The 117,483-nt window shown below is 45.7% G+C and overlaps 1 protein-coding gene and 1 long non-coding RNA gene across 5 annotated transcripts; one reads left to right on the top strand and one right to left on the bottom strand.

The window, feature by feature from the left end:
- Nucleotides 1-1,315: 1,315 nt before the first annotated feature.
- On the bottom strand, nt 1,316-70,772 carry Slc44a3 (solute carrier family 44 member 3). Of its 4 annotated transcripts, none has more exons than XM_041651968.1 (15): nt 70,656-70,772; nt 70,165-70,272; nt 66,503-66,645; nt 65,111-65,247; nt 64,145-64,238; nt 56,144-56,304; nt 54,759-54,848; nt 52,737-52,861; nt 51,809-51,995; nt 42,083-42,248; nt 33,733-33,889; nt 30,550-30,639; nt 6,781-6,918; nt 2,869-3,105; nt 1,316-1,723 (listed from the first exon to the last, which is right to left on the bottom strand). In XM_041651968.1, the coding sequence occupies exons 1-15, from the start codon at nt 70,680-70,682 to the stop codon at nt 1,619-1,621; spliced, it is 1,965 nt and encodes a 654-aa protein (XP_041507902.1). In that variant the 5' UTR covers nt 70,683-70,772; the 3' UTR covers nt 1,316-1,618. The 4 variants fall into 4 exon arrangements, with proteins under 4 accessions (XP_041507902.1, XP_041507908.1, XP_041507917.1 ...); XM_041651974.1 differs by having other exon boundaries at nt 30,550-30,636; XM_041651983.1 differs by lacking the exon at nt 70,656-70,772 and adding an exon at nt 70,377-70,610.
- Nucleotides 41,366-47,964, top strand: LOC121448193. Its single transcript, XR_005974349.1, has 3 exons — nt 41,366-41,487; nt 47,186-47,280; nt 47,943-47,964. It is a non-coding gene; the product is annotated as an uncharacterized LOC121448193 (long non-coding RNA).
- Nucleotides 70,773-117,483: the final 46,711 nt, after the last annotated feature.

Here is a 117,483-nt window from a genome sequence, read left to right as displayed (position 1 = left end):
AGGCTACAAAAGCAAAACAATAACCAAAAGAAGAAAAATTTCCAGTGCATTAAGTGACAGCCAAGAATGATCTGGTTCTTGTGTTATGACTTGGCTGCCCTGGTTCATCTTAAATTCAAATTGGAATACTCTTAAAAGCATTTCTGGCTGCAAGGGAGAGTTACTATGTGGGCATTGAGGGCATGACATGAACGATGCCGAGCTGACGTGGGGGGTGCCGAGGAAAATCCAAGCCGTCCTTCTCGCCTAAGGGAAGGCTAAACAACAGCAGGGTGTGGGAAACTACAGTGCCTCACCGAGGGAAGATGATGGTCACTCTCACGCCTTCCGACCTCATCTGATAGGGCTGGCGGTTGGGCTTCGGTGGTTTTTGTCAAGACAGATAAAGAGATGCTTGAACCCACAGAAATGACATCATCACTCAGTGATGACTCACTCACGCTTCTGGGAGTGCCTTGGAAATCACTGTTGAGACCTCAGGGCTGAAAGGTACCATTTAAGAAGAAATTTGCATTTAAAGTGGGCCTGAGCTGTCAGATTGTTTCCTGTCAAATGCAGAGGTGGCTAGGGCAGGGAAGGGAAGGGGACCTTGTTTTACATTACAGGTGCTGGCCTGCTAAGTAAGTCAGGTCGGGCTTCCTCTTAGGATGGAGTTCTACACAGCATCTCGACTGGTGCCCGTCCTCATGTTCAAAGTCTTGTTTAGGGCTTTAAGAAGGAAAAGCTCTTCTATACGCCATCTACATTTTGTTGGTCAGGTGTGTTTAAAAACATAATAATTAAAAAAGCTCCCAGGCAAGTCTCATTTTGGGCAGAGGTTGAGCATCGCTTTCTCGTAACGTTTGCTGATTTGTGAAAGAGCTGCCTGCTTGCGACCAGCTGAGTCGCATCCTGCTTAACTGCCTGACCTGGGTGTGCCTGCTTAAGTAGAGTTCACGCCTGCCTTATGTCAGTAAGTGTAAGAGCTGATAGTGTGTGCCCAGGGTTGGAAGAATCAGAACATCCTGCCCCGTGTAAGAATAGTATTCTAGAGACTTCTAACAAAATCCTTCGTAAAAAAAAAAGATAAGCTGATTGTTACCTCACAAATTCAGATAAGTTTTACATAGTATGTGATATACTTACATTTTAAATGTATTTGTGTGTGTGTGTGTGTGTGTGTGTGTGTCAGCATGTGCCATAGCACTTGTGTGGAGGTCTTGAGGCAACTTGTGGGGATTAGTTCTCTCCTTCCACCATGCGGGTCTGGAGGGATCAGTTCCAGGCTTTAAGCTTGGCGGCGGTTGTCTCTATCCAGAGAGCCAATCTTATTTTTTATTTTTATTTATTTATGTTGAGATAAGGTCTCTACATAGCATTCAGGTTGGCTTTAAATGCCTGTGTGGCACAGGCTGGCCTTACACTGGCGGTCTTGGTACTTCGGCTGCCTAATTGCTGGGGATGGATTATAGATGCATGTCGCCATGCCCAGGCACTTTTAAAGAGATGCAGTATAAACATAGTTTTACCATGCTTTTTCTTGCTCTGGTTCATGTGAAAATAGCTGTAGGCTTTGTGTCGGCATCACCACGAGGTCAGAGCGCGCTCAGGTTCTTCAGGTACAAAAGTCTCTGGGTCCCTATCTCACAATGGGCCTCAGCTCTGTGCCTTCTTCATTTGGTAATGAGTCCTTGTGTTCTTGAGACCTTGCGTTGTTTAAGTTGTTGGTCCGTTTTACAAAACTCTGAAAAACAAAAGAGTGGCCAGCACCAGTGATGTGACAGCTCTTCGGGTAGCCATTTACTCCTGGCCCTAGAGTTTTTAGGAAATTGATTGTCAAAGGTCTCCAAGTAGCTGGGCGGTGCTCTCACACGCCTTTAATCCCAGCACTCAGGAGGCAGAGCCAGGCGGATCTGTGAGTGCAAGGCCAGCGTGTATAGTGAGGTAGATTTCAAAGTCGACTTTTAACTGGAAACATACAAGTCATGAAGAGTAGAGCAAGTTAAAGTTAGCTTTAATGCAACCATCATAAAGACAGGTAAAAATTGTCTTGTTGTATGTCTGTGAATGGAGGGTGGTTCATATTAATATTCATGCATTCATAGGAGTGCTGAAATCTAGTGCCTGTTGAACCGACAGTGCTTTGAATGTTGTTTTAAGGCCAAAGGAGCTTAAACTTTAATTTTTATGGCAACAAAATGAAAGAAAATTGCTAAAATATCATTTGACCCCCAGCAGCCAAGTAGGAGACACAGCTCGGTTGTTGAAATGTGTTCTGTCTGAAGAGGATAAGACAAAAGATGAGCAGTTTATTGTATTGCAAAAAAAAAAAAAAAAAAGCAGTTGGAAACCATTGCCTGTTAGTTCCAGATACAAGCAGCACAGGGCTTCTGGGAGGGTGTGCCCTGTTAGCAAGGGGCCCGAGGGCGGTGGATCTGTCAGTACTGGCATTAAAGGTAAGCAGTCTGTAGAACAACATGCTCTACCCAAAGTTCATGGGTATGAGTAGTGCTTGGAAATGCAAAATGCTTTCCATAAACACCGATTGTTCAAACTCCCAGACTATCCAAGGGGCAAGACCAAGCTGTTAGTGCCGAAGATAACCACTACCGTATCCACTAGAGTCCTACGGAAGAGCCCACATACCCCGTGACATTCTCACTTCTCTTTGGAGAGGGCAGAGGCTTTTCTGTAAGGAAGTAGTTCTGCCTCAGAAAACTGAGCTCCCGTACCCGTCTGGAACTTTGGGCCTGATGGAGGTAGCAACTCACGGAGCCCTCTGGACCAGAGTTGAGACTGGGTGTGTCGCCCCCCTCCCCCGTGTCTGTCTTCCATACTTTGGGGAGGACGCGAGGATGGAGATGACAACGGGATGAAGTGTTTGCTTACCAAGAACTCGGGGTACATGAAGTACGGCTTCTCTGATGATCCGTCATTGGTTTCCAGGTCCACAGCAAAGCACAGGAAAAGTATATCGATCACAGTTTCAAACACAGACAAGAAACTGTGAGCCACTATGTAGGCGAAAAAGGCCACTAGCAGCAGAGGGATAGCCCACACCTGGAGCGCGCGATTGTAGTTAAACGCCATCAGCCCGCCGAAAACAGTGAAGCACACCACCAGCACCTATGGGGGGGAGGGGGAGGGCTCATTGGAAACTTTCACGATCAGGGTCAGTGGCTATTGGTCCCCCCCCCCCCATACACATACTACAAGTAACGCTATTGTGTATGTGTGTGTCCCAAAGAGAATTGGGCAGGGTGAAAAAGAAGGAACGGAAAATGGATGGAAGAAACGGAAGCCCGGCGGGTGGGAAGACAGACACGAACTCTCATTTTCTCCGTATTTGCCTTTGCCTTCATGTAAGTAATGCAGAAAACTTTCAGTCTGCTTTCTCCTCACAGTAAGGCAAAGTCCTCAGGATCCTCACATTAGGATGTGCTTGGGGGGGTGTATGTAATGATGTAGGTGTGTTTGTGTGGGAGGGGGTATGTAATAATGTAGGTCTGTGGGGGGGTATGTAATGATGTAGGTGTGGGGGGAGTATGTAATGATGGTAGGTGTGTGTGGGTGTGTGTAATGATGTAGGTGTATGGGGGTGTGTAATGATGTAGGTGTGTGTGGGTGTGTGTAATGATGCACATCTCTGGAAGCAGAGGTCCATGTCGGATGCCTTCCTTCTTTGCTCTCCATCTTATTTCTTGAGTCAGAGTCTCATTGAACCTGGAGCTCATCCTTTCGGCTTCCAGAGATTCTCCCTTCTTTACCCACCCCACCTCCCAGCACTAGGGTTAGACATGTAACATCACCCCATCTTTTATGGTGGTCCTCATGCTTATACTCCACAAACTGAACCAGCTGACTCTTGGCCCCTTGAAAGCCTCTTTCTTTCTTTCTTTCTTTCTTTCTTTCTTTCTTTCTTTCTGATGGGATTTCTCTGTTAGCCATGGATGTCCTTGAACTCATTCTATAGACCAGGCTGGCCTCGAATGCAGAGATCCACCTGCCTCTGCTTCCCCAGTCCTGGGATTGAAGGTGTGTGCTACATTCCCACTTCTTTTTTCTTTAAACTCCATTTTTTGCTTGTTTGTTTTTTGAGATAGGGTTTTTCTGTGTAGCCCTGGCTCTCCTGGAACTCGCTCTGTAGACCAGGCTGGCCTCAGACTCAGAGATCTGCTTGCCTCTGCCTCCTGAGTTCATGGATAAAAGGCATGCACCTCCTGGCTTTAACCCCATTTTTCTATTACAAGCAATTGAGTAGGTGAATTATTAATTTCCTAAGTCATTGGTTTCACCCTCCAGGCACTAAATTGGATAGACTTTCCAGTGCTAGCGTGCAAGATAATTGGATTCTCCCAGGCTTTTGTGACATGTAATTATGATTTCCAGGAACACACTCACAGGCCATGGTATACCCAGATTCTTAAAATATGTGAGAGTCCACCAGGAAGCCCCATTACCCCTAGATGCCTGCAAAGACGAATATGCAATTCAGAATGCTATTTCCTTCAGAAGCCTAAAGTCACTAATTATCCCATATCTCTTGAAAGCTCACTAGGGATGGTATGCTTCTTACAAGAAATCTTAAGAAAATGAATTTATATTTTATATTTAAAGTAAAAAAAACCTAAATGCATTAAGAATTATGGAACTGCACCCAAAAAAATTTTTTGGAATTAGAAAATGTATCACCTGCAATCCGACTAAGGAGACAGTATTGCCAAATTGCATGCAGCTATACCTTATTTGGCTGTTTGGAAAGAAATAATTATATTGTGCTTCTGTTACTATTGTCACATGAACCATCTCTGGGGCCCAGGTGAGCCTTAAATGTATGTGTGATTAGCACACACCTGTGAGAGCCAAGCATGTCTTAACATGCTGGAAGCTAACTATGACAGTCATGCACCAAATATTATACCAGGAGCACAGAAGAATAGAGTCTTAAATGGGGCATGGTCCCCGTGTTTGGCATCACCCAGGTCACAGCTGGTGACTAAGATCTTGTCACTTGTGGGAGTTGCCACAACTGGTATTCCTATGAGACAGGGAGGAATAGTCTAAAGACGAGTGTTTGTTTAGCGTTGAATACAGAAGACACGGTGAGAAAGATCATGGTCAAGAATCAACAGCATCTACGAGGAAGTAGGAGAGCCAGAGAGATGGCTCAGCGATTTAGAGTGCTTGCTTCTTTTGCAGAGGACGTAGGTTCTGATTCCAGTCCCCAATTAGGCTGCTCACAGCTGCCTATAACTCCAGTTCCAAGGGCTCTGATACCTCTGTTCTCAGCTGTATGCACATAAACACAGATACATATGGTGGATGGATGAAAGGATGGATGGATGGATGGATGGAAATGGATAGATAGACAGATATGGTGGATGGATGGATAGATAGATAGATAGATAGACAGATAGGTAGATTTGATGCATGGATGGATGGATGGATGGATGGATAAGTGGATGGATGGATAGATGATGGATAGACAGATAGGTCCTTAAGTGGAAGTGGGATCAAACAAACTAAGTTATGCCTAGAAGATGAACATTACAAGAAAAGAGTATAGTGTGTGACATGGCAGAGAGAACCTGTGACATGACCGATCGGGCTGGTGTATCAGGGCTGGCATATCTCATTCATCGGCATTTCAGTTACCATCCCCACTGCCTGGGAGACGCTCAGGTTAACATTTGTTCTGATTGCTGCACTGGACTATGCTCCAAGCACCTCACACATTTGACACCAGTGTTCTGTCCCTGACCTACATCATGCCCAGACCATTTTTAACTTTTTATCTTGGAGATAAAAATTAGGTCTCACTAATTGCCCAGGATAGCCTTGAGCTCACTCTATAGCCCAGGCTAGCCTTGTCTGTGATTGCTTCCTGCCTTAGCTTCCCGAGTAGCTGGAGGATTACGGACCTATATCACAAGACTCTGAGATTCAAAGTTTCCAAGTTATGGGCTCTGTCCTTTACACCACACCACACTGGAGCTTTACTGGCCCTCTTTACTGCACAAGACATTTTGTTTAGTTGTTTGTTGTTCAAGATAGGGTTTCTCTGTGTAGCTCTGGCTGTCTTGGAACTTGCTTTGTAGACCAGGCTGGCCTCAAAGTCACTGAGATCTACCTGCCTCTGCCTCCCAAGTGCTGGGATTAAAGGATTCCACCACCACGTCCGGCCACACAAGACGTTTTAAAAGGATAGTCAAGTGACATCAGAATCCAACTGGTTCCACTTCGATTGCTCGGATTCCTTTCTTTAGACAAGATCTCACTGTGTGTCCCTGGCTGTCCTGAACCTCACTCTGTAGACCAGGCTGGCCTCAAACTCACAGAGATCCGCCTGCCTCTGCCTCCCGAACGCTGGGGTTAAAGGTGTGCGCCACCACCACGTGTGGCTCTCAGATTCCATTTTCTAGACTTCCTGCCCTTAAATAATGTACAAATTAATCAAATCAATGCTACTTTCTATGCTTTAGGACTGAAAAACCAATGCACAAGATATACCCATTTCTGACATTTTCATTTTAGACAAACAGAACCAGGGATCAAAATGGTAGACTTGGTCAGAGGCAAGAAAAGATAGACTAAGATTCAGATAGTAACTGTGGACCCTGGAAAGTGTGGAACAGAGAGCCTCACGTGGAACAGGGAACCTCACAGGATTGGGGAACGAAGGAGGTAAATGAGGCATGGCAGCTGCTCCAGAGCCACAAGCACGAGTCCCCTCACAAGCTATCCCCCACATCGTCTAATTTGTTGATTGTCAGGCTCTGTTATTTAATCAAGACGTCTCACCTTTCCCAGGAAGATGACAAAGTTTCCAAAGCAGTTAACAGACGTGAGATGACTTGAGTTCTTGGACAGGATTTTGTGCGCGTCTTTCGCTGATGTGCAGAAATCCGTCCCGTTAATGACAGCTGCGGTGTATGCGTTCTAGAACGACAGATGGCAGTTACAAGGATGGCGATCCCTGCCATTTCAAGACAGCAGAACGACAATACAGAGTCTGTGGCAGTAAGTTTAGTGTCTCTACCGCAAATGTGGAAACAATGAGTAAACATAAGTTGTTTTTTAATAGACAACAGAGTTGGCGGGCAGGAAATGGAGTTTGGGTACCAGAAAGAGAGCAGACCCTAGGGACCAGTGAGCGGAACCCAAGGATACAGCTGCTCTGGTATTAGTGAGGGCTTCAGGGACCAGGATCCCTTAGGCCTGAGAGATAGCGTTGGTTCTGGGTTTCCTGTACAAATTAGGAGTCATAGTTCAAAATCAACCAGCCACTCAGGAAAGGGCCTGGAAGATAACCTCCTATGTGTTCAAGATGGCTGAAATATCTGGAGTCTGAGCCAGAGCAGAGCAAAAGCCTTCCCCCAGGGCATGGTGGAGTCCCACAATTACTCTGACACAAGTGGGCCTCCAGGAACAAGACAGACCCAGGAATCTGTGCAACCAGCAGTACTTTACCCTGCGGATGGAGGAGTGGCAATCAGGAAAGAGGTTTGCTGAAGGAGCCCGGAGGAAATGGAACTCGGGTCAGAGGGAATAGCAGGATGGTGGGAAGAAGGAAGAGGTGGGGCAGAAAAGCAATAAAAATCAAGCACATTTTGGAAATTATGTATTTATGTAAGCACTTTATGTTACTTGGCACCTAAAAATTCAATTTTTAGGAACCCCCTCTCTTCTATGGGGATGTGTGTGTGTGTGTGTATGTATGTGTGTATAGAGGCCAAGAAATGAGATGGGCCTACCGGCTATTTAAAATATTTTGCTGTTATAAATACAGGGTGAGCGTCTTAATTTCCTAATTTTAGATAATTTCAAAATACACGCGGGTGTGTGTTCATATGCGTGTGTGTGTGCTCAAGTGTGTGTGTATGCTTATTTGCATGTGTGTGAGCATGTATGTGTATGTATGTGTGTTTGCGTGTGTGTATGTGCATTGTGTGTGTATGTGTGTGTAATGGCAGATTTGTTTTAGTTTGCTTGAGACAAGGACTTACAAAGCACACACGGGCCTCAAATTTACTATATCATCAAAGATGGGCTGGACCTCTGACCCTCTTGCATCTTCTCAAATGCTGAGGAAATTGGGGAATCACTCTCAGTTTGTGTGGTGTTGGGAACTGACTTCAGGCCTTCTTGTATGCTGGGCCAGCACTCTGCCAGCTGAACTCTATCCCCAGCCCAGACTCTTTCTTTCATAGACTGGGAACCAAGATTGAGGGCATTTTCCAAAAGCCCTCTGATGAGTCAGTAAGACAAAGAATGCTTTCTTTAAATTCCAACTATCTGCTTTTTACATTCACCAGTTTTCATTATGCCAAAACTCAATTTAAAAGCATGGTGGTTTTGGGAAGCACAAACCCTGTAGTCCAAACCGTCTCTAGGCTCAAATCCCAGCTCTCCCAGTGAGGACAGGAGATACTGGGCATGGGCCAGTGACCAGCCTCTCTGAGCTCCTTTTCCTTATCATTAAAGGGGACCAGAGCACCTACTGATAGGAAGACCAAAGACACAGTCCTCTAGAGCCCAGCATCTGGCAACGACAAGTGGGAGGACTGCCACTCTCCTGTAGCTGGAGGTCTCCAAAGATGACATCATTTACCACCGGGAGCACGGACCAGCTCCTCGAGCCTCTGTGAGGCATAGGAAGGGCCTGTGTTGTCTTCATCCTCAGGTTTCACATCACAAAGATCCAGGAGTGGCCAGTCGTATGTCTCAGGCCATGTCCCAGTGCTCAGTGTGACTACCACGTGTCTCTCCATCTTTGCTTCCTCTCAGGTGCTAGCCCAGTGTGTTCCCTTTCTTAACTGATTCCTAATGGATCTCCCGAGTCATATGGGAAAGGGTAGTTTTGTTTTGTTTTGTTTTTGAGAAAGGGAGGGTTGTTCCCTCCCCCAGAAACCCACTCCCTCACAGTCAACTTAGTGTTATCCATCACTCATAAGCAACAAAAATAGACTATTCCTCAGCTAAGATGATTAAAGGTTAAACTATACATTTTCATGCATGGGTCAACTCCACAAATTTCGAGGGGGGCTCATAAAACCACTTATCTTTAGCATCTCATGGCCCACTGAAAGAGAACATTAAAACCACATTGACAGGGAAATTACATATGCCTTCCTGAAGAGACTACAGCACCGGCATTTTACCACGAGAGTGAACCCTGAGTGCCACATCGAGACCTAGATTAATGACTGGGTGAGAGCAGAAAAGCAGCGTCACCCCAGACATGGGACACGGGGCAGCGTCGCCCTAGACACGGGGCACGGACCGAGCATTCTACTGCCTCAGCATTAGTGGGTCCATACTATGCGGAGCAGAAGCTGCTTCCTTGGCAGGCATCAGGAGGACGGGGTGCACCAGGCTGTCCACAGGGTGTGCGTGCGCCTGAGCTGACAGCTTCAGGGTCATGTACTAAGACAGCCACAGTACAGTGGACAGTGTGGCAAGAATGGCTTTTGATGAGGAATAGGAAGTAAGGACATCATGTCGATCATGAATGATTAAGGGAGGACCCCCTCCCTGCCCCCTTTTGGCAAGGGAAAGAGAGGGTAATGGTTAAATCGCTTTGAGTTGATGACCACATGCAATTCACAGGACGAGCTGCTTTGATTCCTTTTTGTGAAACTGGGCACGGGCCTGTTCTCAAACTTTGTAACTAGGATGGTTTTGAACTTGTGATTTCCTTTCTCTAGCTCCTGAGTGCTGGGATTGCAGCCTTTTCTGTGTGGGCAAGCACTCTGCCAACTGAGCTCCATCTCTAGTCCAGGTCAAATGATTTGAGGGTTGACCTTCTATGACCTTAAACCTTAGAGGGTTGACCTTCTATGAGCAACCTTAGAAAGAAAAAGGGGGAGCAGGTGAAGTGAGAAGATCCGAGAGAGAGTTCCTTCAAAGGTTTCTAAGTCACATAGGAAATAACTAAGGCTCGGGAAAGAATAAGCCACACAGTATGGCTGGAAGCCATCATATCACAATTTTGCAAGACGTTCTCACACAAGCCATAAAGCACACAGGGTGCCACGGCACTCAGGGGCACTGTGGTGTGACCACACATCCACCAAGCACACTGGCTCAGTGACAGTGACAAACCAGAGTCTGGCCCAAAGTCAAGAAACTCTCCCCTGGGCACAAATGCCCAGGACTAGGAACTGTAATTCTTCCCAGACGCTCTGACTACTGAACACCCTGAGCCCAGCAGATCTTTGTGTGCTATGTCCCCCAACAGCTAGGCACAAACCTGAAGGGAGTTTCTCATCTCTTATCTGTGGCCTTTAAGTGTTTTCTTCTCTAAGTATGTATGCAACTTTTATGTGAAATTAAATACTGTTGCAAATATTCATCCAGTACACAAAGGGTACCACATCCTAGGCTCTCTTTCTGAACATACTGACTCATTTAATCCTCCTAGCCCCAAGACAGCAAGGTAGCAGAGAGTACCCAAGCACAGCAAGGCTAGATGGCATGCCAAGTCACACACATGAGACTGATGTTACATCACTCCCGTGTGGAGAGGACCTCTGGCTCGCCAGGCCCATCTGTAGGAAAACATTTACTTCGAGGTGTGCATTGTTCGTTGCCATAGAAACAGCCGTGTGGTGTTCTCACGAGAGCTTCCACTAGGACATGGCAGGATAGTCATTTTGTAGAAGGAGGCTGGGTTCTAAAAATGGTTGCCTCCCAAAGCCTGCAGAGGGATCTCCGCAAGGTCCTGCCTCCTCTCAGGAACCCCATTCTGGGCTCTGTAAAAGGATGCCTGCTTGCTTTAAAGTTTTGTATTAAAGACTATCATGCTTGTTTGGAGAGAGATTCAGTGGGTACGAGTGCTTGCTCTGCCAGCATGAGGACCTCAGTTCAAGTTCCCAGAGCCCACACTTAAAGCTGAGTGAAGGGGCTGGAAAGATGGCTCCGTGGTTAAGATCTTGTACTTGCTGCTCTTACGGAGGACCTGGGTTCGGCTCTTGGCATACACATGGCAGCTCCCAACCCTCTGTAACTCCAGTTTCAGGGATCTGATGCTCTCTTCTGGCCTCTGCAGGCGCCAGACATGCAGGCAAACATTCACGCACATAAACAAAATAGATAAATCTTTTAAGAAAGAAAAGCTGAGGTGGTCACCCACTAGAGTGTGGGAGAGAGGCAAAGACAGGGAGCTCATGGGGCTTTGCTGGCCCCCAGACAGCCCCAAATTGAGTAAGAGACCCTGTCCTGCGGGAGCACAGTGGAGAGAGCTAAAACAGGCCGCCTGATGTCCTTCCCAGGCTTCCATGAGTTTATATGTATGCTTGCACCCACACACACAAGCACACGCATACACATACAGGCACATATATGTTTCCTAAGTGCTTCACAGTGGACCAGCAACTCTAATCACATGACTTGGCTATAACTCAGTAAAATGATCACTGTAGGCACGGTTATCCCCATTTAGTTGGAAATTCTAATCATTGTGCTTTTAGGTAACACAAAGGCTAGATCGCCTCTTTATTTTGAAAGTTCTCCAAGACACAGAAAGGGTCCCCTCCCTCTCCTAAAATCAAAACCGAAGCTTTCGCAGCCTGGCCCTCAGTCCCCCGAGAGCACCCATCTGTCCTCCCCCCAGACTGAAACGGCTCCTTCTTTTAATGTGGCGGAGCTCTGAACTTGAGTTGCTGTTGACTCTTCAAAAAGTAAATAGAATTTTCCTCCATAGAGAAGGGAAGGGGTTTGCCCCGCGGCCCTGCCATGACTAGCTGACTTGATTTCTGGAATGGCTTTTATAACTGAGTTCTGATTTTACTCACTCGACATAAAGCAAGAATGCCTAAAAGCAAACCTGAGCTGCTAAAACACCACCACTTCCCTCAGACCTCAGGGAAGCACGGGGTAGCTGAGTCCACAGACCTTCAGAAGGCCTTCTGAGGCCCCTAGGAAAACCTGCAGGCACAAGCCCAAGCCAGTTTCAGCTCTGATTTTATCACAAACAAGTGGGGAGGAAGTCAAGGCAGCTGGCAAACACATTCCTGCCTTCCAGGGCCTGGCATTCACTGGCCCCTTCACTGTTACCAGGCTGCAAACCATTACCAAAGAGACTGCAGTGGGGAAGCCTGCCAACCCTGTCCCCTTCAGGGGTCCTGCCAGGAGGGAGGCGCTTAGGGGTGGGGTGGGGAATGGTGACTGGGAGTTACTGCTGACAAGAAAGCCAGAAGCAGGGCAACACAGTCTCCTTTGCTCTTCTGAACTGTGTTTCGTTTAGGCATAAGTTTTAGGATGGTCTTATTCTGTCCAAGCTCATCATTAAAAAAATAAAGCAATACAGAGGCAAGAAGAAAGGAAACCAGGGCTCGGTCTCAAGTAGCCCCTGGAAGGACCCTTCCTTCTCTTCCCAACAGTCCTTGGTAATTGTGCACAGTTGAAAGAACAGACAGACAGACCAGTCCAAGGGCACTAGAGCTGCATTCTGTCTACAAGGTTTTCAATGAAAGCACACATGTTGTCAAGTAAAGAAAGTGACATTCAGACTACATGCAAGGAATATTTGAATTTGTCATAAATCATACTTCCACATACAAGAATTAGCTTTTTTTTTCAGTTTTTTGAGACAGGGTTTCTCTGTGGCTTTGGAGCCTATTCTGGAACTAGCTCTTGTAGAACAGGTTGGCCTCGAACTCACAGAGATTCACCTACCTCTGCCTCCCAAGTACTAGGATTAAAGGCGTGTGCCACTACTGCCTGGCAAGAATCAGCTTTCTAAAAACCCTTTTCTATTTATTTTAACTTATTTAAATTTTATTTTATTTGTTATTATTATTACTTGTGTGTGGTGTGTGTGTGTGTGTGTGTGTGTGTGTGTGTGTACATGTCTCACAGCACACTATGGGGTCCAAGGACAACACGTAAGTTCTCTGCTGTGAGATCCTGAAATGGAACTCAGGTTACCAGGCTTCTGTAGCACGCAGTCTCACCCACTAAACCATCTCACCAGTTCTAAAACCCTTTTGAAAAACAATCATGGAAACCAGGGCCTAGAAAGACAGCTGAGCTGGTCAAGTGCTTGTCCTGGAGGCATGAAGAAAGACCTAAGCCAGATCCATAGAACCCATGTTAGACACAATGGGCCAGACCTACCTAGCAGCTCATGCCTTTAATCCTAGTGCTCTAGAGGCAGAGGTAGGCAGATCTCTGTGCGTCCAAAGCATGACTGGTGTACATGGTGAGTTCAGGGCCAGCCAGGGGTATATAGTGAGACCTCGTCACATAAAACAAAACAAACCAACAAACAAAAGGTTCGTTGACGCTTGCTTGTTATCACAGCACTGGGAGGGCAGAGCCAGGAAGATCCCCTGGGTTCTCTGACCAGCCAGCCTGGCCTACCTGGTGAGTTCTAAGCCAGCGAGAGACCCTGTTTTACACAAAGGTAGACAATGACTGAGGGGATGACATGGAACACATTCTTCTGGCCTCACCTGCTGTGCACACATGTGTGCACACTCCTTCAACACACATGAATTAAACCAGCAAGAAAATGTTGCTTTAAAAATATTTGTAGATTAATTAATTTTAGGAGTTCAGAAGAGGTCATCAGATCCCCTGGACTTGGAATCACAGACGGTTGTGAGTCGGCATGTGGGCGCTGGTGTTCGAACCTGGGTCCTCTGGGAAAGCAGCCAGTGCTCTTAAATACTTAGCCATCTGTCCAGCCCCATGAAAACTGTCATGAGGGTTAAAAGACTTCTTTTCCTTAGCATTGTGTTTTAATTTCAGGGAATTCTGACTGTGGGTTCCTTTTATCTTTGGTCTCTTGATTTCATGATTTTCACTATTACCCCGACTTTGTGAAGGTCACTTAGGACCTCTCTGATAAGACCTCCACTTCTGACCTGAACCAGCATGGCACCAGGCCTGCCACCTCAAACACCTGTTCTGTACCCCCAGCCCCCACTCTTGGAGTCCTTCAGAATCCCATAGTTCCTCTGTTGAGATGCCTTTTTGGAGCCCTATCCTGTATGCAGGGGCATTTATTGAATACATGAATGAAGATGTTTTTGGCAAAGGTTGTCTTCCAAATACTATTCCTTCATACTAAACCTGAATTTGACTGATTGGTATGTTTGTTTCCTTACAAGAATGTTAGCCTTATGACGCCCAGGGCTGGTGGAATGGCTCATTGGGCAAAAGTACTTCCCACCAGGCTTGACAACCTGAGTTTGATTCCTGGGACCCACATATGGAAGGAGAGAACCGGCTTTCACAGGTGAGTCCTCTGACCTCTAAACTTGTGCACCTCCCCAGTAAAGAAAAATAAGTAAACATGTAAATAAATAAATATGCTAAAATAAATGTAAAGGCACCTTTAGATGTCCCCCAGAAAAACCCTTCACCTTCTACTGAGGATAAAGCCTTGTCAATAGGCTGTGGCCAGGGAGAGGGGACCAACATGGAGTGTAATCCAGGAGCAGACAGCACATACACCATGAGAGAGCACGCATCTTCCCTCAGACCCAGGAAAAGCCCAAGCAGACAAGAGCATCTCGTTGAACTTGCCCCTTGACTGATGTAGGAACGCTCTGTGCCTGCAATGGAGCTGTGTGGCTCTGAACAACTATGCAGGTCCAGGAATCAATGCCATGTAGACTGTTACATTCACCCCGCGACCTCCCCCGTATAGAATGGTGGCAGCCCCCCATCTCTTTTGACCTGTAAATAGTCAGCAGAGAAAATGAGCAAGTCAGAAGGGAGGCCTGGTCTTTTGTGAAGACTAGTTAAACTGTGGGTGTGTGAGACAGGAAGGGCTGGCACGACTACTGACTTCAGACTTTGCCAGAAACGAAGACTAGATGCTTGCCCCTGGTGCCTGGGAGCTTCAGCTCCCTCCCTCACCCTCATCCCTGAATAGGAACTCAGCCAGTGCCGCCAAGCCGGTGGTGCCATGAGGCTTGTGGCTGTCTTGGAGATGACCTTCATAGAACCACTGTCATCCTGGTGAAGCTCCTTAGCCTCTGGGCTTCAGTTCCCTCATCTGCACAGTGTGACTGACAGCTACCTGACACTCAGAGTCCTTAAGAGGTTAAGTCTTGATAGCATGCACAAAATGCTTAGCTCTGATGCAAATACAATACTCACATATGAAACTTCAAAAATATAAATATGAAAAAAAGCGATGTTTACCCTGGGGCCCGTTCCACTATGGAACCTCCACAAACACCATGGCGCTCACAGGCGTGAGTTGGTGTGCGCTTTGGTTAGCACCAAGCATCTCCAGTTTGGAGCTGAGCACTGGGGAAATGGTACCAGTGAGATGAGGGTAGCAGTAGGAACGGGGTGTGTTCCCGGACACCACATGTTTAAGGGGAGATAGCTTTAAGTCAGGTGTCTACACATTGCTGATTGACAGGGGGCTGGCAAGGCAACAGCTGACCTGCTAGGCTGAGGGACAAGGGCCAACAGCAGCCCTGGTTCGGCTCTGGACTGTGGCTTGGTAAACCTTGTATGAAACACTCTGAGAAGAAAAATGGATTGTCTGAAATATATATAATAGCCTATCTTTCCCCTTCTTTTTATTGTAATAAAAACACATGATGTTAAGTTTATCATCCCGAACAGTGTGGGAATATCAGAATAGTGGTACATAGAAATGGTTGTACACAGATCTCTAGAACTGTCTTATTTTATAGCACAGACACTCAATATCCACAAAACATGGATTCTCCCAGTCCTGGGTAACCACTTTTCTGTTTCTGCAAATTTTAACTTCTTTAGGCATTTCATATAGTGGTGTTATGATTAGGGTATCAGTTGCCCTCTCCACTCCCACCCACCACAAAGACTCATGCATTGAAGGCTTGTATGAGAACATAACCTCATCATGGATTACCCATGGATGGGTCCATGGCTAAATGTTCTACTAGGAAGTGGGGTGTGTCTTTGAAGTGCTTTCCTTGTCTCTAGGCACTTTATTTTTTTTCCTGTCTTCTGCCCATCATAAAGCCAGCCATGTTCATATACTCTCCCCGCGAAAGTCTGCCTCACTGTGCTTGAACCCAGAAGGAACAGAGTCAAGTTAGCATGGACTGAAGACCATGAGCCAACACAAAACCTTCCTCTTTAAGTTGTTTCTCTCTGGTGTTTTGTCACTGTGAGGAAGGTCTGATGGATACAAAGGAAAAGATAGGACATTTGTTCTTTTAAATAGGATTATTTAATGTTGGGAAATAATCTTTTTGTACACTGTAAAGAGGTGTTCTTGCCAAGGTGCCTTTTGATTGGCTTAATAAAGAGCTGAATGGCCAATAGCAAAGGAGGGAGAAGTTTGGCGGACTTAAGGGAGAGAGAGAGAGAGAGAGAGAGAGAGAGAGAGAGAGGAAGAGGAGATGAATGAAGGCATGGGAGAAATGTCAGAGGACATGGAGAGGAAGCAGGGCATGCAGAAGGAGAGATAAAAGCCTTGAGCTATGTGGCAGCTCATAGATTAATAGGCATGGGCTACTGTAAGTTATAAGACCTAGTTAGAAACAAGGCTAAGCTAAGGCCGAACTTTCATAATTAATAATAAGTCTCAGGGTTATTTGGGAATTGGTGATACAGCCAAAGACTTGCTACAAGTTAACTTAGTACAATCTTCTTAAAATTCATCCTGCTGCAGCGTGGGGGTGTTTCTTTTCTTTTAAGGGCTCTACAATATTCCTCTGTAGGTATGTAATCATTCCCTCTATCTGTTCATCCACGTACACATACATTGGTTTCTTCCACCATTGGCTATTATAAGTCATGCTGGGATGTGCATGGCTGTACACACAACTCTTTGAGATTCTGCTTTGAATTCCTTTGCATGGACCCCAGAAGGTGGAATGCTGGACAGTATGATAATTCTGTTATTAATGTTTTGGAGGAAACTTCATGTTGTTTTCCATGATTTTATATTCCCACCAATAGTATACACGGGCTCCAACTTCACATCCTTGGTAACACTCATAATTGTCTGATATATTGAAAGTCACCTACCCGAAGGGCATGAGGTGACATCTCATGACCTTGATTTACATTTCCCTAATGATTCTTGATGTTGAATATATTCTCATGCATTTATTGGCCATTTGTATAGATTATTTGGACATAAGCCTTTTCAAATCTTTTGCTCATTAAAAAAATAAGTTCTTTGGTCTGTTGTAGTTGACCTGAAGTTCTTTATCCATTGCTGATATTAACTCTTTATCACATATGACTTGTCGTCATTATGTCCCTTTCCAAAGATGGGCCTTTTGCTCTGTGGGTCACTCTGCAAACTGTTGCCTAGGGCGTGCAGTCAGTCCCTGGGTTTAAGGTAGACTTTTCTTTTCTATCTACTTTATTATTGCCCTGTGTTTTTGTGCCACATATGAACGACTGGTGCCAAATCCAATACCTTCCACTCGCTTCCTGTGTTTTCTTCCAGGAAGAAAAAAAATACTAAATTTTTTTTTTTAATTTTAATCTCCTTTAATGTGGTCGGGTGTTTGGCCTACATGTAAGTACTCTACGTGTGTGCACTGTCCCAAGAGGTCAGAAAGGATCTAGACCTGGAATTACTGGAGGTTATGAGCTGTGATCTTGGTGCTGGGAACAAATTCAGATGCCCGGGACGAGCAGCCAGTGCTTAACCACTGAGCCATCTCTCTAGCCCAGGGATTGTGTAGTTCTAGGTCTTTTGGGTTAAAGTTCATTCTGAGTTGGTTTTTGAATGCCACACAGTGAGAGTCTTCTGCTTCTAGATCGCCAGTTTTCTCAAGAACGTTTGTTGGAAAGACCGTCCTCTCCCTATGATGTAATTGGTGTCTCTAGCCATATATGAGACACTATTTTTAGCCTCTGTACTCTGTTGCCAAAGTCTACGCATCTATCTAACATGTTTGTTTATGCCAGTCCTTGTAGCGTCCTAATTATGATGCCTCTTTGTATGACAGATGTCGTCTTTCTGAGCCTCCGAAGCCTGGCTACTGGTCTTTCCATTCAGCACCCCCTCTCTACTGGTATTCTGCTCAGAAAGCCGGTCTCCTGACATGCAGTCCCGGGTAAGAGCAGCTCTTTTGAATTAGTACTTACCTCCCTCCTTTCAGATTCCCAGCTATTCTTTACAAATGAAAGAGCTATATGAATTCAGCACGGACCCAGGGCTGGTGTGAAGACCACATGGGCCTCATGGTCGTCCGTTAGGTTGTAGGCATGTGTGGAAGGTCTGCTTTGGTCAAGCTCCCAGATACAAACTAGAGTTGGGCACTTAATAAGAGCAGCTGTCTCTTGTTCCCTGGGCCTCCCCCCTGCTTTCCTTGTTGTCCCTTTCATGGTGACTGGCGCAGCCTGGCAAACACCTCCAGACAACTTCCCCACTCACACCGGGATGCATCCTGATGAAGCCGTTTAGCGCAGCTGTCTCATTCCTCAGATAATGCAATCTCACTAATGCTCTCTTTACCCCACCCCATGCCAACTGAAGCATCCTGTGAAAGGCAAAATGAGTGGGAAGATGAAACCGCAACTGCTGTCGGAGACTGGATCCAACTGCCGACGCTTTTAGACCCGTCCTAGCCACGCCTACTTAAGGAAGCTAATGGAATTCAATTTTTGACACCGTTCCCTAGCCTACTTCGCAGAGAACTTGTTTCCTAGTGTCTAGAGAGATGAGTCTCTGAGCAGAAGGGCTGCCCCCGATCTCTGCCAGGCGTATGCGTGCTTCCTGCCCTCTTTCCTGTGAGTTCTTCCTTTCTCCCTGCAGGACTCAGGCTCTACTTCTCCTCCCAACAAAAAGTTAATAAACGCATCTACCACTTTTACTGCTTCCCCACCCCTTGCCCCAGCTTTTAACCTTTGGAGCCCTTCCCTGCAAGGGGGAAAAGCAAAGGCAGAGCTCCCCAGTCTGATCTGAATGGCTTGCAGGTGTGTGCTCTGGTCTTTCTCCACCTGCAGACTGGAATCTTACTGGAGGAGGGACAAGGGACCAGAGGTTGGTGGGTTCTAACCAGAGGTTAAAGTTGTTTTTGTCTTAGCAGAGCGAGCAAATGTTCCATGACTACCTCTAGGGACTTCATTTGTCTAGGAAGGAGGAAGTTGCAGAGCTGTGTTCTTCTAGATGAGCAGGACAGATGGTAACCTCCTGCTCACATATCTGGGTACCTAAGACCATATGTCTTGACTTTCTAAAAGAATCCCATTTCCTAGGGAGGGCCCAAAGAGCCGTGAAGACAAGAAGATGGTTTCCCCAAGAGCATCCTGTGCCAACTGATGCCTGCGGACACCTGAAACCTTGCATAAGAGCCTAAGAATAGCAATTCACTTGTCTGTCCATCCAGTGGAATGGGAGCTCAGTGTAAGAACTTGGGTTATGAGACATGATACAGTGTTTCTCACACATCTGAGTTTTGATCTTTGATTCACAACCATGTGGCAATCGTTCAAATATGAAGCTCAGGTGGTGAGAGCCTTGTGGGATTCCAGTGTGGATTAGTGACTGCCAAATTGAGACTATTTTATTCCTAATCACCCTGACTCACACCTCCTCTCATTTGCTTTTCTTATGAGAGCATTCTCTAGCCTCCGACCAAGCACTTCCTGCTCAATGTCTAGGACAGAGACAACCAGGGAAGGCCAGCTGAGAAACGCACCCACAACTCCTGCCTTGCTTAGCAGGCAGGGAAGGGAGGGGAGGAGTCTCAAGGAGCCCCTGACAGTGGCTTTTTTCCAGAAGACCCAAAGAGAGATAGCACGAAGAAGCCTGCTCCCTAGCCTAAGGAAGATTAGATTTGTGGTCGGAGCTGCTTAACTGTTTAATTCCATTTCCCATGCTAAACCAGTTTGGGAAGCGTCAGCAATAATCTATAGTCTTTACATTTCTTCAGCGCTGGGAGTAGTGTTGACCTGTCAGACATCCTTCTTGCATGCTGAGCATCCTCCTTCCTCCCCACCTTTGAACACAGTGGATGGTCTATCTTCAGATGCGGACAATCAGGGTACCTGCCTCAGACACAAAGCTGCTGAGGGGAAGAAGCACAGGATCTGCTGCTTCTTGGGCTGCTAGATCCTCCACAGTCAAACACTGTCGCAGAATGTCCTTATTATGAGGAAAGTGGTTTCTGCTGATTTCAATGGTAGTTTCCATAGATCAAAGCTAAAAACCCAAGTGGTCCCGTCTGCTATTCCTGGCATATCTCAGACATGTTTTGACAGGAAGGTAAGAGCATAAGTTGGTGGCCTTGTGTTTTAAGTGATGCTCAGAATCATACGAGGTGTCTCATAATTAAGAAATGATGCCCCTTGGGTAGGGTGAATTTTTAGACCTCTGTTTCTGGAAACAGTCTTAGTTACCCTTGCTAGACAATGTCATCAATGTTCCTGATGAAAAAAATGGGAATGATAGCCAGGCATAGTTAATTCCAGCACTTAGGAGGCAGAGGCAGGTAGATTGCTATGAGTTTAAGGCCACTCTGGTCTACGTAGCAAGTTCCAGGAGAGCCAGAGCTACTTAGTGAGACCCTGTCTTGGAAATCGGAAAATGAGAGTGACAAGAAGCTGATGCAGTGACAAAGGCTTGATGCAGAAGGGTCAGGGCCAGACGAGCCTGCCGCCTAGAACTGGTGGGCTGGGTGGCCTGATTTCTCCATCTTGGCTTGATGCAGAAGGGACAGGGCCAGACGATCCTGCCACCTAGCACTGGTGGACTGGGTGGGTGGGTTGATTTCTCCATCTCCAGCCACAGTCACAGATCTGTTTCCTGATCTCAGGTTTAGATGTAAGCGCTGGACCCTGGAGTTGGGGGGAACATCAGGTTGCTTCGGAATGTGAGAAGCGAAAATGGTGCTCTGAACAGCTCTGCTTCCTCACTGAGTGATGAATACAGTGGCGGCGGCTGGGGTCGAGGAAGAGAAGACCATTGTAGGAGAAACGGGTACTGATTCCCCCCAACAGAGAAGATTCGATGAATAACCCTGTGAACTCTGCAGTCTTCAGAGCGCTACAGGATACAACCAGGCACTCCCACGCCCAGAGAGGGGTTGCTGAGGGAATGTTAATGTCTTCTGTTTTATCTCTACATGCCAGCCATGGAACTAAGAGCTTTGCAAAAGAGCTTTAGTTATCTGTCAAAACCTTGGGAAACAGACACTTTAACCATCAACTTTTCCAGCACACAGACTTCCAGTATTTGGTGAATTGAGAAGTGAAAGTTACTAAATCCGTCCCCTCCCCTATTGAACAATAAAACCGGGAGAATTCGGGTGACTCCCAACTCCAGGATTCAAACTTAGATTTTTCACTAGTCCTCTGTGGGCCTTCCTTCCACAGACTAGGCCCTCAGAGCCCTAGCCCACTAGATATCAGAAGATACCTTCCCTCCATTATAGCAAATAACATTTAGAGACCAAGTAAGGAAAGGCAGAAGGCACACTTAAATATTGGTGTGTTAGCTTCCTTAGTCCTCCCTTGTGTCCATGAGGTAGTCATTGAGACTTTTGCATTATATTTGAGGAAACAGAGGCTAATGGGGTGAAGGGAACCATTCCAGGTCCCACAGTTCTCAGGTCCAGCTCTATCTCCAACCGAATTCTCCTTATTCTAGCCCAGTCCTGGGAAAATGGAAATATGGCGCAAGTCCTGAGAGAGGTAAGGAATGAGGAAGAGAGAACACTGGTGGACAGGGGCAACTGGTTTTCAGAAGGGAAGAAGGGAGATAGGAGAAGCTTGGAGGAGGAAGCTAAGAGTATGGTCCCATTATTACCAGGAAATTCAGGTCCTCCAAGGACCCAAACATCCCTTCACCTTCTGCCCTCAGAGCAGAGGTCTATCTTCCATGTTGCCCCTGTGAAGGGTGCAAGCTGCATATAGTTCTTCTTTGACTACAGTGTGTAAGAGAATGCACTTGCCTGTCCTCAGCCTCTTAGTGAAGAGTGGAAGGCAGGAGAAGACACAAGGATGGAGATGAGGGCTGAAAGAACTCTGCTCACCATGGAGCTTTGGATGAGGTAGCAAGTTCTCTGGCCTACAGGTTTTGCTGTAATAAAGTGAAGGTTTCTCCTGATGTCTGAAGGGCTGTGGTTCTGAGGACCTCACCTGCAAAAGAAGTGCTCCAGGCCAGGTGATAACCCAAGTATGGAGTCAAGGTCACCCAGACTCTCCTGGTTTTGTTGTTTAATGACCAAGAATGTCTTTTGGGAGAACAGAGCTCATTTCTCTGTGGGGAAGAGGCAGACTTCAGGACTAGTGTGTGCGGAACCGGGAGCAGAGCACATGCTTGCTCAACCCCCTCCTGACTCTTGGGGAGGGATTCCTGCTGTCACAGAACTGCACACTCTCAACCCCAGCTCCCACCCTGGGTAAGGCCTGCAGGAGGGTGGCTAGGTCCCTTTGACTTAGGGTGAACTATTGACAAGCTGTTCATGAGATGCATTTTCCAGCCAGCTGATTTGGTGCTCAAGGTGATATTTTCAGGCTTGACTCTTGTGTCTCTCAACTGTTTTGAACCTTGATAAGGAAGAAGAGAGGCCTATTGTGTCTTTTGAACCCCAAGAAGCAACTCTCACTTCCCTTCTGTCTTAACGTCTTAGAGTCTAAGTGTTATCGTCTGTTTGAAAGCAAATAATAACGGTGCACCTCTCAAGGGCGGAGGGTGAGGCCAACTCTAGTTAATGCAAGTGAAGCAAGAGAGGCCAGCACAGCATCTGTAAGCACCCAACACACACAGCAGGCATCCTCCTTTCTGGAGATAGCACACTGGGGAGGAAGTCAAAGCCATTTGTGCCACATACAGTCACCTCCCAGCAGAGGTGCCTGCTTGCCCTAGTACCGGATATCACTCCCCTCCCTTCCTGTTAGTGATGCAACCCTTCATTTAATAACCCCCAATTATTTTACCCTTAAAATAGAATCTCAAATCGGGAAGGACTTCAGAGTCTTGTGGAAGATAGCAGCTGCTCCCTGAGGGTGTACCAAGGTCCACTTAGAGAAGAGCGCCCCAGGGCCTCGCCCTCTTAAGCTCTGACACTTGCAGCCTGCTCAGAGCAGGTGTGAGCCGGGCCTGGGGCAGGCACACAAAGCTCTTCTTACCCAGCAGCAGCTCCTGAGCTGCACACCAGGAAGCACAGGGATTCAGCTAGTTTTCTTCCAGACAGCCTGGGGCCACTGACAAAGAGGAGGCTTAATTCCTCTCTATCTAAAACAGGGGTAATAGCATTTGCTCTGAGACAGCTGGGAGTGGGGGTGGGGGACTGGAGGGGGGATTATCACTGTCCATATACAAGCCTGCATGCAAATGGTCAATATGGTCACACATGTGCACTTCCCTCTAAAACACACAAGCAGGAGGCACCTCTCTAGAGCTCCCGTAACAGCTGGCTGTCCAGGGATAGCTCTGAGCCAGCAAGCAGGGGAAGGAGGAGGCTAAGACATCTTTGCCATAGAAAGAGAAAGCCTTGATGCTCTAGGACCAGAGTTACTATTAGGGCCACATTGGGGACTAAAAGAACTTTCTCTTAGGCCTCTTTCCATCCTCAGAATCTTGCTAGAGGAATTTCCCATAGTTCATTGCCTCCTCCCCCTGAGATGCACATGCTGCTCTGGGGGAGGGAAAGAAGTGTCATGATCTGCCACTCATGGCTTCTGATGAGCCAAAACCGGACATGGAAAAGTCATCAAGTACTGCTACTGTCCGTGGATGAAGAGACAGACTGGCATTGGAGGCAGAGCTAACGGCAAGGACCTGGGGACAGGAGGCTTTGAGATCTTACAAAGTCAAGCTGACTACAGAACCTTGGAAGACAGGCTGACTATGTTCACTAATAAAAATCACTGGTAGCCAGGCGGGTGAGGGTGGTGGTTAGGAGGAGGGAGGGGAGATGAACCTGTTTTCGAGGAAGCAGCAAGCTCCTCTCTGCACTCAAATGAGTGAGACCGTCTGAATCTTTCTGATGAGTGTGTTTGTTGCTCAGAGAGACGGAGCTGCCTGCTGCTGCCTCCATGCAAATGCCAGGAGGCAAACATCTTTGTACTGGCTTAGCCTGCATCCAGAAAGATGCAGAAAGATCCAGAAAGGAGGCTGCATGCATGACAATCCGCTTCAAGGTAGTATACCCTGCCCCCTCTTCAGGGACACACACGGGTCTTCCTGTGTCATCACCTACAGGGAATGGGGGCAGGAACTGTGCTGGGCACCATAGTACTCGCCCACTTCTAAGGTTCCCCATGGTGACCAGTGTCTGTCCTGAGTCCCATTGTCTGTCATACATGCTGTTTCCTCCAGCCCAGCAGCACTCCCAACAGAATCTCTCTAGGTGGACCCAGAGAGATGGCTTTGCTTTGTTCTTGAGTATGCTTGAGAGTCATTCCCCAAGATTCCAAATGACCAACACAATGATCTTTGTGATTCCAGGGTCAGGACTTGTCATAGATTAAGAAGCATTTGGGACCAATGTGGTGGTGCACGCCTTTAATCCTAATATTCAGGAGTCAGAGGTAGGTGGATCTCTGCACATTCAAGGCCAGTCTGTTCTATAAAGAGAGTTCTAGGACAACCAGGGCTGTTACACAGATAAACCCTGTCTTGAAAAGCCAAAAATAAAAATAGAAAAGAAAAAAGGAAAAGGGAGAGAGAGAGAGAGAGAGAGAGAGAGAGAGAGAGAAAAGAAAAAAGAAGCATTGTTGTGGGGCAGATGGTGAAGATCATGTCAATCTGGAATACAGGAAAAAAATTAAATTCTGCTGTAGAATAATCCTCTGTACACTATGTGAATATACGTTGCTATGACTGGTTTAATAAACAAACTGACCGGCCGATAGCTGAATAGGATAAAGTTAGGTGGGGAAGTCAAATTGAAAATGATGGGATGAGGAAGGGCGGAGTCAGAAAGTCATCAGCAGATGCAGCAAGATGAGCACGCATACTGAGAAAAGGTACCAAGCTTTTCTTGGTAAATATAGGCAAGAAATATGGGTTAATTTACGTGTAAGAGTTAGCTAGTATTAAGTCTGAGCTATTGGCTGAGTATTTATAATTAAGCCTCTGCTGGTTATATGAGAGCAAGCAGTCATGACAGGAAAACTCTGACTATAAGATTCTACACATACAGAGTGGGCAGGCATCTGCATGCCTCTACTCTGAGCTAGATAGTTCGCCAAGGGCAGAAGGCTCTATATGAAAATGGGAGTATTATTATTATTTTTTATTTATTTATTTTTAATTTAATTTAATAATTAATATTATTTATTGTTTTTCGAGACAGGGTTTCTCTATGTAGCCTTGGTTGTCCTGGAACTCACTCTGTAGACCAGGCTGGCATAGAACTCACAGAGATCCACCTGCCTCTGTCTCCCAAGTGCTGGGGTTAAAGGTGTGCGCCACCACTGCCCAGTTTCAGGCTGTGGGAGTTATTCAACCCAGCTCTTTCCACCTGTAAAGGTCCTGAGGTGGAGAGACCAGCTCGAGTTCCACACAGAAGGAGTAGACAGAGGCAAACAACTGTGGCAGTCAACTAGGAGCTGACATTTTCTGGGAGGTTCTCCCAGAAGACTGGTGCTTTTCAAATGGTATTGGTATCACCCTGTGGCTCACTTTCAATAGCTATTTCCACTTCTGCTGGAAGGAAAAAAATAGAAGAGGAAGCCAATGCTCAAAATGACAACGAGTAAAATTAAAACATAGGTTAGACCCAAACACTCGACAAAGTGTGCCTGAACAATACTGGTTAACTATTTCCCAATTCGTACCATCCCAACTCGCCAACCTAGGATCTCGTAGTAGTTTTAATGTAATTGCCCTCCATAGTTCCAAAGAGAGTGACACTATTAGGAGGTGTGACTTTGTTGGAGTGGCTATGGCCTTGTTGGGGAAAGTATGTCACTAAGGAGGCGGGCATGGAGGTTTCCTATGCTCAGGAGACCACCCAGTCTGACAGTTGACTTCCTGTTGCCCGTAAGATGTAGCATTCTCAGCTCCAGCACCACATCGGCCTGGACACTGCCATGCTCCCCACCATGATGGTAATGGACTGAACCTCTGAAACTGTAAGTGAGCCACCCCCATTAAATGTTTTCTTTATAAGAGTTGCTGTGGTCATGGTGTCTTGTCACACCAATAAAAACCTAAGCTAAGACAGGTCCCAAACTCAGCCATTGCCTGGATAGTTAGATGTCACAACAGACAAGAGAATATGAGTCTAACAATACAGAGTAATGTACTTATTGGAGTTCATAAAATACACATTTCAATAGCCACAGGTTCTACTTTACTTATTGAAAAAAAAAACCCAGTCAGAAAATCTTGTTTGTGTGCAAGAATAAAAACCTATAGGATTTTGTAATTTTCCTCTAAGATTGGAAAAAGGAAAAAAAATCTAGCATGTTTCAGATCAATGCAGACGCATCTGTGAGAGTGCTGGAGGTTCAGCGGTGAATTTTGTACTGAAAAGGGCTCAGCTGTAAAGCCACCAGCAGAGCGGGGACAGACAGATGCCCTGCACGTAGGCAAGAAAGCATTTTCATGAGGAACTGGGTGAGGACAGTAAGCAACACAGAACGCAGGCTTTCTGGTTGAGTGGTTAGCAGCATGGTCCCTTGGGAAGGTTTCAGTTGGGCCCCTCAAAGGTGTTGGTAGGGGGCAGGGAGAGTCCAGGCTTCCTCGCCAGCCAGGCTCATACAAACCAGCCTCCAGGGCCAGAAGCCTGGACCACCGATTTGCCTAGGGAGAGGAGAGAAGTCCGACCACCCAGCTAAGGCTTCTCTGTCCTGAAACCACAGGATTTGTGGTCGCAGCTTCTGGTCCTCTCCAAGTCTGTCATTAGCAAACCTTCCCCTGCCAATAAGCTAGCCTGTCTGGATGAGAAATCTGCTGGGAACAGTCCTGGGGAGTGGGGGGTGCTGAGTCTGGGGCTAGAAAAGCTGCATAAGGCTAAGACTTAATCGTGGAGGGCAAATGGGTTTAGCCTGACTCCTCGTTCTGACATTGACTAGCAACCTTCTCCAAGCCTCGGTTTCCTGGCCTGTAAGTTGAAGATACTACTCCACCACAAGAGGATTGATTGGCAGTTGGTGCCAATAGCCTACAGCCAGCATTGTTACTGTTTTATTAGCTGGTGATAACCATAGATACTTCAATTACCAACGTTGTCCTTTGTTGAGTGTCTGCATTTTCTGAATTTATTCCTGTTGTATACATGTCTCACGCATGTATTTCCTACTGCTACATACACATCTCAAATTCCCTTGGTTCCCTTCCTATTATGCCCAGGTGCAAATGGTTGTACACAGCATAAAATGAATAGATGATTTTTGGGGTAATGAATATGTGTGGTGACACCGTTGCTTTACAGCTCACATTTGGTGTCTTTGAAGCAGAGAGAAGTGAAGGAGAAACGATGAGGCTTGGTGTTTTATTACCCTTAGACTGGCTGTCTACCAAGGCAGGAACATCTACCATCCTGTGTCCTGGGTCTCAGTGAAGATGGACGAGGCTTTTAGGGAGCAGTGATAAACCACAGCAGGGTTTATCCTCTGAGGGTTGGTCCTCTTCCAGCTTCCCATCAAACAGAGTAAAGAAAACAGGGTTTGGCCCTCTCGTATCTGATTTCGAGGCACAGAGATGCCCATACTTTCCTCACCCCCACAATAACCTAGTCCAATGGGAAGCTGTTTCCTAGCCTTGTCTAAATCCATTCTTCCCTTTGGACTCCGCTTCCTTTGTTTATTGACAGATGAGATTGACAGCTGTGCTGACTATCCTTTTACCACCATTATCCCCGCCCCCTTCCTCTCTTCTTTAAGTGTGTAACTCAGACTAACCAGCCTTGAACTTTCTACGTAGCTGAGTTTAGCCTCAAACTCCTGCATCCATCTCCCCGGGACTGGGATTGCCAGTGTACTACATAACTGGTGTGTGTGTGTGTGTGTTGCTGGAGGTGGGACATGCATAACCCCCTATCAGCTCAACTGTGCCCTGTTCCTCTTTTTAATACTTCATGATTTCTGTGTCATATCTAGGAGCTCTGTGCAAACCCAGGGTTCCTAAGGGCTTCTCTCCTGGAAGTTCCACTGTTTGGATTGACATTTAGGTCTGTGTTCTATTTTGAATTATCACTATCATCATTATCATTATTATTTTGGCTTTCTGAGATAGGGTTTCTCTGAATTATATATATTTTTAAATTTATGGTGGATTTGTCTTTTCATATAGAGCTCCCTTTTGTTTTTCCTCTGGGTTCCTTTGGCACTGTTTGTAAGAAAGCCTGGCCTTTCTCCATTAACTTCAGCCGTATCCGTGTTGTTCATGCAGTGTGTCAGGGTTCTGCTTTCCTCCCCTGTAACTCTGTCCCCCCCCCCCGACCGCCCCCGCCATGATGGTAAATCTTCATTGTCTGTCTTCCTACTTAAGCATATACTTTACTTCAGGAAGTCATTTAGCCCAGACCCTTCCAGACCCTTCCAGAACCTTCCAGACCCTTCCAGAACCTCCTCTTCTTGTCAGCATGCTCGTCGGTCTTTCTTTCCCATGCCTCCCCCTTCAGCTCTTCTTTCCCAGCCTCTTACCCTCTGCAGTTCTCAGGCCAGATGGCATTGCCCAATCCTGTAGGAGTCACCCTAGTGTAAAGAGGCCACGGCAGCCAGTGGAGGCCACGGCTTACAGCACAGACCCCAAGGTCAGAATCTCAGAGAGCCACCCCAGCTTGCCCCACTGACTCATTCTTGGAGCTGGAGCAAGGCCAGCTTACTCTTACTGCCCAAGACAATCACCCAACTGCCTATCTGCTCCATATCTTTATACAAGACACAGTACCTGTATAAAGGTAATTACAGTGTGGTTCATATGAACACGGCACCTGACCGCCACAATACTCTCAATTCCCTAGGTCTTAGTTAACATTAGTGGGTGAAATTTTAGATGGCAGAGACTATATGCCCTGGGGGTAACAGAGTGGAGAAAACAAATGTTAAAAAATCAGACGGTGGTTTTCAAATGTGCTGAGTGGCAGAGTCCTGACATCCCCCAACCTCCCCCACTACACCCCAATTTCCCTCCCACCTCTAACCTCCCCCCTCCCCCGGTAAATGGTAGACTCCAAACCCAAGTCACCTCAGAGTGGAGCTGTCTTAGCGGAAGGCAGGGTGGGGTAAAAGGAATGAACTAGAGCTCCTCCTACCTCTTCCCCACTGGTTTTATCTCCCTACTGATACGCGTCCTAGGTTCCCATGAGCGCAAGATACCAAGAGTGAAATAGGGAAGGACTCAGAAAGAACCAGAATCCCATGAAGCCCAGAGTGGTTCCAGCCTGGAGCCATGGAGGACCATCTAGGTAATGGGTTTTTATTAGTGCTCCCAGGTTTTTGCCTGTCCAGTCTAGCTATATGGTTTTTTTTAGCTTTGAATTGTGACTCAACTATATCTTATCACATATCAAGGGACCAGGGCATCTCCAAACCCTTATACTAGCAGCTGGTGTCCAGACTTAGGTCTGAGAAAAGAAGCATAGCATTTTAGTCTATGAGCGTATCCACGAGGCGTGGCCTGGCTTGGTATCTACCCCACCTTACTGAAACACGCCACATTGCCTTATTGTGTTTTATATATAGTGGCTTGTGGTATTTAGATCCAAATACATTCTAAAAGGTACACCCAGATTCCGACTTAAAAATAGAGCGGGGCTTAAAAAAAATGCTACACTTTCCCTGAATAATGCAAGGTATTCATCCTAAATACCCTTTATAAGACAACAAACGCGGACGGCCTAATCAGCCCCTTCCCTTGTGGTGGGGCATCTGCTAGGAAGACAGGCCAGAATAAGAACGGCTTTCCTAAGTGAGATCGCCGCACACACTTAAATTACAAAACAGTTGCTGCCCCTTCTAGAAACACGGCTTTGTCTAATGTGACTAAGAGCTATTACACGTTCCTAAATGGGCTACAGAAAACTAAAGCGTTTATTTATGTCTCTGTTGATTTGAAAGATTTTTTTAAAAGAATATTTGTAGCTCGAAAGGGAAGGGCTGGTGAAATGCAGGGGAAAAAATGGGAGAAAATTCTCCTAGGTTAGAATTACCCCTGTTACAGCATTGGCATTCGCTCACAGTTGACAGCCATTCATTATACTCAGATATGAAAAGGCTCGTGCCCCTTTTTAGTTTAGAAAGAGAAAAAAAGAAACTCATTTCTGCAGAATTTGAAGAGCAGTTGTAACAGCCTACAGTTCCAAGGGAAGGTCTACAAACCACAGCCCTGGGGAGGAAGTGTGATCAGTCTGACAGACCCTGCCTTCCTCAGGCTGGAGCGAAGAACGATGTTTGCATTAAAATGAGTGAGTGGAAAGGCAAAAGAAAATTGTTTCTTAGCATGTGAAATCACACGGAATTCAAATTTCAGAGTCCACCAGTAAAGTTTTATTGACACACAGCCAAGTGTGTTTCTTCACATTTTGTCTGTGACTGCTTTCCTGGATTTGATGGTGGAGTTAACCGGACTTGACACATTACGTGGCTGAAAAGCCGACGGAATTACACAACCCGCCCTGAAGAATTTGCTGATCTAAGTGACTGGAAGCCACCCTCAGACTCCTGGGGCTCAGGGAAGGCACATACCTGGTTGAGATGGTGCAGGTGTCTGGTGAGACACGGAAGCCCACAGTAGTAGCTGCATTTGAACGCGCCTCTTGACCACGCGCCATGCTGCTGGGACCAGGTAGGTTCGGGCCACAAAGACAGAGTGGGAGACAGACAGAGAAAAGGTAAGTAGCTTGTCTCTGATGGGAGGGTGGTTTCCATCTGCAGATCTACGTACTGGGGGGAAACCCTGGAGCGATTCTTACTCATAAGCCAGAAACTCAACTAATTGCTATCCCTGCAGATGAACTAGCCTTCATTCAAGGCCTTAGATGGCATGTTCAGTTAACCTCAGCAGAAAGAGAGATGGGTTAAGTGGTATCCAACAGCAGAGGAAAAGCTGGCCTTCTACTTCTCTTCCCTCTTCATCTGCCTCTAAGTGTGTCAAATGGGATGCACAATTTTTGTTTGTTGTTGTTTAAAAGACAAGGTCTTTTATGGCCCGTGCTAGTCTTAAACTTCCTATGTACCTGAGGCTAGCCCTGACCTCCTTCTGATTCTCCTGCTTCTGCCTCCCAAATGTAGGTATTATAGGTATGAACCACAATGCCTGGCTGAATTATTTTATTCTTATTTTGGAGACGAGGTGTTGATGCGCAGTGCAGACTAGCCCCAAGCTCAACACCCCTGATTCAACCTCCAGATGCAGAGACAATAGGCAAACGCCACCATGCCTTGCAGATGCAGAGACAATAGGCAAACGCCACCATGCCTTGCACACTTTTGACTTTTGAGTATGAAGTTTGTGAGGTTTTGTCACCAATTAGAAATCCAGCCATGTATAGTGGGTACTCGTCATGTGCCCACAGAAAGAATCAAGTTTAATGTTGGGGGAAAGAGATCCTTTCGTGAGGTTTTCAGACTAAGTTTCAAAGATTCGATCTTCTGAAGGAGAACTTGAGTGTGTAACTTGAGAATGAATTATCTGGGGTAAGGGTGGTCACCAAGTTCTACCACCACCTATTGTAAAAATAAAATAAAATAAAATAAAATAAAATAAAATAAATAAAAATCCCAGGCTAGAGGGCTCAGGAGGTAAAAGTGCTCAACACCATACCCGACCACCTGAGTTGGATTTCCAGCACCCACAGCTCCTTTCCCCAAATAATAAATAAATAAATAAATAAATAACATTTTAAGAATTTAAAAATGAATCTATTAACTAGCAGGGCAAGAGGTAGCTGTCACATCCTACCTACCTCCCAGAGAAAGCAAAACAAAACCCCCAACCAGCTAACAATTCTCCACTAGCCTACTCTGTGGACCCCAAACAACTCAGCCTTAGATAGGCATTTTCTTATCCCAGGGTTAATTCAACTGGATGGAACTTGACCTGGACAGGTTTCAGCCTGGTGGTGACAGTGAATGAGACTATTCAGTGCAGGAGAGATCACACATGGCTATGAGAGCTAGTAGTACTTCAGGCACAGGGCCGAACCCTAAGGCTGCTGCAGAAGTCCTATGCGAGGTCGTAGTTGACCTCGGTGACCACTAAATGGGTGCTTGGTTTCCTTGCACATTGTGGAGTCTCGGGAGAGAGCAATAACCCTTTGGACCAAGGTCAGAGAGACCTCTGTCTTCCGCCAGTTTCTTTTTGGGTTTATGAAAGCTGTTTTCCCCAAGGGCTTAAGATACCTACTCAGAGGGGGACAGCAAGCTCTCAGCTGCTCCTTGATTTATGATTATCAATAACTAGTTCACACGTTAAATAAATACATGCATTGTTAAATGTATGTCCTAGTGGCCAATATATTAGTACATATACAGGTCTGTAAAATGCATATTAATAAAATCCATATTCAGATATGTGCAGCATATGTACAAGATACTCAACCTGACCTGAATATATTTAAAGTAAAAAGTGATTCTGTGCTTCAAGAAATCCTGCACTGGGGTTGGAGTGATGGCTCAGTGGTTAAGAATACTGGCTGCTCTTGCAGGGGACCCATGTTTGATTCCCAGCACCTACAGGGCAGCTCACAACTCTCTGTAACTCCAGTTCCAGAGAATCCGATGCCCTCTTCTGGCACGTATACTCATGCAGGCTCACACACATAAACAGATTAAATAATAATAATAAATGTTAGAAAGGAAGGAAGGAAAAAGGGAAGAAAGGAACCCTTGTCTAAGTTTCCTAAGACTGTAGTAGCTTAGATTTACCCTGGGCCAGGCAAAGCCACCTCTTTAAGTATTCAAAATTCAGCCAGGCAAGGAACCACAGAAAAGCGTTTTATAATCAACTGCTCCACGTGGCAAGATAAAAAAGCCAGATAATTCCACGTGCAGTTCAACTCCACTGATATGCCAAGCTGAAATCTTGATTGTGGATTTTAAAATAGCAACAATTTAGATTTCTGTTTTTAAGAACAAACACAATTAATCATGAACAACGTGAGCCAGGGCATACATCTTCCCCACTTACTAAGGTCATGCAACCATACCCAAAGGGCTGGAATCAGGTAGGTTTGTGAAACCCAGAGCATGCCCCAAACCCCCACGGTGGAAACCGAGGCGGGAAGGATTAGCATTTTATGAGAACAGCAGAGCTGGGGAAAGTCCAAGCCTCCCTTGTGTGGCAGCTTAGAGACACCATGAGAACAGCTGTTTTCCTGGTGTTCTGGTTTCCACTGGCTTTCATAACTAAATGCGCATGGAAATAAAACCCGAGGAGGAGAAAACGCTCGGCACAAAAGCCCTACAGTTTTCTGTCCTTTGAGCTGAGATGTAGGTCAGCTTGCCCATTACTCACTCTGAAGTGCGTGTGAGCATGTACACAGCCACGTGCACGCGCCCAAGGGCACACACACACACACACACACACACACTGACTCTCTCCTCCTGACCCACACCAATCACTTCCCATGGCACCCACAGCAGGCAGGGAGTACATTGGCATCAAAACAAAACAACTATTATCTTTACTTTATAATGTATCGTTCCTTACAAAGAGGCACGAGAAAGAGGCACCGACACTAGCTGAAATTGCATTATCAGAACTCAAGCATTTGCTTCGCATTTTAATTAGAAAGATTCCAGTTAACATGGAAACTCCTTTCTCAGCTGGACACAAAGCAGGAGCCAGGTCTGAGCTCTGGCATGGGGGCCAGCATGGAACCTTAGGTTTCCAGTCCTTAACCTGTCAGCTTTAGGGTGTTGTCTTACCGGATCTTTCAGAGTACTATAAACGTGCATGAGAATGACTCTTGGGATCCTCGTCACAGTGATTAAAATCGACCCTTTTGCTGCAGTTCCTTGGTGGTAGCAGAAAAGTATGGAGAGAGACGAAAGGATTGGATGGGCAGGAGGGTCGTTTTGATTCCTGGGAACAGGGGGAAAAGAACATTGAAAACTCACTATTAAGAAAGCAACAAGAAACTTCTCTCTGGTTCAGAGCTCACTGGCATTATGCCATAAGCCCTTGGCAAGATTTTTATCCTCCTTGGTAGCCAAGGTTACCTTATATCTCTTGGGCTAGTTCACATTTTTTGGTGGCATTCATGTGTAAACAAATGCAAAACAGAAAAAAATATCAACGAGCCAAAATACACACCCTTCTTTCTTACCGTCCTCGGCCTTCCACCCAGCCTCCCAGCTGCCTGTTGATAGTATTTTCATTTGCAATAGACTGAGTCCTTCACAGTGTTCACTGTTTAACTGGCAGGGAGATGTGTGTAATTTTTTTTTTTTTTTTGCCCGTATTAACCTGGTGATTAGAGCTCTCCTCAAGTCACATGATCAGGACTGGGGCCAGCAAAGGTAACCCAGAGCTTAGATTGGAAGGGAAGCTGTAACAGCACCGAGGCTTTTAGATTCTGCACAGTTTTGGGCTCCCTAAACCCGCTGATTTCTTCTGTGTTCCCTAAAGGTCACCTCAGTGTGAATCATTTACTGGACTTGTAATGACGCAGCTCCCAAGAATGTGTGTAAGTCAGTTTCACAGAGAGAAAGAGAGACCAGAACAGGAATGGTCCTCCCTCTTCCTCAAACCTGAAAGCTGAAAGAAAGGAGAGCTGATGTCACCCTTCTAGTGACCTTCTGATTGACCCTGAGTTCTCAAGGATGCCATTCTAGAAAAGGAGGCCGACTTTCCCAGAAACAACTTCACGGGGGCTCCAAGCCAGGCTTGCTTTCTTTAGAAAAGATTCCTCTACAACTGGCTTGGCCTGCTAAGTCACTATGAATTAAAGTTTTGACAATGGCCTGGGATCAGAGGGAGGAGAAGGCCCACGGCCAGCAAGGTCTCAAGAGTTGGCAACCGTTGCGTTTTCTTCTTACTTAAATCATCCGGGAAGAGAAAGGGAACATGGAAGCAAGACTGAGACAAAGCTACAACCTGGATGCCTACCCAAGGGGGCTGTGTGTGTCAGCGTGGCCCACCTGTGCTTGTCTAGAACCGGCAACGCCGTGGGTTCAATCCCCAGCGCTGTGTGAGTCCCGAGGGGTGATGCTGTCTGTAATTCCAGCACTCAAGAGGAGGTAGAGGCAAGAGGACTAAAAGTTCATTGTCATTCTCCCCTAGAAGGCGAATTTGAAGCCAGCCTAGGACATCCTCCAGCAGATCCAGGGGGTGGAGCGTGGTATTGGAGTATAGACCTGGGCTTTCGCAGATGGGAATGCATTTTGTCATTTTGATCGATACTGGAAGAGTAGAACAGGCCAGGAAATTCTGACACGTTTTCCTCACCTCCTCCTTTTTTCCCCCCTAAAAGAAGGATGTTTACTTTTCCATTGAGATTTATAAGCCTTAGAACTTACTCGACAGCTTAAGACAGAGATGCAGAGGGAACACCTGCTTCCCATCTGGTTGGGAAAGAAATGACTCACAGGCCATTGTGAAGGGGCCTCGGGATCTGGTCCTCCAGGTACTGAAGTCTGGTTTAGGCATCAGGTTTCTGAGCAGGTTTCACTACCATTTGGGACAGAGGAGTGCCTGCCCCGCCTCCCTCCCAAGTCACAATGCTTGGCTCTGCAGGGCTTGGCTAGAGGAAGGTGCGGAGGCTCCAGAAGCTAGGTTATCACATGATGGGAGAGGGAACTTAAAAAGGCCCTTTTAACCCAAGCCAAGAGTCACTGAATACCTGCTTTCAAACTAGAGACCGTCCTGCAAAAGAAGAACCGAGTAGAGAGTGTCATTGAAGTCACCGTCCTTTCCTACGGTCACCAGGGACATCAATCAGCCTGCTATTCCTCCCACTGAGCAAGTGGCTAGGGCCATCAGCTCTGCTCCCTCACAGCCAGCACAACCTGCCTTTAGGGAGATCTGATTGTTTCTCCAGAAAACTGAAAATAATACTAATAAGCTCCGTACTTAACCATGGTTTGAGAACCGACATGCTGGGTAACCAGTGATAACTTGAATAGGAGTCAGGGGAAATTTCGTTGTTGTTTTTTTCGACACAGGGTTTCTCTGTAGCTTTTGGATCCTGTCCTGGAACTAGCTCTGTAAATCAGACTGGCCTTGAACTCATAGGGGTCCTCCTGCCTTTGCCTCCTGAGTGCCCGGATTAAAGACAGTGACACCACGGCCCGGCGATTGAGAATGCCTTTAAGTCAAGGTACACACAAGGTTTTCCGGCCACACCAGCAATGTCAGGGCCATAAGAACAACAACAGTTCGATCCAGCCTGCCACTCTCTAGAAACTCCTCCAACATTATGCAAAACCAATTTCGTGCTGCAGTGCCTGAATAAAGTCTGGGCTGCATGGGGCGCCTGGCTCCCAACAAATCCCTTAGTGAGTGGGAACCAGTGTGGCCCCTGCAGAGACCTCATCCCTCTTTGTGTTTCTCTAGCAAAACCTGCAGGGTGGAATGAGAGGCTGTGAGGCAGCGGTAAAGGTCATCTGTTCAAACTACAAACTGTTCAAGATACAAACTGTCTTTATTACGGGTGTGTGCGCGTGCATGTGTGAGCGTGTGTGTGTGTGTGTGTGTGTGTATGTGTATGTGTGTGTGTGTGTATGTGTGTGTGTGTGTGTGTGTGTGCGTGTGTGTATGTGTGTGTGTGTATGTGTGTGTGTGCATGTGTGTGTGCATGTGTGTGTGTATGTGTGTGTGTATGTGTGTGTGTATGTGTGTATGTGTGTGTGTGTGCATGTGTGTGTGTGTGCTTCTCCACGTGGAATCCAGAGGTCAACCTGAGGAGACGGGGGGGGGGGGGAACGTTGTTTCTTTGGTGTCTTCCAAACCTTGTTTTCTGACTCAGGACGATCAGAGGCTTGGCTGGTTGGCCATCAAGCCAAGGAAGAATCTGGCTCTCTGTACCTCCCTAGCACTGGGGTTACTAGTCTACACCACAGGACTAGAGAGAAGGTCAGTGGGTAAAGCCAAGCCTGATGACCTGAGTTCCACCCTTGGAACCCACAGTGAAAGAAGAAAACTACAGCAACTTGTCAACTGGCCTTCACACTCAGGCATGCACCCCCCCCCCAACAAATGTAAACAACATGAAAATTAAGAACAAACGTGGCACACTATGTCCGGCTTTTTTACGTGAGTTCTGGGGCTCCAACTCAGGTCCTCGTGCTGGCCTGGCAAGTATTTTATCAGCTGAGCCATCTCCCTTGCTCCCCACCACCCCCACCCACTGCCTTGGCTGAGACAGGGTCTCCAGAGCTCAGGTTAGCCTCAAACTGTGTAGCCTCAAGCTCATTCTTTTCTAAGGGTGACCTTTAAATTCCTGACCCTCCCCAGCTGAGATTCCAGGCACGTGTTCTTGGCTTCCCAAAGAGAGTTTCTGTAGATGCCCTCTTCAAGTGAATGTTTGTTTGTATCTTATCTTATGTATGAGTGTTTGCCTGCACGTCTGTATGTCTGTACGCGTATCAAATGTATGCTCAGAGGTCAGAAGAGCTCGTAGGATCCCCTGGAGCTGGAGTCACAATTGCGAACTGCTGTGTGGGTGCTGGGAACTGAACCTGGGTCCTCTGCAAGCCTAACAAGAGCTCTTAGCTACTGAGCCATTTCTACAGCTCCACAAAACGGTCTTTAAAGGTGAGCTTTAAGGTTGGTACATAGTGGTCTCTTTATAAACTCTTCAGGCTTCTAGAAGCTTAAAAAATGACAACAGTCAATGCGAGCAATTACATCAGTCAAGATAAGGCCTGGAAGAACTGTAAACTGTAGATGAGGAAAACCTGGGGATTTCGCGGTGAAGCAGGCAGTCCAAAGCAAAGTCCATTCTTTCTGTTTCAAAACAGGCTTTCTCTGTGTTGTCCATGTTGGCCTAGAACTTGTGTAAACCAGGTTAGCCTCAGATGTGGTAATCCTTCTGCCTCCGCTTTCTGAGTATGCCACCATGTCCGGCTGAGAAGGCGCTCTCTCTCTCTCTCTCTCTCTCTCTCTCTCTCTCTTTTGGTTTTTCGAGACAGGGTTTCTCTATAGCTTTGGAGCCTGTCCTGGAACTAGCTCTTGTAGACCAGGCTGGCCTCAAACTCCCAGAGATCTGCCTGCCTCTGCCTCCCGAGTGCAGGGATTAAAGGCATGCGCCACCACCGCCCAGCCAAGAAGACGCTTTAATAATTAAATAACTGTAGCACTAAAAATAAATCATTATTTTACTTTAGATTTAGATTTTTAATTCATGCACATGTCTACGTATGCCTGCCACACGCATGTAGTTGCCTCCTGGAGAACAAAAGAGGGGCTGGCTCCCTGGAGTTGGGGTAGAGGCTGTTGGGAGCTTCTTAACTTGAGTTTGGGGAACCAAACCTGGGTCCTCTGTAGGAGCAGCAAATGCTTGTAAGCACTGAGCCGTGCCTTTGGTTCCCTCATGTATTAGTACTGGTAGGCCTAAGGGAAACAGCAGTTTGCTTCGCCTATCCTAAATTCTTCCTCTCTAGAGATGCTAGTTTGGCTCTTTCTTCTGGGACGTTCCTCCAGGCTTTAAAACTGTAGGTTCTTATGACTTGTTTTTTTCCTGTAGCATACTGTCCGTTTTCTTCTCTGGTATTGAGGCAGTGTGTTACCATCAAGCCCCTCTTAATTTCTCCACTTCGGGTGTTGCCTACTGATGGCCCATGCAGAAGATTCAGGTTGTTTTCTCCTGTTCATCTTCACCTCCCCGCTCTAGGCCCTCATCTTCCCAATCTTTCTCAATCACACTAACTTTTTAGTTAATGTTTAGCGTCATATCATCAGTACATAACTAAAATAAATGTACTGTGAAGAATATTCTCAACTGATCCAAGTATAATATAGTCCAACTATATTTCTGCTCTGTACTCTAGGGTTTCCCAGGCATTCGTACTTGTACCTCAATTTTTTATTTGTTCTGTTTCCCTTGGGCTTCTCTCAACACTGAGCCGAAGCGTAAATCTCCATGTGTTCAAGAACATCCATTCCTCTCTCCATTCTGTCTTTGCCTGGAGACAGCCTCTTGTTGGTCACTGTTCTCCCACTTAGCCTTAGGCTCGACGTCTTGTTTTAACCCTTGCAACACAGCTTCCTTCCCGGGAGCTGCTCCCTCTTCTTTCCACAGGCTGCTTACGACCTGAAACTCCTTATCCTCCCTAGCTTACTCATGGCATTCAGTGGAAACATTCTTCCTAACAAGGACGTGCCCCAGAAATCTTGGGGAATTTTCTGACCTTTGATCGTTCGATGGTGGGAATGGGTACAGAACTCTCGGCCAGGGACCTGGGAGTCCTCACATTTGGACAGTTCTGCCCTGCTGTTTCCTGGGTTCAGAGTTGCTGCTGAAGGTCAGAACGTCACATTTGTTCTGATGCTCAAGCCCGGTTGGATCTTTTTTTTTTTTTTTCATTTGAGAAGTTTCTGGAGACATCTAACTTGTCCTCAGCTCTCATGAAGTGTCTTTGAAAATTTCATTCTTTAATTTTCGTTGTTGTTTTCTCTAGACAGGATTTCTCTGTGTAACCCTGGCTGTCCTGGAACTTGCTCTGTAGACCAGGCTGGCCTTGAACTCAGAGATTTGCCTGCCTCTGCATCCTGAATGCTGGGATTAAAGGAGTACACCACCACACCTGGCACACACTACCAGTTAGTGTGGTACCATACGCTACTGAGTGGTAGTGTATGCCTGAAAATCTCAGCCCTTCAGGGGAGGAGGCAAAAGGATCTGGAGATCATGGCAACCCTCAGCAGCACAGCAAATTGGATGCTTGGGCTACATGAGACCGTGCCTCAAAAAAAAAAAAATTTTTTTTTTGTTTGCTCTTTCTAAAACGGTATCAGTCAGATGATGGGTTTCCTAAATAGCGCTGACATCTTATCCTCCTCCTGTCTTCCCGTTTGTCTTTTTGTTCAACTTTCTAGAAATGTTCTTCAGCGTCACGGTTTAAGCATTCATCAGACAATTCCTACTTTTGAAGCAGCTGATTATTAAAGGGTCTTTCTCATTCTCTCAATACTCGTTCTGCTGCACGGAGGCTCAGACAATGAGTTCAGAACTTCTTTGTTCTCTGGGATAGGATTATAGGTGCTCCCCTTCACTGTCACCAGCTTCCTCTGCAGCTGGCTTTGTGCCTGCTGCCCCTCAGCTCCTTTTGTTTGGTCTCTAGTCTCTCTCACTTTCTTCAGACGCACAGTGACGAACAGTTCAGACACACTTGGATGCTCTGTGCGAGAGAGACTGCTTGTGGCATGTGGCACCTGACCTGGATTAGATAGCTTCTCCAACCCTGCCTCTCTGTAGAGGGCCAGCCTGACTGCCAGCATCCTGGGAACGTGGGGTGGGATGGTGATGGGGTCCTCACCAGTCAGTGATGAGCCTTCCACTTGTTCTCCCTGCTTCAGCGCATGGCATTGCCTCAGCCTCAGCTGTGCCCGATACCCCATGAACAGACCCTCTCTGGGTTATAGTCATGGGCAGCAAAGGCGTCCATTCTTTATACGGAGGAAAGATCTAGGGGTTGAAGACTTAGTATCGTTGCAAACACATATTATTTTATATTTATTTGTTTTAAAATTTGTATTTATTATTGTGTGTCTATGTAAATGCCGTGTGTGTGTGTGTGTGTGTGTGTGTGTAAACAGGAGGGCACGGGAATGCCCTGGTGAAAGGTGGAGGACAGAACCTGGAAGTCAGGCGTCTCTTCTTAGCGTGGGATCTGGGGCCAAACTAAGGTCAGCAGGCTTTCATGGCCAGGACTTTCACCTGCTGAGCCATCTGGCCCGCCTAGAAGCACATTTCATACTTGAATTCCTGCCTCTGGCTTCTGTGTCCAGCCAGCATCTTCTTTGCATGTCTGCACACAGCTAACACTCCCAAGCCGACCTTTCTAGCTTTTCCCACTGTGGCAGATCCTGTCTTCAGCTTTCATCATCTGGCTGAATTTTACTTTTTGACATTAGCATCCAAAGGCACTCGCTTCAAGGCTGATAGTTCTCATCTGCTGTCACTGTTTGTCTCTTTCTCATAGTTTGTGTAGTTTTTTAGTAATGAGTGTGGACAGAATGGAGGGCTGAGATGAATGCCATGAGCCACTGACCCGCCACATCCGAGCCTTTGCTGAAAATGCTTGGGGCTGGTTATGCTAAGATAACATGCTACCTGCTGGCCAATTTGGCTGGACAGATATGTGTTCCCTGCTGGAGACCAAGCAACTCCCACCTCCAGCTGCTGGAAAGCTCTCATTGACAACGAAGGGCAGTGGTCTCTTTGTGAGGCCTCCAGAGTCCCTAATGATGAGGTTCCCAAAGGGTACCACTCTATTAAAAGCCCACAGTGCTCTTTGTTGTCCAGAGGTAACCGTTCAGTGGCATGAATCATGGCTGCTTGGCTTTCTTACCCCAGAAAGGTCATGTTTATCTACTCATTTGGTCCCAGAGACTAGAGGAGGATCAGCTCTGCCAGGAGTAAACTTCCTCTCTCAGCTCCAACCCTGTCATTGTCCTGAGACTGCTCTTCTGGCTCCAATCCCTGGAGAGTCACACACGGAGAGACGCAAAGAGCTCAGGTATATGGGAGTGGGGGTGGGGTGGGAGTGAGGGGGAATGGAAGCTCTCAGTTATTTTCATAAGGAAATAGGCGATCGATACAGAAGTAAGTAATTAATTCACTGGTTCCTAACTCTAAGGAAATGGGTTATAGTTTACAGTTCTTGTAGGGTGTAAAATTATTTTCCAAGTAAATATTCTTCTGACTTCACAGAGATAAAAATAGTTGATAGAGCTACTGGAGTGTATTTAAAATAGATCCGTGATGTTTAATGTCTGAAGTCAGTTAAGAATGGGCATTCGCAGGAGACTATAACCCTTCCTTTTAGGTATTGGTTAATTCTAGGCAATAAGATGACTTCGATGTTTCTTTCCTTCTACATTTCTAGTTTAAGCAAAAGAGCCTGGAAATGTGTGAGATTTCAGGCCGACTGCTTCTTCTAGACCATACACGAGTTTTCAGGCCAAATTTTAGCTCTGTCTTCTAGTTGGTTTGCTTTTCTAATTCTTGCTACTCTCTTTTCAAGAGCTGAGTGAAAGCTCCCAAATATCTTCAGAGATGCATAGACAGCCCAGAGCACACAGACACATCCCAGGGGTCAGGGCTGAACTCACCTGCTGAAGTAGCAAGCAGTCACTGCTCCTGCTACGGTCATCCGCTGGCATGCAAGGATGAACTCGCTAGTCCAGATGAGGCCGATTAAATGGTACCACCACATGAACCGAATGCCCGAAAGAGGCTTGTATTCCACTTGGCCACCTTCCAGCACCTGGGCAGTGCCTACAATTGAAAATACAAACATGCTTCGCACCAATATTTCCCTCACCTTGGAAGATGGTTCAACAGGCCACGTTTCTTCATGCCTGGTCTTTGACACTGTGCAAAACACAGACGTCAACGCAAAATTTAAATCCATACAGCCAACACTAAGATTTGAGAATTTGAAGAATACGAACAGCAATATCGGCAGTGACCATAGGGAAAGGCAGCTGACATAGTAGGTGGTCTGAGCACAGAGTGGTACAATCTGGCTGGCTTCTGAAATAAAGCCTGGGCCACAGAAGTATCCCTCCGTGGATGAAAACAATTATCATTATCTTTATCGTTACCATAGTATCGTTATCTCGCCTTTCAGGAACACAATACTGCATTAAATTAAGGTCAGTAAGGTGTATTAATAGTGTTCCACTGCTGTGTGCTCCACCCTCCTTTCTCTTCCAGCCTAAAGATGGCTCAGAGGTTAAGAGCACTGACTGCTCTTCCAGAGGTCCTGAGTTCAATTCCCAACAACCACATGGTGGCTTACAGCCATCTATAATGAGACCTGGCGCCCCCTTCTGGCTTGCAGGCACACGTGGAAGGAATGCTATACACATAATATAATAAATAAATAGATATTTAAAAAAAAAGCAAAGAGAATCCTTTGGATTAGCTCTGTAGCTACCGGGGAATCAGCTGTGCTTGACTTCTGTATGTTCTCTCACGAGCTCCATAGGAAACTATAGTAAACTACTATATACTAAAGTACTGTAAGGAAGAGCACAGGCACGTTGAGCTCTGGTGACACCTACAATCTGCCTATGATTTGAACATGTGTTATATTTCTTGTCACAGCCACACATGGCCGTTCAGTTCATCCATTCATCTGCCTTTAAACATTCACAGTAGAGTTCACGCACAAAGGGAAAGGATGAAGATAATCACGTGTTAAGCAAAACAGATTCCACTGATGAAGGATGATCCTCTTTCCTTCCTGTCTAAGTTCTGCCGAACAAGATTCCCATGGTGGGAGGTAGTCGGGTAGCTCGCTTTGCAGACAGACGGCAACGTTGTTCTACTGAATGTTGAACCCGTTTTGGCTTGGAAGGAAATGTATTTCAGGTGAGGCACATATTCAGAAATCTGCCTGTGTTCTTCCTAAGCTGCTGCGCTTCGGAAAAGCATTCCCAAGCGCGAGCAAGTGGCCCCTCATGATGACAACGCCCTTTAGATAAGTCAGGCCAGCAGGCTTTGAGGAGAACACTCTGAACCATGTGAAGTACACAGGGCCTGAGAACAAGCAGGCCGTTCCTTTTGCAAGACCATTGAGTCCCAGCAGCAAATTATGTCTGGTGATATTTTGTTTGTGTTTTTAACAAATAAAGCTTGCCTGAAGATCAGAGTGCAGAACTAAGCCACTAGAGGCCAGGCAGTGGCGGCACACACCTTTAATCTTAGGACTCAGGAGACAGAGGCAGAGGGATCTCTGTTAGTTCAAGACCACCCTGGGCTACACGAAATTGACCCTAGACAGAGCTCACACAAAGGGTGATGCCCCGCCTTTAATCCCAGCACTAGGGAGGTGGAGACAGGAGTGATATGGCTGGAAGAGACAGGAGCTCAGAGCAGTCTGAGGATGCAGTCAGTCTGAGGATGTACAGGACACAGTCTGAGGACAGGACCACCCTTTTGGTCTGAGCATTGGTCTAGGTAAGAACTCTAGTGGCTGGCCGCTCTGCTTCTCTGATCTTCAGCATTAACACCTATATCTGACTCTGGGTTCTTCTTATGAAGTAAACAACTAGAATTCATATTACAATTATGATTCAGAGGTGGAGACTATTTACAGCGTCGGTGGCATCTCTTTTCTCACACAGACAGAGGCCGGTGTGGATGTTGAGAGGTCAATCTGCCCTCTTGGCTGCCCTCCATGGCCATGGCTACACATTTCCTAGCTTGTCACGCTGGTGACAAATAGTCACCAAGCGGAGCCTCTGAAGTGATAAATCAAGATCCACTTGGTCCTCAAAGACTCGACATCCTCCAAAGAAGCAAAACCCAGAGACTATTTTTGACAGATTTTTATGGGTTGAAGTGCTGAATCTCCCCTACTCAACCCATGTGCCATGTGTGCAGGCAATTGGATGTGCATGTGGCAGTCAGAGGGCAACCTTCAGGTCTGGGTCCTTGCCTTTCCATCTGGTTTGATACGGACTCTTTACTGCTGCATAAACCAGGTTAGCTGGCTCACAAACTTCAGGAGCTTCGTCTGTCTCCTCCCTTTTCCTATAGCATGTTGGGATTATAGAGATTTGTACTACCATGTCCAGCTTTTATGTAGATTCCGGGGATCCAAATGCAGGCTGTAAGCTCACACAGCAAATGCTTTTACACACGGAGCCATCTCTCTATCTCCCGAAACTTCCTTTTATTTGTTCCTCTGTATTGGCTTTTTTGAGCTGTTTACAGATGTTCACTGAGAGAGGATTATCTAGCGTCTCAATGCACTTGTTGGCATTTTGGAGCAGATATTGTCGTGTAGAGTATAGTGATTGCTTGATCTGTTTGTGGGCGTTTAGGAGCATGCTTTGCTTCTACTCCACATTTATGATGATTCAAAATACCTCCATATGATGCCAAATGCCACCCGGGAGGAAATCACGGCAAGAGGACCACTGCTTTATGCACGTCTCTTAAAGGATCAGGCATTGTGGCTGGAGGGCAAAAGCCTGGGAGCAGAAGGACCTTCACAGAGTTCCAGAGCCTGAGGGTGGGGCAAGCCCGCTTATGCATGCAGGACTGCCCTCTGCTGGATGGGCATTGTTGGTGCAGGCACGATCCCCTAGAGTAGCTGACCAAGAGTAAGCAAACCATAGAACCTTCTAAAAGGTTCTTATCTGAGGATGGTAATGGCTACTTCTCACACTCCTGTGACTCCATCTCATCCTGACTCTAAATGCGACACAAGTAGCCACCACTGGCAAATGTAATTAATGGACACGGAGCTAAGGAAAATGCGTGACGCACGGTTAACTACACATGACTTATAGGTTATACGGTTCCAAGGCTGAAACCAAACACTTACGGAACATCTACAGTTTTTGATGGATATTGGCTATTAGGAGGATAAATGGCAGCTGCACAAGACAACCAGAAGATCCCGCCTCTGAGAGTCCGAAGGACTTAAGGGGACCGTGCTGGATTGCGCATCTCGTCTTCTAGACAACTGCTTTATAATCTCTCCGCCAACCACCGAGCCAACAGCTTCACTTCCTGACACTCTAAGAAAAATGAGGCAATCGGAAGACCTCTCTGTGTGCCTGCCCCCACCGTGCTTATCGATGTGACCAGAATTTCACCTTGGCCCTTGAGAGGGTAAAGCTGCCCCTCCCTGAGGCTGAGACCAACCCTGTCATTAGATCCCACACACTTGAGAATGTGTCCTCGCAAGACTGTTCTTCTCCATCAAAATACTCCCTTTCCTGAGCCATTCTTAGCTCTTCTCCATTAAAAACCATCTATTCTGGACCACTTCCTTGGCTCTCTTTCATAGTCAGATCCCTCCAGATTAGCTATCCACACCAGATCCTTCCAATTCCTTTCCTCTGACTTTTCTGCTAAGAGTCTCCAGTCATGGCCCCCTCCCCGCTTATCTACAATCACAATAGCCTGACCTCCAAGGTTCTGTAAGACACCCACGCTGAGTTCGTTGTCCTTAGCTTAGCCGTGGAACCACTCCCGTGCCCTGGAAACCCTTTCCCAGAATGCCACTCTTGTCACCCACCCCCAGTCTTCACTGTCAGCCCCCTTTGCTCCCCTTCCTTATCTCCAGAGCCCACTTAGTTATTTTCCAGAGCAAATCTAGGCAAGTGTTCTACGACTAAGCTAACCCTTGGCCTTCTAGGGCATCTTCGCATTGAAATGTTCCAGAGCACAATCCTTTATCTACTCCCAAATACTGTTTATATGTTCCTTCTGAACTTCAGACTCATTGCTTATTAGAAAGAGTTGCTAAAACATAACGCTCCAAATTAATTTCTACTCAGGAAATGCCCCTCTCAACTTTCCGCCTTTTCTTAGTTAATGCCCATCTCTTCTTCCAACTGCTGAAGTTAGAGAAGACACAAAACACCCAAAGACTCTTCTGCCCCCACCTTTCGTCTAGTACATCGGCAAATATCGCTCACTCTGGAGGAACTGCAGAACCTAGTGTGTGACTCTGCGCCACAAAGACCTGGTAGCCACGCACCCACTGTCTCTCCCCATCCTGCCCTGAGATGAACACGGGGTCAGGTTTCTGTCCTCCAAACTTCCCATCTCACACCCCCAGGATTTGACTCCGTTCCTTCTCTGACTTCAGTCTGCTCTCTTAATGACACTATTCTAGCTGAATGTGCTTCCTTCCTGTACCCCAGAACCCCCTTCTTTACTGTCCTCTACTTGGGACATTCTTCCTTCCCTAAATTAGCCTTGTGGCCCTGTCTACACCACTGTCACGTCCTTGTTCAAGAATCTTTTACTCAACCCTAACCCTAACTTTAATGCTAAAGCCAAATTAAAAATTGAGTTCCTGTCTCCTCAGGCATTTGCTGTTCCCATCCTCTGATTTGATTTTCCCCACATCTCTTACCAATTATTATGGTCATTTGCTTACTTTACTTAATGCATGTTTTCCTCTATCTTCTGAAAACTTCATTGTCCACATGTTATAATAGGATTTTTTTTTCATTTTTCAAGACAAGTTTTCTCTCTCTATAGTCCTGGATGTCCTGGAACCTACCATGTAGACTCAAAAATTTACATGTTGTGCCTCCCAAGCGCTGGGATTAAAGGAGTGTGCCACCACTGCTTGGCTCAGGATTTGTAGCTCATAGTAAATGTTGACTAAGTGGGTGGAGATAGAGATCAATGGATATTCTGCAAAGGACATATTCTAATTTTTAGTTTTAATTTTACAGGTATGGGTTCTTGCCTGCATTTATGTCTGAGCACTGGTGCCTACGGAGGCCCAAAGAAGGTGCCATATTCCCTGGAACTGGAATTATACATGGTTGTAAGTTGCCCTCTGGGTGCTAGGAATTGAACCTGGGTCCTCTGGAAGAGCAGCGATATGGTTCCAGTCTCCAACATATTCTATTAAAGATGTTTGAGGCAACTTTCTAGATCCCTCTGGAATGCACTAGAATAATCTGGGTAGAATTCATTATACACTTAGCTGTAGCCTTGATGTTACTGGCAACTTTTAAAGCATTTTGAGAGGCTATATTGGTACACTGATATTGTAAATGACAGATTTGTAAGGAAGACAGACCAGCCAGCTAGGACAATTCCTCAAAGGGAGCAGACATAACTGGAAAAAAACTCGATTTCCTAGAACGTTCTGTGTATTTTCTTGGAGCTTTTCTTTCTTTTTTTTATTAAATATTTATTTAATTATTTATTTATTATGTATACAATGTTCTGTATATATTCTGTCTACATGTATGCCTGCAGGCCAGAAGAGGGCACCAGACCTCGTTACAGATGGTTGTAAGCCACTATGTGGTTGCTGGGAATTGAACTCAGGACCTTTGGAAGAGCAGGCAATGCTCTTAACTGCTGAGCTATCTCTCCAGCCCCCTTCTTGGAGCTTTTCTAGAAAAATGGCTCATGGGTCCTACTGAGTCTGTGGCCTTCTGACCCCCAACCTGGCTTCTGCCTCTGCTCTGGTTACAGGACAATTAGTGAAAACAAGAGGAAAATGTCATTGTCTTTAATGTTCAGCAGACAGCTACCCATTCAGCTGCAGCACCCTGAGCCAAGAGACAGAGAAAGAGCAAACATGTCCCTCTCCTCAGTGGGTAATAGCTGTGCTGGCTAGTTTGACAACAGCGTGGTACAAGCTGGACTCATCTTAATGGGGGAATCTTGCCATGGGCGGTCCAGAGGAGCAGCAGGTTGCTGTTGAAGTTCAGGTGTGAGCCCAGCAGTAGGGAATCCTCTGATGGACCAGTCTCGTTTAGGCAAGACCTCGGAACTACAGACCCTGGAATGTCTTTTGATTCTGCTGTGCCCTTACATGTTTGCTGCAGCTCTCTTTCTCTGGACTCTAGCATGGTGTGAGTGGACGTGGGGAGATCTCCACTGCCTTTAATATAGTGCATTTATCTCTTGGAAACAGCCCATTCTACTGGGCATTTTTACCTGTGGATTGTCAAGAAGATGACCCCTCCCTAAGCTGTACTGTCTAGTCTGATAATAATAATGAAAACTTATACAGAGTTTTGATGAATAAAAATAAATACGAGGATATTATTTACATCCAAGGTCTGTGAGTCTCATCTAAGGAGCTGCATAGATTGTAGCTCAAGTTAATGACTGACAGTTGAATCCCAATAGCCCGACTGGTTTAAAATCTTTTAACCTTAATGTCGGGAGATGCGTTCACAGGTCTCAGAGTACATCAGAGCTGAAACAAAGCTCTGAAAACAACAAAGTTAGACTAAGATGCTTTTGTCAAATAGCTTTTAGGTGAAAAATCCAAGAAGACAATCTAAAGGTTTAGAAAGGCACGTGGTGGAAAGTGGAACTCTTCAAGGTCAGGGAACAAGAACAAAGCAGCAGGTTATTACTGGCTGATGTTCTCGCCCTGGTAGGTTTGGTTGATGACCAAAGGTGACGATTAATTCCTTATACCCATTTATGTCCTCAATCTCCTGATGTAAAAAACTATTAACGAATAGGTATATACCCTAAAGTTTTAAAGTAGAGCTGACTGATTCTTTTTTTATGAAAAAGTTTAGGTTTGTGATTTCTTTAAGATTTCTTACAAGAGTACCTTTCATGATAAGTATTAAAGCAATTGACCCTTTTGCTGTAACTACAAAATGCAGCCTGCCCGTAAAAGATCTGACAAAAATACCTTGATTGCCACACGGTTAATCTATAACAAGTTGCTTGGGTATGAATGCATGTGGGTTCTTGGGATAATTGTTTTTCACCTGTAATCCATAAAATGTTTGATCACGTGAGGGAGATGAAAAACATGTTTTCACCTATAATCATTTGCTTGAGAAATGGGATGCAGCTGTTTTGACTCCTGGTCTGCCTGGGAGATTCTGTTGGGGTGGAAAAACTGTAAAACAACATGAGATAGAGATAGAGAATAAAGAAGAGAAAAAATAAAGAAGGAAACCATCGAGAGAATTTGTGAGTGTCTTTTTCTCTAACCTCCCTCAGATAGAAAAGTTTAGCCTCCCCAACTCCATGGATTCCTGCCAAAGCCCTGTGCTGCTGGAGGCTGGTCCCCCCAAGCAGCAGTAGAATCTCAACTGAGAAAAAACGCTCCCACCAGATTTGCCTGTGGGTGCAGTTTCTTGATTGATGATTGATGTGTGAGATTCCACCTTACCATGGGAGGTACCATTCCTGGCCTGGTGCTCTGGGAAAGCAGGCCGAGCAAGCCAGTAAGCAACACTCCTCCATGGCTCCTGCATCAACTTCTGCCTCCAGGTTCCTGCCCTGTTTGAGTTCCTGCCCTGACTTCCTTCAACATTGGACTGTGGTGTGGAAGCTTTCGGTCATGGTGTTTTATCACAGCATGTAAAAACTCCTTAACTAAAATGGCAACAGATTGTTTTTTCCTGCTGTACTGAGAACCTTGAGACATATGACATATTTATCCCTCTTGCTGGAGAACGGGAGGGACTACTGACTTGCTTCCTGCTATATTTCAAGTACCTGCTGAGGATACCCCCTCACAACACTCACACAACTTCACTCTAGGTCATAGAGATCCTGTTCTCTTATATCACGGCCCGAGAGGACATTAAATGGCACCAAGAGTCACTGTGCACTGTCTATCTGCATCCTCTGGCAAACATCCGTTCCCAAGATGAGGAAGCTGCTCCCCCTTCTCACAGGCACAGCTGGGGCATCTTCCTAGAGTCAAGAATTGATGCAGTTGCTGGCCCGCTTGGCCCAGAGCCAAGCCACTGACACTGGATGAAGAGGTCTTGGGGAACAAAGGGGACTCTGTGCTCTTGGGCAGCCCATGAGTGTGTGGAAAGGAGGCTCAGGTGGCCTGAGGGAGTCCACGACCCTGGAGGACAGCTGGGCGGGATGGGGCAGCTCTTTGTGGTACCTGCTCTGCTGTGAAGGCAAAGATCAGCTTACCTGGAGAGCTACATTCAGTTCTAGACACCCAGCTTTCTTTTCCTTCCCTGAGGTTCTGATGGAGGAAGGTCATTGGTTAAATAAAAAGAAACTGCTTGGCCCTCATTGGTTAGAAGATAGGTGGGAGGAGTAAACAGAACAGAACGCTGGGAGGAAGAGGAAGTGAGCTCAGATTCCACAGCTCTCCTCTCGGGAGCAGACGCCTCAGAGAGACGCCATGCTCCCAGCTCCCAGGCAGCCATGCTCCCAGCTCCCAGGCAGATGCATGCGATGAAGCTAAGCTCTGACCCAGGATGGACATAGGCTAGAATCTTCCCGGTAAGCGCACCTAGGGGCGCTACACAGATGATTAGAAATGGGCTAAATTAATATGTGAGAATTAGCCTAGAAGAGGCTAGATAGAAATGGGCCAAGCAGTGATTAAAAGAATACAGTTTCCATGTAATTATTTCGGGGCATAGAGCTAGCCATGTAGGCGGCTGGGGTGCTGGGAACGCAGCCCCGCCGCTCATATTACTACAAGGTTCCTCTCATCTGTGCCCACTGGGCTCTTACACTAACAGAGAACGATCATACCCTGACACACGGTCCTACGAAGGGGCTGTGGAAAAACAGGCTACCTTCAACCAGAGAAAGACCTGCCTCCCTGCCTTAACTCTGGGTCCTTGTGGCTGAGGCCATCAACGTTCTGTTGCTGGGCCCATGGAGGAGAATGTCACGGGGTACCAAATTAGCAGTTCGATCCCAAGTCAGCTTTGGGACATAACACCATGATGTCACCTTCATTTTCTTCTTGCCCAAGACCAGGCCCTCTCCTAGTATTCTCTCAACCTGCACTGGTCTGTTTCTGATGTTCTGGCAATTTCCAGCCTTTCTGCTCGCACAAGTGTGTACGTACCATTCGAGAGAGCGTGCCATTCGAGAGAGCTCCGCAGTCAGCAAGCCGTGGTTCATCTTTGCTGCATGATTATCAGCCAATGACTTACTACATCTTTCATTTTCTGGCTTAACTCTTGAGAATGGTAGCCAAGGATGACATTGAACTTCTGATTTTCCTGCTTCTACTTCCGGAATGCTTATTTTTACAAGCAAGTGCCACTTCGCTCAATTTGTGAGGTGCTGAGGGGTTGAAACCCAGGGTTTTGTGCCTGCTAGGGAAGCGCTCTACTCACTGAGCTATAGTCTCCAGCAACCTGAAGGCATCTAACAGTAGCCTTTCTATGGGCTTTGGTTCATATTAGTTTCACCTAAGTTTCCAACCCTGACTGACATTACTAACCCATGAAACCCAGCTTCCCCAAAGCCAACATAAAAGAGACATGGCAGAGCCACTGGCTCCACCACTGTCATCCCCAGACACCCCTGGTCGCACAAGAGATTTGGCGCTCACAGGGACGGGCTGACAGTTCTAAAACAGTGACACCTACCAGCAGTCCCCAGGCTCAGCAGCACAGCCACCCAGAGGACCCAGAAGAAGACAAGGGCAGCAAACGTCCACAGTGGCTGGAGCAGCAGGGACGGACAGCTGCTGATGGCTTGATTTGTGACGCGGAGAAGCTCCACTGACAATTTCATTCTCTTTCTGAGGGTGAAAATCAAGACGAGGAGAACCGCCTGTGGAGGAAGAGGTCAGAGTGAACCACTGCCGGGCAGAGAGGCACTGGGTGGGGCTGAGAGCAAACTGTTGAGCTGGCACCGAGCAGCTCTCTTTGAAGAAATCCATTACTTCTCTTATAACTGAATAGATAAAGTCCCAATCACTAACTGAGCCCCTGCCCTGTACTGGCCCCTGTGTGAGATCCTGCTGTCACAATAGCGAACAAGGCCAAAACCCTTCCTAAAGGAGCCAGTCTGAGTTTGAACGTGAGAATAGGCTCTTCAAAGGTCAGGGGGAACATCTTCTATTTTTCCCTCCTCCATGCCACGCACACAGAGATGGGGTGCAAATAAGCAAGAGCATATGAATGTGACATAAAAGGAGTGTTATTTGATATACCATCTTGACCGGGTTTCCCCTCTCTATCTAGATAGAAATAGTTGTAAGTCTCCCAGATTAAGGAAACCTCCGCCCTTCACTCCTACCTTATCCTGCCTTCTGTACTATTCTCTTCCTGGTCAAGTTTCTTGGTTTTCTTTGTCATTGCCTGTCTCCCACCTCTAACCCCTATCTCTTTATCTACCACAAATTCCTTGACCTCAACACTCTCCTTAACTGTTTTCCCTTAGGTCACAGGATGTGACCTCTGGAGTAGTAAGTCTTCTGGAATATCCCAGTTGTTATTGGCTGGAATTCAGTAACCTGGATTCAGAGCTGATGGCGGTTACTCAATTAGCTTTTGGAAGGGCTTGTCTTACCGTCACGACTGTCGTAATGATGGCAAAGGCCAGCATGCACTTCATATTCTCCCTTTCTGTGTCCAATTCTGTGCTGAGGTCGTTGGTGTAGTCGTAATACAACCACCATAAGACGCCGCAGACAACTGGAAAACAAAGTGAGCGCAGGCTTGGCATGTGTACTGAGATTACCCACTCTTCTACACACACACACACACACACACACACACACACACACACACACTGATACCCACACCAAGTCCAGCCATTTCTGACCCAATGATCTTGTTCACACAGTAGGTTCTAATTCCCCAAATACTTTCGAACCCATCACTTCTCTCTGGATGATCCGGGGAAAGCCAGGTTAGCCTGCAGAGAACCTGTTAATTCCAGGTAGCTACTGGTCTTTAGCAGACACAGAGACCTAGTCCCAGGATGAGTCTGAGTATAATCAGGAAGGCGTGGTACCAAACAGAACGGTGAGAGGAAGAACATTAGAGTCTAAAGTCTATAGTATTCACGTAGGGTCTTCTGGTGAAAGCTCCTGGATGTGGGGGACTGGATGTTGGCTCCTTACCCACAAAGGTGTGCCATTACACAGCCCATGGAAATCATGTTATCAGAGTTCCACTATGAAGATACACTTACACTATAAATACTCTGCCTCTAGATAAAAGCCTGACCTTAAATCATCACGATTGTAACTCTATGGAGGTCAGAGTTGTCTACTGATCATAAACAGGGAGATGGATGATATAGCCTTCTCTAGTCACAGTGGCCAGAACTTGCTGTGATTTAGAACTGAAATGTCCCCCAGATGCTCATGTGTTGAAGTTTAGACCCCTGGCTGGATCTAGCCTTGGCGTTATCAGGAGATAGAAGAAACATTAGGTAGGATCTACTTGAAGGAAGTGGGTTATGTGAGTCGTGTTCTCAGAAGGCATAGGGGGACCCTAACTCTATGACTTAGTGACCATGAGGTAATAATCAGCTTTAGGCTGTCACACACCTCCATCAGGAGAATATTGCTATAGGCTTGGAACAAGGGAACCTAGTGACTGTGGATTGAAACCTCCAAAACAGTGAGCCCAAGTCAATCTCTCTTTAAGCGATTTGCTCAGGTGTCTCGTCATAGAGTTGGAAAGGCTAACACAGGAATCCAGGGCCCTGTGTGGCTGTCTGAGAGCAGAATGAAATATTCAAAGGGATAAAACACCGTCGTCATATTGGTCATTCAAAATGAAAATGCCCTGTATCAGTTGGAATATAGGGCCTCTATGTTCTCCCTCAAAACTCCTGGAGACAGTTATAACCGCTTATAAGGAAAAGAGGGGTCAACATAGGGTCCCCTGGTCTCTGCTCCTTCTCAGCCTTGGTCTTCAGATGGACCAGAGCCTTTGTGTGACAACCATGGGTTCTCATGGGCACACAGGGTAAGTGTAGCACAGAATAAATCCTTCAAAATGAGAGAAAAGAAAGATTGAGATAGCATCTCTTTATGTAGCCCTAAACGCCATGGAACTGCCTCTGTGGACCAGGCTGGCCTCAAGCTTGCAGATATTCATTCACCTGCCTCTGCCTCCCCAGTGGTAGGACTAACGGTGTGCACCAACAGGCCAGCTGGAATTCTTCCTTACAATGTATATAAGTACTAATAAAATATTTTTTTGTTTTGTTGTTTGTTTATCTGCAGTGCAGGGGGTTGAATATAGGGCCGTGAGCAAGACTCAAGCACTGAGCTCTGACCTCATCCCAGTATTATGGGCTCCAGGGTCACTCAGCTGATAGGCTTGTCTCAGAACTACATAATAGGTAGAATCAAGAATAGATTGGGTATTAACACTCCTTGGGAGGCAGAAGCAACTCTGATTGTTCTCCCTGGGCCTGTTTTTTCTCATATTAAAATGATGCGACTAGACTGTATCCCCGTCTAAGACTCTTGTTAGTTAAAAATCATAACAAAACAAACAAAACCCCCAAACTTTAAATTCTATACTTACTGGAAAGATGTTTTGTTTACTCAAAAAGAGTCGAAATACTTACACAGCAATCCCAAAATAACCAACGAGATGATAATATGGACCAGAAGCGTGGAGATGAATCGGAAAGTGAACATCATGGCCAGAGACAAGGCTGGAAAGGGAAGCATAGCACATGAGGCTGGCGGCAGCAAGGCGGCAGGGAAGAGAGGGGGGAAGGAAGGGCGCTAAATATAAAATTGTGATGGCCGAGCCCAGAAAAGTGAGAACTCACAGGCTTACCCAATAACCAAGTAGCTTGGGAAACCTACCAAATACAAACATGGCAAGCTAAACCCAGGGTCCCCCCCTAGGCCTATGACACAAGTCAGCTGTGGTAAGTAGGGTCTGAAAACACTTTCTTTCCAAGTTTAAATAAAGATAAGTAATGAATAAATAAATAAATGTGTTGTTCCACAATACCTGACTCATAGTTTTTTTCTTATAAGTCAAATTAACTATTTAAAATTTTACCATACGTCAGTCTTTTGTCTTTTATGCTGGGCTATGTAAAGTTCTAACTTTGTTTTTCCTTTTATTTGGGTTTTTCGAGATAGAGTTCCTTTGTGTAGCCCTGACTATCCCAGAAGTCACTCTATAGACCAGGCTGGCCTTGAACTCACAGAGATCCACCTGTCTCTGCCTCCTAAGAGCTGGGGTTAAAGGCTTGCACCACCCTTATCCAGCTACTAAGCAACTTTTTTAAACAGGCAGGAATACATTTGATGACTGACCAAGAAGTCTCTTCAGCTTGGAAGGCCTGCTCCCGGAAAGGGTGGAGGTAGCGACCTACAACATTTGTCCCAGACTGCGTGGCTTTAACCTCTTCAGACAGGAAATTGGCTCTTAGCCTCAGTAAGGTGAAACACAGCATGGAAACCACAGGGTCAAGTGTGGGCAGCTGCTTCCCCAAACAAACAAGGGAGCAGGCCTTTGCTCAATGCAGGTGGGGCTCCATCAGAGCTAGGCATCCCGGACGTCACATCTGACGCTATCTCGGAAACACACTCCTTCGTTTCCCCAGCCACAGGACTTTGATCTCCTAGACTGACAAGTGGAAGGCACACTGGGCAGCAGAACTGGTGTCTGGCACCCCTGATGCTTGTACTTTACATGGCCAATGCAGAAAGTGGCCATGTTGTATTTGCTTATCTCTCATGCAGCTAACAAAAGGCAGGAGCCAGGCCAATATATTAACTACACAGGGCAGCTTCTTGGCTGACAGCCAACTAACTACTCTTCCTTCCTACTGGCCCCGTCCACACTTGAATCTTCAAACAATTCTGTAATAAAAACGAACAAGCTCTATATTTAAGTCAAAGACGCTGGTTTTCATTGCACAATGTACAGGAATGCTAGAAAATTTGGTATTCCATATACAGTTAGTAAATAAGATGAACGGAGAGTTACCGAACGTGAAGACACACAGGCCGAGGATGGTGTCTCTTCCCGCCATTATTCCACTTAGAATTCGATGGAGAGCGTCAGCATCATTTATCAAGACTGATGCAAATAAGGAATAGCACTCGGGGGTCTGAGGGATGCATCGGTTAAACAGGGGAAAGGGCTTGCTGGAAACAAAAGGTAGAACCCATGGAAAAGAGAGCAATCATTTATCTTTAAAAATATTTCTATTCAAAATTTCCACGTCCCCAAACCAGAAGCTCAGCATTTATAAAAACGATTTTACGACTAATGAGATGGACCAGCAGGTAAAGGCACCTGCTCCTGAAGCCTGATGACCCAAGTTCAATCAGGATGCTGTCCCCTGACCTCCACATACGTGTGATAGCATCTGCACACACACACACACACACACACACACACACACACACACACACACACACTCGTGATATAAATAACAAAGTTTTGCATCCTGTTTGTAAAGCAGACCTAAGAAAGACAGGCAACCCTGCTCGCCATGGTGATTAGCTGGTACTCACATTAGGAAAATGATTAAGGGAAACACTAGACTCCTGAAACTGCTCTTTATTTTGTTTTTTTTAGAGGCTGAATGACAGCCCATAGGATATTTACATATCACCTTTTTTTAAAAAAATAAATGGAAACATTTGTATTCTCATGTTTTGGTCCTTAAACTATCAACTCCAGCTCAAGAATAAAATCAATCCCCCCTCCCCCTCTCTCTGTGCTGTATGTAGATGGTTGTGTGTGTATTTTTATAGCTGCAGCTGTAGTAAGTCCCCTTATTCTCCTGCAGATCTGACTGGTCATTTTCATTTGTTTGTTTTTCTTGAGAGGCTGTTGTCAAACTCATTATGCAGCCCAGGTGATTTTGAGCTCCTGATTCTTCTGCTGCATTAGTCATGCACCACCATGCTGCGTTCACACAGTGCTGGGGATTTGAACCCAGGGCTTTATGCAGGCTAAAGCACGTACTCTACTAACTAAGCTGCATTCTTAGCTGAAAAGATCTGATTTCTACAACTATTACAAGGGTTTGATCCTGGTACCATGGGACATGCACCTTTGTGTCCCACTCCTTCCATTTGGGTGTTGCACAAGTCAACACATTAACCCTCTGTGCCTAGCACTACACACTCATTGGACATAAAACTTGCCCTTCTGTCTTCCTGGTGATTGTCATTTGTGTTGTTTCCAAATACCAAACATAAGGATGCTATAAACATTCACATACGTATCTTATACTTTTGGTATGTATAATTTTCATTCTCTTGGGTAATGACTTAAATGTGGAATTTAAGTCATGGGTTATGTAGTATCTATATGCTTATATATAAGAAGCTATCTCATTTTCCCTGGAGACTGGCCTCACCATTCACACTCTTCCTGAACACACACATATGTGTATATATGTTTATGTGTGTATGTGTGAGTTGATATATATTATGAATGTTCTGATTCCATGTCCTCAGCAGTTCTTAATTTTGCTTTCCGAATGACTAACTCTTCTAGTAAGGGTGCTGTCCCATTAGAGAAAATGTCTGCTTGCGTCTTTTTCGTGATTCCACTGAGCTGTTTGTCCTTTTGTTACTACTCGAAAGTGGGGTTCAGTTAGATGTGGCTCACTGCCATTTTTTTTTAATCCCTAAAGTTGAAACACATCTCAGTCCATTTGTTCATGTATTTAAAAATGTTTATTCTCTAAAAACTTTAGTGTGTGTGTGTGTGTACATGCATGTGATGTGTAGGGGCTAGGGGACAGTCTCAGGCTTTGATCCCTGCCTTCCCCCTTGTCTTAAACATGGTTTTTTAGTTTTATTCACCAAGTTATCTGGCCAAAAGCTCCTGGGGATTATCCTGTTTCTACCTCCATCTCCTCAGAGAAGCACTAGAATCACAGACGGATGCTCTGCTGCATCCAGATGTACATAGATTCTTAAGATTCAAACTCACCTTCATGCTTGCGCAGCAAGCACTTTAGCCACTGAGTCCTGCCCTCAGCCCTGGCATTTCCTATGACTGCATCTGCACTGATCCACAACACTAAACACATACACACCACTCGAGGGAAGAATGTTTTATTCTGACGCATGATCTCGGGGGGTTCAGTCCATGTTTGCTTGGCCCCATGTGCTTGAGATTATCATAGTATTTGTGGTGGAGGACATTCTTCACCTTGTGATGGACAGGAAGCAGCAAGGGGAGAAGAGAATGCAGTGAGCAGGAGGCAGGAGGGGAGCAGAGGTAAGAGACCCTATAAGATGCCACGTCTGGTGACCCACTTCCTCTGGCTAGGTCTTACCTGCTGAAGTTTCCATAACCTCCCAAAACATCCCTGTCACCTGAGAGCAAGTGCATCACACACGAGCCCATGGAAGACATTTCACAGTATGACTCCATAAACCATAGCACCGATAACTTTATCTTCTCTATGTTTGTAGAATAATCTTATCAGTTTCTATAAAACTCATATTGGAATGTGCTGGTCATATAAAACAATGTTAAGAGAGATAACATTCTAATGCTGTTTATTGTGTGAACAGAGCATGTTCAACCATGGACACAGGCTCTTTCATTTCTCAGAGCAAGATCTTAAAATGTTCAGCTAAGGTCAAGGATTTGTCTGCCAAGTTTATTTCTAAACTTCTTTCTTTTTAAAAGTTCTGGTAAAGATGGACTTTGACGACTGTTGAACTGTTTGCTAGTAGAATCCAAAAGACTTTTTTTAAAAAAAGAAAAAATTTGAGACAGGGTCTCTGTGTGTAGACCTTACTGTTCTGGAACTTACTATGCCATAACGATAAGTGAATGAACTGAAAGAGAGGAATAAAGTCTTTTCATGTTGAATTGTATGATTAATATAGAGTACCTTTTCATTTGTTTTTGCCTTTTTCATTGTACCCAAAATGGCGTTGATGTTTCTCCCCTATGGTTTCATATATTTCTTATTAAACTGATTTCTAGGCATTTTGGTGTCTTTGTATGTGATTGTTGTTCCTGCTGAAGTATATAAGCATTTGTCTTTTTTTAAAAAAAATCACAAATGTGCAGATTCCAGTACACTAGTTGATCCCACGGCACCTACATGAGTTTCTTTACTGTACGCAGGGCCTTTCCAGTTAGTTATCTGAGCTTCCGAGGTCTGTAATCATGCCCTCTGCAGACCAGCAATTTTCTCCTGATTTCCGATTTCTAAACCTCTAATTTCTTTTGCTTTTCTGACCCTGAATAGTTTCACAACGCCAATAAGTTGGAAGTGTTTTAAAAGCAAATATATTCTGAAGTTTCATCGGGGTTTCAAAAACCTAAGAGCAAACACAGACTTAATGCTATTTTATTCTTTTGATCTAAACATTATTCTTCATCAGACCTTAATTTTATGCATGTAGCTTTGCTAATGTGTGTGTGTGAATGTGTGTATGTGAATGTGTGTGTGAGTGTGTGTATGGGTGAATGTGTGTGAGTGTGTGTGTGTGTGAATGTGTGCGTGTGTGAATGTGTGTATGTGAATGTGTGTGTGAATGTGTGTGTGAGTGTGAATGTGTGTGTGAATGTGTGTGTGAGTGTGTGTGTGAGTGTGAATGTGTGCGTGTGTGAATGTGTGTGTGAATGTGTGTGTGAGTGTGAATGTGTGTGTGTGAATGTGTGTGAGTGTGAATATGTGTGTGTGAATGTGTGTGTGAGTGTGAATGTGTGTGTGAATGTGTGTGTGTGAATGTGTGTATGTGAATGTGTGTGTGAGTGTGTGTGTGGGTGAGTGTGTGTGTGTGTGAATGTGTGTGTGTGTGAATGTGTGTGTATGATTCCCTAATCCTGTGCTAACAAAAAATGACAAGAAAGCTTCATTTTGCCCTGAAAGGGACACAGAGAAACATGTACAATTTGAATCTCTTATGAGTGACCTACTTAGTCTCACACTGAGCTAGGAAGGGAAAATATGCCATATCATATGTCCTGAGGTCACCACCTCTTCTACCTCTGAAGCCAACGCCAATCTTTCCACCCTTAAGTGCAGACCTTGCCAGTACTAACTCCCCAAGTGCAGAGACAGGCTACCTAGCTGTCCATTGAAAACGCCCATCACTGACTTGGCGGGAGATGCATTAGCTCACAGCCTGAGGTTTCTTCCACATGGCTGCCTTTCATCGCCACTAGCAAAACCACTCCAACTTGCAGGAAGTAGTCCGGAGGGCCGCCCAGATAGATGTATGGACATCTGTATGCGGATTTCACCCAAGCGAACAACACATTGTCAAGCAGGAGGCCAGAAAAGAATTGAGTGGGAGGCAAGAGTGTGGGGAACTCCAAACCTTAAATGCACAGGAGACTCAAAATAAAGTAGTATGTGAAGCACCAAGGGGAAAAAGGTTGTTTTTCTTTTGTTTGTTTTCTTCCATAGCCCCTTTTCATTGCCTGTCAAAGCTCATGCACGGGTGCCTATGCCTTCTCGAAATTCAGCCACTGCCCTAAAAGGGTGTGTTACACCCTACACGCTCGGCACAAGCAGAAGAAACAATTGATGTAGTCAGAAGAAGTGTTTAGAGAATGGTCTTTGGCTCTATAGCCACACTTCTCATGTTTTGCAGCTTTTAAGGCTTGGCACAGCTCTTCCATGATAAATATGATAATTTCTACCTTAAACAAACGCTTGCTTGTGCAGGAAAAGGAAACGGTGCCCTCAAGCCTATTTCTGTCTCCCCCGCTTTGTCCAAAAAAAGGCTAATCAATCAGTACTTCTGTCTGCACTCAGAAAGTTGGTACTGGCAAGGTCTGCACTTGAGAGTGGAAAGGCTGGGGTTGGCTTCAGAGGCAGAAGAGGCAGTGACACCAGGACATGGGATGTGGCATATTTTTCCTTCCTAGTTTGCTGTGAGCCTAAGGAAGTGTTCACAGGTTGTCCAGTCTAGCCTCGACTGCATATTCTGAGTAATGGAACCCAATATGGACGCTGCTTGGTTTTGAATGCCTGTTTTCCTCTCTGCTCATTGTATGGGCTCAACCTTCCTCTGATCAGTTTTCTCATCTATAAAATAATATCTACAGCAAGACACTCTGTGAGGCCCCTGTGGGCTAGTACTTGTCAGGAGCTTAGAAAAGGAACCAAGCAGGAGGAAGAGCTCCACAGACACGCAGTGGTTCGGTAGCTCCATGTAAGTTTCCCATGGAGTCATGGCTGTCGTCCCAGCTAAAGACAGAGTACAGCAGATCGGACTCTGTTTAAGTGGAAACCTTAACAAATTTCATTGTCAGGGTTGATTGGGAGGAGGCGACTATAAGTAAAAGGGCTGGCTTTCCTGATATTTGTGCAAAAATGCTGGGTGTTTTGGTACACACTTGTAATCCCTGTATGGGAAAGATGAAGACAGTGCCTAACCAGTGAGCTCCAGGCCAGCAAGACCCTGTCTCTAAGAGGTGGATGGTGTTTCAGAGTACGACCCCTGAGGTGCACTCTGGCCTCCCCATGCTCACGTGCACACACATGCATACACACACACACACTTCATTCTCGCATGCACACACACACGCACGCACACACACACACACTTCACGCACGCATGCACAAACATCACACACGATGTACACACACACACATACACGTCACTCACACTGCACACACACACATCACGCATGATGCACACACACATACACACACACACACTTCCTCCGATTCTTTATGCAGGTATACTCACATTGCTCCTAACATCAATATCTTTCTGTCCAAGCATTACATGATTTTAGTTCAGCCACTAAAATGTTCTAGTTGTTTTTTCTGGTTCAGTTATGTTTTATCAAGATAAGCAACAATAACCATAATAAAAAAAAATAAGATACCGTGGGAAAGTGGATTACATAAGCTCCTCTGCAGAATTTATAAAAGAATCCTTCACTGGTGGATTCCATCCTGACCCCTATGCATTCCATCCCACTCATCGCCTTTAGGACTTATTTGCAAGATTGGTGGTTTTCAAATTGTTTTCATAACCTGATAGAGGATTTGCTGATTGTCTTTTCTCCTGAGACAGGCTTTTTCTGTGTAGCCCTGGCTGTCCTGAAACTTGCTCTGTAGACCAGGCTGGCCTCGAACTCTGATCTAGATCTTCCTGCCTCTGCCTTCAAATGCTGGGATTAAAAACATTTGCCACCGCAACCCAGCAGTGATCATTTTTAATACAATATTTTTATTAATTCTGTGAGGAATGTATTTTGGTCTTGTTTACCCCAACTCCTTTTTTTTTTAAATCTATGAAGTCCAATTTGTGCTGACCACGTATTTCTAGATGAGGGACCACCCTCTGAAGTGTGTAGTGCCTCTATGGGGGAGCCACACCCTTAAAGCAAAATGACTCTCCCTCCTCCAGAAGCTGTCAGCTGACAATCCCCCCTCAGCGAGGAGTGGGAGCTTTTGTGTCCCTCACCTCCGTGTGCTGGAATGTTTACTGGCTGTCCATACACATATACGTGTTTTTAAAACCTTCTCTGGAATAGGAGCCATCCCATGACTCATATGCAATAAGAGGAGGTCTTTCTGTGACCTTTCTATGTGTTTTACACACCAACATATGAAGGTATGTGTGTGCCAGGCTGTGACAGAGTCCACTGATTTTGTGGGTCCCAAGCCAAAGTTGCATCAACACTGTATGAGCTGGTCAAGGCAATGTCTTGTTGTACTTCAATTATTGTTCCTCAGGGACTTTTCCCAGAAGTACTTATTTATTGTAAACACGTTTATATTTTCCAAAAGAATGGCAGCGCAAACTCAACAAGCTTTCTTTAGCACACCAGAGCACCCTGCCCATGCCTTAGCCTTTGCCAAGGGGCAGATGGGAGCCACTCTCGCCAGCCCTGCTCCCTTACGGTTCAGTCAGTACTTACTAGCCGCCTGCAGCATGCCGGGGGAGAGTAAGACCCTGGCAAGCAAGAGGAGTCCCCTAGGATGTTCAGAAGGACCTGTGCTTGTGTGTTCACTAAGACAAGCGTGGAGCCTGCTTGACCTTCCCTTCCAGGACTATTTCTTGCTTTTAAAAATACATAATCAGCTCTTTAAACCTTAATGTACAACTTTATGTAAAATTCTGATAAATTTAACCTGAACACATTGAATTTTCTAAACAATTGTTTTCTGAGTATCTTGCTTGCGTATATGGATGTATGTATGTATGTATGGATGGATGTGCACCACATGTGTGCCTGGTGTGAGTCCATGCCAGAAGGGCGTGTTGGATCTCCTAGGACTGGAGTTAAGATGGTTATGAGACATGATATGAATCCTAGGAACAGAATCCAGGTCCTCTGCAAGAGGAACAAGTGCCCTTAACCTCTGAGCCATCTCGCCAAACCCCCAGGGCTATTTCTTATGGCATAGTCTTGAACAATAAAGACTAACAATTTTGGTTATAATGCAAAAGTGAATGTCAATGATTCTCCTTAATGATAACAAAGAACTGGAGGAGGAAAGATGTACACTAGCCCCTTCATAAAAACCATTCGTTTGACAATAATGCATAATATCATTGATATTATAATATAAACACATATATTATAACACCGTACACATTTGTTTTTGCTGCTTCTAAAGAATTATTACATTTTATTGTGTGTAATGTGTATGCCCATGCACTATGATGTATGAATGTATATATATAGAGAGAGAAAGAGGGGGGGTTGGGGGATGATTTTCAGGAGTGGGGTCTCTCCTCATATCATGCGGGTCCTGGGCATGAAACTCGGGTCACCAGGCTTTGGGGCAATTGCCTTCAGGTGAGCCACCTCTCCAGTCCACACTAGTGTGTGAAGACCACATGTACTTTTATTTTCTGCTGATTTTCTCCCTTATTTAGCTGTTATCTATTATATATATTACATAGTCCCTCTTTGTCTGTTCCTTATTATGAGCCACACCTTGCATCTCCCTTATATTTTTAATAGTGTTTAGAGGAGGAACAGACAACACCAAATCCTGAATGCCTTGTGTACATAAGCCCTTACCTTGGAGGAACAGGGAGCCTGGGACACAGTGTACCTGCGTTTGGACTCTGAGTATAGTTGAAGGAGTTCAAGCTATAGACACACAGGAAAGACCCTGAAATCAGAACACACATACACTAGGCTATAGCATTGCATCCATTTTCCTTGGGAAGCCAGAAAAGAAGCCATGGCCACTTTACCAAATCAGAAAGGAACTGAAATGCATTACCCAGACTTGGAAAAGAGATAACCTGCACACTATTGGTGTGCCATCTGAGGTGGTCTTGGGGTCTTTTTCCCTACAAACCCCCAAATTCAATACTCTAAATCATAGGTTTGGCATTAAAATTATCTGAAGGTTATTTGAAGATAATTTATTGTAGAAGGTTGAGATTTTTAAGCCAGCTTTGAAAATATTTTTTTAAGATCTCACACTCCATGTTTTTCAGACAGATAAAATTCACAATCAGGTTGCCTCTGTTTTGTTTGTTTGTTTTTTTGCTTTCCTTTTAAAATTAACGTTAAGTCTGAACTGTCTGGCCCAAGTGGTTTTAGTTCAACTTCTGACTTCTTCTGTCAGTGAAAGCACTCAACGACTCTGACAACTACAACAAAAAAACCTCCGCGTAGGTGACCTGAACAAGAGCCTCAGGGCCCTGTGTCCGCTGTCTCCTTCTAAGTCTCTAAGGTTGACCTTTTACTGCCGTGGGGCAGTGACCACACCCAGGGGGTTCAAATAAGTGCAGAAAGCCTCAGGTGACGTTGAACGAGTTCCTGAAGAAACACTTCTGGTCCTTTCCACCTGAGAGGGCCTGCAGAGGGGCCTAATTCCTACCTTTTCAGAGAGAGCAGCTTCAGGGTAAACTACACTATCTATCTGAGACCCTACAGGTTGTTTCAGGGTAAATTACACTATCTATCTGGGACCCTACAGGACCGTACAGCTACACAGGGTGATACGGGGAAGAGTGGGCCCTCAGCACCTACCATTGATGTCGGCGAAGAGCTGGACCTCTTCCAGGGTATCCAGCTGCTTCTCAGGACAGCTGGACACACAGAGGGCTGTGGGACCAAGCCACTGGTCTTTGACTTCCAGGTCGCAGGCATTCATGAAGAACACGTGTCTACAGACGGAGGAAACAAAGCATGTCTCAGACCATGGAGACCCGTTGGTTTAACGGCGGGCTTTGAAAATGTAGCCTGTACCATCGTAAGGGGAACAACCAAGGCAAACTTTTGTAGCCAAATGCTCCCGAATAACTGAACATTATCACACCAACTGGAGGCATCTTGCGAACCATATCCAAGCATGACAAACCTCTCCTTTTCTAGGCTCTGCATCTGAGAAGCGGGGGAGATAGCAGGAGTCACCTGAGATGTCAAACTGCTCACGGTGTGTTAGAAACGGCCCCATGAGCGACTTAACGGAAACCACTCTAAAGTGTTCAAATGCTTCAGAGAAGAGCGGAGCTCAGGGAAGCGACGGTGGGAAGGAAGGAGCTGAGACTAGGGAATTAAAGCAGCTCAAGGGCCAGCAGAGCCAGGCGACCTTCTGCTTCTGGGCCCAGAGCTGGCTGTGGCCATCAGTGGGTTATGTGCAGTCGGCGGCAGCAAACCAAGGCTGCTAAAGTCACAGAAACGCAGGGAAAGAGCTCCTGGGGTCTGACTGGGAGGGGGAACACCTAGTGAAGGGGTCTAGAAGTCATTCTCCCTCCACTGACCGTGGGTGGAAGGAAGATCGTACCAGAGAAACGGTGGGGCGGATTTCATGCGTGAACAACACGAAAGACTTTATTTTGTTTAAAAATCTAAAATAGTGTTAAAATATACGTCCAGTTTGCCTACTTGATCATTTCCAGCACACAGTTGGGGGCACGGAAGCGCACAGATGGGTCTGTGCAATCCGTTCTCATCAGCAACCGGTGGAAACTGTTCCGAGAGACAAGCTCCTCATTCCCCCTCCTTTCCCAACCCAGGCAACCACCGGTTCACCTGCCCTCCCCCACCCTGAAGCAGAATGCAAAATGCACAGCTGCCTGTCTGCTGCTGAGACCCTTGGCATGGGCACAGTGAACATCTGCTTTAGTTCATGCAGTCTCAGGGGAGCATTAACACAGCCTGGAAAGACAGGCGTCATTACCAATGTAAAAAGATTGGCCGCAGAGAGGCTAAGGACTCTGCCCCAGGTCACAGAGCCGAGAAATGGTGGTGGCTGACCGCGAACCCTGAACTGGCTGATTCTATGACTGCTTGCTCCCTCACTTGCACGAGCTGCCTCCTTTCCAAATCGGGAAAGTTGCCCACGCTCTTAAACGAATGCAAAGTTTTGGAATACAGCCCCTCTCTAGGTAAGAGACCTAACTAACTCACAAGACTTACTTTTTGAGAGTCATGTCCTGCCCTGAGAGGGGGGCCCCTTCCACTGGGGAGTTCCTCTTGCCACAGACATTGCCGAAGCTGTCATAGCCGAAGAGGAGTCTTCCCGCTGCTCCAGCCACCACCGAGTAGCCCATGATGAACACCTGGCAAAACCCAGGGGCATACGATGACTGCCTGGCCACAGGGAGGAAAGCACAGCCCCTCACATCCCTGGAGATGCTGGTGTGAAACCTAAGCAGACAAGGGAGGAACGGCTACAGCTCCTCAGCCCTTCCTGCCCTTAGCAGCAATTCCATCCACGAAGGTAGGGTCCCAGCATGGCCAACGCTGGTGTAGCCGTGAGCAGGGAGGGCGCCCTGAAACACACAGACTTCGCCCTCTTTGGCTCTTTCTTCTCTCACCTCCTCTTTGGCTTCTTCAAGAGGTCATCACTCTGTGAATTTTTTTCAACCAAAGTTGACTGGGATGGTTTCCATTTTACCCCTTGAGCCTGTCTGGGTTGTGGAAGGGCATCGAGACTGTGCTAATATTTTCCCGTGTATATATGTGTGGGGATGGGGATGGTTGCATGTGTGCATGCCCATGCATGCGTGCATGCCTATGTGTGGAGGTCAGAGGACAACTTTGGCTGTTGCTCTGCATACGGCGTCCACTTTGGTTTTTTGAGACACAATTTGGCTGGCTTGAAACTCACCAAGTAGGTTAGGCTGGCTACCCGGTGAGCCCTAAGTGTCTGTCTTCATCTGTCTCCTCCCCTGATCAAATTCAGGTCCCTTAACTAGCAATGTCAACACTTACTGCCTGAACTATCAGGCATCCACCTTTCCTTAAAAATGTTTTTTTCATCTTACTTTTTAAAAAGTTGTAGAGAACTCTGTCAAGGCTCTACAGTCAACACACATCAACTCACAAGGCTGAAGGCATATTTGGGTTATTTGCTTAAAATTCACCAAGTAAAGAACTTAGGAGATAAAAAGGAATTTCAGGATTCTGTTTGGCAAGGGCATCTTGCAATCAACAGGTGTTTTTTGTTTGTTTGTTTGTTTGTTATTTTGTTGTCATTGTTACTGTTATTCTGTAAATCCACTTTTATAGGAAACGTGGAATATCTGAAACTTCAGTCCAAACCACTGCAACATCCGTACATGCCTGTTTGTCCACTGCCAAGGCTTCTTCTCACAATACAAACTCAGAGCAGGGGTAAGTTTCCTGATAGAAAGCCACCTAAAAGTTCGTGATACTCGCAAGCTTATTGAGGACCAGAGGCTGTGGGAAGCTATCCACTAACATAAGGGATGGCCACAAGTTCCAAAGTGACACTGACTTAAAGCCAACATACTTCAGGGGTTCTGCATTCATTGTCAGCTTTGAAATAAAATAATAACAGGTGAACAGGTGGTGCATGCCTGAAACCCCAGCTCTCAGGAGGCAGAGGGTGGAGGATGGGGAATTCAAGACCAGCAGTCTTGGTGACAGAATGAGTTCAAGGCCAACCCCAGGCTACGTGAGACCCTGTCTCACAACAACAACAACAACGACAACAACAAACAATAGTATTAAATATTCCTCAAGCGCTCAGGGATGCCAGAGACTGTTACAGAGGACACAAAGATAAATACAACCTGGTGCCTACCCCAAAATTCAGCCCCCAGGATTGTTATTACTGATGGCACTGCCCTTGGGGAGGGTTGAGCAAAGAGGTTTAGGGGAAGTACTTTGCAGCCCCCAAAGGAACAGGACTTATCAACTGTACCCCACCTGAGGGAGGGGACCCTTGTCCCTTCTTACTTCTCAAGTTCCTCCTCAGTTTAGCTAGTGAGATTTTTGGGATGTCCAGGTCACCTCTGCTAAAAGTTAGGGTCACCGGGAAGTACACGGAAGTGTGGTTCTGTGTGCCTAAATGCACTTGGCATGTCCATCTTCTGTCCACTTCCCTTCACCACTCCCGTGGCCTTATTTTCTTTGCTAAGGTGAGGCTGGTGAGCTCCCGGCCTCAGAGCCCAGACTCCAGCATCAGCATGTAGGAAGTGTGTGTGTTAGCATGCTGTGGCTTCAAATGAAGTTACTCTAAGCTGGGTCTGGGAAGTGGGAGTCTCGAAAGGGAACTAGGAAAGGGCGATGTGGGAGAGGACACTGGATGGTAAGTAGAGGCCAGGCTTGTTCAGAGCTTCCGGCTTGTTTTCTGGTTGTGGGTGTAAGACAAGCACAGGCTGGTGCTCTTTCTATCTGAGAGGACCAGTGCTGTTTGCAAGTCTGGCAACCCCCCTCCCCCCACTCTGCTTCTTTGACCAGCCCCGGCTGAGGGCAAGGACATCAATAATGATCCTGTCCTACACTTGGTCAGCTGGTATATCCATCACGGGACCCAGAGGTGGAAGAGTGAATGAGCGCGCGAGCACACACACACACACACACACACCTTGTTCCGCTTTAAATAGGTATCTGTAGCTAAAAACTTTGCAGAAGCTGGAAGCAGCCAGTCACCTAGGAAAGAACTCTTTACTAAATGCAGTAAAGAGAATCCAGGCACACAGAAACCTTTAGATTTATCCTGCGAACAGAGTGTACTTTCTCTGCAGTTTCCAGCTTAGGACATGGAATGTCTCAGTCAGCTCATAATTCTTGAGGCCGTGAAGGGCCATCTATGATCTTCTCCCTAGCAGCTGCCCGCCTGAGAGCCGGAGTCACAGAGGATCATTAAATAACATTAATAGCCCAAGGTCAAAGGCAGACACTGGAGAGACAGCTGCTCCCTGTATTTACATAAAGTGGGGGAGACCAGCAACCCTTGCTGGGGAAGGTAATAAGACTTGGTATACACAGCCTTTGTCAGGCTCCTCGAGGAGAGTTCAGTAAAACAGCAGCAGCAGCCTTTTACTGTGTGTCTAACCAAGTCGAGCTACGCAAAACCAGTTGGAAAATTAAAAACTGAATACATGCCTTCTTTACTCGGGAAGAACAAATGTGGCATTTCAGGGTAAACTCAATTGCTATTAGGTAGATAATATAGGGCACTGTGGGTTAATCATTTACTGGGCAGCACATAGCCTGCTCCGACTTCATTAACACAGCCTTTGAAAAAGGTGACTGAGGCTCTAAGACTGAGAGACTCAAGATTCAGCTCCAAGAGGCTCTCAGGATTGGCGTGACAGGGTCTGCCACCAATCACGTGTACCTGACAGGATGTGATGGCTTGCAGCATCAAATTGCTGAGCACAGTAGGCCAAGGACATGCACATGTGGTCGTGTGTGCCTCTGTATGCACACAGTTAAAAAAAAAAATCCCTTGGCTTTTCGCGATTTTTCCCTTTGTTAGAAAACAGCAAACGTTGAGGAATATTTGACTGCGGGACATGGTGGGTGTTGATGGACTTCCACTCTGAGAGTTTGGAGAGCAAAGGAATTCACCTCGCCCTCACCAAGAAAAAGACACCGCTGCGAACTGATTCTCCATTTCCTACTGGAGACCCAAAACATCTCTGTGTACTGCAAGAAGACAGCCTCCTCAGACAGTTTAGGAGCTTGTGAAATCCCAGAATAAGAATTTCCTAACTCCTGGTCATTCTGGGCACAAGTGTGTCCTTGCAGCATGAACATGTAAGAGATATTTGCGTCTGGACACACACAAGGGGGCCTTATGCCTGCCAGGCAGCCGTACTTACCAAACCAGTCCAAAAGAGAAAGAACAGGACCAGCCACGCCGTATCTGTGCATTTCCTATAAATCTGGGGTCGCCACTCGCGCTGCCCGGGTGTTTTCTCTGCGGAAACCTACCAGAAGAATGGAGAGTTGAGAAAAGGAAGAGAAACAGGTGGAATCAATCGAATCCAAACCTTTCCAAAGAAGGCTGCTTAAAGTAACTCAACTTTGTCACCTGACTCTCCTGGGGAGACCTGCAGGGTGGGTGTGAAGTCCTCTGGGTGCCAAATTCAACTGGAGGTAAGGGCACCCGTCTCCCCGCTAGTCCCTTGTGTCTTTCTGACCTCGGCCCCCCGATATTTGTGAGTACTGGGTCCTCCAGGCCAGGTGTCCTTAAAGGAGCGGTGTCGCGGAGAAGAGACTTGATCCCCAAGGGACATTGGAGGCGGAAGCGTCCTGTCTGTGCAGGTGCCCGCAGAGGCCGTTTCCCTAAGGCCCAGGTTGTCGCCCTTACCAAGTACTCGGCGCCCAGGCACTGCATGGTACACTCGTTAGCTAGATCGGTGATTGGCAGCCTTGGTGGCCGCGGTGCACACCGGACAGAGGTGCAACGGCCGGCCCAGGTGGCCCAGGCAGGGCGGGCAGGGTGCAGCGCCGCCTAGCGGCAGAGGGCGCTGATTACCCCCCACTTCCCACTCCGCCCCCAGGCCCGCCCTCTCTTCTGTCGCTTTCCTGGGAGCTTGGGTGGCACCCGCACAGTCCGGGCTCCCAGGAAGTGCACCTGACTATTGTGCGCCAGCCGCGGGCTGTCAGGGCCTGGAGTAGGAAGTGAGGCCTCTGGGATCAACCCCCGAGGGCGGGGAGCTTGCAGGGGTGTGTCACACACAGGTAATCGGTGCTTTCTGTGTGCAGAACCCTCACCAGCTATTCTGTGACAAGCCTCTAGTTGCGAGTTGTTATCCTTGAGCTACCGTTCGAGGGAGGCTGGGGCAGGACCGGAGGTGGTGCTCAGGGAGACACGCTGTCAAGGGCTGTCAAGGGTGTCTACCGTTCCATCTGCTATTTCTCCAAGGCTGCAGTCTCTGCCCAGAGTCTTTCAGAAGCTTGAGTCTCAGGAACTCAACAAGGACAAAGTCCCCAAGAGACCAAGGACTGACTTAATCTGTGTGGGGGTGTGGGATGTGGGATGTGGGGTGGGGGTTCACTTCTCTCTTACTCTGCCTCATCACCTGACTTTACGGTGGGCATTCTTTGAAGTACCCCGGGTGTGTACGTCCCAGGGGACAAGAGTTTCTTACACTCGGGTGGGTACAAAAGCGCTGCTGAGGAGAGGAATTAAAAACAACTGCAGAGGACCTTCTCAATCTCTCTGCCTTTTCATCTCCAGCTCAGCTACTGGCCCCTCCATGCCCTCAGGCTGCTAGCTCCCTGGTCTTCCCAAGGGCAGAAACTGGGTTGTAGCACTAAACAGTAAAGCAATAGAAAGGGAGCAAGTCCAGCTTGTACAGCTCGTGAGCTTCTGTATGTGAGGCCGTCCACGGCAGCAGGATCGACCCACGAGGGGCTGTCCACACTCTTTAAGAAGACCCGCTTTCCCTCCAGTGCAGAAGCTATCAACTGTCGGCAGCTCAGCTAGTAGGCTAGCCAGTCAGTCTTCCCTCCATATGGCAGCGTTGACTGGTTTGTTCTTGCGAAGGTTTGGAGCAGGCAACCGCAATCGACTCCAAGTTCCTTACTGCCAAGGACCCGGCGGTGTTTCAGGAGATATTATTTTGCCCTGGTCCTCCCTGGCCTCTGGCTCTTACAGTCTTCCCTGACTCCTCCTCTTTCCGGAATGTTCTCTGAGCCTTGTCGATGTAGTTAGGAGGAGGATTTGGGGGTGAATATCCTCAAAATATTTTTGCAAGGCCGGGCGGTAGTGCCGGCACACCTTTAATCCCCCACACTTAGGAGGCAGAGGCAGGCAGATCTCTGTGGGTTCGAGGCCAGCCTGGTCTACAAGAGCTACAAGTTCCAGGATAGGCTCCAAAGTTACAGAGAAACCCTGTTTCGAAAAACCAAAAATAAACAAATAAAATATTTTGCAAATATGTATAAAAATCTAAAACAGTAATACAAATATGATGGAGGAAGGTCATTGGCTAATAAAGGCACTGCCCTGGCCCATTTTATTGGTTAGAGGATAGGTGGGAGGAGTAAACAGAACAAAATGCTGGGAGGAGGAGGAAGTGAGCTCGGAGACTCGACCGCTTTCCTCGCGGGAGCAGACGCCTGAGAGAGACGCCATGCCCTGCTCCCGGGATGAAGCTCGGACCCAGGATGGACTAGGCTAGAATCTCCCCGGTAAGCGCACCTTGGGGTGCTACACACAGATGATTAGGAATGGGCTAAATTAATATGTGAGAATTAGCCTAGAAGAGAATGGGCCAAACAGTGATTAAAAGAATACAGTTTGTGTGTTGTTATTTCGGAGCATAAGCTAGCCATGTGGGCGGCCGGGTGTGGGGGACGCAGCCCTGCCGCCCCATATTACTACACAAATATATAAAAAATAATCAAGGGGTGGATAAAAGGGAATGATAGTTAACGGATCTCTGGTGTATGGGATGGAAATCCTTCTAGACTGCTCCTAACCCTCAGGACTTTTCCTGAATGCAGGCGTCTCAGAGCGAGTAGCTGGAACCCACGGGCCCCTGAGTTCATCTGTCCCAGCACTCCCCAAGCAGACAGCGTACAGCCCCAGAAAGACCACAGTTGAATCACAGCATCGGAAACAAGTTCTCACTGGAACAAATGGACGGAGAGGTTGAAATACACACTGCATGTATATTTATATTTGCATAGCTGGGTATGATAGTCACAGCGAGGCAGGAAAAACAATGACGAAACCAGAACCAAAAGTTCTATTAGGCACGGAGAACTTAATGATTAGAATGAATGCTTCCTGGTACCATTTAGTCCCCGTGTGGAATAAGTGGGAGAGGAGGCGTAGCTGAAGGCAGCTGAGTGACTGGTCTCACACATTTGAATGGCCTGCGGATGTATGAATTACTGGGTGAAATTCTCTCCTTTCTCTCACTAAGTAAGTGCGCCTGTCTCTCAGACATCTCTTACTCAAGCTTTGGGTGGTACACACCGATCTTGAGAAACCATTTCGTCTTCCTAAGTGCACACTGAGAGTTCTAACAGAAAGCTTGAGAAAGTCTTGAGTCTTTGTGGTTCCCGAGCCAGGTCCTGAGGGGCGTTATACCCAAAGAAACTGGAGAAAACACCTTGTGACAGACATGTTTTGGCATATCTATACAGTTATTAGTGCTGGAAGGTGCTTTCTTATGAAATATGCCAAGTGTTAGAGAGGGAGAAATTATTTCCAAGGCACTTGGAAACCTCTCCTTTCCTGTGTCTTCCCCACTAATCAATCCTACCTATAATTTCCTAAATAGACAAAAAAAATCCTTGAGTCTATATTGAAGGAAGACTTACATTACAAATGACTCTGAAAGAGGACTCTGGACTAATAACGCCATCATTAGCTATGGATGTTCGCTACAGGATCCCATGGTCTTGGCGGAGAGGAAGCCCGGTTTGTGGGGATGCGGAAGCGGCACAGGGTTTGTGGGGGATGCGGAAGCGGCACACGGTTTGCGGGGATGCGGAAGCGGCACACGGAGGGCAGGACTGACACCTCCCAGTCACATGCCAGCTTCGTGCTGACCTCAGCCCTGTTCTTTCGTTGTCCAGTTGGATAAACATCATGGCTGGCGGAGTCCATTTGTTTACTCTGAAATGTGAGTCTGCATTGGCATCTCATGACTGTTGGAAAACAAAGATACCATCTGCTTTGGCTTCTTACCAGATATCTCATAGAGATCTCAGTAATTTTAGTTAATATATGAGGACGTTTCTATAAAAACAGCTTACATTTGATTCCCTAAAGTTTTATTGCATTTGGCTATGTTTCAGTGAGCTTTCCATCGCTGAGATAAATACGCACACAAACATCAACTTAACAGAGGAAAGATTTGCTTTGTCTTGTGGTTTCAGTCCATCGCGGTTATGAAGAGCCTGCTATGATGACCAGGAAGCAAAGAGAAAGAATCAGGGCTTTTCTCCTCTCCCCTCTTTGTTCCATCTGAGCTTCTGTTCACGTTCAAAGTGGGCTCTCTCCTCTTAGTTAGTCTTTTTTTGGAAGCACCCTCCCAGGCATCCCCAGAGGCGTGCTTTTCCAACTTGCAGGCATCTTTCCCCTCCACCAAGGTGGCAGGGTTAACTCGCAGGTCACCGGTGCCTGATTCTCCTCCACATCCAACAGCGAGCCGTCCATTTGGAGGGAATGCATGGAGCTGCAGAGTCAGGGCAGCTGCTAACCACCCCACCACTTGGCTCTGCCTTAAAAATTCCTATATGGAAACCTTCTCAGGAGACATTCGCTGAGTTATCTTGAAGTTTGCAATCCATCAACATTTTTCTGTTTTTTTTTTTTTTTTGTGAAGTGAAGCCAAAAAGAAAAGAGGCGGGGGGCAAAGGAACGTGTTGGTGTTCACAGAGAAAAAGACTCATTGTTGTAGATATGAAAACCTAGGTCAGCTGGAGAGCATGAGGCTGGGTTTCCTTCTCTCTGACCTCTTTGCAAAATGAGAATGGACAGCCAGATTCTTCCTTTTCCCCAGCTCTGAAAACCTATGGTTTAAAAACCCATGGTATTTGCATGAAAACTAAGTGCCCAAAGCAATTAAATTACAGGTAAAGGAGAAAAAAAGTGGGAGAGAGGGGACCAATTAAAACTAAGGCTTATTCTTTGAAGGAAAAATTCTAGAAAAGAAAAAAAGAGACAGAATTCTGGCGAGGTCAATGGAAAAGGGGTGAACTGTGCATAAACCCTTATCTAGAAGATCTGTGCAGGTTCTAACCACAGCGACGGCAGTGCCGTTCCTCTACTTTGCTTTTTCCTCTACAATGCTATCTTCCTACAGATCTATAGTGATTATTTTCCCTTTTGTCCATATCTGTGTTTTACACGAGCTATATTATAGCATGAGTCAATTTTTTTTTTCATAGATTGGCATCCTCCATCCTCCACGAGACTTGAAAAATCCTGTGAGGGCTAATGTAATTACCACTTCCTAACAGCAGATGGCACTGTAAGCCAGTGGCTGTGTTAAAAAAACACTAGACCATCTACATTTTTTCGTGGATTCTGAGCTAGATATGGTCTCTTATCTATATTTCTGTTATTTACATATTAAATACTAATATTACAAAAAAGTCGAGGCAGCTTTTATACTCTATAGATGTTTACTTCAACGCTGTATATGTACTGTCAAAAGCTATTAAATAGCTGTAGCTTCTACATTCTTTAAATTGTCTAGAGTATTTAACATGTTATGAAACTCAGCACTATTTGGGATTAGTTAAACGATGCCTTACATCATTGTCTAGGAGGATGTGAGTTTAGGCAAACTCAGCCTTGAGTCCAGACTCCAGCGCGCGCCAGCTGTGTGAGTTGGGCCAAATTTAACGTATCCTGTATCAGCTACAGTTTCCTTGTCCCTGCCAGGGCCAACTTAGAGGAGTCCTGTTCTACGTTCACTATGTAAGTGGGCCCCAAGCAAACTCAGCCACTTCCTGCTGGTGTTAAATGCTTTCTGGAAGATTTAGTTAGCTAAGATATCAAACAGGCGCCTCTCATTTATAGTAAGGGGGTCGGTTTGTCTACGCTATTTAGTGAATTACTTTGTTCACTCAGGGGGCTGGGTAGGTCTTTTGGGGGGGGGGCATACAGACCCCAAAGAGTTTGCTCATCATCTTTAATGCTGTGGCTTCAGGGTAGAGCCTTCCGGAATGATATTAACTTGGCCTCTTCCAGGGTTCCCCAAACATACCAGTGTGAAAACTCTGCTCTAAAACATACTGCTGTTGAGGTTGTATTAACTGGCTCAGTCCTGCCCTGCTTGCAATATGCTGACTTTATCTATTAGGTAGTGGGAAACTAAGCCTATAGAGAGGAGTTCCTCTGTCCTTTCCGCCTCCCAGCCTGTCACACATCTTCCGTTTGCTGTAGCTTCCACTGGGGGCGTCCAGTGCGAGGGAGGAAATTCCACCCGCACTGTGAAATAGTGGGAGTTCCAGGCTGGCGAGCAGCTGTTCTAGAGAACCGAAGTTGATTTATCTGTTAACTGAGTTATGCCCCTCCCTAAAGTTCACACGTAGACATCCCAGTCCCCCAGCACCTCAGCATTTGGAGATTTTTGTTCGTTTGTTTTTTGTTTTTGTTTTTTTTTGTTTATTTGTTTTTGAGACAGGGTTTCTCTATTTAACAGCCCCTAGCTGCCCTCGTACTCCCTCTGTAGACCAGGTTGGCCTCGAACTCACAGAGATCTGCCTCTCTCTGCCTTCCGAGTACTGGAATTAAAGGCGTGTGCCACAATGCCTGGCGGAACCATTTCATTTTCTGAGTATTTATTTTTACTTTATGTATATGAGTATTTTGCCTGCATGTGTGTATAGACACCGTGTGCATGCCTGGTGTCCATGAAGGTCAGAAGAGGGGGGTCAGTTCCTCTGGAACTGAAGTTACAGATGACTGTGAGCCACCAAGTGGGTGCCAAGAAATGAACTTGGGTCCTCTGGAAGAGTAGCAAGTTCTTTTAACCACGTAACCATTTCTCTTCCCTCAGAATGATTTCTAAACAAGGACACTCCTCCCCTTCTGTTAGCCGAGAGGATTAATGAAGGATTTCCCACCCCTACCCTCTCTCCATATTTTGATGATTTATGATTTGTTTGCAAAAGCTTGCATCTAAAAATTGAAAAAAAAAACCACACCAAGATATTGAAAGCTCTACTAAATATAAACAACACAAAACCAGGGCAGTTCTCCTGCTTCTTAGTTTTGCACGCAAAGATGTTAGAATTAAATCTCACGTATGCACATGAATGATTTGCAATAAATTTGGGGGGCAGTTGCTTTCAGCTCATCTTGGAGACTGTAATGGCCCTCTGTGCTGAGGCTTTGGCGGGCACCTCTTAACTGATGGGGAACAATGGGCCGCAAGTCTGAACAGTGGACAATATCAGACGCTAGAGGGTCATGTTCTCACTGACTGATCCGATAGAATATCCCTTCAGCGACGTCGAGTGGCTTTAGTGACGCCGTAGGGGCATTTCACATGGCAACGCTGCGGAACGGCTCTAGCTTGCAGCTGGTCTGCAAATGCAAAAGCAACACGGTGAAGCAAGGAGAGGGCGGGCCTGTCAGGCCCCGCTAAGCGCTCCAGGTTCTGAGGTGGAAGGATAGCTTCACACTCGGTGCTAGCTGGCACAGGCAGCCAGTCTCCTGAGGTGGGCTGGCTTCAGGAAAGACAGGAAAGGCAGCTGGAAATGCCGGAAGTCTGACCCCCAGCACCTGAAGTCCCAGCCCTGCTCCCTGGCTTTCACCCAGTTCTTCCGCCTCACAATTAAACCCAGAAGATGGAGCCAGCTAACTTTAAGCAGAGCACATGGCCTCCCCTGTATTCTAAGGAGTTATTTACCAGATAAAGTGCGTGGTTGGTGAACTTTACCCTGCTAGCCAGAACCCCAGGCCTCCTGGGTAAACCTGCTTCTAATTGTCTAATTAATGAAACATGAGCCACAGTTTCTCGGCAACATGAGATAGACGTCATCTTGTGTTATGTTTGAGTGTGTTTTTCTCTAGAAAAATGGGATCCAAAGTGAAACCCTCATGGGAGCAAAAGAAGAGAGAATCGATGTGCTAGAAATGAAATTCCAGGTTATAAAAGTTATGAGGAAAGAAGCCCCCACCGGGCCCGGAAAGATGAGCCTTGCCAAAGTGTGACTACTTTCCAATTTAGCTGAATAAAAACAGGTTAATTTAAGATATAAGAGTTAATTAATAAAAAGCCAAAGGTAATAGGCCAAAGAGTATGCAATTATTATTAAGCCTCAAAATGGTTATTTTATAAGTGGCTTCGAGAACAGGAGGGCAGGAGAAAACCCGGTCCAGGGGGACCAGCAGGCTGGAGACTGTTTGTAGCTACATCAATGAAGACAAGGTTCAGTTCTGGGGAGCCACTTCAGGGACCTCAAGATCCTGTATATGACACTCGCAAGAATCCAGAATGTGTTATAAGGTGAAAGAATACACAAATAATAAATGAAATGAACTATTGGTAGAGCAAATTTTCACATAGACATAAGTAGATTAAATTAACAGCAAACAGAAAGTTAAATAAATTGCAAACAACAACTACAAACAGAGAACCACTGTGTGTTTCCAGTTCAAGTCTCAGTCCCCAAAGCGTGACTCATTCCTAGGAAACCTCGCAGATATAAATAGCAATGTTTGTTAAGTTCCTAGAAGATCCCGGCTGAGCTTCCCAATGATGCAAAAATTCAAAGGAAACACACGACTATGGGACATAAATCCATCCGAATTCAAAATTAAGTAAGATATCATTATTTTCTGTAATATTTCCAAAATTCTTGTGTCTTTATTCCAAAGCATGATCACAAAAGCTGTGGGGGACAGAAAAATGGGCAACAGACGTGACTACTTCACAAAAGACACACGAACCTGTGGAAGCTGTGAACACGGAAATGTCCAACCCCAGGTTCATTTGCTTGATTTTGGAGATGGGATTTCGCTAAGTTGCTCTGGTTGGCCCCAGTGTGAGATCTCCCTGCCTCCGTGGGCAGGCAGCTGGGACTGCAGGTGCTGTCCACCGCTCCCTGGCTCCAACTCCAAATTTTAAATGCAGATAACAGGGGTATCACATTTGTTGACACCGACACTTTAGCCATGACATCTCAAATTAAGGTGATCCAAATGCTGGCGACAGTGTGGGGAGTAGGGTGTGCTGAGATCCGGAAGGGACTGGATTGTGTGTCTCTTATGGACAATGCTCACCTCCCCACCTTCCTCTCTCCCCTCATCAAGCAGTAAGAAGAGAGATGCTCTATTCTTTACTGGACCATTGACCAGCTCTCCAGGTCTCAGTTTTCTTATCTATAAATTGGCAGAACAGAACCTAATGCTTTGCTGAGGGAATTAAATGTAATTATCTGTGGTGGACTTGCGGCTGATACATACCAAGTGTTCAGTAATGCTAGCTGCTGTTGTTCTTACGTTCCCATTCTAACTGAATTTTTCTAATTTTAATTGTTTAACTTATAATTAATTTATAATTTAAATTGCAATTTTGCATATAAAGTTATGTTAAATATAAAATTACTTATACATAAAGCTATAAGTAAATATAAAATACAATTTAGTTTATAATTTTTATAAACTGACTTAAATCATTTTTGGGTTGTAACTATAGACAAATGAATACACATTGTGAGTGGGCACGAAGCCCACCCTTGGCTGAGGAGTTATTGGCACTGAATAGGTTAGGATAGAGGAAAGGTCAATTCTCTTCAAGGGTGTGACCCCGGGAAGTTGACTGTACTACAGGACAGGACACACCAAAGAGGATTTGGGCAACACAGACTGGACCCAATGGATTTAAAGAGAGACAGGATACGAAGTTAAAGTGGTTAGAGAGGCAGGAGTGGATCTGGGAGGAACTAGGGGAGGGAGGAAAATATCATCAAAATGTATCTAAATTCTCAAAGAATTAATAAAATATTATTTTAAATAATTACATTAATTTATGATGCCCCAGTGGCTATAAGTAACTAGAAAACAGAGTCAGATGTACATACATATCAGCAACCACCTCACCACTAAATGGACTCATCAGGTTGTATTACACACACACACTCACACACACATAACAATAATAATTAGAGAACAAGAGGTCGTGAACTTGAGAGGGAATTAGGAGGAGGAACAGGGAGATGCTGGAGTGGAAAGGTCTAAATATACTACTCACATACAAAAACCTAAAAATAGAATAAAATAAATGTCAAAAACCTCCACGTTCATTTCACGATCTTGGACACATTTCACTTTTTAAAAATTCTACACATGACCAAGCTGAAGTAATTTTATGCACACAAACATTCTGGGCTCGGGAGATCAGTGGAGCGCCTTGCAGGCGTCGCAACCTGAGCTTGTTTTATTGATCACGTGAGAAGCAAGCTCAGAGCACGTGCTTGCCGTCACAGCGCCGGAGAAGGGGAGGCAGAGAGTGTCTGGTGTGTCGGCCAGTCCATCAAGACCCCTAGAAAGCTTGAGCTTCCCCTCTGACCCCTGCAGGCACGCACACCCGTATGTGCTTGTGTGTATGTCAACCCCTTCAGACATACAGCACAATTTTATGCATAAAATGTTTAGAATGAAAAATGTCTATTCATGATAATTAAAACCTGAAAACCCTACCAATGTCTTCAGAAATGTATAAATTACCCACAAAGACGCTGTCTATGACTCACACATTTTTGAAGATATCATAGTACGATGCACGTTTATGAGCCAGGCCCAGTGAAAAAACAATTTTCTCACTCCTGTCTACAGCATGACTACCACCACCTAAAATAACACCATAAGAAAAACCCTGGAAGGAAACTTAGTAACATGTTAATAATGGATTCCTAGTGGAGAAACAATAGAAGATCCAAAATCCTTCTCCATCCACTTCTGTAATTCCCCATTGTCTTTAATAATGAGTCTCCCCACCCACACAGGGCACCAGCTAAGGTCCCTGCTTGTACTGCGTGGATAAACGGAACAGCTCAGTTTGAACTGTTTTCTTTGGATAGAATGTCATCGTCAGATCAGGAGACCCGCAACTGAAAAGTCTCCTATAAGGACGCGGAATGCTCTGAGACTGTGCCAGAACACAGTTTAGTGGAGATGGACCTGGGTGCGGGTGCAGATGATCAAGTGAGAGCAAACAGCATCGTAGAGAAGGAGGGGAAGCTGGGTCTTGGTAGGACTTGCCAAAGTGCCAGAAATTCCAAAATCAGGGCAAGGATTCCAGAGCAGAGGCCACTATTTATGTGGGCAAAAACCCCACAAACCTTATCTCTATAAAGAAGTGAGTGAGCTCTGGCTAGAACAGGCCGCCACTGTTATTCTTGAGTTTGTATTATTTGTTTCAACCCCGAACCATTTAATGATTGAATTCAAACAATGTCGGAACCCTAAGACAGAATCCTATACTTTGGAGTTGTATGCTGGCTTTACTGGTGTTAGTACTAGACTGTCTAAGGGAGGACATGAGAGGCGCAGTGCCCACTCCTGCTCTCTGTGACAGGAATCTTCTCATCTCTCTCTGGCGTTGCCGGAGCATATTGCCGGAGCTGCGGTTTCTGAAGAGAAAGATTTTGCCTGGGTTAACTCGGCTCGCTTCAGAGAAATCATTTTCTGGAGAACTTATGTTTCTTTCTTTTTTTAAAAATATTTATTTATTTATTTATTATGTATACAATATTCTTTCTGCGTGTATGCCTGAAGGCCAGAAGAGGGCACCAGACCTCATTACAGATGGTTGTGAGCCACCATGTGGTTGCTGGGAATTGAACTCAGGACCTTTGGAAGAGCACGCAATGCTCTTAACCGCTGAGCCATCTCTCCAGCCCCCAGAACTTACGTTGCTTGACCAAGGCCACACAGCTGGAAAGCAGCAAAGTCGGGACGTGTGAGCCCAAGGTGTAGGGTGTAACCCCCTTTCTCCCCAATGTCAAACATTTCACAGCTATGACTTCACCGAGGCGAGCGAGGTTGCCCTGCACTGCTGTCTACTCCCAGCTTCTTCTCCTCAACTGAGCCAAGTCCTTCCACGACAATAGGTATAAATCTAGCTCGCTTTTTAAATGGCTGCACTGCATTTTGTTACATGGAAATTTTGTTTACCTTTCTCTTTTCATTTCTTTTTATTTTTTTATTGTAGAAGTTTTGCCTGTATGCGTGCATGTATGTAGGTGCTCGTCATGTGTACCAAGAGCACACAGAGACCAGAGGGGTGTCAGAGTTAAGAGCAGCCATGTGGGCGCTGAGATCCGAATCCAGGTCCTGACTAGAGGAACAAGCGCTCTTAATTGATGAATAAACTCTTCAGCCCCCACTTTTTCATTTTATGTTTGTTTTTGTTTCTGTGGGTTTTTTTTTAAAGTTTTTCCTTCCTTCCTTCCTTCCTTCCTTCCTTCCTTCCTTCCTTTCTCCCCTTCACACCCTTTCTTTTGAGATAGGTCTCGTTGTGTGTAGCTCTAGCTGTCCAGGAACTCATAATGTAAACCAAAGTGACATTGAATTCAAAGATCAGTCTGCCTGGCAGATCTCTGTGAGTTTGAGGCCAGCCTGGGTCTATAGAGTGAGTTCCAGGACAGCCAGAGGTACACAAGGAAACCCTGTCTCAAAAAACCAAAACCAACCAATCAAACAAACAAACAACAAACAAACAAACAAAAACCATTCAAATCAGTCTGCCCCTTCCTCCTGAGTGCTGGGATTAAAAAGACCCTTACTCCTGGATTATCCCCCACCCCTTTTAAAGACAGCATTTTGCCACAAAGCTCAGGTTAGCTTTGAACTCACTATGTTTCTCAGGTTAAACACATGCTATTGTTTGCCTCAGTGTCTCAAAGTTCTTGAGTTTCAATCATGAGTCGCATGCATGGCCAAAGGTGAGAAAAACCATTCTAGATAGTTATTGTAAATTAGAGATTTGTGTAATGCTTACATTACAAAAGAAATTCGATTTGATATGCTTTCAAATTTGATGGTTATTTTAAAATTTCCTCAAGAAGCACCTAAATAAACAAAGGAAGTGGATGCTCTGTGCATCTTTGTACAATTGTCAGAGTTCTGATTTTAAGCTCATGTTACTTCCAGCAGTCACTCTGTTCAGCTTTAGGTCCTTTAATGTTTTCCAGAAGTCTACTGTGTGGGATGTGCAATCCTGACCTGTGGAACTGGAGAGGGGGGCAGCAGTTCACCCCGCAGTCGGCACCGCAGTTCACGTATGTATAGCGGCACACCAGGAGCCCTGGTCAGCGCATGATCGCATGTCTGGGAAGGCAGTCCACGTTCGTGCTGTTGTTTCTGGGTTCTCCAGCACATGCTTCTTTCATGACTATTTTTTGTTAGGAACATTTATTGTTTATACTAAAAATAACAAGAGAGTTTAGAAACTCCTAACTGGATTTTAATAGACTGTTTGCCTAAGCACCGTGTTCTAAACGATCATAGTTATGTGAAGGTCAGTTTAGGGTCAAGTAATAAATTCTGGCCTATAAACTGTTAGCTGCACAAATCAAAGCTCCCGAAGTCCCTTGCTTGTTTCTGCCCATCTCTGTAGTAAGACAGAGATGCTGTCTTACTTACTGATGCTGGTTCCTCATAGAAATCCATTATTTGCTGTCCCAAAACCACTCTGGGGGAAGCTTAGGGAAAGTGGGAGGGGATAGGCCGTGGTCTGCCAGCTTGACCTGTGAGATTTCTGCCCCCAAAGCTCAAGAAGACCAAGCTGAAATAAAGCGTTTTCCCCCTCTCCTCTCTTTTGCTTCTCTGTCGTGTGTGTACAGGAGGGACAGTCCCCAGTGACTCTCCAGGTATTGCCGTCTGTCACAGGACTGTCCCGGAGAAGCAAAGCCAGCATCCAGGGGTTATCTCAAGCACCAGGAGAGCTGGCAGATGGAAATGAGTTCCATGATGCAGAAAAATGGCGTGTGATGCAAGCCTCAGTGGGGTTAGCGCTGAGCGGAAGGGGGCTAGCCTAGCCTTCCCATTGCACTTCTCTTGAGTCAGCCGTTGGCTATCCCTGGCTATTCCCTAGCTTGCAGGTTCCTCTGCTGCTGCTCTTTAGGATGTGTGATGAGGAAGACAAAGCTCTGACCCTAAGCCAGTGAATTAGCCCTTTACAGCTCTGCCAACTCTAGCGAAAACACCAGCATTATTGTAGACATGATCGTAGACACGGTGGGATCCTGACCAGGCTTCGTGTGCAAGACAGAGCTGTTAGAAAGAGATATCCTCATGCATCCGTGCAGACCAACACCCAAGACCTCAGGAGACCCAGCAGATAGGCTGTGAGGGAATGGGTCTGGGCTCCTGCCACCTATACACTGTAAAGAGCTCATTTGGCAGAGACGTAAGACAGATCTGTTCTTAGGCTCCACTCCTCACTGGACCTACCTGTCAAAGGGAAGGACACTACCACGCACTTGAGAAAGCATGGGAAGCCTAGCCGACACAAAGGCTTTTTCGGGTCAAGTCACTGAATTTTCCTCTTGCCATTTGTGCTCACTAGACCAAGGTCAACGATCAAGTCATCAAACTCAGACATCGGTCTTTCAGGACAGAAAACAAGGGAGTTTTATATCCTGTTGGGTCACATCCTGTTCACAGTGGCAGGAAGTGGGGGCCAAAGCCCAAGAGAGTTGGGAAAACATGATGTTTGCACGAAATGTGTAGTGAGTTCTGGTGTACAGTTCGGAACAACGCTGTGGATAAACCGTGGTCAGGGAAGCCCTAAAATTCTTGTCCAATGAAACGCACTACAAGTTATTCATCTGTGTTTGACCTAACATTATGCAAATCTTAGAAACAAGAGAGTCTTATTGGCCATCTGAAAATGTATCACGTAAGCCATGAGTGTTGTCCCTAAAAATAGAGGTGCAATGTTGGGAATTCCTGAGGGACAGACAGTCCTTGGGACCACGGCATTACAGACCTTGTTCAGAACTGAGGATGTTGTGGTTCTTCTTGATGGGAAGGGATGTGTGTCAGGAGTCATGATGCAGGCCAAAGAACACTGCCTAAAAGGCAGTAGGCTTGTGCAGAATTGGGGGCACGTCAAACTCCCAGCTCACGGTATAACTTGTCTTTCCTTTGTTTGGTGGTTGTCTCCTGTGACAGAAGAGCTTTTGCAGCCTTGGCTTCACCTTCATTGTTCTCCTGCCTTCTCATTTTCAGTTTCCTGTAGCTGGGGCAAGATGATGACTCTGGGAATCTCCCACCTACTTCTCAAAGTGTGATACAAGGGAAAGCGACTACTACTTCTTGGGATTAGGTGAATAAATAGCATCCTCAGGACACACCTGAGTGGCCCCTCTAGTTCTGGGCTTTCTAGTAACTCAGAACTGCTGTGCTTCCGAGTCTAGCTAGTAGGACTCAGAGTTTTGGTTGCTGGCCCCAAGAATCACTCTTTGAGAACTATGTGCTCAGAAAATGTCACTCGATGGTCCTTTTGATTTTCCTCCAGCTTTTTTTCATCTATGTGAAGTAGATGTGCTAAACATGGACCACAGCTGGTGGGGATTTATATCTTAGGATCATCCATGTGTTTTGAGTGGAAAGGAAGCTCACAGGTAGATGGGATAAAGGCTTCATCTGTCATTGGAGATTTTAGCCGATAATCATTAAAAAAAAGAGAGATATAAAGGAAAGATCTGAGATTGACATAGAAATAGGTTTTAAATTATAACCACTTTACTATTACAACGCCGTGGCATTTCAGCCTGTACGCTGAAAGAAATGAAGGTTATAGCTAGCTGCCTAATGAAGACCTTGGGTAGAAAACCAACTGATGCGTGAGTTCAGAATCACTCAGATGTGTTCTCAAGTGCTGTATACGTCTGAAAGGTCCTGCTATCTGGCCAGGTCAGCAGGTAAAACTATGTGCCTCTGTTGTGTATACATGGCCTCTTTTCTGTTTTCACCTCACTGTTCCATTCTTTGGGAAGTGTGGGAGCGAAGGTTCCCCCTTGCCGACCTCCATAGTGCTTGCTGTAGGGAAGACAACGCGTTAAACTCTGGGCTTGCACCTCCTTGGATCCTGCTATCTGGAAGCAGGGGACAGCATTGCTCTACTATGCTGGAGAAAGGCTGGAGCAGCTGTGCTTGTCTTACTCCAGGCTGTACTTTCAGGACGTGAAACAGCTAGAGCTTCCTAGAGCTTCTTGGCTCTTTCTTTCCTCTTGCAGCTCAAGTTCTCTGCTTCCCGTCACTGCTTTCCAACTCAGTTCCTCAGACAGATAGGAGTGTGACAAAACAGTGTGTTCTAAAGTGGACCGTGTATTCGTCGGGCGGTGTGATCTCTGTCTTTATTTTTAGTCTGGCTTGGAAACTTCAGTTGATGATCACTGGTTTCTACAAGCTGGGACACTCATTACTGGACACCCCTGGTTACAGAATATAGGTTTATGTAATAGGAAAAGGTCTTTCAAAAATGTAATCCAGAGGAAGAGAAACGTCAGTAATTTCCGGATGTTTGGGTTCCCCTTTTTCCCCCCATGAACTATTTGGTTTCATGTGGGACTAAAAAAAACTGCCTAAGAGGACAAAAATAATTTCCTTTGTAGCTGTACCTCATAAAACGACGACACATTGTGTTTTTTTTTCATGGAAAGTCTATTTCTAGAAAGAATGCGGGCCACCGTCAGGCTCATGAGTAATAACTATTTGGCAAGATGATGCTTGCCACAGACAATCACTCTGAGCCCTTCTTTGGAAGGTTTAGGCTTCTGTTTCATTTTCATCATTTGTACATGCTCATCTGCGGCACACAAAACCCAGTTTATTAGAAAACCCAAAAGATATGTGTACAGGGTTATGGGATCTCCTTTTATTTCCTAGATAATGACTCAGCAATTTAGATGCACCAAGTGGAGTAGAGAGAGCATCCCTCCTGAATTTACAAAAACCCAAAGCACAGGGAACTACAGACCTTCGCACGCTCAGGCGTCTTCCCCCATGCGAAGGTCTGTAGTTCCCTGAGCTTTAGGAGACAGAAATTGGGGTTCAACCTGAAGGTCAGAAAGGCAAAACAATCAGCCACTGGCTCTTACCTCTACCTCAGCCCAAAATGGCGATCCTGCTTCCAGGAATCTCAGAATGAGACTGAGAGCTGTCTCCTATCGTTTTATAATCCTCTCTAGTTCTGGGATTAAGGGCGTGCACTGCTACCGCCTGGTTTCTATGGCAAGCTAGTGTGGCTACTGGGATTAAAGGTGTGTCACCATTGCCTGGTCTGTAAAGCTGGCCAGTGTGGCTGTTTTACTCTGAACTTGAGGCAAGCTTTAATAAGATACAAATGCGAGGCCGCTGCAGGATTTGGCATCCAGTGCTTTTCGGAGCAGTGTGTGTTCTGCACAGAATTTCCTTGTGCAAACAAAGCATGGTTTGGCTCAGATTGCCTCCAGCTTATTCTCTCTCTCTCTCTCTCTCTCTCTATATATATATATATATATATATATATATGTGTGTGTGTGTGTGTGTGTGTGTGTGTGTATCCCAAAGATTTAATGATGGTGTGAAATACCATCATATATGTGTGTGTGTGTGCGTGTGTGTATGTATATATATATATATATATCTGGAGTTTCAGACATTTGTGAAATAAGTTGGGACATGAGTTCCGGGAACAGAACTCAGAACCTCTGCAAAATCACTAAATGCTCTGCTTTTTCTTTTGAAAGACAGGGTTTCCATCCTGGAACTCACTCTGTAGACCAGGCTGGCCTTGAACTCACAGAGCTCCATCCACCTGTCTCTGCTTCCCCAGCACTGAGATTAAAGGTGTGACTCTCAATAAATGCTCCCAATAGCTGAGTCATCTCTCTGGCCCGTTTGTTCCTTTGTGTTGGGTTATTCTTCTTATGTTGTAAAAATCCTAATGAGTTCTTTATCGAATACATGATTTGCAAACACCTGCCTTTAGGTTGTGGCTTGTCTTTTAATTTTCTTTCTCAAAGTTTATTTTAAGTGACTTAAAAATTACACATGCCATTAGGGGAATCTTGTATTTGTTTTGATACATATATATATAGTATAATGTTTATATATGTATATATAGTATGTACTATAACAGCATAGATACTATACACCATACGCATATATGCAAACATAATATTATATAATATATACATTATATATAATACTATATAGAGAGTATAATGTTTACATCTGGCTAACCATATTTATCCCCTCAAACATTTACCATTTCTTTAAAGTGAATCTTTTTTTGAAATGTGTAATTCATTTTTTAATTTTCTTTTTTTAAAAAAAACAGTTATCATGTATACAGTGTTCTGCCTGCATGTATACCTGCAGGCTAGAAGAGGGCATCAGATCTCCTTACAGATGACTGTGAGCCACTGTGTGGTTGCTGGGAATTGAACTCAGGACCTGCAGGCTAAAGAGCAGCCAGTGCTTTAACCACTGAGCCATCTCTCCAGCCCTCTTTTAATCTTCTTAATGACTCCTTTGGAAGAGTAAAACTCGATTTTGATGTAGCCCAACATAACTCTTAGAAATTTATTGATTATACCTTTGGTGTCACATCTAACAAATGTTTACATAACCCAAGGTGACAGAGTCTATTTATTTTCTAGAAGTTTTTTAGTTTTACAATTTAAATTTTGGTTATGATCCATCTTGAATTGTATATGGTGTGGGGCCAGGGCTTCCTCTTCCTCCTCCTCCTTCTCCACTTTCTCCTTCTCTTCTTCCTCCTCCTCCTTTTCTCTTGTGAATGTATAATTATTCCATTCATTGCACGATTGAGACAGAAGCGATTGCTGGATCAGGAGTCACATGACACAGTGGTCTGGGACATGTGCTGACTGGCAATGAAACCACATCTTGAGCATCAGCTACAACGGTGTCATAACCTGGCTAAAGTTATACAGTTCCCTGCCATTCTCTGAGAACTATGCCCTTGGCATCAGCTCAACAGGCAGGCTGAAGGCGGGGCGGGATCCATGGCCCTGCCTCTTCTTCCACAGCAGCACTGCTCTCTGCTGCCCCCTAGGGATGCAGTGTTACCTCCTCCTGCAGGGAAATTACCAGGTTGCCTGGGCTGCGGAGTGACTTTAAGGTCATCCCAGAAAATACAATGAGACCATTGTTCTCAAATAAAAGTTTTAAAAGGCTGGAGGGGGTGGTTACAAAATTTGCCTAACACGTTGGGGGGCCAAAGGTTCTGAACAGTACTGAAACAGAAAAGAAAGAAAAAAATAAAAGAAAGAAAAAAGTAAGGAAAAACAGAGTTCTGACATCAAAACTACCTTTCCTTTTTGGTGCATGTTTTTGCAGACCATCCTTCTAGAGCCTTTTCTGTCTCACCAAGCCATAGCACTAAATCCAGAATCTTGGCTTAGTGGACCCTGACAGAAAACAGGGCCTGTCTAACTTCATTCCATAATCTTAATGTCCGTTCCCAAACACATTCCTAGAATCCTGTCTGTATAGGTTGGAAAAGTCATGTACTTCTTTTGGAGTATAAATTCACCTTTACACAGGTCACGCTCTGTACCTCATCTTTGGGACTTGAATTTAGGAATTTAGCAGCAATGAAGGCACCAAGGAGGAACTTGAAGAGACTCAGAAGTGTCTAAGCCAGGTGACAACCTTAGGGTACTCCATTATGATTTCCTCAGGCGACATAGGCCCGGGTTCTCTCTGTGGGAGTGAGAGGAGGGGCTGCTCTTACTGGTAAAGAACACTAATTTAGTCCCTGTTTTGTCTAGGAGGAAATTCCAGCTCAGCCATTTGAAGGACTGTCTTGCCCCGGAGTTGTATATACTATGTCATTGAGAGTCTCACTGAGTGCCGAATTGTCTCTAAGAACTACCTAGGTAGCCTAATCACCCATCGGCCTCAGCAACTGGTAGCAACCCTCCGTATTTCCTTAGGTCTCAGCTCTGGCTCCAGGGCTCCTGGGTGAGCACGGAGCCGGTTTCCAGAAGTCGCAGTTCCTAACTCACTGCTTCTGCCCACGCCTCTGGTTTCTGTTGCTCTGGGATTGACATCTGCTCTCCACTTTACCAAAGCTTCTGAGGAGAAATACAAAGATTGGTGTCCTGGGAAATAAGGGGTTGAAGAAGATGCAGGGAGCATCATAGAGTTAAGTTTCAGTCCCCAATCACACTGTCCTCCTGACGGAATCCCACTGACTCACGGAAAGCCATCCCATCTTCTAGGAATCGATTCACCCTTTGTCCCCAAACCCTTGTTCCTACAGCTTTGTGGTCCTATCTTATCCTAGTGTGTCAGACTGAGCTGCTTAACTGCCTAAGTGCAGGAGTTAAAAATTAAGAAAACCAGCCTACAGTCCACAACCCCAGAGAATCTAGACAACCAAAAGGACCCTAAGAGAGACATACATGGATCTACATGAGGTGATTATATGGCTGGAATGCCCTTTCTTCAAATGCGTAAACATACAAAGCATCTAGAATGTCCCCCAGTACCGGGCGATATTCCTCCCTCCACGTCCTTGCCAGCCGTGGATGCGAAGGCTGGTGTTTGGAAGTTCGTAAGTGTTACAGTCTATGTGACTCCGCTTCTGGCTTGTGACTTGAGGAGATGGGCTGGCGTCCAAAGGAAACAGGGATCGGTGGTGAAAAGCTGTATGGGCGGCTTGCTGGCTCTGCTCCCGCTGCTAGGCCACCTCAGCTAAGCTGCCAGGCAACTTTGGGTTTCCCTGAAGCGTTTGGGAAGGCTGGGCCTGGTTTCCAAAAAGAGTTCTTTCTCACCATTTTCCTTGCTGGGCGATTAGCAATTCTGCCCTTCCCACGAGGGCTCATATGCATTGGATGACTGAGGGGTGCACGCCAGTCTGTGGTGCATGTGAGAGAGAGGGCCGTGAGTCTGGGAGGGTCCCACACACTCCATCTTTGAGAAGGATCTATCAGTCCAGCGCCCCGGGCTGTGTTTGCTAAGCCCAGAAGGAAGAAGAAAGCCATTCTCTGCAAGCTACTAGAGAAAAAAAAGCAAAGCCTCACCCTGCAGCCAGTCACTCCATTCTTTCCTTTGATATCCTTCCTGGAATGTCTGTCTGGTCTACTCTGTCCTCCTGACGGAATCCCACTGACTCACGGAAAGCCATCCCATCTTCTAGGAATCAATTCACCCTTTGTCCCCAAACCCTTGTTCCTACAGCTTTGTCGTCCTATCTTATCCTAGTGTGTCAGACTGAGCTGCTTAACTGCCTAAGTGCAGGAGTTAAAAATTAAGAAAACCAGCCTACAGTCCACAACCCCAGAGAATCTAGACAACCAAAAGGACCCTAAGAGAGACATACATGGATCTACACAGGAAGGAGAAAAGACAAGATCTCCTGAGTAAATTGGGAGTGGGGGGGGGCATGAGAGAGGAGAGGGGAAGAAGGGAGGGGAGTAGAGAAATATGTGTAGCTCAATAAAAGCAATAGAAAAGGGGAAAAATAAAGACAAAACCCTTTAACCTTGGCACATAGGGTGGGGCTTCGAATGCAGGAATAACAGTGATATCTTGATATATTATAACTCATTATTTAGTTAGCAGGTGCCGGGCATATTACTGGGAGCTTCTGTTGGTGACATCTTTGAATCCCCTCCACACTTTTATGGGAAACTGTTGGGTCTCATTGTAGGTGTTGGGTGGGGTGTATTGAGCTTTTATTACCTGCTTGAAGTCCCATGGGTAGTCAAGGTGGAGCTAAGATTTAACCCAGACTGTACCACATTTAAAAGACCACCACTTTCACCATAAGGCTATAGCATTTCAAGAAACTTTTTGAATGCATGACTGGATCTCTGGTGATGCAGAGTCAATCCTTCTCCTACCCCAAGCCCTGTATCTCAGGCAGGAGGGCTTCATACTATGGACATTGGCTAGTATGATGGTGACTTTGGCCCAGCTTCCTCTCTTGTTCATGGCATTTTTCCTTCTATTTGGGGAGGCGGCAGGGTGGGGGGTGCCAAAGGTCTTCACGGTATGCTCAGATATGCTTAGAAAAACACCCATCTCAACATCACGTAGGCATTCTGTCATGGCCTGAGTCATGGCTTACTGTTAGCCCTGCAGGCTGATGATGTGAACTGAGGAGCACACTGGCGTTCATTAGTCTTAGAGGCCCATCAGGGGACCATTCATTAGAGAACCAGGAGGGTCTTCCCCCTGCTTTCCCTGTGGGTCCATATGTGTTGTGGAAGGATTGGGGGATAGGGGAGTATATGACTAACTCTGTCTCCTTCTCTTTTCCCAATTACAGATAAGAGAAGACACCTGGCCTGCGGTATGGATGCCATTACAAACAGAATCAAGTATCAAAGGATACATCTGAAAGCATGAAGGAAGTTGGCACTATTAATGACATTTCCCTCCCTTTTTCCCACTAGCAGAGCATTGCCATATACCTGATATTCAACTAATTATTGTTTGTTGAAATAAATTTATGTTCTCTAACACCTGACATCTCTGTGATATTTTATGAAGTTTTCAAAGGTATTTTCAGAGCTGCTGTTTCTATTTATCCCTGCATTCATTTTAATATTAAATATTGGAGGAGTGTGTTGACTTACCCCAAGTTACCAGCAATAGGTTTTCTGCCCCCTGATAAGTTTCTCCACCAATGCAGTAAGCCAGATCAACTGGAAAAGTATAACAATGGGTATATTGAGCAACTCAACTCCCGGGTGGATTCACCAGTCCCAGAGATCAAGGCCAGAGAAGTCACGCACATGAGCCAGGGCAGGAAAGTTTTATAGACTGTAGGCAAGTGGTGATATGTGTCTACCATAAGCTGAGCTTGTGTTCAAGTAAGGTCAAAAGCTGAGTGCTTAGGCAGGAATTTGGGCAGCTGGCAACCTCAGGGGAGGAAGCTGCAGTAGCCACCAAGAATGGGGAACTGGACTTTTCTTTCTTCTTATACTTTCTGAGGCAGAACTAAGAGAGAGAGACAGAGAGACAGAGAGACAGAGAGACAGAGAGAGAGAGAGAGAGAGAGAGAGAGAGAGGAGTGGGGCTTCCTGGACTGTTCAGGGGTGAGTCGGAGGCTCCAACTGAACAACCAGAATGCCTCAGAAGCAAAGTCAAGGACAGAATCAAAGCCCCATGACTTTGAATCCAACATCTAAAACACCAGAAAGAGAACTTTCAGATGTTCAATACCTAATTAAAAAAATTGTATGTGAAAGTTTTGTCTGCTTGTATGTACATGTACTACATGTGTGTCTGCTGCCCCAGGAGGCCAGAAAAGGAGGTCAGATTCCCTGGTATCAGAGTTACAGGTGGTTGTGAGCTGCCTTGTGGGTGCTGTAACTAAACCGAGTCCTCGCAAGAAGAGTCAGTGCTCTCAACCACTGAGCCATCTCTCCAGCCCCACGACTCCTAAGCTTTTTGCCTTAAAGCAAATTATACTTAGTTCTGTCCTCTTTCGACTGGCAACTAACTGGTCCTATTCCCTCTACTGTGAGGACGGCCTGTTGTCATTCCTGTTAAAACCATCCTAGCCGTGGCAATTGTATTACCCTTGGAAATTTGTGCTGGCCTTGCTAGGGACCTTCGTGTGCAAGAAAATTTAGAATTTTTATTTCCTGAATTATTTTTACTAGTGTATAATCACTGTAAAAGCAATGGGTTTTGTACTGAATGGTTTTGTGTGTCAACTTGACACAAGCTAGAGTCATTAAAGGAAGAAGCCTCAGTCAAGGAAATGTCTCCACGAGATCCTGCTCTAAGGCATTTTCTCAACTAGTGATCAATGGGGGAGGGCCAGCCCATGGTGGGTGGTGCCACCCCTGGACTGCTGGTCCTGGGATCTGTAAGAAAACAGGTTGAGCAAGCCAGTAAGCAGCTCCCCTTCATGCTCTCTGCATCAGCTCCTGCCTCCAGGATCCTTCCTTGTTTTAGATCCTGTCCTGACTTCCTTCAACGATGAACGCTATAAAGCCAAATAAACCCTTTCCTCCCCAACTTGCTTGGTCATGGTATTTTGCTGCAGCAATAGAAACCCTACCTAAGATGGGTTTCATAATAATATTTTTCTCCACACATATGTACCTTGCCCTGTTCACTAGCCAGTACCTTTTCCTGTCACCACCACCCCTTCCTCTTCCCAAATACTCTCCCTTCTGTTCTCATTGTGTGTGTAAGTTTCACACGAGAGAGAACATGGTATTTGTCTTTCTCAGTCTTCCTTACTTTGCTTAATTTGACATGGTGATTTGTAATTCTACCCATTTTCCTACAAATGACATGCTTTTTTTCCTCTTTATGGCTGAATCCTATGGACACATACATATCATGTATGCACATATATGCATATTCTTTATCCCTTCATCTGTTGAAAAACTCTGAGGCTGACTTTACAAGGGGGCTGTTGTGAACAGTGCCACAGTAAAAGCAGAGACGAAGAGATGATCTTGTGCTGTGCTTACTTGGATTCTTTTGTGTATGGTGAGGGTCCAGGGTAGATAGTTCAGTTTTCTTAGGAGTCTCTATATTGATTTCCATAGTGGTTGTGCTAGTTCACACTCCCAAACCCCCCTCAACAACTGTCTTCCTTCCTTCTTTCTTTCTTTCGTCTTTCTGTCTTTCCTTCCTTATTTTCTTCTTCTTTTTCTTCTTCCTCTTCCTCTTCTTCTTCTTCTCCTCCTCCTTCTTCCTCATCACAACCATCCGAGATGTGGGTTTGGCTTGCATTTCCCTCATGGCTAAGGATGTTGAGAGCATTTTTCATTCGTTTATTTTCTAGATTACTTCAAGCCAGCACACCCTTCCCAAGAAGCTACTGTGGTAAGATACAGAGGCTAGCCGAGCATGGCTCATGACACATTCACATTTACCCTTGCATAAAAGCAGAAACAGACTCATTGCCCTGGGGCCATGAGGGATAAGAGCTTTGAAGTCTCCAGAGAAGCCTCAGAGAGAAGAGATTCTGATGGGCACATCACAACAGTAGTGGCTTTTGAGCTAATGTATGAATGAGGTGTAGGAATTTCCTGGGTGGGAAGCTGTGGGAGTCTCTGCTGGTGGCAGTCGGGGAAGTGAACCCTGTGAGGAGAGGAGAATGAAAACCAGTGTAGACTGACTTTGTCAGCCTGGGTTAGACTTTGTGGAGTCTAAGGTCAGGCGGTTCATTGTCAGCACGTTTAAAACATGGTACAATGTGAGAAAAGGTTTCCAGGCAAATCTATCCAATCAGTGCAATGCCAGATGCTCAATAAAGTTTGAAGTGTGACTACATAGAGACTCTTTTACAAGGTTCACATGGGGGTGGGTTCTGTTGCTAAAAGGCCTAGGATCTAGTGTGGTCTCTGACTTATAGCATAGAGGTCAGGCAGGCCATAAAGTACCAGCGTCATCTGCCCTAAGGATGAGTAATGAACTAGGCAGGGTGAAGTCTGACACAATCATTCTGGGGAACTAGGGTGAGGTCTGCCTCTATAGTAAAAGGTAGGTGAGGTCTGCCTCCACAGGTAGCAAAAAGGTCACGAGGTCAAAATCCATTCTCAGCTTTCTGGATGGGTTGCAGGTATTTGATCTGTATCTCCTCCATTGAGGAGACACCCCTACGCGATTAACATTCCTGGTCTCTTAGTGTTTCTCTGTGAGCACAAGGACCTCTGTGCCCCCAACAGGAAGCATGGTCTGCTCAGGACTGGACGCCTAATTCTGGAGAAAAGTTTTATATATCTCTATATACACACAAATGAGCTGTATCCACACTCCACACTGTCGGAGCTCCCTGAGGGACTAAACCACCGTGTATTTGGTTGGTTGTAGGAGTCCAGCAGAGGTTGGGGAGGAAAGCAGAGCAAGAGCAAGCCGAAGCCCTTGGGAAGCTCTGAGAGGGACCGTGGGAGGCCCTCAGTCTTCACATACCTTCTGACTGTTTGCTTGAATGTGGCACCCAGCCAGAGCCAGGTCTGTGGGTACCGCAACCACTCAAGTAGGCAATACTGAAGTGGAGGTGCCACTGTAGATGTATACTCTACTCAGCCGGTGAACAAAGCTAGGGAGGGCGTTGTGGGGCCCCAGAGACATCAGGAAAGCTTTTCTCACAGAGGTGGCATTGAGCTGAGAACTATTTGCTGAGAAAGAGTTAGGGGTGGGGAAGTTGCCAGGAGGAATGACGCCCGAGGCACCTGTTGCTGGACTTTCAGCAGGACCAGCTCTGTTCTGTTTGTTTTGTTTTTGTATAATCTCAGTTGGCTTAAGGTAATGCTTCTCATTTGCAGAAAATGAATCAGGAAGTACAGAAGAACAAAAAAGAAAAGGATCTACAATCCATTACCTAGACGTAATAATTCTGAAAACCAGGGGCTGATGCAGGAGTTGGTGTTGTCTGAAGGGCCCTTTGTAAGTTGGTCTTGGCCCAGATAGCAGGAGTGACCTGTAAAATATGCTTAAAATGGGTGGGGTTAGAATATGCTCTGGGGACTGTTAGTTTTTATACCGATCAGATTTCTTGATAAAGCAGCAGAACTTTTTTTTTTGGGAACCTGCAGGTATCTGCAAGACAACTGGAACAGGAACATTTTAGAACTTTAGATGGTTTAAGATACACCTAAAACCTGTTAGTCCTGGACTATGAAGCCTGTGAAAGGGGCACACCTGTCTGTATTTTTGCAGGAAACGTAACAGATGAGATAATGAGCTACCAGTACAGTACCTTAAGTCATCAAAAGTCATTAGACAGATCTAAGGGGGATGAATGAACAAATTGAGACAGCTTTTTTAGCTACACAGGCAATCCCAAGTCTCTCCATAGTCTTTGGAGAACAGCAGCCTTAGAAGCAATGCTTGCCATTAGCTGCTGAGTACAAGAGGCCTGAAGATTTTCCTATGGGGGGAAGATTTAGTCTACCAGTCTTGGCAGGATGAGATGATTGATCCCTGGGGTAGCATCCAGAAAGCCGAAGTGATGGAAGGCAGTTTTTTGTTGCGCAGGTGGCTTTGCCATACCCAAAAGAGAGCCTCGAGGTGGAAGGTCTTTTGCAACCATGCATCTGCTTGGAGGAGCTATAGGATGCTGCAGGAGCTGGCAACTCTCTGTGTTAGAGGCTCTTTTGTTAAATGCCATACTCTCAGGTCTGTAAAGGCACTTGAGAATTGGGTACCATTACCTGTTAGTTATATTTAAACTAGACATATAAGCTAAATTTATACATGCACTTTACCCAATTACTACCGCTTTTCAATGGTAGGAAATATAAGAAGATTAAAAGAAATATTTTAATAAGTCAAAGAATACCAGCACATGTGGGTACTCTTACCCAAGATGGTGGTAAGGTCAAAATGGAGGTTACCACGTGTTTGTTTGTTTGTTTTTTCAGAGCTATTGTAATCTGGAGTTATAAGCCTTACAGATCTTAAAACACACACACACATTCACACAGAGAAATAAAACAAGCACACTGTGGGAATGAACCCACATAATCACACAGACATTATTTTAACAGACAGACAAATAAAACTCTTTTAGGAACCTGTGCCAGCTGACCAACTTAAAAATCCCCGAGTAATGGCTCAGTGGTTAAGAGCATTGCCTGCTCTTCCAAAGGTCCTGAGTTCAATTCCCGGCAACCACATGGTGGCTCACAACCATCTGTAATGAGGTCTGGTGCCCTCTTCTGGCCTGCAGAGACACACACACACACACACACACACACACACACACACACACACAGAATATTGTATACATAATAAATAAATAAATATTTAAAAAAAATCCCCGAGTAGGTAGGTGGCAGGAGTCAAGAAAGCACACAGGTGGTCCCATTAAGGACAGGATTAGCAGATGCTGCAAGAGGGAACAAAAACAAAGAACACCTATGGAGTTTTAGAGTGGAAGGACAGGAAGATGGATCCGGATCCAGTGAGACAGGGGAGCAGGGAATGGGAGTCTGGGCGGCAGGAGCACGGCATCCAGAAACCACGTTCTTTTGGAGCCTTGTTTTTACGTTAAGTGTTAGCCCCAATTTAAAAGGATTTAAAAAAAAAAAAAGGCAGCCTAACGGTGTTTGGAGATCAAGCTTTGAATCACAAGAGCCCATTTTACAAGTGTATGCCAAATATTGGGACTCAAACCTGTCACAGTGCATCCACCGTGACAAGACCTTGAGTCAAAAACAGGGGATCATGCGAAATGAGCGGGCAGACATCTCTATCCACTCAGTCCCACCTCAGCAAGAACTGTCTTGCTGCTCCTGTCGGGCGCCTGGCACTGACTGTGTCTCCAACAGGACAACCAGAAAATCATATTGAAAGGCATGTACGCAAAAAGGGGAACTCCCCGAGATGATCTTAGCCGGGCGGAGAACACGTGGGAGAACGGCGTTTTTCCAACACGTTAGCGCTGAGCCTGTGGGAAAAACAGCCCCCCTCCCCACGCATGGGACCTCCAAATACTAAGTATTTATCTAGCCTACAAACCACTCCGCCGATGCAGTAATCCCAAACAGACCAAATCAGACTGAATTAGAAGATGCCATGTTTAATGGTTGCCAGCACTCCCAAGAGGCCTGTACAGGGAACACAGAAAGGGGAAGAGGGAAAAAAGGAAACCACAGGAACTGGGAGACCACGTGTTCATTCTCTGGGGGGAGCAGTTTAAATAGCCTGTGGGAGTGGTCTTGACCTTCCCTGGGGAGGGGATTACCATTTGGCTTTCTTGACTCTTCCTGGGGAGGTCTCACTGTTTGGTGGGCTTTCTCAGAGGTGGAGTTTGGACTGAGGCAACTCCCAGGGGAGGGAGCTTCTGCCAGGAGTTGGGGTAAAGCCCCCAGCTAAATATTCCAGACTCTTTGTATAAAGGGGTGCCAGGGAGCTGAGGTGACACTTCTGACCAAACGCACAGTAGGTGTTCAAAACTGCTAAGTGAATGAATGAAGTAGAATTTCTACTTCTTCAGACAAAGCAAGTTTTTTTGAACATTTTCATGTGCTCAGTAGGAAAACACATATATTAGAAGGAAACCTTCAACTGTGGCAGATTTAAAGATAAAAACCTTTGAAAAGACAAACAAAATTTCCATGAAATTCAGTAAGCTCCCCAGCATCTGAGGAGTTCAAGCAGACAACAGAAGGCTACTGGCCAAGGCTTGCAGGGGATTCCTGGTTTGGGAGAGATGTTAGACCAAGTGATCACTCCCAACTCTTCCAGTGTAAAATTCTGCCACTGAAAACTTGTTATTCACGGTTTCTAACTTATCAGCTGCAATAACTAAGCAAATTGCAGAAGAGTCCAGAGGAGACATAGTTATAAATAAAAACCATATTCTGATGGGATCCAAATATCTGTGGATAAGTGAGATTTCTTGAGAAGCCTGCAGGATGTTATTTGATGAAAGGCAGATAACTTTTAAACAATGGAATTTTGAGAAATATTAAATGTCAGGATGTGTTTAGAGATTTATTTTTTTAATTTAATCTACCATACCTAAAGTTCACATCAATAAACAAAATAGCTAAGAATTAAGACAAAAATAATGAACTCATTTTTCTTTTCTTTTTTCCGTTTCTCACTTTCTTTTTTGTTGAGTCTCATTGTATAACCCAAATTGACCTTCAGTCCTCAGCCCTCAAAGGCATATGTCACATATCCGGCGAATAGATCTTTGTTCAGACCCTCCAGACAGAGGTGAAGAGATGACTCAGTGGTTAAGGGCACTGGCTGCTCTTCCAGAGGCCCCGGATGTGATTCCCAGCACCCACATTATGACTCACAACCATCTGCAACTCCAGTTTCAGAGCTGATGCCTCTTCCGGCCTCTGCAGGTACCAAGCATACATGTGGGGCACAGACATACATGCAGTCAAAATACCCAATGTATAAAATCAAACAATAAAAAACCTTTAAAATTAAAAATCTTAAAGAAAGCCCAAATCCAAGCTCAATACAAACATTTCATTAGTTAATCTTGTTTCAGTTCAAAGTTTTTGTCTACTTATTCATTTGGGAAATATATGTATGTAGGGAGAGAAAAGGAGGTCACAGTGAACATCCACAAAGAATAAGACCGTAGGCCTGAATAATACCCTAAGGAAACAAGATTGTTGCATATTTGAACAGATGTTTTAAAATACTTATTACAAAAAATAGGCATGTATTAAATAGTATTTAAATGTGGAAACTGTAAAAAACATCCTCTATAATTGTCATTTAAATAACTACTGCTATATTTTAATGTTTGTTTCTTCTAGAGTTCTTATGCACATATATTTAAATTTTAAAATTTTGTTGTGTGTGTGTATGTATCTGTGTGTGTGTTTGTGTGTGCGCTACCGCACAAATGAGGTCGTTACAGCACAATTTGTGGAGGCAGGTTATTCCCTTCTACCATGTGGATTCCAGAGATTGAACTCAGGTCACCAGACTTGGCAACAAGCACCCCTACCCACTGAGCCATCTCGCCAGCTCCATGTAAATGTTACATCATTGTGATATTTCTGTAGGAGCTGCTTGGAACTTTCAGCATTCATAGTTAGATAGGCTGGTGGGAATATCTTGCTTTTTTGGGCCAGAAACTTTGTTCCCTAGAGCTTTGATACCTGAGTCTTAGCTATTTTTATTCTCTTTTAAAAGTAACTCCTAAATTGAAAATAGTTTCAACATATAGGTTGTGGTTAAAAACACCACCAAAGTCTATTTTGACTGACTTGAATTTGGTCAATATAATGTCCAGATTTTAAAATTAGAATACAGCTTGCCAGTTGGGCCTTTCTTGGTTGCTGAGTCCCAGAGTTGACTTTGTGTGTTTCAGTCACGGGCATATATCATGCGTGCCTCCCCTCCTCATGGGATTTCTGGGAATGGGAAAAGGAGGGTTTAGGCAAGGCCCCGGCCTTCTTTCTGTGGGGCCTTTTCAACCCTCCATCCAAAGGCTGTGGGGGGAAAAACAGCCAAGTGTGAGCATGTACGGTTTTCCAGCACTAGTTAGTAAATGCTGCCACTTGGCCTCTCCCAGCTGAGACAATCTTCTGTGGTGTTGTGTAGTCTTCCCTCAGAGCCAGACTCATAGTCTCTTCTCAAACACTTACCCGTCTCATGTCTGTTCTTCCCACACCCACTTCTTGACCACAGGAACCAAATCTATTTTGTTCACCTCTTTGTGTGGCTCACAAAGTGCCTGGAGCCCTGGAGCCACTTCCCCATAAGCGCGAGGCTAGTGACTGACAAGCGGGCCTCACTAGGAACATGGGTGCCCCGTCGATCAAGTGAAAAATAGAAACAAAACAGGCTTTTTATCAAGGACGGTTACTGTCTCTGAGTGGGAAAAACTCCCTTTCCCAAGGGTGTGGAGCAGCTCACCCGACTGCTTCCTCCGCCCCAGGCAGCCCGTGCTCTTTCCTCACCTGTGAGCTAATGGGAAGGAAGACATCACCTTTCCAAGTCCTAGCAAAGTTCTCCTTGGCTCACTCATTATCTTCTCTGAAATCTTCTGTCAGCCTCTTCCTTTGCCTCATTGACACTTGGGACACACTGGAGGCCGATTGCATGTGGACGCGACACACAGGAGTAGGAGGACACAGTGTGTGTCTGCACAGGAAGGAGGTCAGTCCCCGGAGAGGTGTTCTGATCCCCAGTGATCTCAAGGACGTGAACAAATTAATCAGCAAAGGTAGGTGCTGTAGGTCGGAGGACTCCGATAATGAAGGCCAAGAACACTTGGGAGCTGCTGTCAGGTTAGGAACCCAGGCTGGTATGTTTGCTTAGGGTGTGGGCCTGGTTTACAGCTTACTGCTTGTTCTTAATCACAGGCTAGAGTGTGTGATGACATTTGTTTTAGGTGAAACTACACTTTCTCTGCCCCATTGTGACCTTGGGGTGTCTGCAAAAGCAATCCCTCAGAATGGCTATGTGAAACCCCACTCCTGCTCAGCTGATGCCAGGGAGGTGACGAAAGCCACCAAGGCATCCGGCCACTTCCTGGAAGGAGTCTACAAGCACCCTCTAACTCCCATTTGAAATTCATCTTGTTTTCTGTGTTTTTGTTTTCAAAGGAAAAGATCACTTTCCATGGCCTGTGAAGCAAGGCGAGAGAGCAGAATGGAGCACCCATGACCTGGACGGGGTGAGTTGGCTAACAGTGGAGAGATTCAACACCCACAAATGGAACTGGAGAGATGGCTCAGTGGTTAAGAGCACTGCCTGCTTATCTAAAGGTCCTGAGTTCAATTCCCAGCAACCACATGGTGGCTCACAACCATCTGTAATGAGATCTGGTGCCCTCTTCTGGCCTGCAAGCATGAATGTAGGCAGAATACTGTATACACAATAAATAAATAAATCAAAAAAAAAAAACCCTTACAATTGAGGGAATTGGAAATGGGCAGTTTGGCTAGTATCCCAAAGACATAAAAATACCTGGTGAGATGACCGAGCATCCTTTGAGGATGTGCCCAAGAGGGCTATAACTGAGTGATGAGGTAGACTGATTCCCAGTTTTCTGAGAAAGAGCTGTACTGATTTCCAAAGCAGTTGTACCAGTTTGCACTCCCACCAGCAGTGGAGGAGTGTTCCCCTCACTCCACATTCTCTCTAGCATACTGTCATACATACATAGCATACAAGAACACTGTCATCAGTGTTCTTGATCTTGGCCGTTCTTACAGGAATAAGATAGAATCTCAGAGTCATTTTGATTTGCATTTCCTTGATGACTAAGGATGTTAAACATTTCTTTAGGTGTTTCTCTGCCATTCGAGATCATTCCATTGAGCATTCTTTGATGTATGATTTCCCCTCTGTATGCTGTGAATAACATTGGTTAATAAAGAAGCTGCTTTGGGCTTTTTGCAGTGCAGAATAGGACAAAGAGGGAATTCCAAGCAGATAGAGGAGTAAAGAGTAGGTGGAGTGAGGGAGAAGCCATGTAGCTGCTGCAGGAGACGCTGGAACCTTCTTGGTAGGCCACAACCACATGGCAATGCACAGATTAATAGAAATGGGATGACTTAAGATGGAAGAGCTAGCTAGGAATACGCTAGAGTCATTGGCCAAGCAGTGTTGCAGTTAATATAGTTTCAATGTGATTGTTTCAGGTCTGGGCAGCCGGGAAATGAACGAGCAGCCTCTGCCTACAAGTCTCTCTTTAGGTCTGTATCCCATTTTTGGTTGTGAGCCTAACCCTTAACGGCTGAGCTATCTTTCCAGTCCTGTTCCCTGTTTATACATTGGATTATTTGGTTTTTTTTTTGATGTCTAGTTTCTTGAGTTCTTTATATATTTTGGAGATGAGACCTGCCAGATGTGGGGTTGGTGAGACTCTTTTCCCATTCTGTAGTCTGCTGATTTGTTTTGTTGACAATGTCCTCTGCCTTACAGAGACTTTTCAGTTTAATGAGATCCCATTTATTTATTTGCTAATCTTATGGTCTGTGCTACTGGAGTTCTATTCATGAAGTGATGGAGGAAGGTCATTGGCCAATAAAGAAACTGCTTGGCCCTGTGGGTGGAGTAAACAGAACAAAATGCTGGGAGGAAGAGGAAGTGAGGTCATAGACTTGACAGCTCTCCTCTAGGGAGCAGATGCCTGAGAGAGACGCCATGCCCCGCTCCCAGCATGAAGCTCCGACCCAGGATGGACTAGGCTAGAATCTTCCCGGTAAGACCGGTTCTCACAGATTATTAGAGATGGGTTGATCGGGATGTGAGAATTAGCCTGTAAGTGCTAGAGCTAAAGGGCCAAGCAGTGCTTAAAAGAATACAGTGTCTGTGTAATTATTTTGTGGCATAAGCTAGCCGAGCAGGCGGCCGGGGTGCTGGGAACGCAGCCCCGCCGCCCCTTATTACTACAATGAAGTTGCCTCCTGTGCCAATGGGTTCGAGGTTATTTTCCACTTTCTCTTCTACTTGCTCAATTATGTTCATAGCAGCTTTATTCATAATAGCCAGAATCGGAAAACAACCTTAACAGAAGAACTGATAACCAAAAGGTGGTACATTTACACAATGGAGTATTACTCAGCGGTTGAAAACAATGACATCAGGAAATTTGCAGGTAAATGGATGGAACTAGAAAAAATATCATTCTGAATGAGGTACCCAGACCCAGAAAGACAAACATGGCCATGTTCTCATTCATAAGTGGCTATGGGCTATGAAGAAAAGGATAACTAGGCTCTACAATCTACAGACCCAGCAAGGTTAGGTAACAGGGGATGTTCAAGAGCAGACACTTGGATCCCTGAGAAGGGGAAATAGAAGAGATCTCCTGGGATGGGGATAGGAACTTGAGGGATCAGGTTATGGGGTGGGTGGCTGGGAAGAGTATTGACAGAGATGACTAGAAAGGAAGTGGGCATTTCAGGGTCAGGTAGAAACCTGATGCCAGGGAAACTCTCTTGAATCTAAAAGGATGATCCCAATTAAGACTCCTAACAATAGTGGATACATAGCCCGAACTGGTCATCTCCTGTGATCAGATTGGTGACTACCCCGATTGTTTTCCTCTATATCTTCATCCAGTAAACAGATACAGATTCCCATAACCAAACATTAGCCCAAGCTTGGGGAATCCTGCTGAAGATAAAGAGGAAGATTGTAGGAGGCAAAGGGGCCAAGGACATCGCAAGAAAACTCACAGAAACAACTAACCTGGCTCATGGGAGCTTACAGAGTCTGAACCAACAACCAAGGAGCCTGCATGGCACTGACCTAGACCTGCTACATGTATGTGACAGTTGTGTAGCTCTGTCTACTTGTGGGACTCCTAACAATGGGAGCAGGAGCTAGTCCTAAAATTTTGTCTGGGTTTTGGGAACCTATTCTTCACACCGGATTGCTTTGTTCATCCTAAAAACAAGGGGAGGTGCTTAGTCTTACTGCAACTTGATATGCCATGGTTTGTTGGTACCCTTGGGAGGCCTGCCCATCTCTGAATAGAAACAGAGGAATGGATTGAGGGGGAGGACAGGGGGGAGTTGGGGGAAAGGAATAGGAGGAGAGGAGGGAGGAGTGATTGGGATATAAAATAAATAAATAAAAATTATTATAAAAATTATAAATAAAAATTATTTAAAAAAAAAAGACCCGGTGGGACTGCAATCTTATTACTCCAACGGTTTGTCAGGGAATGAGGTCTTTACTAGCTTTGGCTGTGGGTTTTTTTTCTTTTTTTAGGGTGGACTGCTGGGCAGCAGGCCTGAGACAGGCACACCCAAGTTGAGCCTGTTCCTCAGCACATCAGGGGGTGCCGTGTTCCCCTCAAGGCTGCTCTGACTGTGTGGATTGGACATGGACTCTTCTTGCAAAGCAAAGCTTGGGATTGGCTTCATTTACAGGTGCAAAACAATCGAGGCTCAATTCTGTAATGAGAACATTAGTCAACTAGGGTATAGCCAGCATGTGCCTCCCCAATACCACAAGTTTACGCTATTTCCTTCCTGGTAGAGAGTTCAAAGATTTAAAATATTTAGGGACTGGAGAGATAGCAAGCACTGGACCTGAGTTCAAATCCTAGCATCCATGTAAAAATGTAGGTATGGTAGCACATTATAATCCCATCACTGGCTATATGGAGATGAGTGGGTCCATGGGGCTCACTGGTCAGCCAGCCCAAATTAATCTGTGGACCCCAGGTTCCAGTGAGAGACTCTGTTGTGAGGAGGAGCGGCATGCTGTGTCCCGCCGCTGGGCTAGCTTAATCCCCGAAATAACCACACGGAAATTGTATTAATTAAATTACTGTCTGGCCCATTAGTTTTAGCCTCTTATTGGCTAACTCTCAAATCTTGACTAACCCATTTCTATTAAATCTGTGTATCACCACATGACTATGGCTTACTGGCTCCTCCTTACAACAAGACTCTCTCCACAAGGCAGACAGCTCCTAAGGATGACACTGGAGTTTGACATATGTACATGCACATACATGAACAACCATATTCACCCACATCCATATACACAAGTGATTTAAAACACTTAAAGAAACAATAGGCAAAGTAGCTATTTCAGCCCTCTATCTGATGACCCTCTTGACCTAGCCTTGAGAGCTCAGTATCAAGGATGCAGAGAAAATCGTTTTATTATTTCTTCCCCAGCTTTTAAACTCCTTAAGTGGAAGTCCACAGACTGAAGGGATTTTTCAGATTAACTTGGCCGACCCTGGAATCATCCATTGGGGCACGTGGGCCAGAAATGCTGTATCTTGCTTGAGATCCCACAGCCAGTAAGAGTAGGAGAGGCATCCAGAACCCTAGGGCCCTTTTGAGGTCCAGCTCAGCCCTCAGTCTGCTCCTCCTTCCTCACATCCAGCTATGGGTATTTTGTTCCATTCTGTCCCCCAGGCCTTCATGAGTTTGTCACCAGCACACGGTGTTCTTTGTGTAAACGGCACTGAAGAAAAGTGTCGCCCAACCTTTGTTTGCTTGGAGGTGTGGTGTCTGTTTCTGTTTCTGGCAATATCTTGGAAATGCATAGGAGATCCTGCTAGGCACTCTCTGTGCCCTTCACGGTTTTCAAGGACTGGGGCAGTGATGATGTCACTCATGCTCAAACAGAAAGAACAAGCAAAACTTGTGTCCAGGGTACAGAGCGCACACAGAAACCATTGTGTGAGCCAGGTCCTTGGAAGCCTTGGGAAAACCATCTTCTCCAACCTGCGAAACAAGTACAAGGTTAATGAGGACAGAGCGATGACTCAGCAGTTAAAGACATTGGCTACTCTTCCAGAGGACCCAGGTTCAGTTCCCAGAACCCATGTGGTAGTTCACCACTGTCTGTAACTTCAGCTCCGGGGGATCGGGTACCTTTACACATCCACACATGGAGGTCAAACACCACTGCACCTAAAATAAAAATAAATAAATAATTTAAAAAGAAGGTACAAGGTTTGTAACTCATATGAGGAAAGCCCGGGTGTCTTAGTCACTTTTCTACCCACAGAGTCAGCATCAATTTCTATCTTAGAGAGACGAGTGAGATTCAGCTCCGCATCCAAAGCCATACAGCCAGAAAGTGGTAGAGTCTTGAGTGAAGCTGGCTTACCCTACGCTTCAGGTCCCCTAAAGGTGACTGTGGCTTTTGAAGACATAACCACAGGGCTCCCTAGGCCTGGGCCCCACTGGCTGTTGTGTTGCTAGCTCCAGGCAGGCACTAGGCTTCTGTTCTGTTCTTCATGTTCAGCCTCCAGAAAGGGGTGGAGGACATTTATTTCTCCCCTGCAAAGGTTGCTCTTGATAGTCAGTGTGATGGAATTCAGAGTCGTCAAGGAGACACAGACAACTGAAGAGGGAAGACCTACCTTGAGAGTCAGTGGTACCATCCCGTGGGCTGAGTGAAAAGATAAAAGGAGGAAACTATCTGAGCACCAGGATTCGGCTCTCTCTGCTTCCTGACTGTCTGTGAAGGTGAGCAGCTACTCCAGTTTTCTGTCACCGCATCCTCCCTCCACAGCAGGCTCCATCTCCCCTGAATCGGGCCCCTTCCTTCTTTAAATTACCCTTCCCGGGCATTTGATAACAGCAGTGGAAGAAGTAACCAATATATCCTGTCCTTGCCATGGGGAGGAGGGAGAAGGCAGGCAGGCCCAGCCGCCTCCACTTACTCCTTTTGATGTTTGTACCAGGGACCACAGTGACAGATTGAAAGACCCTCAGAGAGGACCTTTCCTCTCTGATGAAGACCCCAGAACCAAGACACTCCGAGACCAGGCCACAGGATGCAATTAGCAAGAGGTTTATTGAGTAAACACAGGTACCTGCGGGCAGCAAGTCTTTCGGAGGACTTGCGCGCCTGCAGACTGGGGGGAGGTCTTTTTATAGGGAAGAGCAAAAAGCAAGTTTACAGAAGCAAAAGCGTGGTTATCAGTTGACCGGAATGAGGCGGGGGCATGAATGGTTTCCTCAGCAAGGGTGTCAGCAAAAAGCAAGCTTACAGAAGCAAAAGCGTGGTTATCGGAATGAGGCAGGGGCATGAATGGTTTCCTCTCTCAGCATGGATGCCTGGTTCCTATCTTATAGCTAACCTGCTTTGTTGATATCCTATCTTATTGACATCTTGCCTTGCAGTCTTCCTATCTCTATCTCCTGCTCTCTCAGGCACATGGGATGTTCTTATGGGAGCAGGCTGGCTGCTGATCTGGAGAGTTTTTTTTAAAGCAAACAGGACGTTCCCCCGGGAGCATGCTAGCTGCGGGTTTTGAGGAGGGGGTCTGTAGGGTCTTTCATTATGGAACCAGACTACGGTGCTATGGGCTGGGACATCGTCACAAGGTTTCAGTGCTGGGTTCTGTCACACAGCTGTGCTTTTTCCAGAGAAGAAAGAAGAAGCACGCTTACAGTGTTGAGTGTTTGAGTTCATTTCAGCAGGGAAGCCTAGTCTCCACGGGAATAATAGTAACTGGGGATTTAAAAAGTCCCTTATACCTATCTAGTACGTGAGTAATATATTGTTGTCAAACACAGCCTATCATTATCTCCTTCCAAGATATTAAACAAATATGTTTCAGAAATAATTTATCTGTATCTTGAAAGATTGTTTTTTCTTCCCCTAGTGACAACTCTGTAAAGAAAGTAAAATTCTGAACAATATTGACATGAGGCTTTTAAAAGGTTGTACTTATTTCATTTTCTGTGCATGGGTTCTTTGCCTACCTGTATGTCTGTGCATCACACATGTGCCTAATGTCTGTGGAGGCCAGAAGAAGATAACAGATCCTCTGGTCGTGGGATTACAGATTGTTGTAAGCCACCATGTTAATGCTAGGAACTGAACCTGGGTCCTCTGCAAGAGCAGCCAGGACTCCTAGCTGATGGGTCATCTCTCCAGCTCCCCACTCATGTTAATTTTTTCACTATATCAATAGCAATTAAAATATTGCCTGTCAGAAGAAAGCTCATAATGAAAGGTATGGTAGGGAAGCCACCATCTTTTATTGTGAACCCCTTTTAAAGGTAACCACAAAAACAAATGAGAACATCCAAGTCTTACACTTGCTTCCTCCTATTCCTTTCCTCTCCCTCCACCTCCCTCGAGACTGGGTTTCTCTATGTATCCTCGACTGTCGTGGAAGTCACTCTAAACCAGGCTGGCCTCGAATTGACAGAGTTCCACCTGCCTCTTCCTTCCGAGTGCTAGGATTAAAGGCGGGAACCACCACTGCCCAAATATCCTCCTCTTTTTTTAATGTCCTGGTGCCAAGGATTGAACCCAGGGCCTTGTGTGCACACTAGACAATTGTTCTTCCTCTGAGCTATGCTTCCAGTCCTTAAAACAGGTTACTTTTTCTCCTTTTCTTTGTAGATAGGGAGGTCCAGAGTGAAACCTGCCTAGAACATTGGAGACCAAACCCAGCAAAGAATGATGAACTGCAGTTGAACTCAGTGGTCCCAGCTCTGTCATTTCCTGACAAGTCAAGTAGCTTTCAGTGTCTAGCCTCTCTCTCAGTCCCTGCTCTGCAGCACAGGACATATGCAGTCACAAAGGAAAGATGTGTCCTATCCTATTGTGGTAGTCTGAATGTAACTGGCCCTCAGAAGCTCATAAGGAGTGGCATTACTAGGAGGTGTGGCTTTGTTAGAGTAGGTGTGGCCTTGTTGGAGAAAGTGTGCCACTGTGGGGTGGCTTTGACGTCTCCTACGCTCGCGCTACACTCAGTATGGTACACAGTTGCTTCTGCTGCCTATGGATCAAGATGTAGAACTCTCAGTTCCATCTCCAGCATCGTGCCTGCCTGCCCTCTGCTGTTGTCTCACCATGATGATACGGACTAAACCTCTGAAGCTGTAAGCCACCCCAATTAAATTCTTTCCTTTGTAAGATTCGCTGTGGTCATAATGTCTCTTCGCAGCAGTAGAAACCCTAACTAAGACACCTATGCATATAACTACTTTGTAGTCTGTGTTTTCGGAATGGTGGATCTTGTATCTGAACAAAATCAAAGTCAGTGGCCTCCAATGAATCACTATGTCCGGACATCTTGGTTCCAAATTTCTTTGTGGCAGTTGTCACCTACCGGCACAGAGCTATGCCCTCCTTCTCATGAGTGTGTAACCTTTAATCCAATGGCCACACTCCGCTTTATTCACACTCACCTTGCTTTGGGGTTTACGAAAGGGTACAACTCCAAAAAGAACCTTAGGAAATTTCTGCGCACGCCCATGGTGTGTGCATTTCCTGATACCATCCTGCACATGCTCTCACACACATAGACACTGCACACAAACTCATACACCATACACACTAAATAAGCATTTACGAGAATGAAAGAATGCTTGATAAAACAGGAGAAATTTCTCATACTATGTTGGCAAGTATTGGGACATAAGAATGCGTTTCCAGAGCCATGCGTTAGGGAGTGACATCCAGCTAGAGCTGTCCTGAGGGGAGCCAGAGCTTGATCTCAGGTCGTCAGATTTGTATGACAAGCACTCTGACCTGCTAAGCCATGTCAAGAGCCTGGACCATGTCACCAGCCTGGGCCTTGTCATCAGCATAGGACACCTCACCAGCCTGGGACAAATGCCTTTGTATTCCAAACTGCAATTACAGAATTAACAAATAAAGACTTTTGTTGTTGTAATTTTTTTCTCCTGCATTTTCTAATGAAGATAATTTTGTTGGTCATTTAATTTGAAACTTTTCTTATTTGGGCAAAATCTTACTGAAAAGTAATTCTCAGGTTCTTTTAAGACCAGGAAAGGATTTACAAAAAGGCCCTTTAAAGTCACAAAAACTCTTCCTAAGACCTACAAAATGGCGAACAAAAATTTCATTTATATTTTAACAGTATGAGGATAGGTAAGCTTAGGCTGTTATGTCATAAATGCCATTAATATAATTTACATTCAATTCTCTTACTGAGTTGGTAGATTTATTTGTTATACTACTTTGTCTTACAATGCTAAAAAACATGTTACATGTAGCCAATGAGTAGAAGAGAGATATAAAAAGCATATAAGTAAGATGCTTTGATATGAAAGTATTTTTGTAAACTAAAGTAAGACTCTGGCCTAAGGTAAATTGACTAAATTTTTCCAAAGCAAAAACAAACAAACAAAAAAAAAAAACATGAGCATCACAAAAGTTCTGGGTTGGTCACAGGAGTCTTGTGAAAGATAAACTGTATGATTAAAACTCCTTAACTTCCTATGACGAAAATTCTGTTTAAAACAGTGATCTGCTTAAGGTAATCATCTATTCTTGATAACATTTACATAAACTACTTTAGAAAACAGAGTTTGTGCTTTATCAAGATAATTATGTTTTCTGCTGTGTTTGCCAACTTTTAACTGTTTAAAGAGCTGAGTCATAACAGAATAGGGGACTTATTTTTAAACTTGATTAGTCTAAGCTTTGTGCTCACTCAAAAGTTCAAACTAAAATTCATTATTTCTTTTCTCTTAAAAGTTATTTTTTTAATTTATTTTTATTTTACTTTTATTGCTGTTTTGCCTGCATATACATCTGTGTGAGGGTGTTGAATCCACTAAAACTGGAATTAGAGGCAGCTGTAAGCTGCCATGTGGGTGCTGGGAATTGAATTCAGGTCCTCTGGAAGAGCAATCAGTGCTCTTAACCTTGAGTCATCTCTCCAGCCCTCAATATTTCTTTTATAAGGGGGAAAAAAGTTCTTCTGGATGTTCAGCAACTAAAGCCTGGAGGCCCCAAGAGGATGAAAGAGAACCCAAATGACTTTTACTATTTTGGTCTTTGGCCTCCAAAATCATCAGGGATTTAGAGGACTTGGCTAAAAGAGCCCCGCATCTCTGGTAAGCTACTATCTTTTTGATTAGAGAGGCTGTGGTGACCCCAACAGCCAGACCCCAACCAGCAGACATATCCTGCAAAGAGGAGAGCCACTAGAAGAAGAATTGTCCCCTAACTTTCCAGGGATGGTCACATGGTTAACAAGACCCTGATTCAACATAGTTGTCACAAGTGTTAGAAGAGAAAGTACATTCTGGGGTCCTCCGTATATACCCCTGTGAGTACCTACATGGAGTCTTAATCAACCTTCACAGCTCGGAGAGAAAGAGCTCTTTTTTGTCCAACTATCTAGTCTTAAATCCGGGTTGCAGAGGACACAACAGTAAATGGTTGTGTCTCCTGTGCCGAGCTCCTGTCGCTCACCTGACAGAAGTGCCCAAACGAAGTGGCCCTTGTAGCCTGGATGAGGAGGGGTGGGATGGGGTGGGGGCGGGGTAAAGCTCTGACCAGCCTGAGCAGAAACACCAGCTGTAGGAGGGACCACCACTGAAGTGATAGCAGAGAGGAATGCTTTGACCCCCAAGCTCATCTCCTTCTAGATTTGTTAGCAAAGAATGAAAGAAAGGTTCCCCTGCCGTTACAATGCAGGCTAAAGTGAATCATTACCATGACCTTGACTGGCCTGGCCAGGGGCAAGAGAGCACTCCTGAGCCCTAGGACTGACACTGAGAGAAAGGCGCCCCCTTCCTGCCCAAATGGAGTCAATTCCTGGTTTACAGAAGGGTGTACGTGTGCTGAGCAACGAACACGTCACATGTCCACACTTCCTGACCCCAACCTATGAGAATGGGCGTGAGGCAAAGCCGGAACTCAATGAGGAACCAATCATCCTTCTACGGGGCCTTCACGTAGAGAATAATGTTCTTAGAAAGTGAGGGGACTTTCCCCTGGTCTGTTCTAGAACATGAAGTAAAATACCCTCAAGCACGTGATTTACCAATATATGAATGAGAAAATTGGGGAAGACAGGCAGGATGCTGAGAGGGAAGTCTGGGCCAGCATCAACAAATATAAAAGGCATCACTTAGCATAAAGGAGGAAATGAGGCAAGAATCCAAATGAAGTAGGTATTTCTGTGAGTACGGGTACTGAAAAGCAGTGGTGAATGTATCATTAGTGTTAGTTAACATCACGTAATCACCTAAACCACAGGCTCTTTCCTTTATTGTGATATTAGATGCGGTAACATTTTTTATTTGTTCTTCATCCCTTCTGTGCGTTGCGTTAATCTAATCGTATGACTCTTTTTCCATGAAGTCAAGTCTCTTCCATTCTTCATGGGTGCCCCTTTGAAGAAACTGTCCAGACTCGTATAGGAGCACCTTCCATCCCTCTTAGCCTCTTACAGCCTTTTGAGCCTATCACCATGGAAGACTTGGCTCTGTGCTTTTTCATCCGTTCAAGAGGTTCTTTCTGGTAAAAGCTGTGGGACTTGAGAGGCGTCTCTCAGCTTCTCCCACTAGGAAACTGACAATTATTTCCCAGAGGTGCTGGAGGAATTAAATGCCGTGAATGGATGCAAGGAGAGGACTGAGTAGGAGGCCTGCACACAGTGAGCTTCAGAGCATCGACATCCCTAACGGGTCTGGCTTTTATTCTCATTAAGATGCCGCTGGTCTGAGAGCCGCAGGGTATCTACAGCTCTGTTGGAGGCAGCGTTGGAAAGGAAGCCCATCTCTCTGTCCGAGTGGGTGAAGTTCCTCAGAAGTGAAAGTTAATAGTGAGACTTGGTGGAGCTTGGAAGAGGAAGTAGCAACGAAGGTGAAACAAGAGAGACAATTTGGGTGTTTGGATGTCTGTCTGTAATTCATCCTTCCCCCAGGGGGCGTGACCTCATATGCATTTTGTCCATTTCATTATATCCCAGGCACAATCACGTGTCTTCAGTAGGAATTCACGCCCTCGGGCAGACAGACAATGTTCTAGGAAGCTCGCACTCCATGCCTCTTCTAGACTTTTCCATGCACACTGTTTCTAGCAACAGCAGAGCCTTTGCTGGTTGGCACCAATGAAATCGGTGGCTTTGGAATCAGCAGGAGGGCTGCTGCCATGAGCTTTCCTGAGTGAACTAGATGGTGCTAAAGATACACAGCTCATCTAAAAGCCGTTGAGTGGGTCCTGCCCTAGCTTGAGGAGAGTCTACGATTGTAGTCAGTACTGTTGCTCTGAGCGGTATCATCCCACATCCGGATATGGGTTTAGAAGAGTCTAGCATCTTGATGCCCTTTTATAATACCGGCTGAATTCTGCCCCAACGCCATATATTGTTTATCTAAATGGTGAAACTTAGGCACCATCGTAGCCACTCCTTACCCACGCAGGGACAGACCCAAGGACCACAGGCTGCCTAACAAATTAACCCCAAACCTAATGGCTCAGAACCACACTAGCTGCTCATTATCTTCTTGGTTTCTCTAAGTCAGGACGCTGAGATCAGTCTTTGGCTGGAAGTTCTTCCCATGGGGTCATAGTCACATGTTGGCTGGAGCAGTAAACTATCTGGAGTCTGGCATGGGGCTGACCGACCCACTTCCAAGAGCGGTCTTTGAGATGGTGGCAAGCTGGTGCTGCCTGGTGGAGGGAGCCTTTACTGTTGAGAAAGTTGGCATCTCCATGGCTTAAACACAACGTGGTGGCTGATCTCCAAAGGCGAGCACCCTGACAGAGAAGGCCGAGGCAGCTGTTGAACACCTAAGCAAGGGGACTGTTGCCCTCCACAGCACTGCCGTGAGCGTCCGTGAAAGTAAACAGCCTGGGCTGGGTTTTGGTTTTGTGGAAGAGAAGTATTTTGACCTTTCTGCCTTAATAGATAGTCTTCCATTCGAATAGTTATATGAAATTTAAGAAGAAAAAGGAACAAAACAACAGATGGACGGAAATGTGAGTCCCAGTGCCCTTTAAAAACACCTTTACGGTTTTCACAGAACTTTTTGTTTTTTAGCCAAGGAAAGCAAATTAGTCATCTTTTTTTTTTCTGGCTGCCTCAAACAATCCAGTTTTTAATTCCTAAAGGAGCCTTCTAACTCGGTGAAGAGAGATTCTACCAAATGCCTGCTCGCTGATTTGGAACTGGGGGAGCCCTTTGGGGAGACTGGTGTACCTAGCTTCTGCTGGCTGCAGAGGGGGTTGAAGAGAATTCATCCACAGACATCAGGAGGGAGAGAGAGCAGTCCTGGGCCCATCAGTGTGATTGGCTTTCCATCAGTGTGATCGGCTTTCCTCTGTGGCCTCCTTTCCCCTAAAGCACTGAGTCCCCTTGCCAAGAGATCGGCCAGGCTTGTGCAGACGCAAGAAGCAAGGCAGAAAGACAGTTATTGCTTTTCCTTGGAAATGCACCTTGACCTCTCAAAGCAGCTCTTAGTTCTGTGTGGAAACATCCTCCTCCAAACCCAATGGCTGCCAATCCCGGGGTGAGACTGCTGTTGACCTCAGCCTCCCTGGCCTGGGAAGTTTCCAGAGGAGCAAGCCAGTCAGTCCCAGGCCTATATATACTCTCCCCAGGCCAGAAAATGGAGCGGTCGTGTGGGCTGAATGGATTATGGCCTCGGATACTGGTTGAACAAAAGTACCAGACCCCCATTGATATAAACTAGAAACGTTATGGCAGCTAGTTCAGGTCTCGGTGAGGTGTTCCCTTCTCGTGGTGTCTTCTCTTGGTAAACACTGAGCCATGACTGCAACCAAAGCTTCACCCTCCTCAGACCTGCATCCACACTGTGATGGTGAAGTCTCAGTTCCCTCAGCTGAGATGTGAGGCCAAATAATTCATGAGATGGTTTCTTTAAGCTTTTCTAATCCAAGCAGTAATTTCTACAGGCCTTACCATACACACATAGTTTAGAAGATAGTAAGTCCATGCAGCCATGCTTCTGTTTTGAACACAAAGAACTTCATTTTAAAAGATACATATTTTAGAAGATTTATCTTTATTTTATGTGCCTGGGTGTTTTGCTTGTATGGATATGCGCACCACGTGCCTGCCTGGTAACCATAGAGGCCAGAAGGGAATGTGGGAGGCCCTGGAACTGTGAGTCCCAGTTACAAGTAGTTGTGAGCTGCTATGCGGGTGCTGGGAATCGAACCTGGGTCCTCTGGAAGAGTCGTCAATGCTCTTAATGACTGAGCCACCTCTCTAGCCCCTAAAAAGATATTTCTAAAATTTTGGAAATTAGGATTCACTGTGTAACACAGGTTGGTCTGGAAATAGCTGTGTGTCTTTGAACTCATGGTCCTCCGGCCACTATTTTCCAAGTGCTGTGATTAAAAGCACGGGCTACCATGTTCTGCTAGACTTCATTTTTATTTACAGAAGTTTCTCGCCCTTATTACTATTGAACAGAATGGCTTACCGGGCAAACGCATCACAGGTTGCCTCAGGGGTCCCATGTCTGTACTGAGCCTGCAGAGGGAGGCCTTGACTCACCAGTTTGAATTATTTGGGTCATGGGTTCTTTTCCTTAGCAGCTAAGAAAGGTCCTGGCAGAGGAATGTTGTGGGATGTTTGGACGCTGTGTGAAGGTGTATTTCTGTGATTGGTATAATAAAACACTGAACAGCTAGGCAGGAGGTATAGGTGGGACTTCCAGGCAGAGAGAGGAAGTAGGAGGCAGAATTTACAGAGATGCGAGGAGACACCAGAAGCAGAGAAAACAGCATGGGCATTACAAAGTAAGGGAACCAAGCCATGCAAGAGAAGGAAGAGTAAACATATGGGTTAAGTTATAAGAGCTAGTTAGAAACAAGCCTAAGTTATTGGTCAACCTTTGATAATAATAATGTCTTGTTAGCATCCTGGCACACTTGGCCCTGCCCCTTGGGGACCTTGCAGAGTGCAGCACCCCTGCATTACACCTGCATACAGGGCAGGCAGTATCCTGTCCCTTTAAATGGTGAAACTCCACCTACTTCTACCTCTTCTTCCTCTTTTGTTCTCTCTCTGTACCTCTCTCTCCTCTTCCTCCATTCCTGTCCCCAGAGGCTGGTGTCTTCCCTCCCCTCCCCCCTTTTTCCATTCCCTATGTCTTAATAAAACTTCCCACGAAGGTCCATCTGCATGGCGTGCCTGTCCCTCACCCCAATCTGTCTCTCACCTGTCCCATGGCCCTGGACCTGTCAAGGTCCCTCTCTCACAGAATCATATCAAGTCTCAGTGTCATTATTTGGGAGCCAAGAGTCCCAATGAAAAATCGACTACAGGAATAATGGGGCCTATAGAAACCAGGTGTCTGGCAGAATGCCTTCCAGCTTTCAGGATGGCATAGCCAACCATCTGAACCTGAGGCATTTCCTACTACTAAACTCAGGAAAAGTCTGCATCCAGTTCCTTGCTGTGTCTCAGGATAGCTCAGACCAGACTCTGAGGTGTAGACCTTGGAACCCAATAGCCAGGTTAAGGCTCATGCCTATTATTTTACTCTGTGCATCACTGAATGAGTTAATGTCCCTGCTCCTCAGTTTTCACAAATGGAAATGGGGATGATTGCACCTGTTTCTCAGGATGAAATAGTGTGTAGAGCCTTGGGTGAATTGGGCATTTAGAAAATGCTCATAGATGTTAGCTATTGTTAGCATTGAAATTATTATTGTCTGGAATCTCCAGCTCGGAACCCCAGTCCACACCCCACTCTCAGCATCCCAAGCAGCATCTCCCTGGAGCGCCCTCTCCAAACTCCGCCCCTGAGAAAGCCTGCGAGAAGTCAGTCCCTCTTTGGGGCTGCTCAAGATCACACCGATAGGCTACTTAAGACCTGGAAGCCATATTTGCCATGTGTAGCCTCCTGAGGGTCACCCAGGAGTGCTTTTCTCAGATTAAACCTAGCTTTATAAATTTGGTTTGATTGATTTATTACATTGGCAGAGTCCCATTAACCAGGGATTCAAAACTTATCAATTATTATTTAAATATACTGGGTGATATCTCCTTAGTAGCGGGACAGGCACTTCTGCAGAAGTAGCAATAAGAGCATCTGAC

The sequence above is a fragment of the Microtus oregoni genome, unplaced genomic scaffold, assembly GCF_018167655.1.
Source record: "Microtus oregoni isolate MIOR12 unplaced genomic scaffold, Mior012 000000F_ref0000247, whole genome shotgun sequence".
NCBI classification, from domain to species: Eukaryota; Metazoa; Chordata; class Mammalia; order Rodentia; family Cricetidae; genus Microtus; species Microtus oregoni.
The sequence above is the reverse complement of the archived record's forward strand: the minus strand, read 5'-3'. Positions and strand labels throughout refer to the sequence as shown.

Excerpts from the sequence above, each read along its gene's own strand:
- Slc44a3 (XM_041651968.1), bottom strand. The coding sequence starts at position 70,682 with ATGCAGTGCCTGGGCGCCGAGTACTTG. Across the intron at positions 30,640-33,732 it reads ATAGTACTCTGAAAGATCCG|CAGCATGGCGCGTGGTCAAG; the intron begins GTAAGACAACAC and ends ACCTGGTCCCAG. Across the intron at positions 3,106-6,780 it reads TTGTCATCTTCCTGGGAAAG|GTGCTGGTGGTGTGCTTCAC; the intron begins GTGAGACGTCTT and ends TCCCCCCCATAG.